At 52.3% G+C, this 138739-nt stretch overlaps 9 protein-coding genes across 14 annotated transcripts; 7 read left to right on the plus strand and 2 right to left on the minus strand.

Annotated features, from left to right (window-relative positions):
• Positions 1-4896: 4896 nt before the first annotated feature.
• Positions 4897-13479, minus strand: LOC101934413 (serine protease 27-like). The gene is made up of 5 exons (XM_024100818.3): positions 13117-13479; positions 12714-12876; positions 12022-12287; positions 7018-7193; positions 4897-6641 (listed from the first exon to the last, which is right to left on the minus strand). The coding sequence occupies exons 1-5, from the start codon at positions 13184-13186 to the stop codon at positions 6243-6245; spliced, it is 1074 nt and encodes a 357-aa protein (XP_023956586.2). The 5' UTR covers positions 13187-13479; the 3' UTR covers positions 4897-6242.
• An 82-nt stretch (positions 13480-13561) lies between these two features.
• LOC101934131 (serine protease 33-like) lies at positions 13562-18988 on the plus strand. Of its 2 annotated transcripts, none has more exons than XM_008162752.4 (7): positions 13562-13690; positions 13973-14113; positions 15124-15144; positions 15270-15432; positions 16934-17205; positions 17607-17776; positions 17955-18987. In XM_008162752.4, exons 2-7 carry the CDS (start codon positions 14050-14052, stop codon positions 18255-18257), a joined length of 993 nt encoding a protein of 330 aa, XP_008160974.2. In that variant the 5' UTR covers positions 13562-13690; positions 13973-14049; the 3' UTR covers positions 18258-18987. The 2 variants fall into 2 exon arrangements, with proteins under 2 accessions (XP_008160974.2, XP_065447263.1); XM_065591191.1 differs by having other exon boundaries at positions 13564-13742; positions 17955-18988.
• A 5038-nt stretch (positions 18989-24026) lies between these two features.
• Positions 24027-30008, plus strand: LOC135982847 (serine protease 33-like). Its single transcript, XM_065591193.1, has 7 exons — positions 24027-24363; positions 25062-25200; positions 26506-26526; positions 26655-26817; positions 28046-28317; positions 28718-28887; positions 29057-30008. The coding sequence occupies exons 2-7, from the start codon at positions 25140-25142 to the stop codon at positions 29357-29359; spliced, it is 990 nt and encodes a 329-aa protein (XP_065447265.1). The 5' UTR covers positions 24027-24363; positions 25062-25139; the 3' UTR covers positions 29360-30008.
• Positions 30009-30534: 526 nt separating this feature from the next.
• LOC135982789 (serine protease 33-like) lies at positions 30535-38178 on the plus strand. Its single transcript, XM_065590979.1, has 7 exons — positions 30535-30596; positions 31095-31219; positions 32315-32335; positions 32621-32783; positions 33938-34209; positions 34687-34856; positions 35026-38178. Exons 1-7 carry the CDS (start codon positions 30535-30537, stop codon positions 35317-35319), a joined length of 1107 nt encoding a protein of 368 aa, XP_065447051.1. The 3' UTR covers positions 35320-38178.
• Positions 38179-40155: 1977 nt separating this feature from the next.
• Positions 40156-49525, plus strand: LOC101933883 (serine protease 27-like). Of its 4 annotated transcripts, none has more exons than XM_065591197.1 (6): positions 40156-40312; positions 44875-44901; positions 46739-46901; positions 47069-47340; positions 47599-47756; positions 48764-49525. In XM_065591197.1, exons 1-6 carry the CDS (start codon positions 40258-40260, stop codon positions 49028-49030), a joined length of 942 nt encoding a protein of 313 aa, XP_065447269.1. In that variant the 5' UTR covers positions 40156-40257; the 3' UTR covers positions 49031-49525. The 4 variants fall into 4 exon arrangements, with proteins under 4 accessions (XP_065447269.1, XP_065447270.1, XP_065447268.1 ...); XM_065591198.1 differs by lacking the exon at positions 40156-40312 and adding an exon at positions 41416-41623; XM_065591196.1 differs by lacking the exon at positions 40156-40312 and adding an exon at positions 42747-42938.
• LOC112058856 (serine protease 27-like) lies at positions 49495-54410 on the minus strand. Of its 2 annotated transcripts, none has more exons than XM_065591189.1 (5): positions 54196-54410; positions 52047-52209; positions 50933-51204; positions 50403-50560; positions 49495-50079 (listed from the first exon to the last, which is right to left on the minus strand). In XM_065591189.1, exons 1-5 carry the CDS (start codon positions 54329-54331, stop codon positions 49768-49770), a joined length of 1041 nt encoding a protein of 346 aa, XP_065447261.1. In that variant the 5' UTR covers positions 54332-54410; the 3' UTR covers positions 49495-49767. The 2 variants fall into 2 exon arrangements, with proteins under 2 accessions (XP_065447261.1, XP_065447262.1); XM_065591190.1 differs by having other exon boundaries at positions 50403-50557; positions 54196-54346.
• Positions 54411-70444: 16034 nt separating this feature from the next.
• LOC112058857 (serine protease 27-like) lies at positions 70445-79297 on the plus strand. Its single transcript, XM_024100821.2, has 6 exons — positions 70445-70648; positions 72672-72704; positions 72960-73122; positions 73272-73543; positions 76014-76183; positions 76482-79297. Exons 1-6 carry the CDS (start codon positions 70498-70500, stop codon positions 76761-76763), a joined length of 1071 nt encoding a protein of 356 aa, XP_023956589.2. The 5' UTR covers positions 70445-70497; the 3' UTR covers positions 76764-79297.
• A 36063-nt stretch (positions 79298-115360) lies between these two features.
• Positions 115361-125505, plus strand: LOC101933608 (serine protease 27). Its single transcript, XM_008162754.4, has 6 exons — positions 115361-115672; positions 120653-120679; positions 121383-121548; positions 122014-122285; positions 123173-123342; positions 123833-125505. The coding sequence occupies exons 1-6, from the start codon at positions 115591-115593 to the stop codon at positions 124139-124141; spliced, it is 1026 nt and encodes a 341-aa protein (XP_008160976.2). The 5' UTR covers positions 115361-115590; the 3' UTR covers positions 124142-125505.
• A 2169-nt stretch (positions 125506-127674) lies between these two features.
• On the plus strand, positions 127675-135599 carry MFAP4 (microfibril associated protein 4). Its single transcript, XM_008162745.4, is given in 7 exon segments — positions 127675-127758; positions 127760-127981; positions 130785-130869; positions 131082-131242; positions 131498-131594; positions 133371-133553; positions 134751-135599. Coding segments are annotated over 7 exon segments (1065 nt in total). The 5' UTR covers positions 127675-127689; the 3' UTR covers positions 134999-135599.
• The last annotated feature ends 3140 nt before the right edge of the window (positions 135600-138739 follow it).

A 138739-nucleotide genomic window follows, 5' to 3' on the forward strand; every position in this document is an offset into this window, starting at 1 on the left:
CCCACCAGCCTGTGATCTGCTGGCAGAAATTTGAAAACCGTTGTGCTAAATGGAAGGCAGAAATTTGGTCCCCTCCATGTGTCGCCTCTTTGGGGTGCAAATATGCTTGCTCGCCCCAGGTGCTGCAATGCCTAGTTACAGCTCTGCTTCCAAATTCAACACGTGAGTGGGGTGTGACCGTTCTCATTCTGCTCTGCCTGGAATTGCCCCAGCGCAGGCACCCTATAAAACCAAATAAAAATGTGCAACCTCCCAGGTTACGGGGGGGGATGCCCAGAGTGATTTTCATTTCCCTGTTTTGTTAGCAAGTGAATGCGTCAAGAACAGCTGGCCAAGGACAGTGCCCCAGCAAAGCTCAGGTTGTAATGGGGGTAAGGTTATCGGGGTAGATCTTAGATTCTAAAGTGAGAAGGCAGCACTGTGATCAGTTACTCTGACCCGTTGTATAACACAGGCCAGAGACCTGCCCCCAAATAACCCCTAGAGCAGAGCTTTCAGAAAAACTGCCAGTCTTGCTTTAAAAATTGCCAGTGGGGTGGAGAATCCACCACGACCCTCAGTGAATTGTTCCAATGGTTAATTACTCTCACTGTGAAAAATGTATGTGTTATTTCCAGTCTGCATTCGTCTCGCTTCAACTTGCAGCCATTGGATCTGCTCAACTGAAGAGCCCATTATTAAATATTTGTTCCCCGTGTAGGTATTTATAGACGGTGACCAAGAGACCCCGTAACCTTCTCTTTCTTAAGCTACATAGATGGAGCTCTTTGAGTCCATCACTCTAAGGCAGGTTTTCTAATCCTGCCATCATTCTCATGCCTCTTCTGTGAATCTTCTCCAATATATCAACATAATTCTTGAATTGGGGGCACCAGCACTGGACACAGTAGTTCAGCAGTGGTCACACCAGTGCCAAATACAGAGATAAAATAACCTCTCTGCTCTTACTGGAGTTTCCCCTGTTTATACATCCCAGGATTACATTAGCTGTTTTGGCCACAACATCGCACTGGGAACTCATGTTCACCTGATTATCCACCATGAGCCCCAAATCTTTTTCAGGGTCGCCACTTCACAGGAGATTCCTCCATCCTTATAGTGTGGCCGACATTCATTATTCAGAGATGGATATATTGACATTTAGCCGTGTTGACATTCACAGCGATTGCTTGTACCCAGTTTCTAACTTTTGTAGTTTCTGTTTAACATCCTCCAGAGATAATAGAGGAATGGAAAGAGTGATGTCATTGCCATACGACGAGACTATATCAGCTGTTTTCCCACCCAAATGCAGAACAGAAATATTTATTGAATACTTCAGGCTTTTCTGCATTATTATGTATAATTCTACCATTTTCATCTAGTAATGGACCAATACCATTGTCAGGATTCTTATTGCTCCTAAAACATTTTAAAAACTCCTTCTTATTGTCCTTAATTCTGCTGGCCCTAGATTTCTCCTTGTGTCCCTTGGCTTCCATTATCAATTTCCCCTATAATCAAAGAACTTTTCCCTCTCCCCCCCCCCAGCACAGCCACCAACATGCACTTCATGCACAAGAAATCTCATCGGGCTTCAGGCAGGGAAGGGAACATGGATGTCTGTTGCCGGTCACCTCTGCTGTCCCATTGCTGGCTGTCTTGATATCACACGGAGTGCTGCAACTGGAAGGAAAGCTCTTTCACTCCTGCTCCAAACTCCCCTGTGAGTTGCCTCTGTTTACGGCTCTCGAGTTCACCTAGCAAGTGACGTTTTATACCAAGTCGCAACACTTCGCTCAGCTCAGCTCTGCCCCTCGTCTCCAGGGAGCGACTGGCCACTCAGGAGGCTTCAAACAGCTGGGCTGATGAAAACTCCCAGGGCTTAGTCAGGGTCTCACAGCCCAGTTCCCCAGCCCATACACAGAGAATGAACAAACTGTCAAACAACACACAGATGGGCCAAACGCACCACTCACCAAGTCCCACTACCTCCAGTTTGAATCATTGCATTCCACCTCCCAGAATTAGCCCTAGGATGGAAAAGTCTTTTTCAGTTTCTCTTCCAAACATGTGGGAAACCTCTCTTCCCTGAGCTGGGGATAGAACCCAGGAGTTCTGACTCCCAGCATCCTCTCTCTCTCTCTCTAACCACTAGATCTCACTCCCACTCCCAGAACACCATTGTGGCATTATAAATACTTTCACAGTAGGGGGACTCTACCAATTCAACCAGAACTGTTTCTGAACCAACATTGTTGAATGTGCAAAATCTGTGTATATTGCTGTGACGAACTGGGCCTGTTCTTGCTGGGGTGTGTGAGTGCTGACAGGGGAGTGTGGCTGGGATAGTCTGCATTGGAGGATGGGAGTCTGCCCGAGGGCGCATACCTGAGCATGTAACATGAGAACCCAGGAAGGGGTTGAGGCCAGGTGACTCCTGAGCCCGGGAAACTGAACAAAGGCTGTGGGTGGGGGGCTGGAGGAGAGTGCTGGAAGCGAGCTGGAGAGATGGCTGGGAGGCAGAGATGGCTCTGACCCCCCAAAGGGGGGGTGGGCTGGAATGCCCTGGGACCCCAAGCTGGACTTAACTGAGGGGGTCCTGTTGTCTGTGCCTGCAAGACCTGTCTTGGACTGTATTCCTGTCATCCAAATAAACCTTCTGCTTTACTGGCTGGCTGAGAGTCATGGTGAATCGCAGGAAGCCGGTGGTGCAGGGCCCTGAGTTCCCCAATACTCCGTGACAATACCTTTCTTTCTTTCTTTCTTTCTTTCTGCACGGTCTTTCCTTTTTAGTCTTTGGTTTTTTAAAACCTGTTCTCAAGATATAAAATAGCTGTAAATCCCCTGGCGCTTTTCCCGGGAGCCAGGGCTTGAACCCCGGTGTCCGGGCCAAATTGTGACTCACTCATTCATACTTTGAGTCCCTGGCTCTGTCTCAGTGCTGGGTGCCCCATTCCCATGAGCCCTCGCTGTGTGGCTGTTCTCCAGCTGCTCACCCCAGAGGTGGCTGCTTCTTGGTGCCAGATGGGGATCTTTGTACAGACGGTGGACATTTCTGAGGGGTTTATCCCCACACACCCTTCTGCCCCCCATACCTCCTCCTCCCCTGGGCTCTTCTCTTTCCCCAGGTACCCAGGGACTGTCTATCCCTATGTGTCTTTGCAGCACCCAGCCCGACGGGGAGGCCCCCTGTCTCGATCAGTACCAGAGAAACCCAATACACACATCAGATAAACTGTGTGGTCAGAGTGCTTTTTATTCCATACTTTTTCATCTTTTCATTTCAATTAACACCTTAAAAGGGAGGAGCATTAATCTCTGGGGGAAATTCCTATGTGGGGAGGCGCATGGATTCTCTATCTCTTGGAGTATTGAAATTAAGAGTGAATTCCCTTTCTAAAACCACATGCCAGCTCAGCTATCAGATATGGGCTGGATGGGGAACCCCTCGATTCCCTTTATAAGTGACCCATGCTAGCCCAGCTGCTGTAAAGGCCGGGGAGAGCGCAGCCTAGGGGTTAGCACTGGGCGTGGGCCAGAGGAACCAGGCCAGGCTGGAATGCCAGGAGTGAGAATCAAGAGAGAAACCAAATGACAGGGATCAAGGGTCTATTACCAAGAACACCAAGTCAGGTTCAGAGACCCACAGCCAAATCAGGAGCCTTAGAGATCTCTCTGAGAGAGCGCAGGGGCGGAGCTTGTACCCCAGTCAGGGTTCATGGCCCCCAGTCCTAGCTGCTCTCTGCAAGCTACCTGGTGGAAAACTGGAATGTGATTGTTCCCAGGTCCTCTGCAGACTGGGGTTCAAGATCCCTATGACCTCACAGCGACCAGATATGTTCCCTTTGTAACAGACACACACTAACTCAGCTAGCAGATAGGGCTTGGATGGAGGATTCCCTTTATCAGGGTTCCCCCTGAACTCTGGGGTACAAATGTGGGGATCCGCATGAAAGACCCTGTAGTGGGATGGTCACCCCACTTCGGCCCTGAAGGCGTTAAAACAGCCCTGGGACAGGGCTGCCATGGGGAGCCAATAGGAGAAGCAGCCACAGCTGGGGCCATGCCAGTCAGGGCCCAGCTGACCCTGATAAAAGGGATGTGGGGCCAGGAGACTGAGACTCTCTCTCTCCAGCCTTGGAGGGGGAAGGACCTGGCTGCCGGCGAGCTCAGGGTACAGGGAACGGAGCAGGGCTGGGGAAAGGCAGGAGGAGCTGGGGAGCTCCAGCCTGGTAAATCCCCAGGCTGTGGGCCTTGCTGAAAGGGCCAAAGCAGGTACTGGGGTTGCAGAGGGGCGGCCCGGGGATAGGCAGAGGCAGCTAGTCCTACCCCCTTGTCAATGATGACTGGCCTTTACAGAATGCAGTTTGCCCCAGTGAGCGGGGGCTAGATGATGACTGGCAGTAGCCACTGAGGCGAGGAGGGTTTAGAGGGTTGGGGGTTCCCCTAGGAGGGGAGACCCAGAGTGTGATGGGGTTACTGCTGGGGGCAGACCCCCAGGGTAAGGGGCACCGGAGTCCGGGAGGGACACTGGGGCCAGTGGCAGGTGAACCATTGGCCAGCAGAGGATGCGCCGACCTGGAATTGAGCTAATTCCCAGGACAATCAGCAGGAGGCGCCGCAGCGGTGAGTCTCACTTCACTACAGGCCCCCTAAGCTTATATTCTACCAGCTTAGGTAAAAATCTTCCCCAAGCACAAATTCTTTTCCTTGTCCTTGGACGGTATTGCTGCCACCACCAAGTGATTTACACAAAATTTCAGGGAAGGGTCACTTGGATCCCTATCCCCCCCAAATATTCCCCCAAGCCCCTACACCCCCTTTCCTGGGGAGGCTTGAGAATAATATACCAATGAATTGGTTAGCAATGTGAGCACAGACCAAACCCTTTGTCTTCGGGACACTGCAAATCAATCAGGTTCTTAAAAGAAGAACTTTATTTATAAAGAAAAAAGTACAAGAATCACAGCTGCAAAAGCAGGCTGGAAAGTAACTTTAGAGGAAAATAAAAAGATTTAAAACACAGAGGATTCCCCTCTGGCTCAGCTTCACAGTTACAAAAACAGGAATAAAACTACCTTTGTAGCATAGGAAAATTCACAAGCTAAAACCAAAGATAACCTAACGCATTTCCTTGCCCTACTTACAATTTCTGTGATTTTAGATGGATTATTCCAGGTATATTTTCAGGAAATGGCTTCTCTCTCCATCTGGAGAGGTAACAACAAAGAGAGAGCACAAACAAAACCTCCCCCCCCCCCCCCGCGCAGATTTGAAAGTATCTTCTTTCCTCATTGGTCCCTCTGGTCAGGTGCCAACTAGGTTATTTGACCTACTTAACCCCTTACAGATAAGGTGATTCCATACAGCTGCCAAGGAGGGACTTTATGCAACCCTTCTCTCTATATTTATGACACCCTTTCTAAGAGTCATGTGCTAGCTCAGCCATCACATATGGGCTGGAGGGAGGGAGGCCTGGGTTGGGCCATCTGGGCTGTGCCGTGCATGAGGCTAGATTGGAGGACCGCAATGATCCCTTGTGGCTGTGCTCTTAGCACCATCCCTGCCATGGGTTTAAATCCTCCCAGATCCCTAAGGGATGGAGGGGGACTTAAATTATCTTGGGGCTTGGGTTGGTCACTGTCTGCAATTCTCAGCATGGCCAGATGGGGGCACTGCAGGGCTAAGTCACCTTGTCCCCGTATCTCCATGGGCTTGCCCAGGATCTGTGCATGCAGCCCCCACCCACCATTCTCCGAGGCACAAGCCTATTGATGGGGCAGTGGGGCAGCAGCTGATGCAGCAGCACACATGGTAGTGAGGCTATGAGGATGGGGTCCCCGCGCAAGCCAATGCAATGCCAGTGTCTTGGAAGGTGTCCAGGTGTGTGGTGGGGAAACTGAGGCAGAGAATGTGGAAAGGGAAAAACAGGCCAGAGAAGCGGAGCTGCAGGGGTAACAGGCCAGGAAAGATAATTAAAGAGAGTGAAGGAAAAGGAAATAACAGCCCCTTCCTGAAAGCAGAGAGATATTTTGGCGCCCAGCAGAGGAGTGTAAAGAGACCTCGAAGGAGGCCATGGGGTGGCTGGCAAAGAGCCCAAGAGAGGGATGGGGGGGCAGAGAATGGAAGGGTATAGGGACACAATTTGGCATTGAACCAGGTGGGAGAGGGAAGCTACGGCTTGACTGCTTGTGAACCCCCATCTGGAGGGGGCTTTGATGGGGCCTGGTGGGATGCGCTGGGGCATGGGGGGGTGCATCTCACAGGATCATGGGGACAGCTGCAGCTAGGAGAAGCATGGCAGGCAGAGGGGGCACTAGGCATAAGTAGACGAGGCAATGACTTAGGGCCCCGAGCAGCCCAAGGGGGCCCCCTATCCGCTTTACCTGTTTTAGTCTAGTGTGGGTGGGGGAGGTCCCCAGAATGTTCCTTAGGGCTCCCAAAGGGCTAGCAGCAGCGCTGTTGTGCTGCATGACGGACATGCTACGCAAGGTGAAGGGTATGGTGGGGACATAGCCCTGGATCCAGTCGGCGTAGGGGGGCAGCAGGATGTAGACCCCTGGGCGGTTGGGGCGCGCGCATTCCACACCCCAGCTCACCACACCAGCCAAGAGCCACGCGTTGTCCCATTCGCAGACCAAGGGTCCCCCAGAGTCGCCCTGCAGACAGCAGAACCATGGAGTCAATTCCTGGTATGTCCTCTAGGGGGCGCTGGCTCTGATCAGCCCCAGTGCCAGGGACTGGCTGGCTCAGGGAGGCAGGAAATGGGGAGCGGGGCCTTTCCCCACTAGGGGGCACCGGCTCTGATCCTGCCCCAGGGCAGGGGACTGGCTGGCTCAGGAGGGCAGGGAATGGGACATGGGACCTTTCCCCTCTAGGGGGCATCAGCTCCAGCCCCATGCCGGGAACTGGCTGGCTCAGGGTGGGTGGGGAATGGGACACGGAGCCTGTTCCCTTCTGGGGGGCACCGGCTCCACTCTGGGATTGACTGGCGTATGGGGAGAGGGAGTCAGAGAATAGGATACAGGGTCTCACCTGACACGCATCTTTCTCCCCTTCCGGATACCCTGCGCAGATCATATCCTGCTTGATGGGATCAGTCCCCTGAGGGTCGTCTGGGTATGAGCCGGTGTTGAAGAGGCTGTTGCAGGTGTCTCTGTCTATCAGGGGAACCTGCACCTCTTGCAGCGTTTTGGGGGCTTCCAGGCTCTCTGAGGACAGACAGACGCACAGAGCTGAGTCACCCCCATGGAAACAAGCCATTCCACAGCTGCAGAGATCAATCGACGGAAAAGTATTGCTGGACAGCTCATCCCAGCCACTGTTGGGACTCCAGCACCAGCACCGCTCCATGCTGACCAGCAGAGGGAGCCCTTGATCCTCACACTTGCACAGGTTCCCGTGGGACACAAGCTGTGGGTCAACCCAACTCTCCACCTTCCCGTGGAGCTATCATGGAATGGGAAAGGTCTCTCCCTGCCTCAGTTTCCACATCTGTAAAATGGGGATAACGATCCCGACCTCCTTTGTAAAGCACTTGGAGATCTACGGGATGGACAGAACTAGGTACGAGCCAGCGATTTGTTATTACTACAGGATCAAAGCCACCGCCTCAGTTGCTCCCATCTCCCCATCAGCAGAGGGACCCGCTTCGGGCATCAAACCGCAGGACACTGGCATCACTAGAGATCCATGCACAGAGCCCTGGCACCAGCAAAACCCCGCGCTGTAGCAGGATGCACAAAGCTGCTACAGACTCTGACCCAATGCAAAAACAGGGATCATAAACTAGGCGTGGAAATTGGAGGCTGCAAAGACAAAGACGGATGACAGTGGAGATCGCACGAGCAACTCGCTAGATCAGTAGTTTTCAAACTGTGGGTCACGACCCAGTACTGGGTCGTGGAATGGAAGGCATTGGGTCGCGGTGGCTCTGGTCAGCACGGCCTTTAAAAGTCCTGTGGGCCGTGCTGCCCGGCTAAGGCAGGCGAGTCCCTACCTGTTCTGACACCGCGCTGCGTCCCGGAAGCAGCCAGCAGCAGGTCCAGCTCCTAGGCAAGGGGGCCACAGGGCTCCATGTGCTGCCCCGCCCCGAGCACCGGCTCCGCACTCCCATTGGCCGGGAACCAGCCAATGGGAGATCGGGGGGTGGTGCCTGCGGGCGAGAGCTGCTTGCGCGCCTCCACCTAGGAGCCGGACCTGCTGCTGGCCGCTTCTCGGGCGCGGCGCGATCTGCGGTGCCAGGAGAGGGAGGAAGCCTGCCTTAGCACCCCCCTGCGCCGCTGACCGGGAGCCGCCCGAGGTAATCCTGCACCCCAACCCTGTGCCCCAATCCCCTGCCCCAGCTTTGAGCCCCCCCAAACCCAGAGCCCCCTCTTGCATCCCAAACCCCTCATCCCCAGCCGCATCTCAGAGCCTGCACCCCCAGCCCAGAGTCCTGACCCCCTCCTGCACCCCAACCCTGTGCCCCAATCCCCTGCCCCAGCCTTGAGCCCCCCCAAACTCAGAGCCCCCTCCTGCATCCCAAACCCCTCATCCCCAGCCGCATCTCAGAGCCTGCACCCCCAGCCCAGAGTCCTGACCCCCTCCTGCACCCCAACCCTGTGCCCCAATCCCCTGCCCCAGCCTTGAGCCCCCCCAAACCCAGAGCCCCCTCCTGCATCCCAAACCCCTCATCCCCAGCCGCATCTCAGAGCCTGCACCCCCAGCCCAAAGTCCTGACCCCCTCCTGCACCCCAACCCTGTGCCCCAATCCCCTGCCCCAGTCTTGAGCCCCCCCCAATCCCAGAGCCCCCTCCTGCATCCCAAACCGCTCATCCCCAGCCGCACCCCAAAGCCTGCACCCCCCGCCCAGAGTCCTGACCCCCTCCTGCACCCCAACCCCCGTCCCAGCCCTGAGCTCCCCCCAAACCAATAGCCCCCTCCTGCACCCCAAATCCCTCATCCCTGGCCCCACCTCAGAGCCTGAACCCGCAGCCCAGAGACCTGACCCCCTCCCACACCCCAACCCCATGGCCCAGCCCAGAGCCTCCTCCCACACCCTGAATCCCTCATTCCTGGCCCCACCATGCTGCCCTCACCCCCACACCCCAACCCTCTGCCCCGGCCCTCAGCCCCTCCCACACCCCAAACCCCTCATCCCCAGCTCTGTTGGGTCGCGGACATCAAAAATTTTCTTCAACTGGGTCGCCAGAAAAAAAGTTTGAAAACCCCTGCATTAGACCGCTACAGCTCCAGGGTACACATGCAGAGCGACATTTGCAAAGCAAAAGCAGCCGTTCTCCAAAGGCAGAATCAATGGGGGTAATATCCAAGAGTAGAAATACGGGAGGCGTATGCCAGGAACACACTAGATGGCTACAAATCCATCCGTCCAACGATCATGCGAACAGCACCACAGCAGGATCTGCCACGATACTGCAGGGTCACACTGAATGCATGACAGGGTAAAGCAGGGGTGGGAACTGGATGGATGAAGGGAGGGTCCAAAGCCCGAAGAGGAATGAGGGTGGAAATTGGCTAGCAATGGGCTAGCCTGCTATGGATTCATGCACAGAACAGACACACTAACAGGTTATCTTCCCACAGGAAGATGTACAAAACTTGCATCTGAAGAAGTGAGGTTCTTACCCACGAAAGCTTATGCTCCCAGTACTTCTGTTAGTCTCAAAGGTGCCACAGGACCCTCTGTTGCTTTTTTAAAACGAAAACAATCTCTCACCCAGTGCAAGATGAGGGACTTTAAAGGTTAGGGTTAAAGTTAGGGTTGGGGGTAGAATATAGATTATCTTTAGGTGTAGGGTGAGCATAACTGTTAACTTGAAGGTCAAGGGTGAGGGTTATTGGTGGGGTACAGCAAGATTTAGTGATTGTGTTAGGGTTAAGGTCAGTTAAGTTTCATGGTGAATAGGGACGGGTTAAAGTGTTAGTGTTAAGGTTGTGTTAGGGTTAGAATTAAGGGTTAGGGTTAAGTGTAAAGGTTCGATTTAGGTAGGTTTGGAAGGATTCAGTTTTGATTGGTGAATGTCAATTTCAGCATGCACGCACAAACTGAAGACAAAACATTTCTACTGATAATAATGGAAATTTACATATAGGTAACGTAAGAAAAGTGCGGCTTGAGAACGTATGGTAGTCACACCTTAATGTGTATAAAGCAGGTGGTCATGAATGCTACATAAAGCATGTATTTACAGTTCTGCTAAAACAGCTGGTGCTGCATTACCGGAGCACGTGCTGCAGATAATTATGCAGTGATCATAAAGCTTTCACTTTTTGAATCTTACGATCTACTGGAATTAAATAATTATTGTCTGACTCTCCCCCTATAATTTCCCACAACTGTGAAAATTTAAATGGATAAAAATGGGGGGAAATGCTTAAAAATAAACATTGATATCGTCCATCTACATTATTTTTAAAAAATCAAATTCTGCCAAGCCTAAATGTGATCAGGGACCGTAAAGGTTAGGACTGGGGTTAGGGTTAGGGCATAGTGTTATCTTTAGGTGGAGGGTGAGCATAACTGTTAACCTGAAAAAACAACGAGGAGTCCTTGTGGCACCTATGACTTCTTGTCAACTGTTTGAAATGGGCCACCTCAATTACATTGATCTCATTAGCACTACAAAAGTGATTTTTTCCGCCCTTCTTGTCAACTGTTGAAAATAGCCCACTTCCACCTTAATTGAATTGGCTCATTAGCACTGAGCCCCCACTTGGTAAGGCAACTCCTATCTTTTCATATGCTGTGTATTTATACCTCTCTACCGTATTTTTCACTCCATGCATTTGATGAAGTGGGTTTAGCCCACAAAAGCTTATGCCCAAATAAATCTGTTAGTCTCTAAGGTGCCACAAGGACTCCTCATTGTTTTTGCTGATACAGACTAACACAGCTACCACTCTGAAACCTGTTAACCTGAAGTTTAAGAAAGAGGGTTATTGGTAGGGGGTAAGGTTAGGGTAAGTGTTAGCATTACCCTAACACTTGTTCGAGGTTAAGGTTGTGTTAGGGTGAGAATTCAGCAGTAGGGTTGAGTTTAAGGGTTAGATTCACTGTTGAAAGTTAAGATTAGTGGTTAGCGTGAGGGTTAAATTTAAGGGCTAGAGATAAGATTAAGGCTAAAGGTTAGGAGTAAGGGTTAGTGTATAGTTTTAGCTTTAGCAGTAGGGTGAGTATTTAGGGTTAATTTTTAGGATTAAATTTAGGGTTAATTTTTAGGATTGAGGCTGGGGTCAGGGATATGTTTAGGGTTAAGGGTATATCGGGATAGAGAGCTAGATTTTTATTTAGATTAACATTGCAGTTAAAGTAGGGTTAGGATTCAGAGTATAGCAGGGGTATAATGCTAGATTTTGATTTACGGTTAGTGTTGCAGTTAAAAATAAGGTTAGGGTTAGGAGTATAACGGGTATAGTGCTAGATTTTGACTTACGGTTAGCAATGTTGTTAACAGCAAGGTTAGGTTTATGGTTATGATTAATGTTATAGCAGGGGTACAATGCTAGATTTTGATTTAGGGCTAGCATTGCTGTTAACAGTAGGGCTAGAGTTATGGTTAGGGTTAAGGGTATAGTGGGATATAGTGATAGATTTTTATTTAGGGTTAAGGTCAAGAGTTAAGTTTTATGGTTAATAGTTAAGGATTAATAGTTAGGTTTAAGGATTATGTTGGAGATAAGGTTGTGTTAGGTTTAGAATTAAGGGTTAAGGGTTAGGGTTAAATTTAAAGATTATATCAGGGACCATAGAAGTTAGGGTAGGGGTGGGAGTTAGAGGATGGTGTTATCTTTAAGTGTAGGGTGATCATAACTGTTAATCTGAATTTTAAGGATAAGGGTTATTGGCAAGGGGAAAGGAGAGGGGTAGGTTTAGTGTTGGGGTAGGGTTAAGGGTTAGGGGGTTAAGGTTAATATTATGGTAGAATTATGCCCCAAAGCTGTTTTCCAATCACCATCCGGGGGAGCCCTAGAACCTCCTCCCCCTTAACCCCCAAAGTCCTACCATTTTCCCACAGCCCACATTCACCCCCTCACCTCCGTACTGAGTGTCACCCCAGCCGGTCACCCAGCACTCCATGCCCGCGGGGAACTCCACAGAGGAGGCCGGAAGGCAGATGGGGCGGATAACTCTGTTGAAGTTCACAGGGGTTTCCAGCTCCACCAGTGCGATGTCACCGCTGGACCCGATATCGGTGTAGCTGGGATGGCGGTAAATCTCCTTGATGGGAAAAGATACCAGACTTTCAGAGGGGTTCTGGAGCTGATATTCCCCTAGGTTCACATGATAGGCAGACTTGTCCCTGCAAGATACAAGAGGAATATAAAGGTGGTTCACCCAGCAATCAGATGCAGCCAACTCTGGGGTGGGGCAGCTGGGAACCAGCTGTACAACTGATGGGGATGGCTAGCCTGAGGCTGAGATGCAGCTGCCTCTGGGACAAGCTGGGGAACAGCAGCCCATAACACCACACAGGGCTGGCTCGCCTGGCAATGAGATGCAGCCGTCTCTGGGGTGGGACAGCTCGGGAGTGGCCGTACAGTGACGCTGCAGGGGGATGGTTCACCTGGCAATGAGATGCAGCCGCCTCTGGGGTGGGACAGCTCGGGAGTGGCCGTACAGTGACGCCTCAGGGGGATGGTTCACCTGGCAATGAGATGCAGCCGTCTCTGGGACGTGGCAGTTGGGGAACAGCCGCACAGTGACGGCTCCCGCCTGGGTTACTCACCCATTGAAGCAATGAGCTGCTGACACCACCCAGCTCTCGGCAATGAGGGACCCTCCGCAGATATGGTTGCTGCCTTCACGGATGCTGACCTGCCAGGGCCAGGACCCATTCTTGGCATCATTGCCCCCCACAATGCGGGGAGATCCCATTGGCTGCTCACAAGCTGAGGAGAAAGGTGGGGAGCAGAGTGAATAGAACCCAGGAGTCCTGGCTCCCAGCCACCGCTGCTCTAACCCATTAGATGTCACTCCCCTCCCACACCCAGGGCTAAATCCCAAGAGTCCTGGCTCCTGGTTGCCTGGCACATAACCTCTATCCTGTCTTCCCTCCCCATCCTCTGTCTCCCCACCCATGAGGTCTCAATTCCAAGGGCTGTTTCCCAGGTGCCCAGCCAACCACTCACCTTCCAGCAAGGGCAGCTCCTGCAGCAGCCGAAAGACTAGCAGACAGCTTAGACCTCTCATGCCCCACATTCCTCCAGATGCACCTGGCTTCAGCGGTGTCTGGGACAGAATCCTGAATGTGAAAGGGAAAGTTGCGGGGGGGAGAAAATACAGATACCCCGGCAGTTTCGTAAATAGAAGTATGAAAACAAAGCGCAGGTGGTGAAAGGTGACAAAAGGAACTCCTCTTCCAAGAGCCGGGGAGAGAACCCAGGAGTCCTGGCTCCCAGCTTCCCCTCCTCTAGCCCACTAGACTTTACTCCCCTTCAAGAGCTGGGCATAGAACCCAGGAGTCCTGGATCCCCCCCCCCCCCCCGCCCCGTTCTAACCCACCAAAGGTCATTCACTGGGTTATTTCCTGCTTTCATTCTCACTCCATTAAACCTGAAACAGTTTCCTGTTCCAAGCAAATACAAGGTTTAATATTTAAACCCAGGTGGAGTTGTATTCCTATGATAGCCACAAGCTCTGCTCAGTCCTGTCCCACAGCCCCCTGCTATCCCAGCCCGGGGCTTCCAGTCGTGTGATCTCCGGGTGCGTATATTCAATGACCCTTCGCTACTTCTATCTAGTCCCCTCGCTTCAGGTTGGTGCTTCCCCTACAGCCAGAAAGCCATCTACTGTGAATCTGTGCTCACCTGTTCAATACCGTTAATCTATAGGAGAGGAGTGGGAGCTAGTGGGTTGGAGGAGGGGGTGATGAAATTCAGGACTCCTGGGTTCTATCCCAGCTGCCATCTGCACCTCTCAGAATTTACCTGCCTTGTAGTTTTATAGCTCTGTTTATGAATGTGACGTGTAGCCTCCTAATTACAGCCGGTGACTTTGCCCTCCCGGTCTGGGCTTTGGTCCCAGCCCTCGGAGGAGCCGGCTGGAGTTGGGGAAACCGTATCATGGGTGTTCTCAGCGGCCCGCTGGCCGCCTTGTTCCTGGTTCTCATGCTGCCCCTGCTGGAGGGTGAGTGCAGAGTCTGCTGGGGTCCTGGCATTTGATGCCTTCTGGCTGTGGGAGTGTGCTGGTATGAAGGATGAGGTTTGGAAAGGGACAGAACAGGGATGTGGGGGAGACTGGGAGCCAGGACTCCTGAGTTCTCTCCCCAGCTCTGGGAGGGGAGTGGGGTCAAGTGGGTTAGAGCAGGGGTGGCTGGGAGCCAGGACTCCTGGGTTCTATCCCCAGCTCTGGGAAAGGAATGGGTTTCTGTCCCTCACACCTTCAAGCCCATAAGGAATTACTCTCTCTGCAATAACTTGTGGCACTCCCTGCTGGAGGACTCTGCCCTCTGTGGGTTTCAAGAGGGAAAGGCCAGGGGTGGGGTTCTCAGCACTTACACTGGGCAGGAGGGGATGGAAGTGAGGGTAGGGGAAAGGGGAGATGATTTTGGGGGGCAGGGGGCAGGGCGAGGGCCTGTGGGAAGGGTAGGATGTGGGTGGCAAAGGAAGGGGAGATTGGTTTTGGGCTCAGGGGGCAGAGCGGGGATGGATAAGTGGGGTTGGGGTGGATGTGTGGGGCATTGGGCAGGGAAGAGCTCATCGAGGTTGAGCAGGGGATGCAAAACCATGACTGAGAGAATGGGCCCTTCCCCCATCACCCAGTAGGGGGAAGTTATGGGGCAGAGACCCTGGATTTAAGGTCTGGGCTGTCTGTGGGGAATCTCAGCCAGAGGGGAAAAGCCTGTAATAGACTATGTCCCCCTACATGCCCCACTTCCTGGGGGGTCAAACCCGAGGCCAGAGAACCATTCCCACTCCCATGGGAGGAGGTCGGGGACTCATGGGAGACATGGGGGCAGGCCATGGCTCCCAGGGGGGCTGGTGGAGTTGTGGGAAGAGGAATTTCTGGGATCTGCCTGTGAAAATCATGTGTGTGTGCATTCACTTGAGTACGTGGGCGCAGCGCTGCCCCCTGCTGGAGGGCTCAGAGCCATGTGCGGTTTTCACACCTCACTCATCCCTCTCTTTCTTTTCTAGGTGCTGAGGAGTTCCAGTCAAGTAAGGAATCTGGACACTTTCTGTCCCCAGCTCTGGGGGGAGTGGGGTCTGGTGGGTTAGAGCAGGGGGGGTGGGAGCCAGGACTCCTGGGTTCTATTCACACCCCTCCCCATCTTTCTCCCCAGCCTGTGGGCAGCCAGTGGCCTCCAGCCGTATCGTAGGAGGGCAGAATGCCCAGAACGGGGCTTGGCCCTGGCAGGCCAGCATACGATACCAAGGATTCCACATCTGCGGAGGGTCCCTCATCACAGGGGAATGGGTGGTGTCTGCGGCTCATTGCTTCAATCGGTGAGTACCCCCAGCCTGTTCCCTAGCTGTCCCACCCCAGAGGTGGCTGCATCTCAACGCTGGGCAGGGGCACCCCTGTGTGGTGTCGCTGTGCAGCTACAGCCCAGCTTTTAAACAATCCCCTGCAGGAACCCTTCAGTGTGCCAGACCCCCGTGGGACCCACTCTGCCTTCGGGCTCGGCCCCGTGGCCCCACCCCTTCCATGACTGAGCCGCTGGGCGCCGGGCCTCCTGCTTCAATTCCTGCGCTCTGCCCAGTGAGTCCAAGGGAGACAGAGCCCTGCTGGAGACTTGGCCAGTGCCCCTCAGCCAGGACCTGCAGTGACGTCAGGCAATGTTGTCAGACCAGGGTCTGGTTAATTAATCAACTGGACCACGACTCGGGGAAACCCTTAGGTTAGCCCAGAGAAACCACGGTGGAAATAGAGGCCATCTGGCCAAGCCAGCGCTCCCCAGCCTGCTCTGGGCTCCATTCAGCCGCTGTCTCTTGGGGTACGTTTACCCAATGAGAGACCCGTGGCACAGCCGCAGTTGGCCTGGGGCAGCTAGCCCGGGCTTGAACACTCGGCACCGCAGGGTTTTTTTAGTGCAGTGTAGACATATCTGTTGTGCCTCTCCCAGAGGTGAAAGTAAGCCAGTCCGGTCCAGTACAGTGTACCAGCAAGAGCCAGTATGCCGTGCCGGACCAGACCGGCTTCCCCAGGCTAGCGATTTAAAGAGCCCGGGGCTCCCTGCAGCGGCCGGCGCCCCTGGCCCTTTAAATCACCGCGGAACCCTGCCACCGCTACCCTCGGGAGGCGCTTTAAAGTACCAGGTAAATCACCGCCAGAGCCCCACTGCCGGAGCCCCGGGCCTTTAAATCTTGATTTTAAAGGCCCGGGTATTTAAAGGCCCCGCCTCTTCTGGTTGAGGCCACGCCCTCTGCTCAGGACTCCAGCGTCACCCCTGGCCTCTCCCAAACCTTGGCCAACCCTTTATCCCCCGGCTGTCAGCTCTCAGTCCTTTCTTCTCGGCTAGCTTCTGCTCAGATCCCTGCGGAGATGCGGAAGGAATCCACCTTCCTCAGGCTCGCTGGTTCCTAGATCTCAATCTTCTGGCTATTGCAGTTTTCATCCTCTTCTCAGATTCCCCATTGACATAGGGTTGTCCTTGGCTGGGCCTGCAATGACCCGCACAGTCCATGCCAGAAAGCAGTGTCACCCTTCTCCCCCATGTTTCTCCTGTGCTGCCCCATTGAGAGACTTAACCCTTTTACACCCAATGAGGAAACTGAGGCACATAGAGGACTCATAAAAATATTACAGAAAATTCCCACTTTACCACAGGCTGTGCCCCATCTACCCCACCCCAGCGGTGGCTACATCTCAGCCCCAGGCAAGCCATCCTATGTGATGTTACATGCAGCTGTTCCCCAGATGCCCCACCCCAGAGGTGGCTGCATTCCTGTTCTGTGGTAGTGAATGTAATAACAAACTCCTGCCCAATGTCTCCCCATCTCCTAGGAGTCTGCCTGTCACTGATTACTCTGTTTCCCTTGGGGAATTCCAGCTGCATATCCCGAGTGCAAACGCCTTCACCTCTGCTGTGTCACGGGTCATAATCCACAGCGACTACAACCCCAGCAGCTATGCCTCAGACATAGCCCTGGTGCTCCTAAGCAGGCCCCTTCTCTACACCACCTACATCCTCCCCGTCTGCCTTCCTGACCGCAGTGATTCCATCGCGAATGGCACCCTGTGCTGGGTCACCGGCTGGGGGAATATCCACATGGATGGTAAGACGCCTGGAGAGCCTGTGTGGGGTGGGGGTCCCCCAAAGGCAACATGGGAGAAACCCTTGAGCCAGGGCTGTGTCTGCTACATGAGTCATGTCGCCATCTAGTGGCTGCAGCCCAAACCGGCAAATCAAAGCCCAACAGCTTCTGAAGAGTCGAGATCTTCCAATGGGAGACAGGATGAGGTGCTGGTTGGGGAGTGGGGTCTAGTGAGTTACAGCAGGGGGGCTGGGAGCCAGGACTCCTCATGTGCTTAAAAACTCCTGTTTTCACCTGACTTACCTAGGTGGGCCCCGATGGGGCATCTCCATCTCTGCAGGGGAACAGACAGTCAGGGACGATCCTGTCCCGGGTGGAGATGGCTGAGGTGGGCCCTGATGAGGTGTATTTTTTCTCCACAGAAAGTCTCCCTGCTCCCCGCACTCTGCAGGAGGTTCAGGTCCCACTCATAGATGCCCAGACGTGCAATGACCTCTATAGCATATCCATCACAGGGTCCCCGGGGTCGCGCCCAATCAAAGACGACATGGTGTGTGCTGGCTACACCGGAGGAGGGCAGGATTCCTGCCAGGTGAATGAATTCAGGGATATCCCAGGAGATCCAGGAGCCCATGTCTCTGATTGGAAGGGGCTGCGGGTCAGGACTGAGGGACACCGAAAGAGTTGGTGGGGGTAAGGTATGTAGTCCCCCGGGGCTGCAGATTGGGATTGAAGGGCACTGGTCTAACTGGTTCTCCTTCTCTCTCTAGGGGGATTCTGGGGGACCCCTCGTTTGTTCCCAGGCTGGCTCCTGGTTCCTGATCGGCATCGTGAGCTGGGGAGAAGGCTGTGGCCTCCCCTACCGTCCCGGGGTCTACACCCGGGTCTCCGCCTACTCCGACTGGATCCAGCAGCAGCTCCCCAGTGTGGAATTTGGTGTGGTGAATGTCACCATTAGCAGTCAGTCCAATGCCGGCTACACTCCAGCACCCACCCCGCTGCTTCTCGGCCCCCTCCTGCTGGCCAGCGCTGTCCCGGGGATGGTGCCAGCACTTTCTAAGATGCTAATTTAACAATCATCCCTGTCATGGAAAAGACAAGCCATCAGAATTACAACCCATGATTATAGGGCTGGGAGGGGAGTGGGATCTAGCGGGTTAGTGATTGGGGGAGGGGACTGGGTGTCAGGACGCCTGGGTTCTATCTCTGGCTTTCAGAGGGGATTGAGATCTGGTGGGTTAGAGCAGGAGTTGGGATCAGGACTCCGGGGTTCTATCCCTGGCTCTGCCAAAGACTCCCTGTGCGACATTCAACAAGTCCCAGGTCTCTCTGAGTCTCAGTTCCAGTAGATGTAAAAAGGGGGGAATAAATTTGACTTTGTGTGTTTAGAAAGTGAGCCCTTCGGGGCAGGGACTGGCTCCCACCGTGGGTATGGGCAGAGCCAGCACAATGGGGCACTGATCTCAGTTGTAGTCTGTGCTGCACCTGGCACAAAGGATTCCGGGCCCATGTTCAGGTGTCGTAGGTCCTACAATACTACAGAAAATACTAGTAATAAAAGATATGTCTGTCTGTCTCAACTGCATCTGGCTGTCTAGACTGTATATGCCTGGCTGTCTAGTTTGCCTTGTCTGTCTGTCAAGATTGTTTCTGCCCCTCTGTCGAAATTCTGCCTGTCTAGGTTGTCTGTCTCTTAATATGTTGCATAAAACCATGTGTTTCTATTGGGTCTGTCTGTTGGTTTAGATTGTGTCTATCTAGATTGTGTCTGTCTGTACCGTCACCATTTGTCTATATGGTGTCTGTCTAGGACAGGTCTATCTCTCATTACTCAGAATGATACAAAGTAAATAACCCCAAGAATACTGTGAATTTCCTCGGGCTGTTCTATCCTTGGTCATTTACACAACAAACACAACACAAAGGATCCACACACTCCTGAGGTACACACACACACACACACACACACACACACACACAGACACTCTGGAGTTTAGCGACACACACAGACAGAGACGCACACAGCAGAACCAGGTGAGTCCCCTTGGGAAGGCTTCCTGGCCATTTCAGGAGACATCACCCCATTCTGCACCTGCCAGCGGCATCAAGTTGTGGAAACACAAGGGGGAGGTGTCAACTGCACGGGACCCAGGGAAGGACCGAGGGGCCAATAAGGCTGTGACAGGGGGCAGGCTGGATACAGGGAGAGTGAAAACGGGTCGGGGTGGAGGCCCAAGAAGCGGTTTCCCTAGAAGGGGGAGAAAAGGGAGGCAATGGGGGGACTGGCTGGGCGACATTCCCAGGCCAGGCAGACAGCTGATACCGGGGATTGGGGTCACTGGGGCAGTTCACCGACCCCCTAGTTCTAGTCCCCTGCGGAAGCCGAACTGGGAGCTACTGTGCCATGTACAAGCAGGGTCTGAAAGAGCTCTCCCCTGACAGCTGGGAGGGGAAGAGACTTGAGGAGCAAATTGTATTGACGTGACCACACCTACTCTGCCAAGATATCCAGCAGACAGGAGCTGTGTTGCTCAAAGTGATCAACTTTGGCTGATGTTGGGATAGAAATCACTTTAGTACTGAATGCAGGGATAGTGACATGTTATCAATGTTGTTGCCTTTATTGTACGAATAAAGGTGAGCAGAACTGTGCTTAACCTGTCCCAAATGAGGGGGTCACCCTCTGCTGAAAGGACCTCGTTAAGCCAGGGGCTCGAATGCCCGAGCCCTGTGAAAGTAAAAGGGGTGGGCACAGGTGTCTTTGCTAGGAGGTGCAGTTTCTCCCTCAGAGTTCTCAGTCTAGTTGAACCTGTTCCTCCTGACTGTTCAAAGTTCATTAGGAGCTGTCACGGAGTATTGGGGGACTCAGGGCCCTGCACCCCCGGCTTCCTGCGATTCACCATGACTCTCAGCCAGCCAGTAAAGCAGAAGGTTTATTTGGATGACAGGAATACAGTCCAAGACAGGTCTTGCAGGCACAGACAACAGGGCCCCCCTCAGTTAGGTCCAGCTTGGGGTCCCAGGGCATCCCAGCCCACCCCCCTTTGGGGGGTCAGAGCCATCTCTGCCTCCCAGCCATCTCTCCAGCCCGCTTCCAGCACTCTGCCTTCAGCGACCCCTCCCACAGCCTTTGTTCAGTTTCCCGGGCCAAGGTGTCACCTGGCCTCCAACCCCTTCCTGGGTTCTCATGTTACACGCTCAGGTATTCGCCTTCGGGCAGACTCCCATCCCTCAATGCAGACTATCCTAGCCACACTCCCCTGTCAGCATTCACAGACCACAGTAAGAACAGGCCCAGTTCGTCACATCTCCCCCCTTCGAGACCGAACTGAGCAGGGTCACTTTAGCCAGTGACCCGGGGAAGTTCGAACCTACCCCCGTTCCCATGGATGCCCCCGCATCCCTCCCATTCCTTGGTGAGAATTACACCAGGCCCCTCCAGTTTCACGCCCCCCCTTAGGTCGGGGGTGCTTGATGGCCCTCGCAGTTCGCATGTGGGAAGGTTTATGCGGCCTGTGCCCTTTTCCCACCCCCATACTTCTGGGGTTCCAACTGGGCTGTGGTCTTCTCCCAGCGCTCCAGTCTGGAGGTCTGTGCTTTGGGCTCTCTTGGTTTAGAGCCGTCCTTTTAACCTTGGCCACCCTCCGGAAAGGATCCTGTATGCTGGGCAAGGGTCCTAAAGCCGTTTTCCCCTTGTCCCAGGCCTTCCTCCCCCTCTGACAGGGGTCACAGGATCCGCAGTACTGTCGGACAGTAACAAAGACCCCAGGCCAGTAAAAGCTCCGTAGCAGCCTCTGCTGGGTACGCCGGGTTCCCTGGTGCCCTGAGAGGGGAATGTCATGGGCCCGGCACAGCAGCTGGCGGCGATACTTCTGGGGTACCACCAGCTGCCTCCTGATCCCCCCTGACTCCATTTTCCCTGGGGGAGCCCATTCTCGATACAGGAACCCCTTCTCCCACAGGAACCTTTTCCGGCCACCTCGTCCCATGGTCTGTACCGCATTGAGGTCGGCCAGGTCCCTTATCTTCCGCAAGGAGGGATCTCTCTGCAACTCGGCCTGGAACTCAGCAGCTGGGACAGGGATGGCCACCTGCTCTTTCTCGCCCGCTGGGTCTGAAGCTGCAGCCTCCCTGAGCCGTGTCCCTGGGCGTTCCCTCCCCACCAGGTTAGGGTCCTGCGCCTCAGGCAAGGCACCCCCCCCAAGGTCAGGGCACAGTGCCCCTCGCCGGCTCTGACTGCGGGTCACAACCAGTGCCCTTTGGGGGTTGCTTGGCCAGTTCTCCAGGTCCCCCCCCCATCAATACCTCAGTGGGCAAATACGGGTGTACCCCCACATCCTTGGCGCCCTCCTTGGCCCCCCACTTCAGGTGTACCCTTGCCACGGGCACTTTGACTGGTGTTCCGCCCACCCCCGTCAGGGTCAGGTAGGTGTTGGGCACCACCTGATCTGGGGCCACCACCTCGGGCCGGGCCAGCGTCACCTCTGCGCCCGTATCCCAGTATCCATTGACCTTCCTCCCATCCACCTCCAGGGGAACAAGGTACTCTCTCCGGAGGGACAGCCCCGCGCCCACCGTATAAACCAAAAACCCTGAGTCTGGAGCATCCAGCCCCCTAGAGGAGCTGGCCTGGAGCTCTCCTCCCTCCTTAGCAGGTGGTACTCTGCCAGCCCCCCTTCCCTGGGAATGCTGCCTCTCGCCGGGCTGGGTCTCTACCCAGTCAACCCTCTGTGGGTTCGGTCTGCTCAGTCTGTCCCTGAGCCTGGGGCACTGGGCCTGTATGTGGCCTTTTTGGCCACAGTGGTAGCAGCCCATGTCCCATGGGTCCCCCCGGGTGGGTCGGATGGTCCTGACGCTGGATGTTCCCCTTTGATGGGGTTTTTCTGTATTTTCCCACGGGGAGGTCCCATGGTGACTCTCTCTCTGCGTTGTGGTGGGACTGTTCCTTTGGGACTCCTCCCTGTTATCTCCTGACCGGCTCTTTACAAACTCATCGGCCAGCCGGCCTGCATGTCGCGGGTTCTCTGGCTTTCTGTCCACCAACCACAGCCTCAGGTCGGATGGGCACCGCTCATACAGTTGCTCCAGTACCAGCAGTTTGATCAGGTCCTCCTTCGTCTGGGCCCCATCAGCCCACTTGCTGGCGTATCCTTCCATGCGGACGGCTAGTTGCAGATATGAGATCTCAGGGGTTTTATCCTGACTCCGGAACCTTTCCCGGTACATCTCAGGAGTCAGCCCAAACTCACGTAGCAGGGCCTTTTTGAATAGTTCGTAGTCCCCTTTCTCTGCCTCTTCCAGTTGGCGGTACAATGCCACGGCTTTGGGGTCCAGTAAGGGGGTAAGGACCTGGAGTCTGTCCGCGGGATCAACCCGGTGCAGCTCGCAGGCCGTCTCAAAGGCCTCCAGGAAGTCATCCATGTCCTCCCCCTCCTTGTGTGGGGCCAGGATGCACTTATCAAAGCTCCGTACAGTCCTGGGTCCCCCCTCACTCACCGCAGCCAGGGGTTCGCTGCCCTTCAATCTTGCCAGTTCCAGTTCATGCTGACGCTGTCTCTCTTCATGCTGTCTCTGTCTCTCTTTCTCCTCCCGTTCATGCTGACGCTGTCTCTCTTGTTCACGATCCCCCAGCTCTCTCAGTTTTAGCTCTTTCTCCCACTCCAGCCAATTCCGCTCCACGGATACCGAACGTCGCCGGGAGGATCCTCTGCTGGCCGGCGAGCTTCGCCGGGAGGATCCCCTGCTGGCCGGGGGGGTCACGGCGCCCTCGGTATTTGCTGGGCTCCTCCCCACCCTTCCCCTAGGCATAGGAAGGAGGGGTCTCGGGAAGCCCTCAGCAGCCGGCTGACCACTCCCAGCTGGGACAGACACTGGTGCCTGCGCTGCATTTGCCAGGCTGCTTCCCTGAGACACAGGGATCAGTTCATTCGCGCGATCTTCCGCCTCCAGCCGGGCAATGAGCTGTTCTTTGGTGAGCCTCCCAATGCGCAGCCCCCTCTGCTTGCACAGCTCCACCAGGTCGCTCTTAAGCCGCTTGGCATACATCTTCCTGCTGGCCACTCACCGGCCTGTGTGCTCACAGCTCCCCACAGTTCCCAGGGGGACCCCTAGTGTGCCAGCCCTTCTCGAGGTCACCACCTCTCTGCCAGGGTCGAGCTGCAGACTCCTCCGCCCCTGGGACCACTCGCTGCGATCCCCCCGGGGGACCCTGTTACCGCAAAAGTCCTTCTCGCTGGTCACACACTCCCAGGGGTAATAACCGTCTCTCTCTCACTCTTCAGCACGCCTGGTCCCCGTCAATCCCCCTTCGTTTTACTGCTCCCCAGTCACTTACTGCAGGAAGCGCCGTCCACGGGGTGCAGTAGATCCCACCTCTGCCACCAGTTGTCACGGAGTATTGGGGGACTCAGGGCCCTGCACCCCCAGCTTCCTGCGATTCACCATGACTCTCAGCCAGCCAGTAAAGCAGAAGGTTTATTTGGATGACAGGAATACAGTCCAAGACAGGTCTTGCAGGCACAGACAACAGGGCCCCCCTCAGTTAGGTCCAGCTTGGGGTCCCAGGGCATCCCAGCCCACCCCCCTTTGGGGGGTCAGAGCCATCTCTGCCTCCCAGCCATCTCTCCAGCCCGCTTCCAGCACTCTGCCTTCAGCGACCCCTCCCACAGCCTTTGTTCAGTTTCCCGGGCCAAGGAGTCACCTGGCCTCCAACCCCTTCCTGGGTTCTCATGTTACACACTCAGGTATGCGCCCTCGGGCAGATCCCATCCTGCAATGCAGACTATCCCAGCCCCACTCCCCTGTCAGCATTCACAGACCACAGTGAGAACAGGCCCAGTTCGTCACAGGAGCCTTTTGTTATTTTAAAGTGCTCAAATGAGAGCGGAAATCACTGCTGGTGGGGCAGTGTGTCTGCCCAGCCTGCAAAGAGCTGTCAATCACTAAGAGACGGACCTGAAGAGGTCACAGCAGGTGGCAGCACAAGGTGACTGACAGTCAGCTGGTGGACGAGTGGCTGGCGGGGTGGCCAAAGGAGAGGAACAGCAGCTGGAAGGGCAGCCAGCCAGAGCAAGGACTCAGATGGCAGAGCAAGCAAGGGACCTTCTTCCCCGGGTGGGAGGTGAACTCACACAGATGCACCTCTGAACCTTGGGTCCTCTCTGACCAAGGACAACCACTGTGAGTGGGGTGTGGTGAAGGCGCAAGGCGGGGTACCGTAAAGGAACTTTTGGTGGAAGAAGATGAGGCGGAAGGCACTGCCCCACGCAGTCTGGGGTGGGAGTCCTGCTCACAGCTTTATGATTATGAATCCTGCTTGGGGCATTTTCCCTAATTAATGTCGGGTGATTTCTCTCCGTTCATTAAAAGTTTCTTTTCTACACTCAGACTCTGGGCTTGCGAGAGGAGGAATATTGCCTCTCAGAGGCGCCCAGGGGTGGCGGGTAAATGTCCCAGGTCACTGGGTGGTGGCTCGAGCCGGTTCTGTGTTGTATGGTTGAAAAGGAACCCCTAGATACTGAACCCAGCCCCGGTTGCTGCCGGCTCCAACTGGCAGAAGGGTTACACATGAGAGCACCCTGTGAGCCCATAACCATCCTTTTCCTACGACCTATGCCCCAGAGTAAGTGGGGGCTGGGAGCCAGGACGCCTGGGTCCTATGGGAGGGGAGTAGAGGCTAGCTGGTTGCATTCCTGGGTTCACTTGCAAGGAGAGTGGGCTCTACTAGGTTAGAGAGTGAGAGCGGGGCTGGGAGTCAGGACGCCTGGGTTCTATCCCAGCTCTGGGATGGGTGGAGCTGCCATCGGCACCTCTCATGAACTTACCTGCCTTGTGGTTTTATGTGTTTGTGAATGTGACGTGCAGCCTGTAAATTGCAGCCGGTGACTTTGTCCTCCCGGTCTGGGTTTTGGTCCCAGCCCTCGGAGGAGCCGGCTGGAGTTGCGGTTGCCGGTATCATGGTTGTTCTCAGCTGCCCGCTGGCCGCCCTGTTCCTGCTGCTGCTGCCCCTTCTGGAGGGTGAGTGCGGGGTCTGCTGGGGTCCTGACCTCGGGAATTTGCTGGGAAGAGGGATCAGATCGGAAAGGGACAGAACAGGGACTGTGGGGGTGGAGAGTGGGGGCTAGTGGTTAGAGCAGGGGTGCTGGGATCCAGGACTCCTGGGTTCTCTCCCCAGGTCTGGGAGGGGAGTGGGGTCTGGTGAGTTAGAGCAGGGGGGCTGGGATCCAGGACTCCTGGGTTCTGTCTCCAGCTCTGGGAGGGGAGTGGGGTCTGGTGGGTTAGATCGGGGGTGCTGGGATCCAGGACTCCTGGGTTCTGTCTCCAGCTCTGGGAGGAGAGTGGGGTCTGGTGGGTTAGATCAGGGTGAGCTGGGAGCCAGGACTGCTGGGTTCTCTCCACAGCTCTGGCAGGGGAATGAGGTCTGGTGAGTTGTGGGGCGGGAGCTGGGAGTCAGGACTCCTGGGTTCTGTCTCCAGCTCTGGGAAAGGAGTGGGGTCTGGTGGGTTAGATCGGGGGGGGCTGGGAGCCAGGACTCCTGGGTTCTCTCCCCAACCCTGTGAGGGGAGTGGGTTTCTGTCCCTCACACCTTCAAGCACAAGTGGACTGGAACTGTCCATGAGGAATTACTCCCTCTGCCAATAACTTGTGGCACTCCCCGTGGGTTTCAAGAGGGAAAGGCCAGGGGTGGGGTTCTCAGCACTTACACTGGGCGGGAGGGGATGGAAGTGAGGGGTAGGGGAAAGGGGAGATGGTTTTGGGGGGCAGGGCGAGGGCCTGTGGGAAGGGTAGGTTGTAGGTGGCAAAGGAAGAGAGATGTAGGGTTCGGGGGGCAGAGAGGGGATGGATAAGTGGGGCTGGAGTGGATGTGTGGGGCATGGGGCAGGGAATAGCTCATCAAGGTTGAGCAGGGGATTCAAAACCATAGCTGAGAGAATGGGCCCTTCCCCCATCATCCATAGGGGGCAGTTATGGGGCAGACACCCTGGATCTATGGTCTGGACTGTCTGTGGGAAATCTCAGCCAGAGAAGAAAAGCCTCTATCAAACTATGGCCCCCTACATACCTCACTTCCTGGGGGGTCACGCCCCAGGCCAGAGAACCACCCCCACCTCATGGGAGGCATGGGGGAAGGCCATGGGGGGAAGGGTGTCAGTTGGGGTTGTGAGAGAAGAAATGTCTGGGATCTGCCTGTGGAAATCATGTGTGTGTGTGTGTGTGTGTGTGTGTGTGTGTGTGTGTGTGTGTGCAGCGCTGCCCCCTGCTGGGGGGGTCTGGGCTGTGTGTGTTTTTCACACCTCACTCATCCATCTCTTTCTCTTCTAGGTGCTGAGGAGTTCCAGTCAAGTAAGGAATCTCGACACTTTCTGTCCCCAGCTCTGGGAGGGGAGTGGGGTCTGGTGGGTTAGAGCAGTGGGGGCTGGGAGCCAGGACTCCTGGGTTCTATTCACACCCCTCCCTACTTTTCTCCCCAGACTGTGGGCAGCCAGTGGCCTCCAGTCGTATCGTAGGAGGGCAGAATGCCCAGAATGGGGCTTGGCCCTGGCAGGCCAGCATCCGATACAATGGAGTCCACATCTGCGGAGGGTCCCTCATCACAGGGGAATGGGTGGTGTCTGCGGCTCATTGCTTCAATCGGTGAGTACCCCAGGCTGTTCCTCAGCCCAGTTCTGGGCCTCCCTCCCGTTCCCCAGCTAGCTCTAAACTGAAACTTCCTCCAGCCCCTCCTCTGGCCTTTGTCTCTTTCCCGGGCCAGGAGGCCACCTGATCTCTTTGTTCTCCAACACCTTCAGTTGGCACCTTGCAGGAGAGGGTCCCAGGCCATCAGTTGCCAGGAGACAGGGCGTCGGCCATTCTCTGTGCAGACAGCATCACACTGGCCCTCTCGGGCTCCGCAACAATCCCTCCCTGAACCCTAGATACTTAAGAAAAGCGTAGGGGAAACTGAGGCACCCACACAGTATTCAGTGAAAACATTAAGAACATTCCCACTTCATCACACACCTCAGCCAGGATTTGCAGTGACGCCAGGCAGCATTGTCATACCAGGGTACGGTTAATTAATCAATTGGACCACAGCTCTGGGAAATCCTTAGGTTGGCTCAGAGAAACCACGGTGAAGATAGAGGCCATCTGGCCAAGCCAGCGCTCCCCAGCCTGCTCTGGGCTCCATTTCAGCCGCTGTCTCTTGGGGTACGTTTACACTGCAATGAGAGACCTGTGGCACGGCTGCAGTTGGCCTGAGGCAGCTAGCCCGGGCTTGAACACTCGGCACCGCAGGGTTTTTTAGTGCAGCGTAGACATATCCGTTGAGCCTCCCCCAAACCTTGGCCAACCCTTTATCCCCCGGCTGTCAGCTCTCAGTTCTTTCTTCTCGGCTAGCTTCTGCTCAGATCCCTGCAGAGATGCAGATAGAATCCACCTTCCTCAGCTCGTTGGCTGCTAGATCTCAATCTTCTGACTATTGCGGTTTTCATCCTCTTCTCAGATTCCCCATTGACATAGGGTTGGCCTCGGCTGGGCCTGCAATGACCCGCACAGTCTGTGCCAGACAGCAATGTTGCCCCTCTCCCCCTTGTTTCTCCTGTGCTGCCCCATTGAGAGACTTAACCCTTTTACACCCAATGAGGAAACTGAGGCACATATAGGGTTCATAAAAATATTACAGAAAATTCCCACTTCGCCACAGGCTGTTCCCCATCTACCCCACCCCAGCGGTGGTTGCATCTCAACCCCAGGCAAGCCATCGTATGTGGTGTTATGTGCAGCTGTTCCCCAGATGCCCCACCCCAGAGGTGGCTGCATTCCTGTTCTGTGGTAGCGAATATAATAACAAACTCCTGCCCAATGTCTCCCCCTCTCCTAGGAGTCTGCCTGTCACTGATTACTCTGTTTCCCTTGGGGAATACCAGCTGCATATCCCGAGTGCAAACGCCTTCATCTCTGCTGTGTCACAGGTCATAATCCACAGCGACTACAACCCCAGCAGCTATGCCTCAGACATAGCCCTGGTGCACCTAAGAACGCCCCTTCTCTACACCGCCTACATCCTCCCCGTCTGCCTTCCTGACCGCAGCGATTCCATCGCGAATGGCACCCTGTGCTGGGTCACCGGCTGGGGGAATATCCAGACGAGTGGTAAGACACCTGGAGGGCCTGTGTGGGGTGGGGGTCCCCCAAAGGCGACATGGGAGAACCCTTGAGCCAGGGCTCTGTCTGCTGCATGAGTCATGTCGCCATCTAGTGGCTGCAGCCCAAACCAGCAAATCAAAGCCCAACAGCTGCTGAAGAGTCGAGATCTTCCAATGGGAGACAGGATGAGGTGCTGGTTGGGGAGTGGGGTCTAGTGAGTTACAGCAGGGGGGCTGGGAGCCAGGACTCCTCATGTGCTTAAAAACTCCTGTTTTCACCTGACTTACCTAGGTGGGCCCAGATGGGGCATCTCCATCTCTGCAGGGGAACAGACAGTCAGGGACGATCCTGCCCCGGGTGGAGATGGCTGAGGTGGGCCCTGATGAGGTGTATTTTTTCTCCACAGAAAGTCTCCCTGCTCCCCACACTCTGCAGGAGGTTCAGGTCCCACTCATAGATGCCCAGACGTGCAATGACCTCTATAGTATATCCATCACAGGGTCCCCGGGGTCGCGCCCCATCAAAGACGACATGGTGTGTGCTGGCCAAACCGAAGGAGGGAAGGATTCCTGCCAGGTGAATGAATTCAGGGACATCCCAGGAGATCCAGGAGCCCATGTCTGTGATTGGAGGGGGCTGCGGGTCGGGCTTGAGGGACACCGGCAGAGCTGGTGGGGGTAGTCCCCCGGGGCTGCAGATTGGGATTACAGAGCACCGGTGTAACTGGTTCTCCATCTCTCTCTAGGGGGATTCTGGGGGACCCCTCGTTTGTTCCCAGGCTGGCTCCTGGTTCCTGATCGGCATCGTGAGCTGGGGAGAAGGCTGTGGGCTCCCCTACCGTCTCGGGGTCTATACCCGGGTCTCCGCCTACTCCGACTGGATCCAGCAGCAGCTCCCCAGTGTGGAATCCGGGGTGGTGAATGTCACCATTAGCACTCAGTCCAACGCCGGCTACACTCCAGCACCCACCCCGCTGCTTCTCGGCACCCTCCTACTAGCCAGCGCTGTCCCGGGGATGGTGCCAGCACTTTCTAAGATGCTAATTTAACAATTAGCCCTGCCATGGAAAAGACAAGCCATCAGAATTACAACCCATGATTATAGGGCTGGGAGGGGAGTGGGATCTAGCGGGTTAGTGATTGGGGGAGGACTGGGTGTCAGGACTCCTGGGTTCTATCCCTGGCTCGCCAAAGATTCCCTGTGTGACCTTGAGCAAGTCCCAGGTCTCTCTGAATCTCCGTTTCCCTAGATGCAAAAGGGAGAATAAACTTGCCTTTGTCTGTTTAGAAAGTGAGCCCAATGGGGCACTGATCTCAGTTATAATCTGTGCAGCACCTGGCACAAAGGATTCCATGTTTAGGTATCATAAGTCCTACAATACAGAGAATACTAGTAATAAAAGATATGTCTGTCTGTCTCAATTGCATCTGTCTATCTAGACTGTATATGCCTGGCTGTGTAGTTTGCCTTGTCTGTCTGACAAGATTGTTTCTGCCCCTCTGTCTAAATTGTGCCTGTCTAGGTTGTCTGTCTCTTAATGTGTTGCATAAAACCATGTGTCTCTATTGTGTCTGTCTGTTGGTTTAGATTGTGTCTATCTAGATAGTGTCTGCCTGTACCATCACCATTTGTCTATATAGTGTCTGTCTGTCTAGGACAGGTCTATCTCTCATTACCCACAATAATAAAAAGTAAATAACCCCAAGAATACTGTGAATTTCCTTGGGCTGTTCTATCCTTGGTCATTTACACAACAAAGACAACACAAAGGACCCGCACACCCCTGAGGTACACACACTGACACCCTGGAGTTTAGCCACACACACACACACACACGCAGACGCACACAGCAGAACCAGGTGAGTCCCCTTGGGAAGGCTTCCTGGCCATTTCAGGAGACATCACCCCATTCCGCACAAGCCAGCGGCATCAAGTTGTGGAAACACAAGGGGGAGGTGTCAACTGCACGGGACCCAGGGAAGGACCGAGGGGCCAATAAGGCTGTGACAGGGGGCAGGCTGGATACAGGGAGAGTGAAAACGGGTCGGGGTGGAGGCCCAAGAAGCGGTTTCCCTAGAAGGGGGAGAAGAGGGAGGCAATGGGGGGACTGGCTGGGCGACATTCCCAGGCCAGGCAGACAGCTGACACCGGGGATTGGGGTCACTGGGGCAGCTCACCAACCCCCTAGTCCCCTGCGGAAGCCAAGCTGGGAGCTACTGTGCCATGTATAAGCAGGGTCTGAAAGAGCTCTCCCCTGACAGCTGGGAGGAGGAGAGACTTGAGGAGTAAATTGTATTGACGTGACCACACCTACTCTGCCAAGATATCCAGCAGACAGGAGCTGTGTTGCTCAAAGTGATCAACTATGGCTGATGTTGGGATAGAAATCACTTTAGTACTGAATGCAGGGATAGTGACATGTTATCAATGTTGTTGCCTTTATTGTACGAATAAAGGTGAGCAGAACTGTGCTTAACCTGTCCCAAATGAGGGGGTCACCCTCTGCTGAAAGGACCTCGTTAAGCCAGGGGCTCGAATGCCCGAGCCCTGTGAAAGTAAAAGGGGTGGGCACAGGTGTCTTTGCTAGGAGGTGCAGTTTCTCCCTCAGAGTTCTCAGTCTAGTTGAACCTGTTCCTCCTGACTGTTCAAAGTTCACTAAGAGCCTTTTGTTATTTTAAAGTGCTCAAATGAGAGCGGAAATCACTGCTGGTGGGGCAGTGTGTCTGCCCAGCCTGCAAAGAGCTGTCAATCACTAAGAGACGGACCTGAAGAGGTCACAGCAGGTGGCAGCACAAGGTGACTGACAGTCAGCTGGTGGACGAGTGGCTGGCGGGGTGGCCAAAGGAGAGGAACAGCAGCTGGAAGGGCAGCCAGCCAGAGCAAGGACTCAGATGGCAGAGCAAGCAAGGTACCTTCTTCCCCGGGTGGGTTCTGACTCCTGGGTTCTGTCTCCAGCTCTGGGAGGGGAGTGGGGTCTGGTGGGTTAGTTCGGGGGGGCTGGGAGCCAGGACTCCTGGGTTCTGTCTCCAGCTCTGGCAGGGGAATGAGGTCTGGTGAGTTGGGGGGCGGGAGCTGGAAGTCAGGACTCCTGGGTTCTGTCTCCAGCTCTGGGAAAGGAGTGGGGTCTGGTGAATTAGAGCAGGGGGGACTGGGAGCCAGGACTCCTGGGTTCTCTCCCCAACCCTGTGAGGGGAGTGGGTTTCTGTCCCTCACACCTTCAAGCACAAGTGGACTGGAACTGTCCATGAGGAATTACTCCCTCTGCCAATAACTTGTGGCACTCCCTGCTGGAGGACTCTGCCCTCTGTGGGTTTCAAGAGGGAAAGGCCAGGGGTGGGGTTCTCAGCACTTACACTGGGCGGGAGGGGATGGAAGTGAGGGGTAGGGGAAAGGGGAGATGGTTTTGGGGGGCAGGGCGAGGGCCTGTGGGAAGGGTAGGTTGTAGGTGGCAAAGGAAGAGAGATGTAGGGTTCGGGGGGCAGAGAGGGGATGGATAAGTGGGGCTGGGGTGGATGTGTGGGGCATGGGGCAGGGAATAGCTCATTGAGGTTGAGCAGGGGATGCTCAGCCATGGCTGAGAGAATGGGCCCTTCCCCCATCATCCATAGGGGGCAGTTATGGGGCAGACACCCTGGATCTGTGGTCTGGGCTGTTTGTGGGGAATCTCAGCCAGAGGAGAAAATCCTGTATCAAATTATGTCCCCCTACATACCTCACTTCCTATGGGGATCACACTCCATGCCAGAGAACGACCCCCACCCCATGGGAGGGGGTCAGGCACCCATGGGAGGCATGAGGGCAGGTCATGGGGGGAAGGGGCGAGGTGGGGTTGTGAGAGGAGAAATTTCTGGGATCTGCCTGTGGAAATCATGTGTGTGTGTGTGTGTGTGTGTGTGTGTGTGTGTGTGTGTGTGTGTGTGTGTGTGCAGAGCTGCCCCCTGCTGCGGGGGTCTGGGCTGTGTGTGTTTTTCACACCTCACTCATCCATCTCTTTCTCTTCTAGGTGCTGAGGAATTCCAGTCAAGTAAGGAATCTGGACACTTTCTATCCCCAGATCTTGGAGGGGAGGGAAGTGGGGTCTAGTGGATAGAGCTGGCGGGGGGGCAGGGGACTGTGAGTCAGGACTCCTGGGTTCCATCTCAGGCTCTGAGAAGGGAGTGGGGTCTGGCGGGTTAGAGCAGAGGGGGTGGGAGCCAGGACTCCTGGGTTCTCTCCCCAGCTCTGGGAGGGGAGTGGGGTCCGGTGGGTTAGAGCAGGGGGCGTGGGAGCCAGGACTTCTATTCACACCTCTCCCCACCTCTCTCCCCAGCCTGCGGGCACTCTGTGGCCTCCAGCCGTATCGTAGGAGGGCAGAATGCCCAGAACGGGGCTTGGCCCTGGCAGGCCAGCATCCGATACAATGGAGTCCACATCTGCGGAGGGTCCCTCATCACAGGGGAATGGGTGGTGTCTGCGGCTCATTGCTTCAATCGGTGAGTGCCCCCAGCCTGTTCCCTAACTGTCCCACCCCAGAGGTGGCTGCATCTCAACGCTGGGCAGGGGCACCCCTGTGTGGTGCCTCTGTGCAGCTATAGGCCAGCTTTTAAACAATCCCCTGCAGGAACCCTTCAGTGTGCCAGACCCCCGTGGGTCCCACTCTGCCTTCGGGCTCGGCCCCGTGGCCCCACCCCCTCCATGACTGAGCCGCTGGGCGCCGGGCCTCCTGCTTCAATTCCTGCGCTCTGCCCAGTGAGTCCAAGGGAGACAGAGCCCTGCTGGAGACTTGGCCAGTGCACCTCAGCCAGGACTTGCAGTGACGTCAGGCAACGTTGTCAGACCAGGGTCTGGTTAATTAATCAACTGGACCACGACTCGGGGAAATCCTTAGGTTAGCCCAGAGAAACCATGGTGGAAATAGAGGCCATCTGGCCAAGCCAGCGCTCCCCAGCCTGCTCTGGGCTCCATTCAGCCGCTGTCTCTTGGGGTACGTTTACCCAATGAGAGACCCGTGGCACAGCCGCAGTTGGCCTGGGGCAGCTAGCCCGGGCTTGAACACTCGGCACCGCAGGGTTTTTAGTGCAGTGTAGAGATATCCATTGAGCCTCCCCCAAACCTTATCCCCCTGCTGTCAGCTCTCAGTCCTTTGTTCTCGGCTAGCTTCTGCTCACCTTCCCTGTGGAGACGCGGAAGGAATCCAGCTTCCTCCAGGCCTTAGGTTGCTGGGTCTCAATGTTCTGGCCACTGCGGTTTTCATTCTCTTCTCATCTTCCCCAGTGATATGTGGTCAGCCTCAGGTGGTCCTGTAAGGACCTCTTCAGTCCACACTGAAGAGAGCAATGTAATAGAAGCCCTCTGCCCGGTTCTCCTGTGCTGCCCCACTGAGAGACTTAACACTTTTGCACCCAATAGGGAAACTGAGGCACATAGAGGATTCATAAAAATATTACAGAAAATTCCCACTTCTCCACAGGCTGTTCCCCATCTACCCCACCCCAGCGGTGGTTGCATATCAACCCCAGGCAAGCCACCGTATGTGGTGTTATGTGCGGCTGTTCCCCAGATGCCCCACCCCAGAGGTGGCAGCATTTCTATTCTGTGGTAGTGAATATAATAACAAACTCCTGCCCAATGTCTCCCCATCTCCTAGGAGTCTGCCTGTCACTGATTACTCTGTTTCCCTTGGGAAATACCAGCTGCATATCCCGAGTGCAAACGCCTTCACCTCTGCTGTGTCACAGGTCATAATCCACAGCGACTACAACCCCAGCAGCTATGCCTCAGACATAGCCCTGGTGCTCCTAAGCAGGCCCCTTCTCTACACCACCTACATCCTCCCCGTCTGCCTTCCTGACCGCAGCGATTCCATCGCGAATGGCACCCTGTGCTGGGTCACCGGCTGGGGGAATATCCAGACGAGTGGTAAGACACCTGGAGGGCCTGTGTGGGGTGGGGGTCCCCCAAAGGCGACATGGGAGAAACCCTTGAGCCAGGGCTCTGTCTGCTGCATGAGTCATGTCGCCAAGTAGTGGCCACAGCCCAAACAGGCAACACAAAGCCCAACGGCTGCTGAAGAGCAGAGATCCTCTAATGGGAGACAGGATGCGGTGCTGGTTGGGGCGTGGGGTCTAGTGAGTTACAGCAGGGGGGGCTGGGAGCCAGGACTCCTGGGTTCTCTCCCTAGCTTTGGGAGGAAAGTGGGGTGTGCTAGGTTAGAGCGAGTTGGCTGGGAGCCAGGACTCCTTGTGTGCTTAAAAACTCCTGTTCTCACCTGATTTAACTAGATGGGCCCAGGTGGGGCATCTCCATCTCTGCAGGGGAACAGACAGTCAGGGACGATCCTGCCCCGGGTGGAGATGGCTGAGGTGGGCCCTGATGAAGTGTATTTTTTCTCCACAGAAAGTCTCCCTGCTCCCCGCACTCTGCAGGAGGTTCAGGTCTCACTCATGGATGCTCAGACGTGCAATGACCTCTATAGCATATCCATCACAGGGTCCCCGGGGTCGCGCCCCATCAAAGACGACATGGTGTGTGCTGGCTACACCGGAGGAGGGCAGGACTCCTGCCAGGTGAATGAATTCAGGGACATCCCAGGAGATCCAGGAGCCCATGCCTGCGAATGGAGGGGGCTGCGGGTCGGGCTTGAGGGACACCGGCAGAGCTGGTGGGGGTAGTCCCCCGGAGCTGCAGATTGGGATTACAGAGCACCGGTGTAACTGGTTCTCCATCTCTCTCTAGGGGGATTCTGGGGGACCCCTCGTTTGTTCCCAGGCTGGCTCCTGGTTCCTGATTGGCATCGTGAGCTGGGGAGAAGGCTGTGGCCTCCCCTACCGTCCCGGGGTCTATACCCGGGTCTCCGCCTACTCCGACTGGATCCAGCAGCAGCTCCCCAGTGTGGAATCCGGGGTGGTGAATGTCACCATTAGCACTCAGTCCAATGCCGGATACACTCCAGCGCCCACCCCGCTGCTTCTCGGCCCCCTCCTGCTGGCCAGCGCTGCCCTGGGGATAGGGCCACTGCTTGGTTTCTGAGCTGCGAATTTAACACCAGCCCTGCAATGGAAGAGACGGGGCATGATTATGGGGCTGCGGGGGGGAGTGGGGTCTAATGGGTTCGCACATGGGGAGCTGGGTGCCAGGACTCCTGGGTTCTCTCCCCAGCTCTGGCAGGGGAGGCAGTTTTAGTGAGTTAGAGCAGTGGTTCTCAAGCGGGGGCCCATGGACCACTGGTGGGATGTAAGTCATTTCAGTGGGTCCATGAGCCCCCTTGCCCCATATGGCTAAAGCTAGGAGCCTAGAATCCTAGGTTTTTGAATGTTATAATTCGTTAGCTGAGGTTTCTGAAGCTCCAGGTTCAAGGAAGCTTTGGTGAAAACTCTTTCAAAAAGAGCAAGCAAGCTTTTGGGACAGTTGCAGTGAAACCGTGCTGAGACCCTCGACCAGCTCTTCCCGGAGCTCCGACAGCCTCTGTACGCTGTTATTAAAACTAAGCCACTGGAATGGGTTGTAATTCAGCGGCATGTTATGTGTCTCGCAGCCCGTTTCACACAGAGCCGCGAATCTCCCTTCATTGACGCCGCTGGTGTTAACAGCACTGATGCACTTTTTCACTAAGGATTTCAACCTCATCCAGACTTTTCATTGAGGCCTGGCTGGTGAGTACTTCTTGGTGGTCCTACCAGTGAAACCCAAAACGTTTCTGAGGGCAGCTTTCTGGGAAGCCGTTCACCACCCCGACTGGTGCACCTTGCGTAGCCACGGCCCCATCAGCTGTCACGCCTCACAGATTGTCGAAGCCCTCCTCCATGCTCACCTGAACGCACTGAAAAATGCGTTGGCCGGCTGGCCTATCGCTGAGGCTCGCCTGACATAAAACACTTTCTGAGAAACAGTGGCGATCACCATTGTCGGAGAAAAACAGAGTTCTCGCTCTCTGGTTGGGTGCAGCAAAGTCAGATACTTTATTCTGAAGCAATTGCATAGAGGGAAAGAGTGCACTAGGACACAGGGTCTCCCCCTCCTCGGCAGGTCTCTCTCTAGGTAAACAATTACAGCAAGCAGTTATACCTTTTGTTACAGACAATAATGAGCAACAGCTGCGTTTTGTTTATACATAGGTCATCCTGATATCTTATTTTTCACATCTATTTATACTCTAGTCTACGTTCCATCTTATCTACACAAGGTCGCAACAACTTCTCACACAGTTCTTTCCCACTCGCCTCACACAATCCTCGCTTCTACAAATCTCGCGTTATTAGCCTGACTCTTGCTCACAGAAGAGACTGTTTGCATTGAAATCCCCTTCAAATCCCTGTCAGTTCTTGCTCTACTTCCACACCACCAAAGAAAAGAAAGCATACGATTACCTTGGGATTCCTCATGACATCAAGGATCTCCTCCAAGCACCGGCTGTAGAAAGGGCTTGCTGCGACTTTTCCGGCTATTTCGTTGTGTCGAAAATTCACCAGATCTCTCGGGAACCTTTGCAAAATGTTGCTGCTCAGTGGTACCTCTCTGAAAAGTGTAACTTTCTTGTTGCACAGCCAAGAACAATTTTCTTCATGAAGTCTCCGTTGCTGAATGGTTTCCTTGCTTTCCCCCAACAGTAGTGCAGCTTTCAAAGTAGCCACCCAAATCCAATACACTTGAATCAAAAAAATTGCTGAGTCATCGCTGTTGTCTTTCAAGCTCGGTTTTTGCCTCACGTAACAGTTTGTGCCTCTGAAACTCACCGTGGTAATTCTCTTCAGCTTCCCCTGCATGAGTGCTATGGTGACATTGCATTGCATCAACTTTAATTGGATCCATTTCTTTCTTCCAAACAGTGCACACTGCCCCTTGCTCAGAGACAGAATCAGATGGCTTCAGAAACACAAGAAACTGCCTTTCCCACTGGTCCTGAAACGTTTATTTTTCTTCCTTCCATGTCTTGCTTTTCTTAGCGGCAGGTGGCTCCTGTGGGACTGTCTCTGTATCACATTCCGGGTCATTTCCCGGCTCTGATATTTTGACAAACTTTCTGATATCCGTTCGCGTTTTTAACTCTTTTGCCTTCTGCCAAGAACGAGCTCAACCTACCCAAACACCACGCGGTGATTTTGCCGACGATGACGTTAGCCAATAGCCGCTTACGGAGCTACAGTGGTGCGAGATGTAAACCCAGAGATTAGCCAATGAAAATGCTTTGTGACTAGACAGACAACCACGCCTAGGTAGATCAGCTCCACCTGCCCATTTAGGGTTTATGGTGTTTACAAGGCAACTTTAAAACTTAACATCTCAGCGTTTGTCGGGGCACTTTGGTGCATAGGCATAATTTGACTTCCATATTTGTGGGGACAGGCCGGGGGAAGATTTAAAAACAGCTGAAGCCCCAGCCCCGGCCCTCTGCAGCTAAAGCACAAAGCCGGAGTTCCTGGGAAGGTGGGTTGGGAACTCATCAACCACCTGCAGAGTTGCAGGTTCCTCTGGCATTGCGCACACTGGCCACACGTGTCTCCAGAGCAGCTCCCCGGAGCCCCCGAGGAGGCTGCGCGGTGCAGGGCACTGATCCCTGCGGGCAGTACCAGCAAACACCAAGGCAGCATGTCCAGAAGCAAGAGCTGGGTGCAGTGGGGAGGGCAGCTTCTTTCCGTGGCCCCCCTCCCCCATCTCCTCCCAGGAAGCTGTTGTGGTCACAAAAAAATCAACTGGTGGCCACATGCAGCCACGATCGCCACATTTGAGAAATGCTGGTTCGGACTGTGAGCCATTCGGGGCAGGGACTGGCTCCCACTGTGGGTCTGGGCAGCGCCCGGCACCACGGGGCCCTGATCTCTGCTGGAGTCTGGGTAGCACCTGGCACAAAGGACTCCTGGCCTATATTTGGGTGTCATAGGTCCTACAATAATACAGAGAATACTAGTAACAAAATATATGTCTGTCTGCCTCCGCTGCATCGGTCTGTCTCGATTATATACACCCATCTGTCGAGATTGCGTCTGTCTGTCAAGATGGTGTCTGCCCCTCTGTCTAAATTCTGCCTGTGTAGGCTGTCTGTCTCTTAATGTGTGCAATCCAACCATCTGATAATACTGTGTCTGTCTGTCTGTTTAGATTGTGTCTATCTAGATTGTGTCTGCCTGTACTGTCTCCATCTGTCTATATTTTGTCTGTCTGTCTAGGACGGATCTATCTCTCATTACTCAGAATGATACAAGATAAATAACCCCAAGAATATTGTAAATTTCCTTGGGCTGTTCTGTGCTTGGCCATTTACAAACAAAGACAAAATAAGGGACCCCATGCACCCCTGAGGTACACACACACACACTCACACTCACACCGGAGTCCAGCTATATATACACAAACACCCTGGAGTTTAGCTATAGATACACACACACCGTGGAGTTGAGCTGCACACACGAACACACACACGCATACACACAAACACACACACACACGCACAGCAGAACCCGGTGAGTCCCCTTGAGAAAGCTCCCTGGCCATTTTGGGACACATCCCCCCATTCGGCATATGGCAGCAGCTCCGTGTCACAGAAACTCGGGTGGGGGAGTTCTCAGTTACACGGGACCTGGGGACAGAGCGAGGGTCCAATGTGCCTGGGGCGAGGGGAAGGCTGGGAATGGGGAGGGGGTAATCTTGGGGCGGGGGGAGTGTTGGTGGCACATGAAGCGGTTTCCCTGGAAGGGTGAGAAGAGGCAGGTGATAGGAGGACTGGTTGGGCCACATTCCCCGCCCAGGCAGACAGCTGACACGGGGCAGTGGGGTCACTGGGGCAGCTCACCGACCCCCTAGTACTCTGCTAAAGCCAAGCTGGGAGCTGCTGGGCCATGGGATCCCCCTGCACCCCAATAACCATCCTTCTCCTTCTGCCCATGCTGCAGGGTAAGTGGGGGCTGGGAGCCAGGACACCTGGGTTCTGTCCTTGGCTTGGCCACAGATTCCCTGTGTGACCTTCAGCAAGTTCCAGATCTCTCTGAGTCAGTTTCCCTAGATTTAAAAGGGGGAGAATGTTCCTGCCCTTGTCTGTTAAGACTGTGAGCCCTTCGGAGCAGGGACTGGCTCCCACTTTGGGTCTGGGCAGCACCTGGCACAAAGGATTCCTGGCCCATGTTAGGGTATTGTAGGTCCTACAATAATACAGAGAATACTAGTAACAAAACATATGTCTGTCTGTCTCAACTGCATCTGACTGTCTACATCGTATATGCCCATCAGTCTAGATTGCGTCTGCCCCTCTGTCTAAATTCTGCCTGTCTAGGCTGTCTGCCTCTTCATGTATTGTATCCAACCACCTGTCTCTATTGTGTCTGTCTGTCTGTTTAGATTGTGTCTATCTAGATTGTGTCTGTCTGTACCGTCACCATCTGTCTATATTGTGTCTGTCTGTCTAGGACGGGTCTTTCTCTCGTTACCCACAGCGATAGAAAATAAATAACCCCAAGAATACTGTGAAATTCCTTGGGCGGTTCTGTCCTTGGCCATTTGCCCAACTAAGACAACACAAGGGACCCCGCGCAACCTGGAGGTACACACACACAACCCAGAGTTTAGCCACACACAAACACACATATACACACACAGACGAACCCGGTGAGCCAACTTGAGAAAGCTCCCTTGCCATTTTGGGACACATTCCCCCATTCGGCATATGACAACAGCCCCGTGTCACAAAAACACGGGTGGGGGAGTTCTCAGCCGCACGGGGCCCGGGGACAGACCAAGGGGCCAATGTGCCTGAGGTGGGGGGGAGGCTGGGAATGGGGAGGGTGAACACTTGGGGGGGGGGCATTGGCGGCCCATGAAACAGTTTCCCTACAAGGGTGAGAAGAGGCAGGTGATAGGAGGACTGGCTGGGCCACATTCCCCGCCCAGGCAGAGAGCTGACACTGGGCAGTGGGGTCACTGGGGCAGCTCACCGACCTCCTAGTCACCTGTGGAAGCTGAGCTGGGAGCTGCTGGACCATGGGATCCCCCTGCACCCCAATAACCATCCTTCTCCTGCTGCCCATGCTGCGGGGTAAGTGGGGGCTGGGAGCCAGGACGCCTGGGTCCTATGGGAGGGCTGTGGGGGCTAGTGGGTTAGCTCAGAGGGGTGGCCGAGAGCCAGGACTCCTGGGTTCTATCCCAGATTCTACCACAGACTCCTTGTGTGACCTTGAGCAAGTCCTGGATCTCTCTGAGTCTCAGTTTCCCTGGATGGAAAAGGGGGAGAATGTTCCTGCCTTTGTCTGTTAAGACTGTGAGCCCTTCTGGGCAGGGACTGGCTCCCACTGTGGGTCTGGGCAGCACCTGGTACAAAGGATTCCTGGCCCATATTAGGGTATTGTAGGTCCTACAATAATACAGAGAATATTATTAAGAAAAAATATGTCTGTCTGTCTCAACTGCATCTGACTGTCTACATCGTATATGCCCATCAGTCTAGATTGTGTCTGCCCCCGTCTAAATTCTGCCTGTCTAGGCTGTCTGCCTCTTAATGTATTGTATCCAACCACCTGTCTCTATTGTGTCTGTCTGTCTGTTTAGACTGTGTCTATCTAGATTGTGTCTGTCTGTACTGTGTCCGTCTGTCTATATTGTGTCTGTCTGCCTAGGATGGGTCTATCTTTCATTACCCACAATGATACAATATAAATAACCCCAAGAATACTGTGAATTTCCTTGGGTGGTTCTATCCTTGGCCATTGAGACAAAAAAGAGAACACGACGGACCCCATGAGCCCCTGAGCTACACACACATCGGAGTTTAACTGTGCACACACACCCTGGAGTCTAGCTATAGACACACACACACACTGTGGAGTTGAGCTGTACACACACAGAGACACACACACAGATGCACACACACACACACACACACACACACACACACATACACACAGATGCGCGCACACACACACACACGCACGCACACAGCAGAACCCTGTGAGCCCCTTGGGAAAACCCTCCGGCCATTTCAGGACACATCCCCCCATTCTGCGAAGGTCAGAGGGTGGGGGAGTTCTCAGCCGCACAGGGCCCGGGGACAGACCGAGGGGCCAATGCGCCTGGGGCGGGGGGGAGGCTGGGAACGGGGAGGGTGAACACTGGGGGAGGGGGTTGGTGGCATATGAAGTGGTTTCCCTGGAAGCGTGAGAAGAGGCAGGCAATGCAGGGACTGGCTGGGCCACATTCCCCGCCCAGGCAGACAGCTGACACTGGGCAGTGGGGTCACTGGGGCAGCTCACCGACCCCCTAGTCCCCTGCAGAAGCCGAGCTGGGAGCTGCTGGGCCATGGGATCCCCCTGCACCCCAATAACCATCCTTCTCCTGCTGCCCATGCTGCAGGGTAAGTGGGGGCTGGGAGCCAGGAAGCCTGGGTTCTATCCCTGGCTCTGGGAGGGGAGTGGGGGCTAGTGGATTAGCGCTGGGGGGCTAGGAGGCAGGACGCCTGGGTTCTATCCTGGTTCTGCCACAGACTGCCTGTGTGACTTTGAGCAAGTCCCGGGTCTCTCTGAGTCTCAGTTTCCGTAGATGGAAAAGGGGGAGAATGTTCCTGCCTTTGTCCGGTTAGACTGTGAGCCCTTTGAGGCACGGCCTGGCTCCCATGGTAGGTCTGGGCAGCACCCGGCACCACGAGGCCCTGATCTTAGCTGGAGTCTGAGCAGCACCTGGAACAAAGGATTCCTGGCCCATATTAGGGTATCGTAGGTCCTATAATAATACAGAGAATACTAGTAACAAAACATATGTCTGTCTGTCTCAACTGCATCTGACTGTCTACATCGTATATGCCCATCAGTCTAGATTGCGTCTGCCCCTCTGTCTAAATTCTGCCTGTCTAGGCTGTCTGCCTCTTCATGTATTGTATCCAACCACCTGTCTCTATTGTGTCTGTCTGTCTGTTTAGACTGTGTCTATCTAGATTGTGTCTGTCTGTACTGTGTCCATCCGTTTATATTGTGTCTGTCTGTCTAGGACGGGTCTATCTCTCATTACCCACAATGATACAAAATAAATACCCCAAGAATACTGTGAATTTCCTTGGGCGGTTCTGTCCTTGGCCATTTACCCAACAAAGACAATACCAGTGTCCCATACACCCCTGAGGTACGCGCGCACACACACACACAAATAGATGCAGAGATGCACACAGCCCCAGAGTCTAGCTATAGACATACACATCCTGGAGTTTAGCTGCACAAACACACACACAAACACACACGCACACAGATGCACACAGAAGAACCAGGTGAGCCACCTTGGGAAAGCTCCCTGGCCATTTCGGGACACATCCCCCAATCCACGTTGGCCAGCAGCCCCGTGTCACAGAAACACGGGTGGGGGAGTTCTCAGCTGCACGGGGCCCAGGGACAGAGCGAGGGGCCAGTGCGCCTGGGGTGGGGGGGAGGCTGGGAATGGGGAGGGTGAACATGGGTGTGGGGGGTTGGCGGTTTCCCTGGAAGGATGAGAAGAGGCAGGTGATAGGAGAACTGGCTGGGCCACATTCCCCAGCCAGGCAGACAGCTGACACCGGGCAGTGAGGTCACTGGGGCAGCTCACTGACCCCCTAGTACTCTGCTAAAGCCGAGCTGGGAGCTGCTGGGCCATGGGATCCCCCTGCACCCCAATAACCATCCTTCTCCTGCTGCCCATGCTGCAGGGTAAGTGGGGGCTGGGAGCCAGGATGCCTGGGTCCTATGGGAGGGTGTGGGGGCTTGTGGGTTAGCACAGAGGGGTGGCGGGAGCCAGGACTCCTGGGTTCTATCCCAGATTCTGCTGCAGACTCCTTGTGTGACCTTGAGCAAGTCCTGGATCTCTCTGAGTCTCAATTTCCCTGGATGGAAAAGGGGGAGAATGTTCCTGCCTTTGTCTGTTAAGACTGTGAGCCCTTCTGGGCAGGGACTGGCTCCCACTGTGGGTCTGGGCAGCATCTGGCACAAAGGATTCCTAGCCCATGTTAGGGTATGGTAGGTCCTACAATAATACAGAGAATACTAGTAACAAAACATGTCTGTCTGTCTCAACTGCATCTGACTGTCTACATCGTATATGCCATTGTGTCTGCCTCTCTGTCTAAATTCTGTCTAGGCTGTCTGCCTCTTAATGTATTGTATCCAACCACCTGTCTCTATTGTGTCTGTCTGTCTGTTTAGACTGTGTCTATCTAGATTGTGTCTGTCTGACTGTGTCCATCCGTTTATATTGTGTCTGTCTATTTAGGATGGGTCTATCTCTCATTCCCACAATGATATAAAATAAATACCCCAAGAATACAGTGAATTTCCTTGGGCGGTTCTGTCCTTGGCCATTTACCCAACAAAGACAATACCAGTGTCCCATACAGCCCTGAGGTACGCGCACACACACACACACAAATAAACACAGAAATGCACACAGCTCCAGAGTCTAGCTATAGACATACACACCCTGGAGTTTAGCTGCACAAACACAAACACACACGCACACAGATGCACACAGAAGAACCAGGTGAGTCACCTTGGGAAAGATCCCTGGCCATTTCAGGACACATCCCCCAATCCACGTTGGCCAGCGGCCCCATGTCACAGAAACATGGGTGGGGGAATTCTCAGCTGCATGGGACCCGGGGACCCGGGGACAGAGCAGGAGGCCAATGCGGCTTGGGCAAGGGGGAGGGTGATCATGGGGGTGGGGAGGGTTGGCGTCACATGATGCAGTTTTACTGGAAAGACGAGAAGAGGCAGGCGATAGGGGGATTGTCTGGGTGACATTCAACAGCCAGGCAGACAGCTGACACCGGGCAGTGGGGTCACTGGGGCAGCTCACCGACCCCCTAGTTCCCTGCGGAAGCCCAGCTGGGAGCTACGGGGTCATGGGAGCCCCCTGCACCCCAATAACCATCCTTCTCCTGCTGCCCATGCTGCAGGGTAAGTGTTGGCTGGGAGCCAGGACACCTGGGTCCTATGGGAGAGGTGTGGGGGCTAGTGTATTGGAGCACGGTGGGCAAGAAGTTAAAATTCCTGTGTTCACTTGAAAGGAGAGTGGGGTCTATTAGGCTAAAGTGGGTGGGAGGGGCTGGGAGCCAGGACTCCTGGGTCCTATGAGAGGAAAGAGGGGGCTAGTGGGTTAGAGCAGGGGGTACTGGGATCCAGGACTCCTGGGTTCAATTCTCACCTCAGCCACAGACACCCTCTCTCATCCCCACTCTCTGAGCCAGCACCAAAAATGTATTGTAGGGCTCCCAAAATGCTCTAAATATTGTAATAACCCAGGGATGAGGCTTCAGCAGGGAAGCGGTTAACAAGATATGAAGTGCAGCTGTGTCCCATGGGCGGGGCAGGGTGAAAAAGACTCAGGTGTTGTCTCAGAGTCAAGAAGGAACCCAGGAGTCCTGACTCCCAGCCCCCACTGCTCTAACCACTAAACCATCCTCCACTCCCCTCCCCTAGCTGGGGAGATAGACCAGGTGTCCTGAGAGCTGTGTGTTATTTTGCACTGTTTACTTTTAGTGAGCGTCTCTTTCTGTGTTTCTTTTGCTGTCTTCCTGATTCCTGTTCATTTCTGAAACCGGTTCCCCCGCTTTGCGCCATCTGTGACTCCTTCTCCTGTCTCCCTCAGCTGCACGGGACAATGGAATCCAGACAGGTAAGTAACCTATCACTGAAATCATGTCACCTATCACCGCAATCAGCCTCTGCACCAGATGACTGGAGGGTAGCTAATGTGATACCGACTTTTTGAAAAAGGCTCCAGAGGCGATCCCGGCAATTACAGACTGATGAGCCTAACTTCTGTACTGAGCAAAGTGCTTGAAACTATAGTAAAGAACAGAATTGTCAGACACATCGATGAACACGATTTGTTGGGGAAGAGTCAACATTGTTTTTGTAAAGGGAAATCATACCTCACCAATCTACTAGAATTCTCTGAGTGTGTCAACAACCATGTGGACAAGGGGGATCCAGTGGATAAAGTGTACTTGGACTTTCAGAAAGCCTTTGACAGGGTCCCTCACCAAAGGCTCTGAAGCAAAGTAGGCAGCTATGGGATAAGAGGGAAGATCCCGTCAGTATCTGGTTAAAAGTCAGGAAACAAAGGGTAGGAATAAATGGTCAGTTTTCACAATGGAGAGAGGTAAATAGTGGTGTCCCCCAGGGGTCTGTACTGGGATTACTGCTGTTCAACACATTCATAAATCATCGGGGGAAAGGGGAAAAGTGAGTTGGCAAAGTTGGCAGATGTTACAAAATACCTTGTTAGTGAAGTCCAAAGCAGACAGTGAAGAGCTACACATGGATCTCACAAAACGGGGTGACTGGGCAATAAAATAGCAGATGAAATTCAATGTTGATAAATGCAAATTAATGCGCATTGGAAAACATAATCCCAACTATAGATATAAAATGATGGGGTCTAAATTAGCTGTGACCACTCAAGAAAGAGATCTTGGAGTCATTGTGGAGAGTTCTCTGAACACATCCACTCAATGTGCAGCGGCAGTCAAAAAAGCCAACAGCATGTTGGGCATTATTAGGAAAGGGATAGAGAATAAGACAGAAAATATCATATTGCCTCTATATAAATCCACGGTACACGCACACCTTGAATACTGTGTGCAAATGTGGTCGCCCCATCTCAAAACAGATATTGCAGAATTGGAAATAATACAAAGAAGGGCCACAAAAATGATTAGGTGTTTGAAGTAGAGATTAATAAGAGACCGGGACTTTTCAGCTTGGAAAAGAGACGACTAAGGGGGGATATGACAGAGGTCTATAAAGTCATAACTGGTGTGGAGAAAGTGAATGGGGAAGGGTTATTTACTCCTTCTCATAATAGAAGAACCAGGGGTCACCTGATGAAATTAACAGGCAGCAGGTTTAAAACAAACAAAAGGAAATATTTTTTCACACAACGCACTGTCAACCTTTGGAACTCCTTGCCAGGGGATGTTGTAAAGGCCAAAATTATAACTGGGCTAAAAAAAGAGTTAGGTAAGTTCATAGAGGTTAGGTCCATCTGTGGTTATTAGCCATGATGGGCAGGGACACAACCCCATGCTCTGGATGTCCCTAAACCTCCAATTGCTAGAATCTGGGACTGGATGACAGGGGATGGATCATTTAATGATTCCCTGGTCTGTTCATTCCCTCTGGGGCACCTGGCATTGGCCACAGTCAGCAGACAGGACACTGGGCTAGATGGACCTTTGATCTGACCCAGTCTGGCCATTCTTATGTTCTTACATATGAATCACAACGCCACAGGGTGGTGCTAGGGGGCGCTGTGCTGCAGGGAGAGGAGGCGCCCTCCCCAGAAAATGAGTGCTGGCCCCGATGCCCCAGGGTGGCACTAGGGGGTGCTGTGTAGCACCAAGCACCCCATAGGAGGCTGCATTGCACCTCAGTGCAGCTCCAGTCCCCTCCAGCAGGGAGTGCCACGTGTCCTCCGTTCTGTCACGGTTCTCTCCCTCCGCCCACAGTGTGTGGCCAGGGGGGGCCCCAGGACCGGATCGTGGCGGGAGAGGACGCCCCGCGGGGGGCCTGGCCCTGGCAGGTCAGTCTGCAGTATGAGAACCGCCACGTCTGTGGGGCGACCCTCATCAACTCGGAGTGGGTGCTCAGCGCTGCACACTGCTTTCCCAAGTGAGTGACCGGGGCTGGGCCAGCAGGGGGCGGCGGGTCGGGAGTGAGGGGCACCGGCAGAGCTGTGGAGGGGGAGGGGGACCCAGGGCTGGGCCAGCAGGGGGCTGCAGGTCGGGAGTGAGGGGCACCGCTGTTGGTCTCTGGGGCTGACCCCTCTCTCGCCCCAGGCATGCGGAGCTGTCTCGGTACCGAGCTGTCCTGGGCTCCCACCAGCTGTCGATCCCAGAGCCCGGCTCCCTGCGGCTGCCCCTGTCCCGCGCCGTGGGCCACACACTCTACTCTGGGGAGGGCTCCAGCGGAGACATCGCCCTGGCCCAGCTGGGCCGCCCCGTCACCTTCACCTCGCAGGTGCTGCCCGCCTGCCTCCCGGATGCCGGGGTCCACTTCCCCGCCGGGACCCTCTGTTGGGTTACTGGCTGGGGGTCGCCACAAGAGGGAGGTGAGGAGGGAGGAGGGGGCAGCTGAGGGGGAGGGGAATGGAGGGGGCAGGAGGAAGAACAGAGAGGGGAGGGGGGGGAGTGGAGATGGGAGGGGCCATGAGGAAAGGGGGAGGGGAGGGGAACGCAGAGGAGGAGGGGCAAGGAGGGGGGAGCAGAGGGGAGCACTGGAGGGGACAGGGAGGGGGGCATTGTGTTCTCCTCCTCCCCCAGGGTCCTCTCCCCCACCCAGGCAGTGTTAACCCTTCCTTCCCCACCAGCCCTGCTCCCAGCCCCCATGACGCTGCAGCAGCTGCAGGTGCCCCTGATCGACCCACTGCCCTGTGATGCCCTTTATCAGCGCCGGAGCGCCATGAGGGATATCCAGGACGACATGGTGTGCGCCGGCTACGCCGAGGGACAGAGAGACGCCTGCCAGGTGAGAGCAGGGGGCTGCGGGGCGGGAGTGAGGGGCACCGGCAGAGCTGGGGGGAGCCCAGGGCTGGGCTAGCAGGGGCTGCGGGGCGGGAGTGAGGGGCACCGGCAGAGCTGTGGGGGGGCAGGGCTGGGCTAGCAGGGGCTGCGGGTCGGGAGTGAGGGGCACCGGCAGAGCTGGTGGGGGGCAGGGCTGGGCTAGCAGGGGGATGCGGGTCGGGAGTGAGGGGCACTGGCAGAGCTGGGTGGGGGGGCAGGGCTGGGCTAGCAGGGGCTGCGGGTCGGGAGTGAGGGGCACTAGCAGAGCTCGGGGGGCAGGGCTGGGCTAGCAGGGGCTGCGGGTCGGGAGTGAGGGGCACTGGCAGAGCAGGGGGAGGCAGGGATGGGCTAGCAGGGGCTGCGGGTCGGGAGTGAGGGGCACTGGCAGAGCTGGGTGGGGGGGCAGGGCTGGGCTAGCAGGGGCTGCGGGTCAGGAGTGAGGGGCACCGGCAGAGCTGGGGGGGGGCAGGGCTGGGCTAGCAGGGGCTGCGGGTCGGGAGTGAGGGGCACCGGCAGAGCTGGGGGGGGGCAGGGCTGGGCTGGCAGGGGCTGCGGGTCGGGAGTGAGGGGCACTGGCAGAGCTGGGGGGGTCAGGGCTGGGCTGGCAGGGGCTGCGGGTCGGGAGTGAGGGGCACCGGCAGAGCTGGGGGGGGGCAGGGCTGGGCTGGCAGGGGCTGCGGGTCGGGAGTGAGGGGCACCGGCAGAGCTGGTGGGGGCAGGGCTGGGCTAGCAGGGGCTGCGGGTCGGGAGTGAGGGGCACTAGCAGAGCTGTGGGGGGAGCCCAGGGATGGGCTAGCAGGGGCTGCGGGTCGGGAGTGAGGGGCAGCGGCAGAGCTGGGGGGGGCAGGGCTGGGCTAGCAGGGGCTGCGGGTCGGGAGTGAGGGGCACTAGCAGAGCTCGGGGGGCAGGGCTGGGCTAGCAGGGGGCTGCAGGTCGGGAGTGAGGCCGGTGTCACCGATTCTCTCTTCCCAGGGCGATTCGGGGGGCCCCCTAGTCTGCCAGAAGTCTGGGCTGTGGTTCGTGGCCGGCGTCGTCAGCTGGGGCGAGGGCTGCGCCCTCCCCAACCGCCCTGGGGTCTACATCCGGGTCGGTGCCTACCTGGACTGGATCGGGCGGCACGTGCCCAACGCCACCTTCGGGGTTGTCAATATCACCACTTACAGCCTGCCGGGGGGCGGGCCCCCCAGCCCTGCCCCTGCTGCCCTGCTCCTAGCCACCTGGCTGCTCAACATTCTCTGAAGCCCCGCCCCCTGGCAGCTAAAGCCACGCCCACCAGTATAGGCCAGGCCCTAAGGGGAGAGTGCCATGGAACAGCTGTCCAGTGACTCCGCCCCCTTCCAGCCACACCCACCCAGCTACGACTGGGCCACGGAATCACCCCCACTCCCCCATGGACTCTCCCTCGTGGCCAATGGATGGGTCCTGCCTACCCCATGTCAAATGACCCCGCCCCCTTCCGGCCACGCCCACCCAGGCACAAGCCCTGCCCCTGCAGGGGAAAATGACCGTGGCTTCCCCGCAACATGGTGGGTCACAGCCACCACGCTTCAGCCTGCCGCAACTATTCTCCTCCATGGGACGAAGCATGGGTCTGAGCCGGGGCAACGGGGAGGAGACGGGATACCGGGCTAGATGGGCCCATGGGTCTGATCCAGCCGGGTCCCTTGTGCACACTGTTTTAATTTAAACGCGAAAGACTGGAATAATAATAAATAAATAATTTATGGTTCTGCAGTGCCTGAATGCAGGTTACAAAAGTGCTTTACAAACAAGAATAAAAGAAACCTTAGAATAATTCCGCGGGGGGGGAGGAGAGGGGGAATTAGACTGCTATTGTACATGGGGAAACTGAGGCACCAAGCGAGGAAAGAACAGAACTGGGGATAGAACCCAGGAGTCCTGGCTCCCAGTCGCCAGTGCACTAACCCACTAGACCCCACTGCCCTCGCAAACATAGAACCCAGGAGTCCTGGCTTTCAGATGAGGTGTAGGGCACAAGCCGCAAGAAGCAGGGTGTTGGCTAGCACCATGGGCGCATGACTGAAGCTGCCGTCTTTGAATTTTTTCTCGCGGTTCCTGTTAGCCACGGAGCTGTGGGCTGTTCCGTTCGTGGTGCCCTGGACAAACGCCAGGTCTGGGACGGTCTCTTGGAGCCAGCCGTGGTAACTGGTGACTCGGACGTAAACGCCGGGGCGGTTTTTCTGAGCACAGCCTTCTCCCCAGCTCACCACGCCTGCCTGGACCCAGCTCTGTCCCATTTTACACACCAGTGGACCACCGGAATCACCCTAGTGGTCAAAGAGACAGACGAGGGGTTAGTGAGATGCAGCCACCTCTGGGGTGAGACGTGGGGGCTGGTTATACAGGGACCCCCTTGCCCAGCACTGAGATGTGGCCCTCTGGGTTGGGGCACAGGGGATGTTCATAGAGGGACCCCTCACCCAGTGCTGAGACATGGCCCCTCTGGGGTGGGGGGTGGGAGCTGGTTATGTGTGGACACCTCGCCCGGCGCTGAGATGCAGCCACCTCTGGGGTGGGATGTGGGAGCTGTTTATATGGGAACCCCCCACCCAGCACCGAGATGCAGCTGGCTCTGGGGCAGGGCTCTCACCTGACAGGCGTCCTTGCCCCCTTCGGTGTACCCGGCACACAGCATGTCCTCCTGGATGGTCTGCCCTTTGCCCTTGCAGTAGAGGGCGTTGCACGTTTCCTGGGCGATGATGGGCACCTCGAGCTTCTGCAGCATCTCGGGGGCTTTGCCGTTCCCTGCTGTGGGAGGGGGCAGCGTGAGAGCTGGGCTGGGAGCCACACCCACTGCCCCTCCGCCTGGGGGGGAGCACAATCCCTTCCCCCACCCACACCAACTTGTATCTCCTGCTCCTTTCTGCCCTGCACGCTGTATTGCCTCCTCCTGTTCACATCTATCCGCCATCTTCCTTCCTTTCTTCTTCCCCCGGCTCTCGCTTTTTCGTCTTTCTTATTCCGTTCACCTTCCTCTTTCTTTCGTTTGTTCTGATGCCATTCACTCTTTCTTTCTTTCCAGTACAGCCAGGCCCCAGATTCTCTATGTCCTCCCTCCGCCCTACAGGATCAGGGCCCTGTCTCCCCGCTCCCCCAACCCCAGTCCCACCCATCACTCACCTCCATCTTTGTCTTCCCCCCAGCCAGTGACCCAGCACTTGGTCTCTGGCAGGAACTGGACCTGGGCGTCCGGGAGGCAGATGGGGACGATGCGGTCGGTGAGGTTCACGGGCCTCTCTAGCCGGACCAGGGCGATATCCCCACTGGAGATTTTGCCCCCGTAGCGGGGGTTGGGGATAATCTGCCCCACAGAGGCTATGACAGCATGGGGGCTGGGGTGCAGCTGCTTGGAGGTCCCAAGTAGCACTGAGAACCGGGAAGGGTTCCTGGTCCTAGAGACAGAGAACAGCAGTGAGGGGAGCCCGGGGCTGGGCTAGCAGGGGCTGCGGGTCGGGAGTGAGGGGCACCGGCAGAGCTGGGGGGTGCAGGGCTGGGCTGGCAGGGGCTGCGGGTCGGGAGTGAGGGGCACCGGCAGAGCTGGGGGGTGCAGGGCTGGGCTGGCAGGGGCTGCGGGTCGGGAGTGAGGGGCACCGGCAGAGCTGGGGGGGGGCAGGGCTGGGCTGGCAGGGGCTGCGGGTCAGGAGTGAGGGGCACCGGCAGAGCTGGGGTGGGCAGGGCTGGGTTAGCAGGGGCTGCGGGTCGGGAGTGAGGGGCACCGGCAGAGCTGGGGGGGGGGGCAGGGCTGGGCTGGCAGGGGCTGCGGGTTGGGAGTGAGGGGCACCGGCAGAGCTGGGGGGGCGGCAGGGCTGGGCTAGCAGGGGCTGCGGGTTGGGAGTGAGGGGCACCGGCAGAGTTGGGGGGCAGGGCTGGGCTAGCAGGGGCTGCGGGTTGGGAGTGAGGGGCACCGGCAGAGCTGGGGGGAGCCCAGGGCTGGGCGAGCAGGGGCTGCGGGTTGGGAGTGAGGGGCACCGGCAGAGCTGGGGGGAGCCCAGGGCTGGGCTGGCAGGGGCTGCGGGTCGGGAGTGAGGGGCACCGGCAGAGCTGGGGGGAGGCAGGGCTGGGCTGGCAGGGGCTGCGGGTCGGGAGTGAGGGGCACCGGCAGAGCTGGGGGGAGCCCAGGGCTGGGCTGGCAGGGGCTGCGGGTCGGGAGTGAGGGGCACCGGCAGAGCTGGGAGGGGCAGGGCTGGGCTGGCAGGGGCTGCGGGTTGGGAGTGAGGGGCACCCTGATACTCACTTTCTGAAGCAGTGAGCTGCCGTCAGCACCCACTGTGGGGCGATGAGGGACGCCCCGCAGTGGTGGGTGCCGTTGAGTCTCAGGCTGACCTGCCAGGGCCACTCCCCGTCCCGCGCCTCCGAGCCCCCCACGATTCGCTTCATCGGACCCTGGCGCCCGCACACTGTGGAGAGAGCAGATGGGAGTTGGGACCAGCTGGGATGCGGGGTGGGAGGAGCTGTAATGGGCTGTATGGACCAGCCTCTCACCTCCTGCAACTGCCCTGTGCCAGGTCCCAGACACAGAGAGCTCAGAACCCAGCCCTGGCTCCACTGGTGTCACTCCAGATTTACACCAGAACTCACTGAGCCAGGACCCAGCCCTGGCTCATAGATTCATAGATTCTAGGACTGGAAGGGACCTCGAGAGGTCATCGAGTCCAGTCCCCTGCCCGCATGGCAGGACCAAATACTGTCTAGACCATCCCGGATAGACATTTATCTAACCTACTCTGAAATATCTCCAGAGACGGAGATTCCACAACCTCCCTAGGCAATTTGTTCCAGTGTTTAACCACCCTGACAGTTAGGAACTTTTTCCTAATGTCCAACCTAGACCTCCCTTGCTGCAGTTTAAACCCATTGCTTCTTGTTCTATCCTTAGAGGCTAAGGTGAACAAGTTTTCTCCCTCCTCCTTATGACACCCTTTTAGATACTCTGGATTTACACCGGAACTCACCGAGCCAGGACCCAGCCCTGCCTCCATTGGTGTCACTCCGGATTTACACCGGAACTCACCGAGCCAGGACCCAGCCCTGCCTCCATTGGTGTCACTCCAGATTTACACCGGAACTCACCGAGCCAGGACCCAGCCTTGGCTCCATTGGTGTCACTCCGGATTGACACCAGAACTCACCGAGCCAGGACCCAGTCCTGGCTCCATTGGTGTCACTCCAGATTTACACCGGAACTCACCGAGCCAGGACCCAGCCCTGCCTCCATTGGTGTCACTCCGGATTTACACTGGAACTCACCGAGCCAGGACCCAGCCCTGCCTCCATTGGTGTCACTCCGGATTTACACCAGGGGTTACCAAACTCATGATCCAGCCCTGGCTCCATAGACTTCATCACAACACAATTAAATATAATCACCAAAGCTAATCGTATACTCCAATGAAAAACCCAGAATTATAACGAGGCAGGAGAAGTAGATTGGAACCTGTTGTACTAAGAATCCCAGGTAGGTACAACACTGAGAACAGGACACTAATAAGCCAGTAATTGAAAATTCACAGTTAATCACCTAACAAAGCAATTCCCTGCTAATCCGCTGTAAAATCAATTCCACCACTTCCATTACACAGTCATATTTCACCGCTTATCTGTTAATAAAGCAGTTCTACTTCTCGCAGTAATTATCACGTGACATGTTCTACGCATGATCACACAGCGATACCATGCAAGAGACTTGATCAAACAATTCATTGCTAATTAACGAACCACGGTAATACAGTTTCTAATCATAATTAGTAGAATCTCACCACTCAAGAGTTGATACTAGCCACGTTATTAGAATAATAGCAATAATATTAAAAGCACTAAAAACATTAAGGGATAGATAGATAGATGGGGTGGATGGGGATAGATAGATAGATAGATAGATAGATAGATAGATAGATAGATAGATAGATGGGGTGGATGGGGATAGATAGATAGATAGATAGATAGATAGATAGATAGATGGGGTGGATGGGGATAGATAGATAGATAGATAGATAGATAGATGGGGTGGATGGGGATAGATAGATAGATAGATAGATAGATAGATAGATAGATAGATAGATAGATAGATAGATAGATAGATGGGGTGGATGGGGATAGATAGATAGATAGATAGATAGATAGATAGATAGATAGATGGGGTGGATGGGGATAGATAGATAGATAGATAGATAGATAGATAGAAAGAAAGAAAGAAAGAAAGAAAGAAAGAAAGAAAGAAAGAAAGAAAGAAAGAAAGAAAGAAAGAAAGAAAGAAAGATGGGCGTATAAGCATAGAATGACAGATAAATAGATTAGATTATAAGGCTGTAGAAAGAAAACTCTCCCAGCTCCATTCGCATTGGATATTGGCTTTCCACCCCACCCACCTGGCCAATTTTTCTCACCAGATTGTGCCAGGCAACTCCCTGCCTGGGGTCCATCCCCTAGGAGCCCTGCCAGGGTCAGCAGTGCTAGCAGAGTCCATCTGCCCATCACCCATCTCCTCTGGGCTGCCCGGTGCTGCTCCCCCATGCCACTCATCCTGGGACACAAGTGGAATGTGAGGGTGCCCTGTGGCACAGTAGGTTCCTATATACTCAGCCCTGGCAGGGTGTGAGCCTGGGAATGTCACCCGACTCGTTGGGCCGACGTTGGCAAATGTCTCTCTACTTCCTTCCTTCCTAGTAACCTCCCTGCCCGGGGCATGCCATCTCGGGAGCTGCTCCCCTCCCCCATCCCAGCCTGCACTCCCTCCATTGCCCCCCTCGCCCTCCATCCACCCCCACGCCACCCGCCTCCCCTGCTGCCGGGATCCCTTCCCAGTATGTTTGCTCTGCACACCTCTATCCCCTTCCCAAATCCCATCCCCCTCCTACTGGTCTGCCCTCCATCAGCCGTCCCGTCCCAAGCCTGCTTAGCTGGTGAGACCCCCACGCCACCAACCTGTTGGGAAACAGGGGAGAGGCCCAGCTTGGCCCGGGAGGGGCAGGTTTGCAAAAGACCCAAAGGAGAAGTCTGTTAGGAAAGACCCGGGGATGAGGACACTCAAGGAAACAGGGCGCCGGGTGACTCAGGCGCATTACCCCACCCTGGCCTCATGCATGATGAGCCACGGTCCGGGGCGGAAGCCAAGGGAAGAAAGGTTCACCCGAGGTGTCTTGGGGATTGGCCGCTGGGTGACAAACGAGGAGCAGGGGAAGTTAGGCGACATCCTTGCTCCGTTGAAGCTGTCAGCCAAATTCCCCGTGGCTAGGGATTCCCACCGGGGGTGTGATGCTGGCCCCAACCTGGCCAGCCAGCACCTAGGGCTGCCACCTCCAAGAAGCAGAACGTCCAGACTCTGCACCCGCCCCCACCTGCCTGACCTCGCTGTGACAAAGCAGGAATTTTCAGCCCTATTTTTGGAACACCGGTGCCTGCCTCAGTTTCCCTCACTACCCGGGGGCAGGGCAAAAAGGATTAAGAAAGCCACTCTTGCGTCAGATCAGGAAATGGGGCCTGTGGGGGTGACGTCACTACCTGGGGTGAGGTGACTGGGTCGTTACAGGACTGACTGAAACCGACCCGTATCAGTGGACAGTTGGCCAACGGGAGCTCCAAGGAGTGGATGGTCCATGGGGATCTCCGGTGGGCGGCCCGAGGGAGCCTGCAGATTGACCCGAATTCTGAGCTCAGCTATAAGAAATCCAAGCCCGTTCACGGGACGTCCCTGTAACGTAGGGCCTGAAAGCCTGAATTAGTCCAAACGAAAAGATCTACCACTTATAACTCAAGGACCGTGTTACCATGAAACCTGGTAAACAAGAGACAAATGAGCTATGGAGCCTAAATTGGTGAGTGGGAAATTAGACCTCACAGGTGGGCTGTTCCACCCATCACGTAAAGGAAAAGATCTTGGTGGGGCAATTGACTTCACCATCCCAGTGCCACTCCCTTCTCGCCTGGGAACCCAGGTCTTTGTCACTCTGCTCCTGAGAGCCGTCCTGGTCAGAGAGAGGGCCCCAGACAACATCGCCACCGACCCCAGGGAAATCCCAGCCACCTCCTGGGATGAAAAAGGATCGGACATTAACAGCAGCTCCGGCCCATCTCAGCTGCCTTCTCCTCCAGTTACTACATCTTGGATACCATCTAAGAGACAGTCAAAGAAGGGTTTTTTCCTGCTAAAACCTCTCTCCCGCTCAAGGGCCAGGGACCCAGCGCTGGGGAGGAAACGAACGCCTTGGTCCAGGCATTACATTTCCAAGGCTTTTGCCGGTTTTTGCCTTCTTTTCCGGACCTAGAAGAAAAGGATTTTTCTGGGGGCGTTGGCCTCGGGAGCGAAGCAGGCGGAGGTTCCCGGGTGCCAACCCCCGAGCCTCGTTCAATGCCGTCCATTGTCGGGCCGCGACGTGGTTAGAGTAACCCCTTTGGCTCGTTCGGCCCGTGCGGTCAGAGCAACACGGCTCAGCGTGGGAGAACGGGCTGCTGACGAGACAGAGCAGAGAGCAGCCAGGACCTGGAGGAAGGGAACCTCCCTAAACTGGGGGGGGGCCACCAGTGCCCGAAACGTGGCTCCACCCCCTGCATCACCCCTTCCCCCTGAGGCTCTGCCCTCATGCTGCCCCTTCTCCCTGAACTCCCGCCCCGCCCCTTTTCCCTGAGGCTGCCCCCACACCACCCCTTCCCCTGAGGCCCCGTTCCTGCACCTCCTCTTCCTCCCAAGATCCCGCCCCCCCATCGCTCCTCTCCATCCCCTCCCCCACATTGTGCACCCTTACGGCCTGTAAAAACTGGGAGGGCTATATTTAAAACTGATGGGGCCATGGCCCCTCGTCCCATCCCCCCCATTCCAATGCCCCTGGCCGGGACTGGCAGAGAGACGGCGAGAGAGTCCATGGCAGCTTGGTTGGGTCGAGTCTGTCTTCACCTTTGCTTCTCCGGGCTAACCTAAGGCCTGCCCCTGCTGTGGTCCGGGTGATAAATCAACCTTATTCTGCTACAACAGGCCGCCGGGCATCACTGCAAATGTTGGCTGAGGGCAGAGCTTGTGGGGTTGGAGGGCTGGAGCCCAGAGCCTCAGTCTTGGAGACTTTGAGTCCAGGGGGGAAGAAGGGGCCTCCAAGGGGCTGTTGCAAAGGGGTGTAGCACCGATCCTGTGCATCCGGGACACCCCGTGACGGGGCACTGCGAAAAACCAGCCCAGATGCTTCAAAGCTGGCCAGATAGCAACCATAACAATGCCTCATGCTGATATCGATCCCTCTAGATCAGGTGTTCTCAAACTGGGGATCATAACCCCTCCGGGGGGGGGGGTCACAAGATAATTACATGGGGGTCATGAGTACATGCACGAAACAGAGAGAAATGGCTCTAAAATATATCATTTAAATCTAGCCTTTTAGAAGTCACACGCACCTTTCCATTGCAAAGTAGTATATTTACATCAGAAAGCATTGTAAATGTATAACACATAGAACATCAGGGTTGGAAGGGACCTGAGGAGGTCACCTAGTCCAAGCCACTACTCAAAGCAGGACCAGGCCCCAGACAGATTTTTATCCCAGTTCCCTAAATGGCCCCCCTCAAGGATTGAATTTACAACCCTGGGTTTAGCAGGCCAATGCTCAAACCACTGAGCTATCCCTCCCCCCCACTAAGTGGTTATTGTTCCTAAACAAAATACATACGGTATTATCACCGCCCAGCTCTGAGGGCAGCGTCGTTGCCAGCAGCAATGCAGAAGTAAAGGTGGCAAACTGGCCACGCGGTGCTCAATCTGCCGTGCAAGGTGTTATTGACAACGTTTCTCCACGCCCCCTCCCCACCGGATAAAACAGCAACTATTTTAAAAACGAACTTTTCTGCTCATAAGAATCCTTTGATAAAACTGTTTTATAGTCTTAATTTAAAAGCCGCAAGAAAAGGGAAATTCATTGTAAACAATGGGGATATAAATTTAACATAGAAAATAGTGTTACGTATAAAAAAAGTGTGTCATTTATACAGGGATTCGCGCTTCGAGGCGGGCTGTCTGTATGGGGTCGTCAATACAAGAAGTTTGAGTGGCAGGAACCGGGAGGAATCTGGAGTCAGGTTAAAAAAACAACAAGACATTCTCCACCTGGAGTCTCCACCTTTGGGTGGCTTCCAATGCGGCCTGGAAGCCAGTTAATATGAGACAATCCTGATCACTAACGGGCTCTTGGATCAGGCAGAGGAAGAACCAACGGCCTGACGTTAAAGCCAGGCAAATTCCCATCATTGATACTGAACAGCTCGGGTGATTAAGCACTGGAACACACACCTAAGGGAAGGGGAGGTTTCACCATTTCTGGTTAGCTTCCAATCAAGACAGGAGACCTTCCTGGAAGACACTTTAACCAAACACAAGTTACGGGACTAAACACGGGAGGAAGTCGGTGAAATGTGATGCCCTGGGCTACACAGGAGGTCAAACCAGATGATCTAATGGTGACTTCTTGCCCTTAGAATCTATGACTCATCCGTCGGTGGAAATGTAAGATCCACAGAGCAGCTAGGACAATTCGCTGCAGAGAACAAGACCCCCCAAAATGCTAAAGGATGGACGTGGGAGCCCAGAGGGAATTTCAACCACTGGCAGCTAACTAATCACTAACACATAACAAGCATAATGGATTACAATTATAATTCATAGAACTCTTAATAATAATTTCTGTAGATTTTATCTAGCGCTTTCCAGCAGCAGATCTCAAAGTACATTACAAAGAAGGCCAAAATAATTATCAAATAGAAATTAATTAATTATTCAATAATAATAATAAATAACAGCAACTAGGAATTAACAGATCTGATTGAAAATCTTCCAACACTACATTTTTGTTGTCTGTCGGGACACTCCATGTTGTTGCAAGCGCAGCCGACCATGGGAATGTCTCCATTTCAATAACGTTTTGTTTTGAACAGCACATCAAAAGGCAGCAAAACAAGCTCAAAATCTTCCACGTAGCGAGATTTCGGAGGGAAGTTTCTCATTTGTTTTTTGATTTCATTTGGAAATGTCGTTGATAGGATCTGTTTCAAGTCCATCGAAATGGCTTGTTCCCATTTTGACTTTTTAAGAAATGTGACGAGAATTCTAAAAAGAAATAGAAAACACTAGATAAATATAAACCAGCAAACGACGGCAAATAAACTATAAAGCAATAAATAATTGGGAAATGAACAATGCAAATGATAGAACGACAGAAACTAATGATAGGCAAGTAATACGGAACTTACAATATAATAAAGAACTGGGAAATACAAATAATAGAAAAATATAAACCAGTAACTGACACCTAATAAACTTTGTCTTTATGTTTCTACACCTGCAGGCGCATGGAGCATCCACCAGTTTCCACCTATTATTCCAGTCTTGCTCTGGTCTGCTCAAGCATCTGAGTATCATGTGGATGGATCTGGCTTTTTCCTCTCTTGGTCGCCCTCTTTTCCTGTTTCTGGGGATGTCCATCTTAGCCCTTGCCATGGACCTCGTGTTGATGGTCCTAAATATATCCATCACCTTCTTCTTCGTCTGTCTGATACGTCACATTGGTTTGCTCTGCTTAAAATTTTGGATGTTGCAAGAATCTCTCTCTTTCCAGTGGTCTTTGATGATCTTACAAACCAACCCATAACTAGAAAATAACCAATCCAAATCAGAGACAAAAATCTACTCATAACTGACAACTAATTAATATGAATGCAATAAATAATTAGGAAATAACCCGTATAAGGTATAGATACATACAAACTAATAAATCGCAGCTAATCAATAAATGATAAAACAAAGACTAGTTAGGACGTAACCAATACAAGTTACAGAGAAATAGAAACCAATACATAATATTGAATAAATATATTACAAACCATAAATAATTACAAAGTAACAAATATGAATAATAGATAAATATAAAATTATAACTGACAGCTAATAAATATATTAAAAACAATAAATTGCTAGGAAATAAGAAACCCAAATGACAGATCAATAGAAACCAATAAATGACAGCTAATAAGTCTGTTACAAAAAATAACTAGGAAATTATCACTAATAAGTGGCAGCTAATAAATATGTTACAAAACAATAAATAAGAAAATTAATTAATAGCTTGAAAATAGAGGATTAACTAATGAATGACAACTAATACATATATTACAAAACAATAAATAGTTAGGAAATGAGAAAAACAAATAATGCACCGGGGGAGGGATAGCTCTGTGGTTTGAGCATTTAGGGATGTGGGGCAAAAATCTGTCTGGGGATTGGTCCTGCTTTGAACAGGGGGTTGGACTAGATACCTCCTGAGGTCCCTTCCAACCCTGACATTCTATGATTAGCTGTTATGTATTAGTTTATCTTTTATAAAACAATAAATAGCTAGGAAATAAAAAAAATGATAGATAAATGTAAATGAATAAATAAGAGCTAATAAATATATTACCAAACAATAAATAACTAAGAAATAAATAATTGTTAAATATGATCTAATAAACATTATTAAAATCAAATACAAATAATAAATAACCATAAACTAATAAATTACAACTAATAAAGACATTACAAAATAATACATCGCTAGGAAATAATCAATGCAAATAATAGACAAATATAAATTAATAAATGACAACTGATGAATAAATTACAAACCAATAACTAGCTATTTACTAAGAAATACATTTCACAGACAAAAGTACTAGATAATAGTCATCAAGAGCTAGAATCAAATACAGTGACTTTCAACCTTTTTTTATTTGCAGACCCCTAAACAATTTCAAAAGGACGTGTCTTTGGGAATCCTAGACAGAGTCGGCGGACCCCCAGGGGTCTGCAGATCACCGGTTGAAAACCACACCTCTATGGTAATGACAACTTTTCGCAGACCCCTTAGACATAGTCTGCAGATCCCAAGGGGTCTGTGGATGACCGGCTGAAATCATTTCCATGTTCCTAAATAATCATATGCCACACAGCTCTCATCTAGTGCCGGGGGCAATGCATTATGTCCAACCAGGGATGTAGTTATTTAATGACTGATATCTCAGCCACGAGCTTGATGTCTGAGCACAAAATAAGCCAGAGCGGTAGGACCCCAACAGACAGCTAAGAAAGAAAAGTGCAAAAACAATAGAGAGCACTACTAAAGAAGTAGCATCTGAAGAAGTGAGGTTCTTACCCACGTTAGCTTATGCTCCCAATACTTCTGTTAGTCTCAAAGGTGCCACAGGACCCTCTGTTGCTTTTTACTAAAGAAAGATTGGCTAAGAAATAGCTATCAGATAGAAACACCAATAGCTAGCTTGTCTTTCTTTAGAAGCACTAAGAAATCAAACAGCAATAACAATAGACAGAGCTATTAACAAAATATCAGCTAAGAAATACAAATACCGCAACCCAGAAAAATCAATAGCTCGTTCTTATTAGGAAAGATCAGTGAAGAAATAAAGTGCTAATAAAGAATTAACAGCTAATAAGTAAAATAAACTAACCGTCACATAACAAAAACACTGGATGGTGCTCATAAAGAAGGAATAACTAGTAAAGAAAAATAAATAACTATCCGATAACAAATGCCAGAGATGTGCTAATACAGATAACAAATAAAAAATAAGCATCAAATAGCAAAATACAGACAAACAACTAGATAACTAGAAACAAAAAGAAATTGTCAAAAAAAGAAATACAGTAACCAGCAAATAATAATTCATAACAATACAAAGTAACAAACAGCGTAGCAAAGAACAAATGCAAATAATAACTCGATGTAAGCTAAACAACAAGTGGCAAGTGTAGAAAACAATAGCTCATGTAGACATGTCCCAAAAGTAAACCAATACGTTTACAGAACACTAGCTAATTCATAAATGTCACAAAAACAAACACATCAATAACAAAGAATAGGAAATACATAGGTCAAGCTATTGACTAATAAATAACTTTCACAAGAGTAAAATAATAACAAAAACAATAGGCTTTCTTAATAAAGAATGACAATCTAATAAATAAATACCATTTTAAATCCCTAATGGCAAAAATAGATAAGAATGCCAAGCAATAACTAACTAGAAATTAAATCAAAACCTAGAAAACACAAATAACTATGAACTACATTTCACAGTAACAAATAAATAACACAAATAGATAGGACTAATAAAGAAAGACCAACAAATAAATAAACAACAAAAAATACCTATCAAAGAGCAATCATAGGTAAAAATTAAGTAATACATTACTAGAAAGAAAAAACTAATCAAAAATATATAAGTAGCAAACTTATAAATACCTAAGAAGTAAAAATAGACAAACTAATAAGTAACTATGTAGCTAATAAAAATAAATATTTAGTTCTTAACTTGTAGATACAAGCCAAGTATCATCAATAGATCTCAAAGCACATTTTATTAAATAAAATCATATCTTTACATATAACGACTAGAGAGGTAACAGCACCAAACAAATAACTAGCAAATAAACATTGACAACTGAGACCTCAAGAGGTGGCTTCATTGGAGGTGTATAAGTAATCACCATATTGTACATCAATAATCTAGAACAATCTTATTCGTCATTAGGTGTATTACGGTAATACCAGCCACGGAAGCAGGACCCCCTTGGGTCAGGCGTGGAGCACTAGGTATTAGGTTATTATGGTTGCACCTAAAAGCAGCAGTCAGACTACGGCCCCATGGTGCCAGGCACTGTATAGTATTTATTAGGTGTATTACGGTGGCGCCTAGGAGCCGCAGTCATGGACCACAAGCCCATTGCGCCAGGCGCTGTACACACACACACACCATCCCTGCCCCAATCTGTGTATACGACAAAAGACACCAGATAGAGGCAGACAGACAGAGGACCACAAGGAAACCATGGTCAAGAGTGAGCTGTGGTCACCAGCAGCCGCACTGTTGTCAGCATCACGCATAGGTGAGTTTTGAAGAGGGATTTGGAGGCGGAGATTGTGGCAGGTGTGCGGATGTTTATGAGAGCTCCAGCCAATTTTTGGGAAGAGGCCAGGTCTACAGCAGGAGGTCGGCAAAGATGGAAGACACCCCCAACCGGGCTACAAATGATGCAAACTATGTCACTGACAACAACCAAATCAAAGGCAATTAATAAAACAGGTAATGAACCGCTAATAATAAATACATTATTTTTCATGTGTTTCTTACCAAGCATTATTTATTTGCCACAATTAACGTATTATCTAGTTCCTCTTCTTTATTACGAAGAGAAGGAAGAGACAATAGATCACACATGAATTGCAACAGAGAAATAGCAAAGAAACGAGATGCAGGGTAGGAAACCCATGAAAAATGAAAACCACTCATGGAGAAATTTTAAATTACGATTTGAGTAGAGTAGATATAGGTTGAAGATACACCGCTACCTTGACATAACGCCACCCGATATAACACGAATTCGGATATAACGCGGTAAAGCAGTGCTCCGGGGGGGCGGGGCTGTGCACTCCAGTGGATCAAAGCAAGTTCAATATAACGCGGTTTCACCTATAACGCGGTACGTATTTTTGGCTCCCAAGGACAGCGTTCTATCAGGGTCGAGGTGTATAATAATAAGTTATAAAAGAAGACATAGTGCATGAAAGGAAAAACAAACACACAGCAAAGAGCACGGGGCTATAATTTATCAGAAGCGCATCGATGTTTAAGTTCTAACACTATATTATCACAAATAAATAAGAAATGCAGGAAAAGAAAAACAAGGTACCTAAGTAACACGCGACAACGAACTGGAAATTATTGTTTATTATTAAAGTGGGTAAGGTATAATATTACATTATAAACAAACAAGGCCAAAAGACAAAGCTCACCACCACTGGAAACAAGTCAACGAATAAAGGTCAATACATATGCAAGAAAAGCAAACAGCGACGCTACCAAAGGGTGTGTGTGGACCCGCTGGTCTGTTGCAAGGCCCTACCTGATTTCACCTCAAAAGCATCTCAGCCTTGCAACAGTTTCCTGCCAGGGGGCTGACTTGCCCGGCCTGCTCAGGGCACCGTCAGAGGGATAATTACAGGGACGTTTAGTGCCTCCAAGGCTCTGTGCCTGGAAAACACTGCTGGGGGGCGCTGTAACCCGGGCAGCCTGGCGCATGCCGGACCGCAAGCAGGGCGTGAGCTGTGGCACGAAGAGCGACGATGTTTATGTGATTGGACTCAGGGAGTTATGTAAAGATGAGCATTTGCCTCTGCTGAATGTGAACAGGTTTAAAGCAGTGTGAGCAGCACTGCCCCCTGCTGGCCTTCAATAGAACCCAGGAGTCCTGGCTCCCAGCCCCTGCTCGCTCTAACCCACCAGAATCCACTCCCCTGCCAGAGCTGGGGAGAGAACCCAGGAGTCCTGGCTCCCAGCCCCCCCTGCTCTAACCACTAGACCCCACTCCCTTCCCAGAGCTGGGGAGAGAACCCAGGAGTCCTGGCTCCCAGGCCCCCCCTGCTCTAACCACTAGACCCCACTCCCTTCCCAGAGCTGGGGAGAGAACCCAGGAGTCCTGGCTCCCAGCCCCCCCTGCTCTAACCACTAGACCCCACTCCCCTCCCAGAGCTGGGGAGAGAACCCAGGAGTCCTGGCTCCCAGCCCCCCCCCTGATCTAACCACTAGACCCCACTCCCTTCCCAGAGCTGGGGAGAGAACCCAGGAGTCCTGGCTCCCAGCCCCCCCCTGATCTAACCACTAGACCCCACTCCCTTCCCAGAGCTGGGGAGAGAATCCAGGAGTCCTGGCTCCCAATTCTAACCACTGGCTACCGCAGCTTGACATCAGCCAGTCTATTTTCATCTTACTCCAATAGACTTGGTATTGGGTTCAGGGTAAGAGGTGATGTGTGTCAGCCAGAAAGAAAAGCAATAATCACTAATAACAACAATGAAACATGAGGTGTATCAAAATGGACAGCCCCATTTCTTCCCCGGTGACTCACCCCCTCCAAGCCATGCAGCCCTGGCTGACTCATCAAACAGAGCTTTGAAATTCCCATGGGGATTAGTAGGAGAGATCACACTCGCGTTCACTATAGGACTGCCTGGAGACCACTGCCATGGGCACTGCACAGACCCTCTGACTGACGGGACTGCTGAGGTGTCAGCTGCAGGGTGTGAAAGGGAGATGGGACTATCCCCAGCTCTGGGTGGGGAGTGGGGTCTAGTGGTTAGAGCGGGGGGGGGGGCTGGGAGCCAGGACTCCTGGGTTCTGTCCCCAGCTCTGGGAGGGGAGTGGGGTCTAGTGGGTTAGAGCAGGGGGGCTGGGAGACAGGACTCCTGGGTTCCATCCCTGGCCAAGAGAGGAAGGGAGATCTGGTAGCTCAGCGCTTGGGTCCGGGAACTGGGTACCAAGGTTAATTCGCTCTGTTCCCCAGTGCCCGAGCTATTCCCAAGCATTGCAGTGCGGGTCCTAAGCCACAAGGGGGCAGCTAAGGCACAGCGATGGGAACAAGTGGCTACCGGTGAGCTGAACAGGATGGGCTCCCTCGAACTTATCTGGCGCTGAGATGCAGCCGCCTCTGGGGAGGAGCAGCTGGGGAACAGCTGCACATAACACCGCATGGGGAGGGCTCCCCTGGCGCTGAGATGATGCAGCTGCCTCTGCATTCCAATCTGAATTCCAGCTAGGACTCCTGGGTTCACACCCTAACCTTAAATGGCTTCTGTCCCACACAATTAGGGCTATCAAAATGCATTTACGGAGTTATACGTGTGTTTGTCTAAACCTGCGAGCCTGCCCTGGGCACATCCATAAAATCTCAGTAATAAAACAATCAGCAACAGAAAATAAGTGGAAGCATCGTAGAGACAAATTGTGTCTGTTTCTCTTTGGCTGAGGCGCTAATGAGGTTACCGGGCGGGGAGGGGAAGCTGGAAGGCAAGACGCTTGGATTCTAGTCAGCTGCCACATTTCACCATTAAATCAGTAAAGTTTGCATTCTTGGCTCCCAGCCCCCCCTGCTCTAACCACTAGACCCCACTCCCCTCCCAGAGCCAGGGATAGAACCCAGGAGTCCTGGCTCCCAGCCCCCCACTAGATCCTAGAGCCCTGCACAAGCGTATTGTTTTAATCTCACTCCCACTCGCACCAACCTGAGAGCCAGCAAATCCTGCACGAGGGACAGATTCCCCCACGCTACCAACAAAAAAAGTCGGTTCATATATTACAGATATAAACAGAATTCAGCCACATTGTTTACCACTAAAAGAATAAAACTACTCTTGCTTAAACCATGTAAAAAAAAAAAAATACTTCCACTCCTGGTCTAAAAATAGACAAATCTCTTTCTACCCCTCACTTCCATTTAAGGATTAAACCTTTTATTTAAAAAAGGAAAACGGGCTTTGCAGTGCTGAAATTCTGTTTGTGACAAACTGACGAGAGATTGCCCACGAATTCCCGCCGTCTGGGGGGTTTTGCCCACCCAATCCTGCCCGCAACAAAGTACACTTTCCCAGCTCCCGCTATTACTGCACCAGGAGCCATGGGACCCCAGTCCCACCACCGGGCTCGACTAGACCCCTCTCCCTGAGCCGGGGCTTTTCCTGACTCCCAGGCTCTGAAATAGAACCTGCCCATGTGCTTGTAAATGCTACGCTCCGTTGAAATCCTGACATTCAAAGCCATGGAATCCAGGCGCTTCTCCAACAATTCCTAAGACGGTTGGACCAAGCTGACCTGGAAGCGTGACATTTTTGATTGAAGTATCAGAGGGGTAGCCGTGTTAGTCTGAATCTGTAAAAAGCAACAGAGGGTCCTGTGGCACCTTTGAGACTAACAGAAGTACTGGGAGCATAAGCTTTCGTGGGTAAGAACCTCACTTCTTCAGATGCAAGAAGTGAGGTTCTTACCCACGAAAGCTTATGCTCCCAGTACTTCTGTTAGTCTCAAAGGTGCCACAGGACCCTCTGTTGCATTTTTGATTGAAGTGTGTCGCTAACCCCCGAAAGGTGTTGCAGAGATGGGCGCTCATCCAGCCACAACCACACCCCAGGAGCGGAGGACGGGACAGATGGGTAAATTAAGCACTGAGAGAAGGCTGCCTTGCCAGGGGCACGTGGTGAGTGAATGGTAGGGTGTGGATTGGAAGGCAGGAGCCTAGTCTCCCAGACCTATCTGTATTAACTATTAGACTTCTATCCCTGCCCGGGCTGGGGAGAGAACCCAGGAGTCCTGGCTCCCAGCCCCACTGCTCTAGCCCACTAGACCCCCTCCCAGAGCCAGGAAAAGAACCCAGGAGTCCTAGCTCCCAACCCCACTGCTCTAGCCCACTAGACCCCACTCCCTCCTAGAGCCAGGGACAGAACCCAGGAGTCCTGGCTCCCAGCACCCCCTGCTCTAACCACTAGGCCCCACTCCCCTCGCCGAACTGAGAATAAATCATTGTAGTCAGTGGATCTAAAGTCCAAATCAAGGCGATGACAATAATTACTTTTAAAAACAGGCCCTAAACTAATAGAGCAGTTAGATTAATTTATGAGGTGCCCAGATGTTACTATCAACAGAGATAATTAGGTTATTTTAGTTTATGGAGTAACAGATTAAATTGGATTGGATTAGAACAGGAATATTTTAGATTAGAGGAGATAAGATTAAATTGGGGTCGTTCAGAATAGATAAAATTAAATCATAGAGGTAGAAATGATAGAATGCAGATTAGATCAGGAAAGACAGAATCGAGCACAGTTTAGTTTAAGAAAGATGTAGCAAGTGGAAGATAATTTTAGTTAGAAATTAGATTAAACTCAATTAGAAGAGAAATTGATGGACAGTTTGGATAAGAAATCCAACAGGACAGGAGCTAGGTGAATGAAGCACTGTGATAGTTGAATAGGTAGATATTACATTAGTAACTAGGCAGATGAGTTCCAGCTCGGTTAGATATGATTTTCAGAGGTTTACATCAGATTTTTTTAAACTCAGATTAGAATACATTAAGAAAGCATCATATTTGATTAGATTTTCAGACAGTCAGATTAGATTAGATTAGATTAGATTAGATTAGATTAGATTAGATTAGGAAAGGCTCAGGTTAGAAGATATTATGTTACCAGAGCATCATGTTAGATTAGATTAGATTAGATTAGATTAGATTAGATTAGATTAGATTAGGAGAGGCTCAAATTAGTATAGATTAGGTATCCAGGGGATATTATTAGATTAGATGAGATTAGCAGAGACGTTTTGGAGTAGAACGTTCATATTAGGAGGGACAAGGTAAGGAAATTAGACTTGAAATTAAATGAAGGTTTCTAACTCTTAGAGGAGTGAAGTTCTGGAACAGCCTTCCAAGGGGAGCAGTGGGGGCAAAAGACACATCTGGCTTCAAGATTAAGCTTGATACATTTATGGAGGGGATGGTGTAATGGGATAGCCTCATTTTGGCAATTAATTCGTCTTTGACTATTAGTGGTAAATATGCCCAATGGTCTGTGATGGGATGTTAGCTGGGGTGGGATCTGAGTTACTACAGAGAATTCTTTCCTGGGTGTCTGGCTGGTGAGTCTTGCCCACATGCTCAGGGTTTAGCTGATCGCCATATTTGGGGTCGGGAAGGAATTTTCCTCCAGGGCAGATTGGCAGAGGCCCTGGAGGTTTTTCGCCTTTCTCTGCAGCGTGGGGCACAGGTCACTTGCTGGAGGAGTCTCTGCACCTTGAGGTCTTTAAACCACGATTTGAGGACTTCAATAACTCAGACAAAGGTCAAGCGTTTGTTACAGGAGTGGGTGGCTGAGATTCTGTGGCCTGCGTCATGCAGGAAGTCAGACTAGATGATCATAATGGTCCCTTCTGACCTTAAAGTCTATGAGTCTATAAATATCAGATTTAGGAGGGAAAGGTCAGGTAATCAGAGTGACGGGCACAGAGATTAGGGCGGACAGATTAAATTAGATTAGGTTAGGAGATTGGCAGGCAGATGGGAGCCGTTGTCACTGACACAGAACTCACCTGGGGAGGCTTGAGTTACCCTCCTCAGACATCCAGGGCATCTCAGAGAAGCAGGCACGCAGACCAGCGTGGGCGGGAGGAGGAACTGGGCTAACTGCCAGAGTGGCATGCCTGGCATGGGTGGGAGTGTGGGTGGAGTAAACAACAAGAGCTAGGACCAGTCTCGGCACTGTCGGAGCAGTGGGAAAACTGAGCCTTGAAGATCAAATGGGACCATACCATTTCCAATCCACTCTGCTCTGCTCCCTTGGCAGCTGGAGGTCCCCTCGGAAGAGCAAGAGACGTTTCAGAATGAAAGGGTTTTGTGCAGAGCCTAGCCCCATGGGGTAACAATCCATCTCCAGGCATTGGAGGTGATACCACAATACAGAGAGTAAGACAGGAAGGTCCAAGCTGCTGAAATTTAACTCAAAATGTGTTTCTCCCAAGTGCATTTTGGTCATTTGAGTTAAATAATAGTAATCACCCTGATTATAGGTCAATACCAGCTCATTAATAATACCAGAAACATCTCTAGCGTGAGTTATCTTCAGTGCTCTACAAACCAGGTCACAAGCAATGAACCAGAGATCTTAGCTTCCAAACCGCCAGAGAGAGAGAGTTACAGAATCTGGTGAAAAATAATACATGCAGAGATTGGGTTTTTTTTCCCCCTGTCTCTGACCCAGGGGCCCCTCTAGCCCAGTCTCCCGGCTGGTTTAAGGGCAGGGGGCATGGTTGTTTAACCAAGAAAAACCTTTCACTGTCTGTCCCGGTGGGACAAACTCCAGGTGGTGGCGGATTCCACAGCTGTTGATTGCAGACTCTGGCCTGTGCTGGGAGCGACCCACTCAGGCCAAGGCCATCAGGGCCATATTCTGATCCCCGTGATCCCAGTGAAAATCCAGAGCTACCACCACGGGAGCCAACGGATTTAGAAATGGGGGGATAGTGGGGTTTTGTGGGAGCAATGATAGGTGATGGATAGAAGACAGATGGCTGGTCAGCTGGCCCTACCACCCAGTCACCTATTACTATAGTGACCCTATTACTGTAATAAAATCCCAGCCTTGATCATTCATGGGTGTCCATCAGGGGCCCCAGTCTTGGGCAGGGTCTGCGCGGTGCCCAGCATAATGGGAGGGAAGTGGGGTCTAGTGGTTAGACCGGGGGGGGGGCTGAGAGCCAGGACTCCTGGGTTCTCTCCCTGGCTCTGGGAGGGGAATGGGGTCGAGTGGTTAGAGTGGGGGGGGAGCTGGGATCCAGGACTCCTGAGTTCTCTCCCCATGTCTGGGAGGGGAGTGGGGTCTAGTGGGTTAGAGCAGGGGGGTGGCTGGGAGCCAGGTCTCCTGGGTTCTATCCCAGCTCTGAGAGGAGAGTGGGGGTTGGTGGGTTGGGGAGGAGGGGCGGGGAGCCAGGACTCCTGGGTTCTATCCCAGCTCTGGGATGGGAGTCGGGGCTAGTGGGTTAGAGCAGGGTGGGGGTGGTGCTAGGAGCCAGGACTCCTGGGTTCTATCCCAGCTCTGGGATGGGAGTCGGGGCTAATGGGTTAGAGCAGGGTGGGGGTGGTGCTAGGAGCCAGGACTCCTGGGTTCTACCACACACAGGTTATAGCAACGCTTGGGATCCTCACCTGGAACGAGTTGGGCCGCTTTGTTCCCCGCCCTGCTCGTCTGGGTATATAGGTTCCCCGAGCCCCAGAGGGCACCTGGCAGCTGTTCGTTGGCTCCCTCGCAGGAGAGGCTCTGCTTGTACCCTTCAGGAGTGGCATGAGGGAGAGGCGAGGAGCTGCTCAGAGGGGATGGGTGATGGGCTGGGGGGCGCTGCAGCTCCTCGTCCTGGCCGGGCTGATGGGGACGGCTGCCAGCATGTCGGATCCCCACGGGAAAGGCTGCGACGAGATGGACTCGCACTCCAGAGGTGAGAGCCAGGACTCGGGGAGGGGAGGGGGCTCTAATGGGTCAGAGTGGGGCTGGGAGCCAGGACTCCTGGGTTCTCACCCTGGCTCTGGCAGAGGAGTGGGGTTTAGTAGTCAGAGCAGAGGGGGCTGGGAGCCAGGACTCCTGGGTTCTATCCCCAGCCCTGACAGTGACTCACTACTGTCTGCCCTCAGCGTGTGGGTGTATGCCCGTCGCCTCTCCGCCTCGGAGCCTGGGCGTCAGCTCCACGCACAGAGAAGGCACTTGTGGGGCTGGGAAAGCCGAGGGCCCCGAACAGGGTCAGTCCCAGAGTCCAGCCTGAACCCCTTCCCCGCCCCCTTGGCCTTACACTCTGCCTCCCCCCTCCTCCTCATTCGGTGCCTGAGGGCAGGAGTGGGTAGACCGGGCCTCAGACAGCTGCAGCTGCCCTGGGGCCCCCGGCCTCCCAACTTCGCTCCTGTGGAAGTTCAGACCAGGAAACCTCCAGTTCAACGTAGACCCACATTGGGAAATCCGGGACCTGTCCCCTGCGAGGGTCTGTAGTAGATTAAACAAATGGATCCATCTAGCTTTGAATCCTGCCACCCCCGGCTCAGCCCCACGGGCCCTTCTCGTCCAGTATCCCGTCTGCAGCTCCTGTCACACCTGCTGGAAAGTGCGACCGTCCCTGCAGGAGGCAGCCGGGGGCCACCCCGCCCCATGGGGGAGTTTTAGGGTGACCAGATGTCCCGATTTTATAGGGACAGTCCTGATATTTGGGTCCATTTCTTATATAGGCTCCTATTACCCCCCTCCCCCTGCCCCGATTTTTCATATTTGCTGTCTGGACACCCTAGGGAGTTTGCTTCACACCCACATTAGCCAGTGGTTGTGTCATGCCCAGCCTTAAGAAGGCGGGTGTTCTTTCAGCTCTCAATGGCTTCTGATCAGAGAGCCAGTATGATTTAGGCCACTCCGTGCCTCAGTTTCCCCTCCTGCCCTTTGTCTCTCTTCTTTATTCAGACCAGAAGGTCTTTGGGGTGGGGACTGTCTCTCTCTCTCTTTGGGGCGGGGACTGTCTCTCTCTGTCTGTCTGGGCAGTGCCTGGCACAAGAGGAGCCCTGATCTCGGTCACAGGGTCTGTGCAGTGATCTCTGGGGTCTGTGAAGGCACCCGGCACAATGCAGGCCCTGATCTCGGTCAGGAGGGGTCTGTGTAGCACCTGGCTCGATGGGACCCTGATCTAACGGCTACTGTGAAACTAATTTATTGTGCCACTCTCCGTGGGAGATGAGTGCCGATGTCACATGTGGCACGAGGTAGATCCTGGGTAGCGAAAAACAAAGGGTGAAGCAAGGTGAATATGGCTGGGACTGACCAATGGCGATAAAGCTTAATGTAGAACTCAATTAACCTGCAGATCGCCCTGCTGCGGGACGCAACAGGGGTCACACGTTTTCCCAGGATGCTAGCCAAAATGCGGAATATCTGGAGGAAGGACATATTTCCTACACACTTAAAGGGTCTAGGACAGTGTTTCTCAAACTGGGGGTCCTGACCCAAAAGGGGGTTGCAAGGCTATTGGGGGGGGGGTTGCAAGATCACAAAAATGTTATAGGGTTTCCATACGTCCAGGTTTCCCCAGACATGCCCTCTTTTTTTGGTCCTTGCTCGTCCTTTTCCCTTGCCTTCAGAGCTGGGTGGCCTAAGGGTGGCCTGGTATAGTTACTTAGCTCTGCAGGGATCTGCACTGATGCAGTGAAAACTATGTCCAGTACCAAGAGTGTGGTGGGGGAAACATCACAACCGGAAATATTTTCAAAGGGGGGCCCAGGAAAAAAAGTTTGAGAACCCCTGACCTAGGACCCACCTATCGATTGGGCTACAAGCTTCATGCCTCAGAGGAGACGCTTGTGTCAAACTCGGGAAGGCTGGGGAGAAATTTTGCCCATGGTCTGATCCCAATTGGCAGGGAGGGGGCAGGATACTGGGCTAGATGGGCCCATGGGTCTGATCTCTCTTACCTTCTCTCTGATCTCTTTCAGTTCCCAGCATCCACATGACCCGGTCCAATAGAGGTGAGTTTCTGGTCCCTCCCTCCCCATTGGTAACACACAGCTGGGGTTACCCAGGCAACTGGCTCCCGGCAGCCAATTAGCGTGGGGCTCTGTCTGGTTCTGTGGTGGGGGACAGATCCAGCCAGGGCCCAACATGTGGCTGGTTCGAGACCTGCCCGGGGCGGGTAGGGGATGACCTCCAGATGTCCCCAGCTGTTTTCTGGGCTTTGGCAATCCCCCCAGGCTGTCTGAGCATCCCCCCCTCCTTCTCCCCAGTATGTGGCCGCCCCAGAGCTCAGTACCGGAACGTGGGGGGTGAGGATTCGATGGAAGGTGAGTGGCCCTGGCAGGCGAGTCTGCTCTGGTACAACAAACATCTGTGCGGGGGATCCCTCATCTCCAACCAGTGGGTGGTGACGGCAGCTCATTGCTTCCAACGGTGAGTGTCAACGTCCCTTGATCCCGACCCGCAGCCCCCTGCTGTCCCAGTCCTGGGCTCCTCCCACCCCCAGCGCTGCTGGTGCCCCTCAATCCCAGCCCACAGGCCCCCCCCCCCAACCCTCTTTTCTGACTCCTCTCTCTGCTCAGGAGTTTGAACACCTCCAGCTACATGGTGCTGCTGGGAGTCAACAAGTTGGCCAACAGTCAACCTCACAAGCTGTCCTTGGGCGTGAGACGCATCATCCGCCACCCGAAATACTCAGGGGAATCTTCCAGTGGGGACATAGCCTTGGTGGAGCTGGAGAGACCCATCCAATTCACTGATTATATCCTCCCCATCTGCCTCCCAGCTGCCTCTGTCCAGTTCCCAGCAGGCATGAAATGCTGGGTGACGGGCTGGGGCAACATCCAGGAAGGAGGTAGGTGTCTTTGGGAGCTGGGATCATGGCATTGGGGCAGAGAGACTAGGAAAGCGGTGGGTTCGAGGGGCGGGTGGGAGTCAGCAGTTGGGTGATGGATGCAGAGGAAGGGGTGGTTATTTAGTGGGTTCGGGATTTGGGATTTCTTTTCCCGAGATGATTCATGATGGGAAATGGTCTATGAAGAAGAACTTTGTGGAGGGATTCGAAAAGGGGGGAACCAGGGAACCGATAAACAAAATCGGATCCCAAGAAACAAAACAGAAACCGATGAATGCAATTGATAAAGAAAACCTAACAACGAAACACAATAAATGAACAACTTAGAAACAAAACCCAATAAACAATAAAAGGAGCACAATTAACAAAACATAATAAACGATAAACAGCACATGATCAATGAAACTGATAAACAAACCTGAGAAATGAGCAAATGAATACAACAAACAAAACCAATAAGCAAAACCTGATTAGTGATCAAAGAAACATGACAAAGGAAACCCAATAAACCATACCTGATCAGTAAAACACCATCAACAATAAATGAAGCACAAGAAACAAAACAGGATAAAAGTGGAAGGTGATAGAAGGAAACCCAATAAGCAAAACCCAACCAATGATAAGTGGCATGCGATAAATGAGAACCAAACAACAACACATGAAATACAATAAACAGTAAATGAAATAAGATAAACAAACCACAGCAAACTACAAATGTAACAAGATAAATGACAAATGAAATAAAATAAATGAAACATGTTCAACAATAAATGAAACATAATGAACAAAGAAATGAAAATGCAAGCCCAAGAAATGAAACCTGATAAACAAAACACCAACCCCAATAAACAATGCCCAATAAATGAAACATGAAAACTAATAATGGAAAAACAAAACCCGATAAAAAATATCTTGGTAGAATTTGATTATTGTTTTTTTTATAATTTCAACAGATTTGCTTTTATGCATTCTTTCCCTATTTTTAGCAATGTAAATTTTACAAAATTAGGAGTTTTAATCATCTTTTTATTTTTATCAATTTAAATTTTCAGTTGTGGGAAATTATGGGGAGCCATCAGACAACAGGGTGCATCAGACAATAATTATTTAATGACTGTAGACATTGATTTCAAAAAGTGAAAGCTTTATAACCGCTAAACACAAATTGTCAAAATCACATGTCAAAATATACTAAGTAAATATCCTTAAATCAGATTCGTATAAGTTCTCAAGCAGCATTTTTCTTACTTTGGCTATGTGTAAATTTCTGTTACGATCAATGGAAATATTTTTTCATCAGTTTGTGTGTATGTGTAGGGTGAAACTTGATGTTTACCAACATTTACTCATACAAATCTAATCCTTCCAAGTCTACTGACAACAGAAACATGAAACCTGATCAACAAGATTCAATAAATGTAACATGAAACCCAATAAACAATGCCGATAATGGAAAAGTGAAACCCAGTAAACAATATCCAATAATGGCAACGTGAAACCTGATGAATAATACCCGATAATAGAAATCGATAAACAATACCCAATAACAGAAATGCGAAACCCAGTGAATAATACCTGATAAATGTCACATTAAACCCAATAAATGATATTGATAATTTAAATAAAAAACCCAATGAACAATATCCAATAATAGCAACACGAAACCTGATGAATAATACCCAATAATAGAAACCAATAAACAATACCCAATAGCGGAAATATGAAACCCAATGAGCAATACCCAATAAATGCAACATGAAACCCAATAACCGATACCAGTCATGGAAACCAATAAACAATAACTGATAACAGAAATGTGAAACCTGACAAATAATACCCGATCATGACAACATAAAACCCAATAAACTATACCCAATAAATAATACATGAAACAACCCAAAACTCAAGAAACAAAATCCCTTAAATGAAATGTCAGACATGAAAAACCCCAGTAAAGCAAACTTGACAAGCAAAACACAAAAACAGATACATGAAACCAGAAACCTGGCAAATGAAACCCACTACTCAAGAAAGGAAAACTGATAAGCCAAACTGAAAACCTAATCCACGAAACCCAACCAAAGAAACGATAGCCAATAAATGAAACCCAACAACCAATGAAAACCAAACCTCCCAAAACAGAGCCTGATCATTTGAAATCGACCTCCCTCCCCACCAAAAAAAGGTTAAACACATCTTGGGTGATGAAAACTTAAACCTGTTAAACAGCAATTCAAACGATGAATGTCCACCGTTGAGTCCAGAGAGATTCCCCTTGACTGAACAAGGCCCATCACAGGTACACAGATGTTCCCATGGGGACTGTGTGATGGCACCCAACATGGACAATTGCTCTGGACGAGAGGGGAAATTCTCTGATCTCCCCCCATCCTCCACTCCCTTTGGAATCGATGGCTCTGCTTCAAAGCCATCTGGGCCCCTCACTGTTTTCTCTGGCTCTCCTTCCCAGAGGACCTGCCAGCTCCGCAGACCCTCCAGAAGCTTCAGGTGCCCATTATAGACCAGAAGACCTGCAGGTATCTCTACAACATGGCGCTGGGGGAGAAGTTCCCACCCAAGGCCATCCAGAATGACATGATGTGTGCCGGGTATGCTGAGGGCATGAAGGATACATGCAAGGTGAGCACCCCCCAGCCAGGGAAGGTGGAGTCCTGACACCCTCCCTGGGTCAGGCCATGGGTCCATCTAGCCCGGTATCCTGCCCCATCCCTGCTGTCCCAGCTCAGATCCATGGGCCCATCTAGCCCGGTATCCCGCCCCTTCTCTGCTACCCTGGACCAGCCCATCTAGCCGGGTGTTCCAATTAGCCTGATTCCCTCCAGCACGAGGCAGCACTGCTCACACGCACACAAGGCCCCGATCCCCAGCACCGCTCTCACACCCCTTCCGACGCCCTGTCTCTACCTCCGCCGCACAGGGGGACTCCGGCGGCCCGCTGGTCTGCAAGGCCTCCAAGGAGTGGCTGCTGGCCGGGATCATCAGCTGGGGCGAAGGCTGTGCCATCAAGAACCGCCCCGGGGTCTACATCCGCCTCACCTCCTATGAGGCCTGGATCCACAACCACATCCCCGACATCGAGTTTGTGCCAGAGGAGAAGGGGAGGAACGTGTTCAGGAACGCCGGGGCTGGCTGGGCCGGGAGGACCAGCATGACCACCTGGCTGCCGCTGCTCATCGGGCTTCTCCTCATGGAGGTCTAGAAAGGGCTACCGGGTGGGAGGGGCGGCTGGGCCGTCTCCCCTCCTGGCCCCAGGCTGGAAGGGGGGGTGGGATCTGTCGGTGCCACCTGCCCTGCTGGTACAGCCCCCCAGAGGGCACCACCCCATGCACAGATCTCCTGGGGAGGGCATGCACCCCCGTCTTGCTCGCTGACACCCATGGGGGGACGGGGCAGTGTGAGCAAACTCAGCATCTGTCTGCCTGTCCTCCTGCAGCCATCCACAGCCCAACTTTCTCATCTGTCTGATCCAAGTCTTATTTATTGATCTGTCTGTCTCCAGAGTCACTGACTTTCTGTCTGTTGGCCTCTCTACCCCCTGCTCTGTCTGTCTGCATATGCCCATACACACGCCTCCAGCCATCCATCCCTAATCTCCATATACCCCATCTAATCTAATCTAACCTATCCATCTCTGTGTAACAGGGTCTGCAACCACCTCTCGCGAGCGCCCCCTCTGGTTGGGTGTGTCTGCGTTCTTTCAGTTCTGGTGACCCCCTTTGGTGGTTCTCAGGTGTTTTTTTCAACGAGTCAGCCCTCCAACTGAGTCACACACAGTGTCTGCATGTGAACCAGAACAGACCCCTTCCAGGGCATATCTCAGTACTCCTCTGGTGGTGTCTCTCTAGCCCTCCAGGGGCTCAATATTTAAGTATTCCTGGCCCTGGTATGGGGTCATATCCCCAGGGCATCCTCCCTGGAGACACTATCTTCCTGTGGCCTCCAGCTGGGCTCAGTCCTTACTTAGACCCAGCAGCCAGCCAGGAGCTCCTTCATTGCTCCCCTGGTCCCTGCTAGCAAACTGTCTTTGGCTCAGTCCTAGCAGCCAGCCAGGAGTCTCTCCCTCCTCTGGTCCCTGCCCCCACTTAGCTGTCTGTGGTCCTGCTGCTCTTCCAGCCAGGCACACTGTCCTTTCTTCTCCAGCTCCAAGCAGCAACTGACTGCTAGTGCTCCTCTATTCTGCAGCTCCTTTTACATGGCCCCCTTGGTCCCTGATTAGCTGTTCTAGCAGCCCCTATGATTGGTTGCTTCCTCACAACCATTCTAGGCCGCTTGGAGGACCTCTCCACTGCTCCTTTCCTGGGATGGGTGTGGCAGGACCCTGAGGCCTCCAGCAGGGGCCTTTGGGACTAGTCCACCCCATCACTATCTATCTATCTATCTATCTATCTATCTATCTATCTCCATGCACCCCCTCTAGCAATCAATCAATCAATCCCTATGCACCCCATGTATCTATCTATCCATCCATCCTCATCCACCCCCTCTATTATCCCCATACACCTCTCCATCCATCCATTCATCCATTCCTATACATGCCCCTCTATCTATCTATCTATCCATACATCCCCATACACCCCATCTATCTATCTATCTATCTATCTATCTATCTATCTATCTATCTATCTATCTATCTACCCCCATATACCCCATCTATCTATCTATCTCCCCTACCAAGACAGAGATCTGACAATATAAACCCAGTGTAGATGAGATTCCATATTTTTTATTTTTTGGAAGGGCTTTTGGTATTTTTTGGTAGTTTTTTATTCCCCTTCCCCCCCCCCCCCCCCAAAAAAAAAAGTATCAGTAGCGATAAATGAAAAAACCTGCCCTGGATAATTTAAAATCAGTGGCTGATTCATACTGCCGCCACTAGGCTAAGATAAAAACCAGTCAGCCTACCGAGACTTGGCCTAGGAAAGTAGAATTGGATACACTTGTCAATCCACAGGATTGTTGAGGTGGGTGAGAAATGAGATCCACTCCAATTAGATGGAAAAATTTCTGATGGAATATTTTTCGGTTGGGAAATGCCAATTCATTGATATCTAAATATTCCATGAGGACAGGTCAATTTCAAGGAAATTTCATTTCAAAATAAAAAGGCTAAGCATCTCAATTTTTCATTTCAAAAATTGTATTTCACTTTGAAATGGATTTGATTTTCTATTCTGTTATAAATAATAAAGAATAGGCTAGAAAATAAAATTTAAAAATATAAAAGTGGAAATAATATACAGGAAAATACAGTAGAAGATCAAGAGATGAAAAGACAAGAAAAGACGAAATGTTCTGATTTTTCATTTTGAAAGGACTTTTTATTTTGAAATTGATTTGATCTTCTATTCTATTATAAATAATCATGGAATTGAATAGACTCTAACATAAAATAAAATACAAGATCAAGAAATGAAAAGTCAAATCACATTTGAAATATTTTGATCAGGTTAAAATATTCCAATTTTAATTTCAAAGTGATTTGAAATATATGAATATAGTCATCTATAAAATAAAATTCAAAATATAAAAATGAAATACAAAATAAAACGTAAGATCAAGAAATTAAATATATTAATAATATAGTGGACTATAAAATAAAATACAAAATATAAAATGAAATACAAAATAATATGCAAGATCAAGAAAAGCAAAGTTGAAATTGAAATTAAATATTGCAATTTTTCCTTTTGAAATGTATTTTACTTTATATTCTATTATAAATTGAGTAGACTAGAATAGAAACTCTCTCTCTCTCTCTCTCTCTCTCTCTCTCTCTCTCTCTATATATATATATATATATATATATGAAGTAATACAAAATAAAATACAGGATGAAAAAATGACAAGAAAAGTGAAGTTGAAATTGAAATGAAACTTTATGATACTTTTTTTAAAAATTTATCCTGCTTTATAGTCTACATAGGAGAGAATATAAGATACTATACCACATACACACATACTGTTTCTCTTGATCTTGTATTTTATTTTAAAATAAAGAAATGAAAAGAAAAGTTGACATCAGAATGGAACATTTTGATCAGATTGAAAAGTTCTGACTTTTCATTTCAAAAAGTGGAAATCAAAACAAAAATCTTTGGATCAGAACAATACGTTCCATTTTTTTAAAAATTTTGAAAAGACTTTTCAGTTTGAAATTTATTTTTGTGATACATTATAGAAAAGAAAAACATAATATGAAAAGAGCAAGAAAACAAACTGAAATTTTAAAAAAATCACATTCAAAATGTTGTTTTCTGGAAACTTAAACTGTTGGGGGGATTCCTTCTGAACCGGAAAGGATTTAGGGTTAAAGATTTCCAGATCCGGAACAGCTTTAATTGGAAGGAACTTCCTTTACATCAAACTATTCAATTCCACCAGGGCAGATTTAAGGGGATCACTGAATTTTGGGATCTTTTCTCTAGTTAAAATACTCTGACTTTAACTTGCAATATAGTTTCTGCTTTTGTTGTCATTTAACGTTCACAGAAGTGGGGGGCAGGACCACAGTGTCTAGTGGTTACAGCACAGAGTCTGGAGCCAGGACGCCTGGGTTCATTTTCCAGCTCTGGAAAGGCAGTGGGACCCAGTACTTAGTGGAAGGCGGGCTGGGAGCCAGGACTCCTGGGTTCTATAATAGCCCTGGGAGGGGAAGGCTGGGAACCAGGACTCCTATGTTCTGTTCCCAGCTTTGGGCGGGCAGTGGGGCCTAGTAGATTAGAGCAGGGGGCCTGGGAGCCAGGACTCCTGGGTTCTATGTCTGCCTTTTAGAGGGGAGTAGTGATTAGAGGTGGTAGGATTGGAGTCAGGACTCCTGGGTTCTATTCCCAGCTCAGCAAGGGGAGTGGGTCTAATGGTGGGGGGGGGGTACATTCTGCTCCCAGCTCCGGCACCAGTTTACAGTGTGACCTTGGGCCAGTCAATTGGCTTCCCTCAGTTCCCCCCCACCCATCTGTCAAACGGAGCTTGTAAAACTTTCCTACCTCACAGGGGGATGCTGTGAGAAGTCACAAAGGGAGGGGTTGTGGTCAGTCTAGGGGTAAGGAATTACCCCCCCTCCCCCATTTCAGATATACACACCATTGTGTGTATGGGGGGCGGGGGTCAATTCTGCTCCTGATGTGATGTAGCTTTCTGCATCTATTGTTAATAAAAAGCCTTTGATGCAAAAATGAATCAAAGCCGTGTCTATTCACAATCCAGGGATGGGGGAATAAGGGAAATTAGCTTCTCCCACAACATAAGCCCCATCCACTTGGGATTTCAAAGCAGGTAGGTCCCTATACAATACAATCCTTCTTTTTTTGTTCCAATCAGCCATGAAATGGCACACGTAGCGGTGGGCAAATAATTGATTTTTTGAAAATTGGGGTGGAGGGGATGGGTTGAACTGAAAAATTAGGTTTTAGAAATTTTTAGTGACTCGAAAATGCAAAAAAAAAATCCATTTTGGGTCAAATGAAATGTTTCGTTTTAAAAAACTGAAACATTTCAACTGTTTTTTAAACATTTTGGGGGTTTTTTAAGTTAAATTACAAGGAAGCTTGAACACAGAAGTCACTGCAAACCGAAAAAAATCGAAAAGTTTCAACTGCTTTGAAACATTTTTAATTTTTTTACATTTCAATTGAAGGAACTCTCGAAATGGCACATTGTTTTGAAGCAAAAAACCCAAATCTTGCAACCACTTTGAAACACTGCTGATGTTTCTTTAAATTAAATTAAACAAACAGTCTTTTTGAACCAAAAGAAACCAAACCTTTTCAATGGTTTTCAACCTTTTTAATGGTTTTCCTAATAAAACAAAAGGAAATCTCAAACTGAAAAATAAAAACATTTTGTTTAGAAAATGTTGGATTTTTTTCTGACTTTGTTTTGATAAAAGAAATTTAGCAAAACCAACACAAATTCACAAAACATTTTGGGGGGTCACCAAACCTGCATTTTTTTTTTCTGGCTTAACAATTTTGGTTGAAAAAATTCCCCTCAGTTCCAATTGTATTTATCGGTAGACTTCAGAATTAACAAACAATCACAATATAGGGTTAGCAGGACACATGCTTCTTGGGGCTATCATGCCAGACTCTCTGCAGACTCAGGCAGATGCCCCCATGTCAGTTCAAACCCATGCCTGATTGTGACATTATTATCGTTAGGTTTCAGAGTTAACACTCCATTGAGCCCATTACATTCCATCTGTCAGCCAACCATTTGTTCAGGCTGCCTGCAGATTCAGACAGATGGCACCGCATTGGTTACACACCGTTCTATAATGATCATTACAGAAAAATTATGATCCTTGGGTCTAAGGAGCCCTGATGGGGTGGGTCTGGACAGCACCAAACACAACAGAAGACCTGATGTTGATCAGGGTCTGTGCAGCACCTGACACGATTGGTGACTCTGGGGGCTACCATCCCACAGATAACACATCATGCAGTCCCTATTTTTTCAACTTCGTGCATTTGCAAAATCACGGGCTGCCCACGCCCAGCTTTTGTTACGCAAAAGAAGTTATATAAACCTCCACAGCTCAGCAACAATTAGGTGACAGGGGAGGTGTTGTTGACAGTTGTGATAATGGGTGAGGCGTCACCAAGACGCAGTTGCAACCTGTGCCGATCGCGATGGGAGATAACTTGGGATCTGGCCATACCAGTCGGATGAGAATCCCGGTTGCCAGCTTTTTGGTTTTCACGCTGCCCCCATCTTCGAGCTAGCCTCAAAATTGGAGCCAAAATTCCCATCCCCTTAAGAAGAATCCCAGGTGGAAAGATTTTAGAGGTCGTGATGGGCAAGGAACTCAATGGAAGCTCCCAGCGTGACGCTGTATCTCAAAAGGCTTACGCGGTGATTTTACCTCTGTACCGGTGAGACCGATACTGGAACACTGCGTCCACTTCTGGCACGCGCATGTTAAAACGGACGTTAAAAGAATCAGAGAGGAGCCACAAACACGATCCACGGGCTAGAGAAAATAATGGGAAGTTTACAGAGCTTGGCCTGTTTAACTCGCTGGGGCGGTGCCTTGATCTGGGTGGAGCAGAGAAACACGCACATCTCAGCATCTATGCGGCGTGGTCGGCGCGTATAAATTCACCGCATTTTCCACCTTGCTTCTGGCGCTTCCGGGCCGCTGAGCTTGGGCAAACGTGGTGGCGGCCACTGCTGAGTTTGCTAGCCGGCTGGCTTTTATGGCAACCAAGGGACGAGAAAACAGGGTGACATGTTTGGGGTACATTTGTACCCCGCCACACACACTTCCCGGGGGTACCCAGGGCTACCTCTTCACCACCTGCCCACTGGGGTTCAGCCCAGGAGTGCCGGAAGCTACCTAGAAGTGGGGGGCCACCAGAGTCCAAGCCATGGCCCTGCTGCCCAGTCCACCCCTCACCCTGAGGCCCTACCCTCACTCCGTCTCTCCCCCCAAGACCCTGCCTCTGCTCTGCCTCTCCCTGGATACCCCGCCCCTGCTCCGCCTCTTCCCCCGAGGCCCTGCCCCCGCTCGCTCCTTTCCGCCCCCTCCTCCCATCACTCGCCCTTAAGGCAGATAAAAAGTGATGGGGCCATGCCCCACCCCCATTCTGGTGCCCCTGGTTCAGGGCCCTGAGTCCATCAGCCGCAGGCAATACAAGCCCTGCCCTCTAGGCCTTCACAGGCCCCTGCTCTCGCTCTATGGATTACCAGCAGGCACGCTCCCGGCCTTGAACGTCTCCCTGGTCCGCTGGGGGCTCGTAGCATTGACAGATAGCTGCTTCTGAGGAAGGAGGGCACCCCTGCTCACCAGTTCCAGCCCTTACAGAGGCTGCGAGTGACAGCCGGTCGGTCTGCAGGGAGAGCCGAGGGACAGCAAGGAGAAGCAGTGGAAACCAACGGCTGCCTGTGTGGAAAATGAAGCCCAGACCCGCAGGGCAGAGCCTCGACTTAGCCGACAAGATACTCTCCTGTCTAGCTAAATATTGCTCAGCGATTGCCCTTACGGCGATTTACAGCCAGGCTTGGCTGTGAGCCTCCGGCCACCAGGCAAATGCACGGTCAATTTGCTTCCTAGGCGAAGGATCCCGTCAGTCCCTTTGCCCCAGAACAACCCGTTGTCCTTATTCCAAAACCCAGCACCCAGTGCTCAATTTGTGCCAGAGCTAAGCCCTGGCACCTCTGGGCCTGGCAGTTCACAGCCCCGGCGCCTCTGGGCCCGGCAGTTCAGAGCCCCGGCACCGCTGGGCCTGGCAGTTCAGAGCCCCGGCACCTCTGGGCTCGGCAGTTCAGAGCCCCGGCACCGCTGGGCCTGGCAGTTCAGAGCCCCGGCACCTCTGGGCCTGGCAGTTCAGAGCCCGGCACCTCTGGGCCCGGCAGTTCAGAGCCCCGGCACCTCTGGGCCCGGCAGTTCAGAGCCCGGCACCTCTGGGCCCGACAGTTCAGAGCCCCGGCACCTCTGGGCCCGGCAGTTCAGAGCCCCGGCACCTCTGGGCCCGGCAGTTCAGAACCCCGGCACCTCTGGGCTTGGCAGTTCAGAGCCCCGGCACCTCTGGACCCGGCAGTTCACAGCCCCGGCACCTCTGGGCCCGGCAGTTCAGAGCCCCGGCACCTCTGGGCCCGGCAGTTCAGAGCCCCGGCACCTCTGGGCCCGGCAGTTCAGAGCCCGGCACCTCTGGGCCCGGCAGTTCAGAGCCCGGCACCTCTGGGCCCGGCAGTTCAGAGCCCCGGCACCTCTGGGCCCGGCAGTTCAGAGCCCGGCACCTCTGGGCCCGGCAGTTAGAGCCCCGGCATCTCTGGGCCCGGCAGTTCAGAGCTCCGGCACCGCTGGGCCTGGCAGTTCAGAGCCCCAGCACCTCTGGGCCTGGCAGTTCAGAGCCCCGGCACCTCTGGGCCCGGCAGTTCAGAGCCCTGGCACCTCTGGGCCCGGCAGTTCAGAGCCCGGCACCTCTGGGCCCGGCAGTTCAGAGCCCCGGCGCCTCTGGGCCCAGCAGTTCAGAGCCCGGCACCTCTGGGCCCGGCAGTTCAGAGCCCGGCACCGCTGGGCCTGGCAGTTCACAACCCTGGCATATCTGGACTCGCCACGTCAGGTATGAATGTAAAAACATTGCTTGTGCCCCAGCACCTCTCTCCTTACAAATTAAGCCCCGCCAGCCCCCCTCCCTGCTGACTGAGAAACCTACAAGAAAGGAACTCTACGGGAAAGCCCAATCTCTTGCTTAACGCTGGGCAGGTGATGGGGTGCTCACCCCACACCCTCCCTGAAGGGGTTAAGGGAGCCCAGAAGAGGCCGATTAACCTTTGCAGTTGCACCTAAAGAGAGGCTCGGGGAGTGTGTCGGGGGTTAGAAATGTGGAATTGCTGACAGAGCCCAGCTGGGGGAGAAGCTGGGAAGGGGTTAGAAAGAGAGGAAGTTTGTAGCAGCCGGGGGAGAGGCTACAGTCACTCTCTGACTCCGAGAGAAGAGAGGAGAAAACCCCAGGGGAGCTGTGGGGAAAGGAAGCATGAGAAGACGCCCAGAGAAACAGCCGTCAGGAAGGGGACTGTGCAGACCTTGGCTGCCGGTGACAGGGTCCTGGGCTGCCACCCGGGGTGCAGGATTTCTCTACCAGCCACGGGCACAGGACCATCAGAGGCCCCACTGGGACAGCTGGTCCAGGGAGACTTTGATATGGCGGAAGTGGGGGGACGATGTAGTGAGCCGGCCGGAGGGCTGAGCTGGGAATAGGGGGCACTGTGACACACAGGAAGAGAGCGCAGCACAGCAGCAGAGTGGCCGCCAGCAGAGGGCGCCGTGTGCGAAGGAAGCTGCCACGCCACGCCTGGCCAGGAGGAGGCGCTCTTGTGACAGGGTGAGCCGGACAATACGCGTCGCACAAGCGAGCAAGCAGAGAGCGTTACCCCCCTGCCCGAGAGAAACCCATCCGAGGCCTGGGTGCCTCCTGCCTTAACTTTCTGGCTTGAAGAACAGAATTTGCAATGTAGATACACAACTCCTTCGATATTCTCCATACACCCAGTTCGCAAGGACTCTCGGCAGAGACCTCACATGCTCCCCCCGTTTGGAGAGCTAATATTCCGACATCTGACCTAGGGGATTCCTGTAAAATCCTATGCACCCCAGGCCCTTTGCTAGTTGGCGGCTGGTGGTCACAAGGATGATTAACCATTAGAACAAACCCTGATGGGCAGCGGCTGACGGCCCATCCCTTGATGGCTTGCTAGCCAGCCTGGGCACCTATCTGGAAAATGCATTAGCCCAATGCAAGTTACAGGATTCAATAGAGGAGGACGCAGGAGAAATTTTCTGGCCTATGAAATATGGGTGGCCAGACTAGGTGATTGAACAGCCCCTTCTGGCCTTAACTAGCGAGGATTCTGCTTTCTCCCTGTGCTTTGGTCCTCCGACCAGAGTTCTGGCAGCCCTAGGAAATTCATCACACCGATGCTTCCCTACGGGGCTAGGTGTCGCATTGCACCAGCCGGTCCCTAGAGGGCCGTATTGAGAAGTGATGCTGTATTGGCTTGATGAACAGGCTTCTGAGTGAATGTCATGTTGTCCAAACCGGTGGCCTCTTGGTCTCAAAAGAGCCCAAAGCTCCAGTGGTCGAACGAAAGGGGGAAGAAAGTGAGCAGACTCTGTGCTTGGGTTATAAACTCTTCGGGCCAAGGGCTGTCCTTCTGTTCTGCGTTTGCACCAGCATGGGGGACTGGTTACCACCACTTCCCGGGATCTGTTTGATGACACCGCATTTAATAGGGAGAGGAGTACGATCTCGGTGACCCCAGGGGTAAATCCGGAGTGACACCTCCCCCCGATTTCAGTATACAGCAGCTAAAGATGGGGCCCACCAGCCTTTATAGGGCACTTATCTCTTGCCCAGAAAGCAAGGGCTGCAAGAATAGCCCTGCCCCGAAATCAGAGCAGTGGGCCCACCTCTGAGCTCAGCCACCCAAATCCTCCCCAGGACCTGACGCAGGAAGTAGGCATGAAGCGGCGATGGGGAAATCAACTGGGATCTTGCATAGCTAGGGTGGGAATCAATCCCGTGGGCGGCGAGAGGAAGGAAACAACAGCACAGAGTCGCCATTGACTGCGGGAACGTGCGTCATTTGAGGAAGGCACCAGCTTTATGGTTTCCTCTTGATATACGGGCCAGGGAGATTTCTGGGCAGAGGAGTGTTTGAGAGCTGATGTGCATACCTGCAAGGGACTGCATGGTACATAGAGCATTCTAGCCACTAGACCCCACTCCCCTCCCATCCCTAAAGATAGACCCCGGGAGTCCTGGCTCCCAGCTCCCTACACTGCTCCAGCCCATGGTTTCCTTTGCGTCACACAATGAAAGGTCAAGAAGTCAAGGCCTCTCGGCAGAGACAGGCAGGTCTCAGGGAGGCACTCCCCGGTAATGGCGCCCTTGCTGGCCACCTTGGCGTGGCGACAGGCCTATGATTTCTGGGAGCCACCCTGGGAAGGGCTGCTGTAACCACTCAGCCGGGCTGCTGCATCCCCTCCCTCCTGTTTGCCATGCTCAGTCATCACAGCCTGTCAGGAATAGGCTTGGCAGCGTTTTGTGCTGATCCCAGTGGCTGAAATTAACACTTGTGATGTAATCTACTAGCCCTCAGACCCCTCCCACAGGAGGGATAGATCTCAGGAGTCCTGGCTCCCAGCCCCCTGCTCTAACCACTAGCTCCCACTCCTCTCCCAGAGCTGGGGAGAGAACCCAGGAGTCCTGGCTCCCAGCCCACTCTGCTCTAACCACTAGACCCCACTCCCCTCCCAGAGCTGGGGATAGAACCCAGGAGTCCTGGCCCCCAGCCCCTCCCTGCTCTAACCACTAGCCCCCATTCCCCACCCAGAGCTGGGGAGAGAACCCAGGAGTCCTGGCTCCCAGCCCCAACCCCCACTCTAACCCACCAGCCCCCACTCCCCTCCCAGAGCTGGGGAGAGAACCCAGGAGTCCTGGCTCCCAGTCAGGGCCAGCTCTAGGCATCAAAGCTCCAAGCATGTGCGTGGGGCGGCACTTTCCAAGGGGCGGCACTCCGGCCCCCTTTTTTTTTTTTTTTTGCGCTTGGGGCGCAAAAAGCCTGGAGCCGACCCTGATCGGAGGTGAGCTGCGGCGGTGGTGGGGGCACAGGAACCGCTCTCCCCCAGCTCACCTCTGCTCCACTGCCGCCTGCTCCCCCGAGCGAGCCGCTGCTCCGCCTCTCCCCCCTCCCTCCCTCCCAGGCAGGGAGGGGTAGGAGGGTAAATGTGGCACGCCTGGGGGAGGAGGCAGGGCCGGGGATTTGGGGAAGGGGTTGGAATGGGGCAGGGAAGGGGCGGAGTTGGGGTGGGGCGGGGGGTGCGGGAACATTTTTTTGCTTTGGGCGGCAAAAAATATGGAGCCGGTGCTGCTCCCAGTTCCCCCCCTGCTCTAATCACTAGACCCCACTCCCTTCTCAGAGCCGGGGATAGAACCCAGGAGTCCTGGCTCCCAGCCCCTCCCCCCTGCTCTAACCCACCAGACCCTTCTAGCCAGGGACCCAGGAGATGGGGCGGGGGGGGGGGTGTCCCCTAGAGATCAGAACACTATTTTTCTGTTTCCCTAGTGCCTAAAGTCTGTGGGGCTCACAGTAGGGGAACCCGTGCCCACCCACACCCTGGGGCTGGTGGTTCAGGTGTATCACTTGGGCAAGGGTATCAGCTAGCCTGCTCCATGGGTCACCGCCTACTGCCCAGCACCACCGCGCCTTGCCTCTCCAGCAGTTTTTCCCCCTCACTCACAGGCTCGCCGCGGTTTGCTCCGGGTGGCATGGGGCTCCGGCTGTGCTCCTGCAGGACCTACCAGTGCCGGCCGGCTCCCTTTCACTGGCCTCCCCGACTGATCTTCGCTGCACCTCCACTGAGAGCATGCCAGGCAGGTGCGGCTGGGCAAGGCCTCCGGGCCCAGAGCTGTTCCTTAATCATCTGTTTCCCAGTGTGGGGTTTGTACAGCTCATCCCAGGTCCAGGAGACATTGTCCTTCCAGCCAGAGCCCCAGGAGACCTGGTCCTTCCAGCCAGAGGCCCAGGAGACATGGTCTTTCTAGTCAGGGTGCAGGTGATGTCTTCTGTACAAGCTCATTCACGCTGGGATAATATGCAAGGTGCTTTGCCGTACGGGTCCTTGGAAAACAAGAATTACTTTTTTCAATCCACGTCATAATGAAACTCAGACCCAGCTTCCACTTCTCGCGGTGCCTAATACAATGAAGGGACACGATGCAGGGTCTTCTGCCCCCCATCCCCCCAAATGAGTGCTCTGCTCACACCGCTATTGGTGCTTTGGGGGCCTTGCTCTTGGTCTAGGACAGTGTTTTCAATCTTCTTTCATTTGCAGACCCCTAAACAATGTTGAATGAAGGGGGCCCCTTTGCAAGTCTTAGACCTAGTCTGCGGCCCACAGGTTGAAAACCACTGCTCTAGAAAGTCCATCCTGCACCTGAGAAACTTTCCTGACAAAAATTCCATCCAATTCAAGACGTTGATCTGAAAAGTTTTGCCAAATCGGCCTTTTCCAACCCAAAAAAGTTGCAGTGAAACCTTCCCGACCAGCTCTACTGTAGGTAGGTCTTCCACACACGCTGATATCACCCCCAAGGGGCGCTGTCTTGCAGAAAAGACTTGGGCCTTTCCCAAAGGACCGTGTGGATATTTTAGGAGCATAGGAGAGGTTGGGTCAGACCATGGGCCATCTCAGTCAATCTCCAGCAGTGGCCAGTACGAGATGTTTCAGATCCAGCTGTTCCTCTAGAGGAAAGTAGAGACCTTCTCAATAAACAGATGTGGAAGAATCTGCCCTCTCAAGATGACCATCTCTAGGCGGACAATAGCCCTGAAACAGGTGTTTCAATATCCCTTCCCAAATTGTCTCACCAGTTCTCATCACTCTAGACTTTCTTGGTCTCAATAGAAATGACCGGTCCCTTTGGTAAGCCTAAGAGCTGCTGGACCATGGTCCATCTAGAGCAGAAGTAAGGGTGGCAATACCATGCCATCCTTACTTTTGCACTTCTGCTGGTTACAGCTCTGCCTTTAGAGCTGGGATCCGGGTCAGAGCCGCTGCTCTCCAGATGCCCAGCTCTGAGGGCAGAAGTAAGGAGAGCAGTATCGCAACCCCCCCTACAATAACCTTGTGACCCCCACACACACACTCCTTTTTGGTTCAGGACCCCTACAATTACACCACTGTGAAATTTCAGATTTAAATAGCTGAAATCATAAAATTTACGATTTTTTTAATCCTATGACCGTGAAATTGACCAAAATGGACTGTGAATTTGGTAGGGCCCTAGCCATGTGTGAAGAAATACTTCTGTGACTGGTTGGGACTGTCACCTGACATGCTAATTTTCCCTGCCAGCTTGGGACTCCAGAACCCTGCCTTGTTGAGCCAGACACCCCAGCCTGCTGCAACGCAGACCCAGGTCTGGTCCATGCCCGCAAAGCTACAGACTTTAACCAAAATTGCTCAGCAGGTCACCTATCTCCAGCACCCAGACACCCAGTTCCCAATGGGATCCAAACCCCAAATAAATCTGTTTTATTTTGTATAAAGCATATGCAGGGTAAACTCATAAATTATCCGCCCTCTATAACACTGATCGGGAGATATGCACAGCTGTTTGCTCCCCCAGGTATTAATCACTTACTCTGGGTTCATTAATAAACAAAAGTGATTTTATAAAGTATAAAAAGTAGAATTTAAGAGGTTTCAAGTAATAACACATAGAACCAAGTAAGTTACCAAGCAAAATAAAGTAAAAACATGCAAGTCTAAGCCTAATACCTGTAACAGTTTCTTAATGTAATATCTCACCCTCAGAGATGTTCCAATATGCTTCTTTCACAGACTAGACTCCTTCCTACTCTGGGCCCAATCCTTTCCCCTGGTACAGTCCTTCTTAGTTCCAGCAGACATCTTAGGTGGAAAGCAGGGGTGTTCTCATGACTGCGACCCCCTTTTTTCTGTTCCACCCCCTTTTATATCTTTGGCACAAGGCAGGAATCTTTTGTCTTTCTGGGTCCACACTCCTCCTTCTAAATGGAAAAGTCCAGTTCAGGTGACATGATCACATGTCACTCTAAGACCCCAGCTTCCATTCTTCCAGGACTGGTCTGCACGCACCCAGGAAGGTTTGCAAGTAAACAGACCATTTACAACCAATTGTCCTAGTTGATGGGAGCCATCAAGATTCCAAACCACCATTAATGGTCCACACTTTGCATAATTACAATAGGACCTCATTCCGAGTTTCAGATACAAGAATGATACATTTATACAAATAGATGAACACACTCAGTAGATTATAAGCTTTGAACGCTACCTTACAAGTGACCTTTTGAATAAAGACAGGTTTCAGAGTAGCAGCCGTGTTAGTCTGTATCCGCAAAAAGAACAGGAGTACTTGTGGCACCTTAGAGACTAACAAATTTATTAGAGCATAAGCTTTCGTGGACTACAGCCCACTTCTTCGGATGCATATAGAATGGAACATATATTGAGGAGATATATATACACACATACAGAGAGCATAAACAGGTGGGAGTTGTCTTACCAACTCTGAGAGGCCAATTAATTAAGAGAAAAAAACTTTTGAAGTGATAATCAAGATAGCCCAGTACAGACAGTTTGATAAGAAGTTTGTAATGGCCATTACAAACATTGAATCTATCTCCCCTTTTAAGTATGCTCACACTTCTTATCAAACTGTCTGTACTGGGCTATCTTGATTATCACTTCAAAAGCTTTTTTTTTCTCTTAATTAATTGGCCTCTCAGAGTTGGTAAGACAACTCCCACCTGTTTATGCTCTCTGTATGTGTGTATATATATCTCCTCAATATATGTTCCATTCTATATGCATCCGAAGAAGTGGGCTGTAGTCCACGAAAGCTTATGCTCTAATAAATTTGTTAGTCTCTAAGAAAAAAGAAGAACAGGAGTACTTGTGGCACCTTAGAGACTATCAAATTTATTAGATGCATCCGAAGAAGTGGACTGTAGCCCACGAAAGCTTATGCTCTAATACATTTGTTAGTCTCTATGGTGCCACAAGTACTCCTGTTCTTCTTTTTGCGGATACAGACTAACACGGCTGCTACTCTGAAATTAGTCTCTACGGTGCCACAAGTACTCCTGTTCTTCCTTTTGAATAAAGCATATTCCAGTTACATCATATTTACACTCTTAAGCATATTTCCATAAAACATTATGAAATGTAATGTCACAACTTCCCTTTTTTTTTTTTTTGGTATTAATCCTGCTGCCTATTAATTTCATTAGGTGGCCCCTGGTTCTTGTGTTATGTGAAGGGGTAAATAACACTTCCCTATTCACTTTCTCCACACCAGTCATGATTTTATAGCCCTCAGTCACATCTCCTCTTGGTCATCTGTTTTCTAAACCGAACAGCTCTAATCGTTTTAGTCTCCCCTGGTATGGAAGTCGTTCCATACTTTTGAACATCTTTGTTGCCCTTCTCTGAACCTTCTCCACTTCCGCTATATTCTCTTTGAGATGGGGCAATCAGAACTGGACCCAATATTCAAGGCGTGGGCACACCATGGCTTCAGATAGTGGCATTATGATATTTTCTGTCGTGTTGTCCCTCCCTTTCCTAATGGCTCCTAACATTCTGTTCACCTTTTCACCACTGCTTCACACAGAGCTGAAGTTTTCAGAGAACTCTCCACAGTGACTCCAAGATCTCTTGCTTGTTTCTTATTCTCTGCAACTCCCAGCGGCAGGGAATCCCACTGAGTAATCACACGATGACTGGGAAACAATCTCCTTTTATCACCTTCATATTTCCCAACAGTTCAATATAATTGAACGTTATGAGACACGATGGATTTTTTTGGCTAGCTGGTGATTCCAGAAAACCCGGGGGGAGGGAAAGTTTAAGGTGGCACCAAAAATGAATTTTTTTGAAACTTTCAACAAATCAGGGAGGGGGGGAGGAGAGGGAATTGTTTCAAGTTAAATCAAACAGTTTGTTTCAACAAAATCAAAATGTTTTTGTTTACTTTTAGACCATTTTAAATGTTTTTAAATAAAATAAAATAAAATAAAATTTTGAGAGAAAGGGCCTCCTATGGATTTGTAAAAAGAACAGGAGTACTTGTGGCACCTTAGAGAGTTCTATCACCAGCTCTGCGAGTGGAGTGGGTTAGAGCAGGGGGGTCCAGGACTCCTGGGTTCTCTCCTCAGCTCTGGAAGGGGAGTGGAGTCTAATGGGTTAGAGCAGGGGGGGCTGGGAGCCAGGACTCTTGGGTTCTATCCCCACCTTTGGGAGAGAAGTGGGTTGGAGCTGGGACTATTGACTGGCATTCCCAGATCTATGAAGTCTCTCCCCTGCCTCAGTTTCCCCCTCTTTCAAATAGCTATAATACCTCCTTTGCCAATCATGCCAAGACTTGAGCACACAATGCTTCCGCCCAACACGATTATCCCAGGCGGGCTACACATGGCAAAGAGTGATCTGCCCACGCTCCCCATTGTTCCTTATTTTCCTGCAACATTTCTAGGTTTCGCTGTCCACCCACTCCAATTACAGAGCCAAGAACAATTTCCTGGCCAGCTGTTCCCTCCCTTAATACTCATCGCTCTAGGCATCTTGGGCCAGAGACACCAGTCAGACTGGAGGTGGGCTGTATTATGTTTTACTGGTATCTCCTCCCGGAGTAGGCGTATCAGTCGACCAGGTGTTGGGTGTGCCATTGATCAAGCTCTGCCAACCAGAAGATCAAGCTCTCTTATCACATGTGAATGCACAGAGCTGCTCCTTAACCCTCTGTTCCCAGTGTGGGGTTTGCACAGCCCATCACAGGTTGTCAAGGCTGTATCCCCACTTTGAACTTTAGGGTACAAATGTGGGGGCCTGCATAAAAACTTCTAAGCTTAACTACCAGCTTAGATCTGGTCCGCTGCCACCATCCCAAAGCTAATTCCCTTCCCTGGGAAGCCTTGAGAGACCTTCACCAATTCCCTGGTGAATACAGATCCAACCCCCTTGGATCTAAAACAAGGAGAAATTAATCAGGTTCTTAAAAAGAAGGCTTTTAATTAAAGAAAAAGGTAAAAATCATCTATGTAAACTCAGTATGGAAAATAACTTTACAAGGTAATCAAACTTAAAGAGCTCAGAGGACCTCCCTCTAGCCTCAGGTTCAAAGTATAGCAAACAAAGATAAACACTCTAGTAAAAGGTACATTTACAAGTTGAGAAAACAAAGTAAAACTAAGACGCCTTGCCTGGCTATTTGCTTACAAGTTTGAAATAGGAGAGACTTGTTTAGAAAGATGTGGAGAACCTGGATTGATGTCTGGTCCCTCTCAGTCCCGAGAATGAACACACTCCCAAACAAAGAGCACAAACAAAAGCCTTCCCCGCCCCCCAATATTTGAAAGTATCTTGTCCCCTTATTGGTCCTTTGGGTCAGATGCCAGCCAGGTTACCTGAGCTTCTTAACCCTTTACAGGGAAAAGGATTTTGGAGTCTCTGGCCAGGAGAGATTTTATAGTACTGTACACAGGACAGCTGTTACCCCCTTCCCTTTATAGTTATGACACAGGTCCAGGAGATGGTCCTTCCAGCCAGGGCCCCAGGAGACATGCTCCTTCCAGCCACATAAGAATATAAGAAGGGCCATACTGGTTCAGACCAAAGGTCCATCTAGCCCAGTATCCTATCTTCCGACAGTGGCCAATGCCAGGTGCCCCAGAGGGAATGAACAGAACAGGTCATCATCAAGTGATCCATCCCCTGTCGCACATTCCCAGCTTCTAGCAAACAGAAGATAGGGACATGATCCTGGCTCATAGCCATTAATGGACCTATCCTCCATGAACATATCTAGTTCTTTTTTGAACCCTAATATAGTCTTGGCCTTCACACCATCCTCTGGCAAAGGGCTCCACAGGTTGACTGCGTGTGAAGAACTATTTCTTTTTGTTTGTTTTAAACCTGCTGCCTGTTACTTTCATCAGGTGACCCCTAGCTCTTGTGTTATGAGAAGGAGTAAACAACACTTCCTTATTTACTTTCTCCCCACCAGTCATGATTTTATAGTCCTCTATCCTATCCCCCCTTAGTCGTCACTTTTCCAAGCTGAAAAATCCCAGTTTTATTAATCTCTCCTCATATGGCAGCCGTTCCAGACCCTAATCAATTTGTTGCCCTTCTCTGTACCTTTTCCAATTCCAATATATCTTTTTTGAGATGGGGCGACCACATCTGCACACAGTATTCAAGAAGTGGGCGTACCATGGATTTATATATGATATTTTCTGTCTTATTATCGATCCCTTTCTTAATGATTCCTAAGATGCTGTTTGCTTTTTTGACTGCCGCTGCACATTGAGTGGATGTTTTCAGAGAACTCTCCACAATGACTCCAAGATCTCTTTCTTGAGTGGTCACAGCTAATTTAGATGTATAGTTGGGATTATGTTTTCCAATGTGCATTACTTTGCATTTATCAACATTGAATTTCATCTGCCATTTTGTTGCCCAGTCACCCAGTGTTGTGCGATCCCTTTGCAGCTCTTCGCAATCAGCTCTGGGTTTAACTATCTTGAATAGTTTTGTATCGTCTGGAAACTTTGCCACTCACTGTTTACCCCTTTTTCCAGATCATTTATGAATTTGTTGAATGGGACTGGTCCCAGTACAGATCCCTGGGGGACACCACTATTTACCTCTCTCCATTCTGAACTGGCCATTAATACCTACCCTTTGTTTCCTATCTTTTAACCAGTTACCAATCCATGAAAGCACCTTCCCTCTTATCCTTTCTTAGTCTGTATCAGCAAAAAGAACAAGTACTTGTGGCATTTGTTAGTATTGTAGTCTCTAAGGTGCCACAAGCACTCCTCATTCTTTTGGAGTTCTATTAGTACCACGGTCAACATAAGCTACATCGGAGAACAAAAAAACCCAAGAGAATCCCCCTCCCAGATCCGTGCAGATCTACCAATTCCCCTGAAGGCAAGACAAACATTAAGGCTGCTGCCACTTGCCTTGCCATCCCAAGGTCCCACTGAAGGTCGGGTTTGATTCCCTTTTTATCCACTTGTTCCTTCCACCCTCCTATTTCCAAGAGCGTAGTTGATTAAGTGTTGGTCTCCTGCCCCCATTGGCCATTCCTGCTATCTATTTTGAGGGGTCCCAACTACTGTGGTAAGCACTTGTGCAGAGAGCTGGGTCTCTATAAAGTGGGGTTAAGAAGGTCGGGCTGAATAAAGCTAATAGTCTATCACAATATATCTGTAGCTAAATCTTCTGACTCAAGGTTACTTACTCATGCTGCTACTGCTACTAGGACTCAAGATGAGTACTAGGCCTCAGACCCACTCCAAAGCCTAATTGTAAATGAACGTTACATTTCATTGCATGCACCTACTTGCATGATAGCATAAGAACATAAGAATGGCCGTACTGGATCAGACCAAAGGTCCATCTAGCCCAGTATCCCGTTTACCGACAGTGGCCAATGCCAGGTGCCCCAGAGGGAGTGAACCTAACAGGTAATGATCAAGTGATCTCTCTCCTGCTGTCCATCTCCACCCTCTGACAAACAGAGGCTAGGGACACCATTCCTTACCCATCCTGGCTAATAGCCATTAATGGACTTAACCACCATGAATTTATCCAGTTCTCTTTTAAACGCTGTTATAGTCCTAGCCTTCACAACCTCCTCAGGCAAGGAGTTCCACAAGTTGACTGTAGCTTTAGTTTCATTTGCGCTAAATTAGAAACACCAGCAGCTCACACCGACAGAAACCTTGAACAAACCCATTGCAAGCAAGTGTAACTGAGGAACCGGGAGGCAGAGCTAGACGAGGTTCAGGCCCTGGCCAGGCCTGAACTTTGTGTGCCCACCTCACTTGGAGCCTCTTGTCAAGTCAGAACGTATTGCCCCGATTGTGCTAGGGGAAACTAGCCCTCTGCTCCCAGAGACACCGTGAGAAGCTGTGCTCAAGTAGAGTCAATGGGGTCAGATCCCCAGCTGGTGTCGATCGTCCGTAGCTTCATTGGGGTCAATGGGGTTGGGTCCCCAGCTGGTCAGTTGGCCATTGTTCCATTGAAGTCAGACCTCACTATAAGACAGGTTTCCAATCATTTAATCATTCTCCTGTCTCTTCTCTGACCTTCTCCAATTGATCCACGTCCTTCTTGAATTTTGGGCACCAGAACTGGACACAACATTCCAGCCGCGGTTGCGAATACAGTCGTGAATGCAGAGGTCAAATAATCTCTCTACCCCTATTTGAGATTCCCCTGTTGATGCATCCCAGGATGGCATTAGCTCTTTTGGCCAGAGCATCGCACTGGGCGCTCAGGTTCAGCTGATTATCCACCACGCCCCCCAAATCTTTTCCAAAGTCACCGGTTCCCAGGAGCGAGCCGCCCCATCCTGTAAGTGTGGCCTGCATGCTTCATTCCTAGATGGACATTTTTAGCCATATTTAAAGGCATGTTGTTTGTTTGCACCCCACTTACCAAGCAATCCGGCTCACTCCGAGCCAGTGACCTGTCCTCTTCATTATTCCCCCCTCTGCCTGATTTTTGTGTCATCTGCAAACATAATCAGTGATGGCTCTACATCTCCTTCCAGATCACTGAGAAAAACACAGGACCAAGAACTGATCCTTGTGGGACGCCCCACCCTGTAAACACAGCTACATCCCCCCGGTAAGTGTGCGTTATAGGTCCCCAACCTGTCTCCAGCCCACAGAGGACATGCGTTGTTAAAGCACCTAGCTACGGAGCCTTGACCCTGTCGCTCAAGTTACGGCAGCGCACGCTCTTAGTCCTGGAGATCCCCAGTCCAATCCGTGGTGGTGGCCATCCAGCACACCCCTGCTCAGCGATGACTCCCTGTTACTAATTGCATTTGCAGGGAGTCAGCTAGATCGAAATCATGCTCTGGGAGCATCGCGCTGGGAGCTCTCTCAGCATCACTGTTGTGCTAACGACAGCGTTGTCTGTAAGACACGGGAGGTGACTGTTTCGCTGAGGAGGCCTCAGCTGGAGAATTGCGTCCAAGTCTGGGCGCCGAACTTTAGGAGAGATGTGGCCCAATTGGAGAGAGTCCGGAAGAGAGCTACAAAAATGAGAAAAGGTTTAGAAAACACTGAAGGGACAGGCCTTGAACCTGGGCCTACAAGGTAGGGTCTAGCCAATGCCACCACCACATCACTACGCATCAGCTGTAAAAAGTCTGTGTGCATTAGCACCTAATAAACCTTGTGGAGATAAATACCACAGGAAGTTCCACCTCCAGGCCAGACTGACAGCTTCCCTCGTGGCCTCTGATTGATCCAGGCCCCTTATTTAAGCCCAGAAAGACTTCCAGGAAGCAGCTGTGAGACAAGGTCAACTCTCCTGCCAGCTGTAGCGGTGGATCTGTCTCTTGGTCATCTGACTCCTGGTTCTGTCAAGCCGGAGTTGTGAAACACACACACTATGAGGAGAGATTGAGAGAATGGGCGCATTTAGTCTAGAGCGGAGAAGGCTGAGGAGGAAACTGATAGCAGTCATGGGAGATGTTCAGGGCTTTTAGAAAGAGGATGGGGATCAATTGTTCTCCACGTCCATTGAGGGTGGCACAAGAAGGAATCCACTTAGTTTGTAGAAAGGAAGATTTAGATTAGAGATTAGGGGGGGAAATCTATGGCCTGGTCTACACTGGGCGGGGATCGAACTAAGATACACAACTTCAGCTACGGGAATACCGTAGCTGAAGTCGACATATCTTATTCCAATTTATCTCCCGTCCTCACGGCGCGGGATCGACGGTCGCGGCTCCCCCGTCGACTCCGCTACCGCCGCTCGCTCCGGTGGAGTTCCGGAGTTGACGGGGAGCGCGTTCGGGGATCGATATATCGCGTCTTAACGAGACACGATATATCGATCCCTGATAAATCGATTGCTACCCGCCGATACGGCGGGTAGTCTGGATGTACCCTATGGGTAGTCCGTCACTGGACCAAGCTTCCAAGGGAAGTTGGGGAATCTCCGTCATTGGAGGGTTTTAAGCACGGGTGGGACAAACCCCTGTCGGGGATGGTCTGGGATTACTTGGTCCTGCCTCACCTCAAGGGGCTGGTGGACTAGACTCGCTGAGGTCCCTTCTAGCCCTGCGACTCTGTAAGCGGGGTTGATTTCTCCTTCCATGGGGGCTTGGTGTAGCCTTCGGCTTCAAGCAGGGCTGCGTTTGTCTTTGGATGAGGGACCGAGCGGCTGGCACCTTCCAGCGTGACAGATCCATGGTGAGCGCTTCACGGAGCAAAACAAGCTGATAAACATCTTTCCCTGTGGCGCGCCCTTGCCTCGCCCAGTAATGCACAGCCTCCTCTCCTGACCCTGCAGAGGGATGGTGGATAATGTGTGCTAATTACAGCCACTGCCCACCCACTGGCTCCCAACACTGCACAGAGGTTAACGACTTTAGCCTCACACCACCCCGGGGGAGGTAGAACGAGCTCATTAGCAGGAAGGAAAAGGAGTTATTGATTTGCCGGAGGTCACAACAGGGGATGGAACTCAGGAGTCCTGGCTAACCACTAGCCCCCACTCCCCTCCGGGAGTTGGGGAAAGAAGTCAATGGGGACCTGATATCAGTGCGGGTCTGGGCAATGCCCACCACAATTGGGGGACCAGACCCACCCCAGGTCTGTGTAATGCCTGGCACAACGGGGAGCCCTATCTCGACCCGGGGGGGGGAGGTCGGTGCAGTGCCCAACACGACGGGGGGAGGGGGCAATCTCAATTGTGGCATCAAGGCCTTATGTTCCTGGCCTTTGGGACCCAATTTCCTGGTCCCTTTTGAAGAAATTGTTGAAGACTGATTACTGCCTGGGGATCGCAGTGAAGGATCCTCTCATGGGGCTACCCCAGGAGATTACAGCCAGGCATGAGCTCAGAGGAAATACGCCGCTAGCCACTTCCACGCCTGCCTTTGCTGTTACCGAGAGCTTGGTACAGGAGTGGTGAGCCGGCTCCCAGCGGGTTGTGGGCCAGCTCATCTCCTGGCCAGGGCCGGCTCCAGCGTTTTTGCCGCGATCGGCAATTCGGCGGCAGGTCCTTTCCTCCAAGAGGGACCGAGGGACCCGCCGCTGAATTGCCGCCGAAGAGCCGGACGTGCCGCCCCTTTCCGCTGGCCGCCCCGGGCACCGGCTTGCTGCGCTGGTGCCTGGAGCCGGCCCTGCTCCTGCCGTAAGGGGACTGAAGTCACCGGTGTTACACAAGGGGGTTGAGTAGATCCTACGTGTCTGAGCTCATGGCTGAACGTGCTTGTTTTGTCTGGCACCTCTGAGTAAAACTGACACACCGGAACCAGCTGGGGAGGAATCAAAGGTGCAGAGTTAATGGCACTAAAAATGTCTCTGCAGATTTTACTCCGGTGTAAACCGGAGCGATCCCTCTGACGCTAGTGGAGTGAGGGCCGGATTCTGAGCTCAGTGATCGTGGTGTGAAGCCGGAGTGACCCCACGGTTTAGCGGTGGACTAGTCAAAGTGCTCCAAAAGCCACATTCTCACTCTGATTGTCTTGAAATTTGCTCTACCCAGTGGTGGTGCTGGGTAGCTTTACTGGTCCAACCTTGACGTTATTTCACCTAGAGGTTCCCAAGATACAGCCTCCCCCCGTCAAAAAACCCCCCAGTGTGTTACCAAATTGCCTCGTTCATCCAATAGTTTCTTTTAAGCACCTTCAGGCTCGAAGCTGGGCCCTTCCCCCAACTGATCTCCGGTGCTGAGATTTCTCTGGGGGCGGGTGGGGCCCCTTGGGGACCAGAAATGTTGGCTCTCAGGACTGGCACCTGCCCATGGTGATGCCCTGTAGGGACTGACCAACATGAGCATGTGCACCAAGGCCACCAGTCACCACCGGCAGTGGGTGGCTCCAGAGACAGGGTGTGGGCCTTAGATTTCAGCTACAAATGCCTCAACCCATGTGCTGTAAGTTCAAGCCCATCCAGAGGAATTTGGGGCCTCACATTTTCTGGGGACTCTCTCAGTTACAGACATTTGGGGGGGGCAGTACAATTGTCCCCCTTTTCTGTTCACAAAGCAGACACGCAGAAGGGGGTGGGGCTGTTTGCTACATCTCATTTCCATTGTCGTAGGCACCAGTCCCCAAAGGTGCCCAACTCCCATAGCGCTAGGTGCTGTACATTATTTATTAGGTGTATTACAGTAGGAGCCCCAGTCCCGGACCGGGACCCCACGGTGCTAGGAGCTGCATGTTAGTTATTAGGTGTACTAAGGTAGCAACCACTTCTCGCTCAGGATCCCAGTGTGCTGGGCGCTGTACAGACACAGAACAGTGTGTCCCTCCAACCCCGCCCCCTCGCCGCCCCCAAGCACTTCCTTTCTAAGAGCCTTGGTGAATGAATTGGTTGGGAAATGAACGCAGCATGGCACGTGGTCACAAGGGGGCGCATGGGAATGACACCAGGGGGAGCTATGAGGGGGCGGAGCAGCAAGGGGTGGGGGTAGGGGGGGAATTGGAGAATTGCATTGGAGAGTGGGGTGGAAAGGGGAGGGTCAGGCTGAGCAGTGGGGGATAGTGGGGGACCATCCTCTGTTCCCGCCTCCAAATCCCACCCCCCAATGTCTGGCCCCACTGACTTCATTGCAGATTCCCATAGGGATGCCTGCCTTGGCATGGGGAGGAGGACTGGGGAGGGAGGGCCAGGCTGTGTGGATGGATGGATGGATGGATGGATGGATGGATGGATGGATGGATGGACAGACAGGAGAGGCAGTGGGCAGAGTGACATACAGATATGGTCTTCTAGTGCCAGGATAATCCTTGTCAAGGGGCAGGGGCAGGGGCAGTGGAGGGGCGGGGGAAAGAGCTGGGCTCTGACAGGTGGGGACGCTGAAAATTATATTTAAAAAAAAACAAGGAAATCAAAAGCTCCCAAATTTCGTTAATGCCAAATTCAAGTTGTCTGGGGGTGCCTGGGAGCCTTCCAGAGGGTGAGTGAATTTAAACGGCTGAAAAACCAGGAAGGGAAGGGTTAAAGTAATACAACTTTAAACCGTTTAAAAAACCATGTAACACAAAACGAATGTACACACCACCCCCACGGCTCAGCCTTTGCCCTAACATGCCAAGAACACACATACTAACAAGAGATGAAAACATTTGGCAGAAACATTTTTCTACTGAAAATGCAGATTTGATGACCCGGAATAGTTTCACAAATTTGTGTCATAAGAATGGTCACAGTGGGTGAGATCAATAGTCCATCTAGCCCAGTATCCTGTCTTCTGACAGTGGCTGGTTCCAGATGCTTCAGAAGGAATAAACAGAACAGGCCTATTATCAAGTGATCCATCCCCTGTTATCCCAGCTTCTGACAGTTAGAGGGTTAGGGACACCCAGAGCATGGGATTGTGTCCCTGCCCATCTTGGTTAATAGCCATTGATGTACCTATTCTCTTTGAACTTATCTAATTCTTTTCTGAACCCAATTATACTTTTGGCCTGCACAACATCCCCTGGCAATGAGTTCCACAGGTTGAGTGTGCTTTGTGTGAAGAAATACGTCCTTTGGTTTGTTTTAAACCTGCTGCCTATTAATTTCATTGGACGACCCCTGGTTCTTGCGTTATGAAATGGGGTGTCTAACACTTCCTTATTCACTTTCTCCACACCAGTCATGATTTTATAGACCTCTATCATATCCCCCCTTAGTCGTCTCTTTTCCATGCTAAACAGTCCCAGTCTTTTTAATCTCCCCTCATAAGGAAGCTGTTCCATTCCCCTAATTATATTTGTTGCCCTTCCCTGTGCCTTTTCCAATTCTAATATATATATATATATTTTAGATGGTGTGACAGGTTCGGTCACAGAGACCCCCTTGGGACTGTCACCTGATGTGCTGAGACTACGTCTGAGCCCATTTTCCCTTCCAGCTTGGGACTCCAGAACCCTGCCTTGTTGAGCCAGACACACCAGCCTGCCGCAACGCAGACCCAGGTCTGGTCCATGCCCCCAAAGCTGCAGACTAAACTGAAAACAGCTCAGCAAGTACTCCTGTCTCCAGCACCCAGACACCCAGCTCCCAATGGGATCCAAACCTCAAATCCGTTTTACTCTGTATAACATTTTTACAGGGTAAACTCGTAATTTGTCCACCCTCTATAACACCGATAGAGAGAGATGCACAGCTGTTTGCTCCCCCAGGTATTAATCACTTACTCTGGGTTAGTTAATAAACAAAAGTGATTTTATAAAGTATAAAAAGTAGGATTTAAGTGGTTCCAAGTAATAACAGACAGAACAAAGTAAGTTACCAAGCAAAATAAAACAAAACACGCAAGTCTAAGCCTAATACATTAAGAAACTGTTACAGGTAATATCTCACCTTAGAGATGTTCCAATAAGCTTCTTTCACAGACTAGACTCCTTCCTAGTCTGGGCCCAATCCTTTCCCCTGGTACAATCCTTGTTAGTTCCAGCTCAGGTGGTAACTCGGGGATTTCTCATGACTGGCAGCCCCTTTGTTCTGTGCCACCCCCTTTTATATCTTTGGCACAAGGCGGGAATCCTTTGTCTCTCTCTGGGTCCCCACCCCTCCTTCTAAACGGAAAAGCTCCAGGTTAAGATGGATTCCAGTCTCATGTGACATGGTCACATGTCCTGTGAGACCCCAGCCTCCATTCTTCCAGGGCTGGCCTGCACGTACCCAGGAAGGTTTGCAAGTAAACAAAGCCATTTACAGGTGACTGATCCTGAAGCACCCTCAATGGCTTCCACTTAACATGTTTACTTCAGTAATACAAGTTTATATCTTATTCTCCTAACTTCAGACATATAAATAATACATGCAAACAAATAGGATGAACACACTCAGTAGATTATAAGCTTTGTAAGGATACCTTACAAGAGACCTTTTGCATAAAGCATATTCCAGTTACATCATATTCACACTCATAAGCCTATTTCCATACACATATGGAGTGCAACATCACACCCTCCTCCTGGACTTACTGCCAGAGTCTTGGGCATTGTCCATGGCGGAGGCAGTACATGTAAAATCGCTGTTTGTCTCTGGTCACACCCCCTTCCAGTATTTTTAAACCCTATGACGTCATTCATAGGTGTTCTAGCAAAGTTCTGGGTTTCTATCCCTGGGTGCTTGAAAACATGTTGGGGTGCAGTATTGTTAACAGAATGCAGATAGCGATACCTGTTAAAGTGGAGGTGTCTTGGCATTTAGCCACCAATGCCATGAGGCGGCGTGCCTCAGTTTCCCCTTGCACACAGCATTGTAGGCCTGTTATGCTTTTGCTGCTGTGCCAAGCTCTAAGCCTGTTTACAGGTATTAGCTGAGAAGCATTAGGTTTCTGGTACTGTCTTGTTACCACCCCTAGCATGGACAAAAGTTTTTTCCACAAGTCAGGTATGTCACCCATCTTCAGAGCGTTTGTTATTAGCATTATCTTCTTTGTCTTGACCCCTAGATGAAGTAGCAGAAGACACAAGAGTAACAGCCAATTTATGATGGACAGACTTTGTTCACACAGCCTGGCTTACCCAGTGTCCACTGCATTTCCCAATCCTTTTGTGTACCATGGTGGGTGCTTAGACACCGATTCTCCTGCCTCTTTGGAGAGCGCTCTTCATTCAGGCATGTGTTTGGGGTCCTGGCGAGGAACGGGTGCACTGCAACCATGCCTGCCCTCGGCCCCTCCCTCTGGAATCTCCGTCTGTTGGACCCCATCTGCCAGCCTTGAAGAGACAGTTTTATCTCTTACAAGGGTAGGAGGAGCAACATCTTTCAATGGAGTGCTTTGGATTGGTAAGATCCCCTCGGTCACCCCATTCTCTGTTCCCAAAATATCAGCTAGGTGGACTCGTCCCTCCAGGAGATCTCACCCCCAGTCTTCCCTTAAAACCTGACCCACAGGTGAGGGGTCTGGCATTTCCTCCTCCCGGGGAAAGCCTTCCTACAAAAGGTGGGAAGACCCTCCTGTCCCCCCTCACCTTCCGTTTGAACTTCCCTCTCTGGGCTCCCCTCTGAGGCCAACACTCCTGTGTCCCCCAAAAAGGGACGGTGACCCTGGTCCAGCTATGACAGACCCTTCACTGGCCAGCAAAATCCCCCCCTTTCACTCAGGTTGGGCTTGTTTTCAGCTACAGAGCCCTTGGGGTCCAGTCCCACCGCAGTCGTCAGGATCCCAACTTCTATCTCTGGGATACATGTCTCTGTGCCGACCCAGGGTGGGACCTGTCCCCTGCTGACCTGCAACTTCCTGGCAATCAGCCGCTGGGAAGGCCTCCTTGTTACAAGGTGGAACATCCCCCTCCCCCAAGGAGATGATCATAGGACAGGAGCTGGCTCTAGCCAGCCCTTCCCGCCGGGACCTGCCTTGAGCCCCGGGGCTACAGGAACTGGTTACGACCATCCCTGCTACTACCAAGGAATTAAAGAGACACTCTCCTATTTCCCCCGGCAGCACTAATGACTTCACCCTCCCCTCTGGGGCTTTCAGCACAAGATTCCTTCTTGCGGCTAACAAATCCTTGGACAGATTCTGCCCCATCAAAAAAATCATTCCCCAGTAGAAACAGTGCAAAATTGTGTGCCACCACTGCAAGTCAGTTCAGCCTGCAAATTGCCAGTTTCCATGTGTACCTTAGCTAAAGGTGCAAGGACTTCGTAACCTCCCACCAGTTCTATCTGCCATTTTTCCTGGTAACAAATCCTCCTGGATCAGATCTCTCCTGACCACAGAAATCTATGCACCAGTCTCTTTCCATCCTTGGAGCACTGCATTAAGCTTAACAGCATGCATATGCTCACTGCTTGGTTGTGCAGAAGCAACCTTTACAAATTCTGCGTGGAAAGAGGCAGTAGCCTGGGATATCCCTGTGCCCTGAGAAGCAGCAGCTTCATGTGTTACCTGATGAAATGCACCCTAGAATACTCAAGGAACTGAGTCAGCAGATATCTGAGCCATTAGCAATTATCTTTGAAAGGTTATGGAAGACGGGAGAGATTCCAGAAGACTGGAAAAGGGCAAATCTAGTGCCCATCTATAAAAAGGGAAATAAGGACAACCCAGGGAATTACAGACCAGTCAGTTTAACTTCTGTACCCGGAAAGATAATGGAGCAAATAATTAAGCAATCAATTTGCAAACACCTAGAAGATAATAAGGTGATAAATAACAGTCAGCCTGGATTTGTCAAGAACAAATCATGTCAAACCAACCTGATAACTTTCTGTGACAGGGTAACAAGCCTTGTGGGGAGGGGGGAAGTGGTAGATGTGATATATCTTGACTTTAGTAAAACTTTTGATACTATCTCGCATGACGTTCTCATAAACAAACTAGGGAAATGCAACCTAGATGGAGTTACTATAAGGTGGGTGCAGAACTGGTTGGAAAACCATTCCCAGAGAGTAGTTATCAGTGGTTCACAGTCATGCTGGAAGGGCCTAACGAGTGGGGTCCCACAGGGATCAGTTCTGGGTCAGGCTCTGTTCAATGTCTTCATCAATGATTTAGCTAATGGCACAGAGAGGACACTGATAAAGTTTGTGGACGATACCAAGATGGGAGGGGTTGCGAGTGCTTTGGAGGATAGGATTAAAATTCAAAATGATCTGGACAAACTGGAGAAGGAGCATTGCGGAAAGGGATCTGGGGGTCAGAGTGGATCACAAGCTAAATATGAGTCAACAGTGTAACGCTATTGCAAAAAAAGCAAACATCCTTCTGGGCTGTATTAACAGGAGTGTTGTAAGCAAGACAGGAGAAGTCATTCTTCCGCTCTGCTCCGTGCTGATTAGGCCTCAACTGGAGTATTGTGTCCAGTTCTGGGTGCCACATTTCAGGAAAGATGTGGACAAATTGGAGAAAGTCCAGAGAAGAGCAACAAAAATGATTAAAGGTCTAGAAAACATGACTTATGAGGAAAGATTGAAAAAATTGGGTTTGTTTAGTCTGGAGAAGAGAAGACTGAGAGGGGACATGAGAACAGTTTTCAAGTACATAAAAGGTTATTATAAGGAAAAGGGAGAAAAATTGTTCTTAACCTCTGAGGATAAGACAAGAAGCAATGGGCTTAAATTGCAGCAAGGGCGGTTTAGGTTGGACATTAGGAAAAACTTCCTAACTGTCAGGATGGTTAAGCACTGGAATAAATTTCCTACGGAGGTTGTGGAATCTCCATCGTTGGGGATTTTTAAGAGCAGGTTGGACAAACACCTGTCAGGGATGGTCTAGATAATACTTAGTCCTGTCTTGAGTGCAGGGGACTGGACTAGACGACCTCTCGAGGTCCCTTCCAGTCCTATGATTCTATGATTCTATAGAGAGGAAATATGATATTTTCTGTCTTATTCTATCCCTTTCTTAATGATGACCAACGTTCTGTTCACTTTTTTGACTGCCGCTGCACACTGAGTGGATGTTTTCAGAGAACTATCCACAGTGACTCCAAGATCTCTTTCTTAAGTGGTAACATCTCATTTAGACCCCATCATTTTATATGTATAGTTAGGATTATGTTTTCCAATGTGCATTACTTTGCATTTATCAACATTGAATTTCATCTACCATTTTGTTGCCCAGTCACCCAGTTTTGTGAGATCCCTTTGTAGCTCTTCACAGTCAGCTCTGGATTTAACTACCTTGAGTAGTTTTGAATCATCTGCAAACTTTGCCGCCTCACTGTTTACCCCTTTTCAGATTAGCTGAATTGTTGGAGTTGAAGAAAAGCCTACAATAAATATGGGAGGGGGCGGAGTCAAAACATTAACATTATTCAAATGTTTCAGCCCTTTGATGGGAAATGACTTTTTGTGGTGCAATATCCTTTCAATGGAAGAGCTTGAAGCACCATCAAAATCACAGCGAAATGTTTCATTTGATCCAAAACTCTTTGGTGTCACAAAAATTTTTAAAAAATCATTTTTGCTTCGACCCGAAAAAACAATTCCCCCCCGCCCCCCCCACCCCCGAGACTTGCCAGTGAGCTGAACAATCCATGATTTGCCCAGCTCTAAAACTGGAGGAATTGTTTCTCTGACCTCTGTTATGCAGGAGTTTAGACTCGATGGGTCCTTCTGCCTTCAGAATCTGTAAATACTAGCGCTCTGCCCTTAGAGATGCTACAGAGGACGTGAGCATTGTAGGCCAAAAGTGAGCTCCTGCTTCCCGCTGTGAGAAAACTCCAGTTCAGCTCAGGCCTAGCTGACAGGAGCTACCTACATGTGGCCTACACGCAAGCCCTGAACCTGTGATAGCAGCAGACTGGATCCTAACTCTCCTAACTTCCACTGAAATCAATGGGATTAAGCTCCTGAATACCTTGGAGGATCTGGTCCAGGGGTCAGCAACCTTCGGCACGTGGCCCATCCAGGTAATCCACTGGTGGGTCATGAGACATTTTGTTTACATTGACCGTCCGCAGGACCGGTTCGCCTTTCCCGGCCAATGGAAGCTGCGGGGGGGTGTGCCTACAGACGGTCAATGTAAACAAAATGCCTCACGGCCCGCCAGCGGATTACCCTGATGGGCCGCGTGCCAAAGGTTGCCGACCCCTGATCTGGTCTTTGATGGTGTTGATGGATAGAAGAAAAAAGAGCAGGTTGACCCAGAGGCAGACTGAGTAGATGGACTCCTTTATTGTGATACTTGTTCCCCTGGGCCCAATGGTCCAGTAAACACTGGATTAGTTACATTGCATCTTTTTTATTCCAATTAGTATGTAAATGCCTATATCCGCTACAACACCCCAAAAACCCTTCTTAAGTAATAGAAACACCCACACTATGATTATACCCACCCCATTGACTGATTACAGCATTATGCATATTATACACGTGTCTTTACCTTGAAAATACAGTTCTTCGCAGTAATTTGTTGCTACAAATTCCCTTAATCTGCAGTTCTCAGGGGAGGGAGGAAGGGGCCGTGACCCAGGACTCACTTAAGTAGCTGGGAAAGGAAGGGAGGAGGAGATAACATTTCTTTACCCAGAAGTATCCTTTAGATCCCCACATTTCTTATGCAGCTGCAACACTTATCAATTCTTAACAAGGAGAAGGGAAGGGAGAGGGGTAACACTTTATCTATTAAGTGAAGGAACCGTGCATTCCTGTGCCTACACCCTGATAACATGCCAGCCCACCAGCGGTTTTCCATGTCTGTTAGTGAACCCTCCCATATCCCAACATTGACCTTTCACCCCAACCTGATCTTGGAAGGTTCATAGCTCAAAGTCACTATCATTCATGTGCTTTTCTAATGATCCGCGATGCAGCTGCGGTCAAGTTCAGACTATGTCTCATATCCTTGACGAGTGCATGGGGCACATTGCACAGACGCTGAGCGATTCATATGCTAAGACACTTAAGAGAGGGATAATAAGGCCAACCATTAAAGCTGTGATGAACGTAGAGACGCATAAAATATACATATATATTAATATTACAATACGTTTTGCAATGTGTTTGGAGACTAGCTGTTAACATACGTGCAACAGCCCAGCGTTATAAGATTTAGAAATATGTCTCTTGTGATAAACAAGTAAACTGCAAAGGAACAAGACAAGTTTCAAAGAGTAGAGTTGCACAGGTTTTTTGGTGTTTGTAACAAGGACAAGAACCGTACTGGTGGATCGAAAGTACTGGGAAGACATCTTGACACAAACAGCTCATGCTAACAGCCAGAACTTTAATTAGGGTTGTCTGGAATGCCACATGCCGGCAGGGGCCTGTGACCTAATGAAATATGGTCCCGCACATGTAGTAGTTGGCAATCTCTCAGCATTCAAGGGTTTGTCTTCCAAGAAATGATAGCCAATTATCACTGGTGGATTCCTCTAATGAGGCCAATCTGGGATCCACAGATCTTATGACAGATGGGGCAGACGTTTCCCAGTGGAAGGGGCCAATCTGGGTTGTTGAATCAAGCTATGGTGCGTTCTCACCTCCTCTCCCGTTTCTCCATTTCCTGATGTCTTCACTGGGTCTCGAAACAGTGAGATCCTTGCCACAAGGCCTTTCTCCATTGAACCGGTCGAGGGCTTGGGTCTCCCATAAGTTTATGAGGATCAGGGCCAGCTCTAGCTTTTTTGCCACCCCAGACAAAAAAAAAAAAGTGGCAGGACTGCCGAAGCAAAAAAACAAAAATACGGCAGCCGCAGGGAGTGTGTGGAGGGCGGTCAAGGCGGCTCGCAGGGGGGTGAAGGGCGGCACCCGCCCGCTCCCTCCACCCGTGGGCAGCCAGGTGAGAGGGGCTCCCCCCTCTGGCCTTGGGGTGCCTCTCCCAGCCAGGCAGGCAGAGGCCCCGAGGGCTGCAGGAGGTGCTGGCTCAGCTGCTCCTTTAAAGTCAGTCAGCGCAGCAACGCCTCACGCCGTGAACGTGACCGGAGTGCATGCAGGCGAACGCTGGAATTCAAATCTATGGGATGATGCCACCTTCTCCTCATCCTCCTTCTTCTCTCCCTGTCGTCGATCCATGGATTTTCAGCCCGTAGTTGGACCTCCTGTAAAACAGAAACCATTCCAGAGACCCCCTTTGTGGAGCCCAGTCACTTGTGTTGACCTGAAGCGTCTTCCAGAAAGGCAGCGGGTCTTGACGCCATGGAAACCTGGAGAATACATCGCTTCCCGTGGGAGTGCGTTTACTTTTCTACCACCCGCACTGACCCGTCCCCAGACAACGAACCAGAGCACGGCAAGTTTAACTGCGTATTATTGGCATTTGGGAGCATTAGATGGATGGATGGATGGATGGATGGATGGATGGATGGATGGATGGATGGATGGATGGATAGAGGGGTGTGTATGGAGGTGGATGGTACATGGACAGGGGTACGGAGGTAGATAGACGGACAGATGGTGGGTGTGACGGGTACCCCCCAGGTGTTCCACCTGGAATTGAGGTATCACTGAGCCCTGTGACCCACTAGCCTGGGCTCCCTCTCTCACTGTGCTTCTTTGACAAGTTGCAAAGCCCTCCCAGCCTGCACTCACACCCAGCATTCGCACAGGCAGGGACACACTCAGCTGCAGTTACATGCAGGCTAGGACCCCAGAGCAGTACCGTCCTGCCCTGGTCAAATCTGGCCCGTATATGGGTTTAATACCCAGTCCACCTCTCCCTCAATGTGAAGAGGACCATGCACACTTGTGGTAACCAAGCTGAGATTTTCCCCAGACACTTTCGTCAAACGTACACTGGTTTGGATTAAAACATAAAATAAGGTTATTAACTACAAAGGGATAGATTCTAAGTGATGATAAGTGAGAGCGAACAGATCAAAGCGGATTGCCTAGTAAATAAACAAAACCGCAAACTGAGCTTAACACACTAGATAGGTAGGATATGAATTAGCAAATTCTCACCCCGAGTGATAAACAGGCTGGCAGATTTTTAAGGCACAAACTGCCTTGGCTTTGCAGGTTTGGGTTTCCCAAGTTTTCATACACAGGCTAGAATCCCTTTCGCCTCGGAGCATCACTTCCCACCTCTTCAGTCTTTGTTCCTCAGGTGTTTCCAGGTGTGGTGTTGCAGGGAGACTGAGGTCCCCCCATGATGTCATTTACCCCCTTTGTATCTTCTTCCCACTTGCTGGAAAGCTCTTTTGCTGTGACCTGCATCAAGCAGTTCCCATTGTGTAGTGCTCTCGCTGAGAGGTTTCTATTGTACACAATTGCTGGGGTAATCACTGTGCCTGTGTGCAGTTCCTCAATAAGCCATTAACCTTGTTTGGCCTTTTTACTGTTGTACCTGAAAGGCAGCTTGTGGGTGTTTTCAACCTCACAACATGTTTCAGTAACACCCACGTAGCCAAACTTCATCACTTCACCTACGACGACAGCACATACAATCCAATGCGCTATTACTGTGTAGCAGATCAAGGCTTTTAGAATGATACCTCACAAGGCAGACTTTGCATAAGGCATATCCCTAATTACATGACAGTGGTGAATATTGGGAGGTCAGGAGGTCACAGTGGGGATAAGGCTGAATGGACAGATATGTATAGGGATAGATGGGGGTACTGGGGATGGATAGATGGATAGGCGAGTGGGCTTTGGTGGGTTACAGCAGTGGGGGAGCTAGGAGTCAGAACTCCTGGGAGGGAAGTGGGGACTAGTGGGTTAGAGCAGGGGGGCTGGGAGCCAGGACTCCTGGGTTCTATCCCCAGCTCTGGTAGAAGAGTGGGGTCTAGTGGTCAGAACAGGGGGTGGCTGGGAGCCAGGATTCCTGGGTTCTATCCCCAGATCTGGGAGAGGAGTGGGGTCTAGACAATTAGAGGGGGGAGGGTTGGGAGCCAGGACTCCTGGGTTCTATTCTGGCTTTGGAAGGGAAGTCAGGTTAGGAGTCGGGACTTATGCTGGAAGCTTGCCCCAAAAGAAGGGCCCCTGGATGGAGAGTTCATCCCTCTAATTGGGTGCCTCGCCCTGGTAATTACAGCCTTTCCAGGAAGCTGTTGGGCAAACAAGACCAGCCAGGCAGAATTCCAGCACCCTGGCTCCCCTCTGATCCCCCAGTGAGGCCTTCCCCAACAGATCCACCCCCCCTAGCATCCCTTGGCTCTTTTGCTACCCAGCTGACCCCAACTGCCATGAATGGGGTTTTGGCCTAGGGGATGGTGGGGTTCATTGAAATCCCTGGCAGGAAATGGCAAGGTTTGCAGCATCTCTAAAGGGTGGGGTCAGGGAGAATTAGCTGGGTTTGTCTCCTCTGGGTCTCATGCAACCCAGCTAGGAAGTGGGAATAGAGCCCAAGAGTCCTGGCTCCCAGCCCCCCGCAGCTTTGACCCACTAGACCCCACTTCCCTCCCACACACAGGGATAGAACCTAGTTGTCTTGGCTCAAAGCTCCCCCTGCTCTAACCCACTAGACCCCACTCCCCTCCAGGAGCTGGGGAATTGCTTTAAAAATATCTCTTCTGTTGTTTGCTGGATAGCTGCTTAGATGTCTGAGGGATGTACATTGAGATATTTCTCAGGAGTAATTGGAAGAGCTCTTTCGACCAAGTGATACTTGTGTGTTTAGTTAAATACCTAGCAGAGGACCTCACCCTCCCTGATTGAACTAACCTCGTTATCTCCAGACTGATTCTGGGCTGCATATTTATACCTGCCTCTGGAAATTTCCATTACATGCGTCTGACGAAGTGGGCATTCACCCACGAAAGCTTATGCTCCAATACATCTGTTAGTCTTAAAGGTGCCACAGGACTCTCTGTTGCTAGTTAAATACCCGTTAATAAAAACAACTGGGCGTTTTAAACAGTCTGAAAAAAAATCAGTTCTCCTCTAACTTAACTGGGTTTCATATCCTTTGTTCCTGCAAGACTGCAACCCTGTCAGGTTTCCTGTCTTTCACAGAGACTTCCAAATAACCTGCAAGAGTAATCCTGGATTATTGTTACTGCAGAGTACCAGAGTATTATACTGCACGAAAAAATATTATGCTATTCTACAGTAATAACAATAGCAATAATACAGTTAGAGCATTAGTACTGCAAGAAAGTACTCTGGTATTTTTGCAGTAATAATAGTAATAATAGATTTAGTACTACATGAAAGTACTCTGGTATTGTCCAGAATGAATATCATTAGACTATTAGTACTGCACAAAGGTACTCTGGTGTTTTCCAATAATAATACAGATAGACTATTAGTAGTGCGCAAAGGCATTCTGGTATTCTCATACTGTTGGTACTGCATAAAAATACTCTCACTGGAGAATAACTGTAAAATACTAAAGGACTTTTGTATCCCTGTTAAGAATATTAAAGTAAGAGTGAGTTTACTGAAGTATTGCTGTAAAGTAGCAGAGCACAGTTTTACAGTACTAACGCTTTACCTGGAATATTACTGTAGTATAACAGTACTTATAATAATGCAACTGGAATATTACTTAAAAATACCAGCGGATTATCTATAACCCTATTAAGAGAAATCCAGCACCAGTGGACTTACTGGTGTTCAGTTATAAAATATCGGAGTCTTTTGTTTCTATGACAAGTACTACCGCTCTTGTGATTCTCCTTTTATGAGTACCACACTAAAGAGTGAGTTTTCTGGAAGTATTGCCTATATTTGTACAGTATCAATAATTTGATTGGACCATTATGGTAGAATACTAAGGTAGATTTTATAGCCTTATTAAGAGGCCTACGGTGTTTAGCTGAGCATTGTCATAGCATACCAGAGTGATAATATGTATGGTATTAGTATGCATTCTAGTAATGTAACTAGAATATTTCTTATAGAATACCAAAGTATTTTATGCCCTATTAAGTGCACCATGCTGATAGTGAAATTAATAGTGGAATACCAGAGTATTATTGTTCAGTACTATAATAAAGTAATTGGAGTACTGCTCTACAGTACCAGATTGTCTTTAGAGAACCTATAAAGAATACTACAATATTACTGAGCTTTTGTACGGTACCAGTAATCTAACTGGGTATTAAAAGAGTACTTTTGCATGGTACTACAATAACTGGACTATTACTCAGGAATACTGAAGTATATTTTGTAGTCCTATTAAGATTGCTACCAAACTAGTCATCTTACTGGAGGATTACTTTAAAATATCAGAGTATTGTACCTTTTCTGGCCCTGATTATAATACTGGACTGAAGCATACCAGAGTACATTTTAAAGATCTAAGAATATTTCAGTACCAGTGAGCTTTCTGGGGTATTACTATAAAATACTAGAGTACACTTTGTAGCCCTATGAGAAGTATCACAGTCCTGGCGATATTACTGGAATATTACTGTAGAATACCAGAATACTTTTTGCAGCTCTGTTTAGTATTATTCTACCAGTGAGATTGCTGGACTAGTAGTATAATATACCAGAGTATCTTTCATGGCTGTGTTAAGAGTACCAAACTCCTGGTAATCTTATTACTTAAAATACCAACGTACTTTGTAGAGACCTATAAACAGTGAAAATACTAATGATCTTACTGGAGTATTCCCATAGAATACAAGAGCACCTTTTGCACCTCTATTGAATATTACTGTATCAGTGAGCGTGCTGGAGTATTACCACAGAATACCAGAGTACTTTTTGTAGTCCTTTTAAGGCTACAATAATATAGGTGATCTAACTAGAGTATTAAAGTAAAACACCAGAATACCAACTGTAGTTCTCCTAAGAGTGCCACAGTTCTGGTTATCTTACTGGAGTATTACAGCACAATAGCAAGGAATTCTTGGTATCTCTATTAAGACCATTTATGTTATCAGTGAGCTTGTTAGGCTATTACTCCAACATACCAGAGCACCTTCGGTAGTCATAATTAGAATACCATAGTGTTAGTATTCTTACTGGAATAGTACTGTAAAATACCAGAATACCTTTTGTAATCTTAATACCACAGTACTAATATTCTTCCTGGAGTACTACTGTAAAAATACCAGAGTACCTTTTGCAGCTCCATCTCATATCACCACACCAGTGAGCTTGCAGGAGCATTACTGTGCTATACCAGAACACCTTCTTTAATACAATAAAATAATAAATAATAATAAATAGTAATTAATACTATCACCGTACTTGTATTCTTACTGGAGTATTACTGTGAAGAACCTCAGCACCTTTTTGCAGCTCCATTTATTAATACTGCACCAGAGGGCCGTGTTATTATTGGCAAGGCATTGCCTGAACCCACAAACTGGGGTCACCCTGGGGTGCCAGCAGCAGCAAAGGAGGGAGTCCAGGGAAGGGGGCTCCAGAGGAAGGGGGAGGAGCAAGAGAGGAGAATTGAGGGAACAACTGCTGCACATCTGGCAAGCGGCAACAGGGATGCTTGGGAAGAAGGAGGGACATGTGCCAACGTCTGCTGAACCTGTTGGTCAACATTCTAGGCAGACTAACTGGCTGGATATAAACCGCGTTGGGGTGCACACCCTTTCCTGGCTGGGTGCATCGCCCGGTAGCCTGGCTGCCTCTCTCTCTGGGAGCTTTGGAATCCCCTTTGGGTTTAGTGATTGGTGCCTCTAACGAGCAGTATGGAGGAGCGGCAAACCAAGGCCAGCGGGCTGAGCTGGGCAAGGAGAATGGGGTCCCTGATCCTGCACATTGTGCTGATGGGTAAGAGAGTCCATCTGTCTGAGTGATCTGCTTACAGAGAGGGAGTGGGGAGGAGAGAAGCAGGACTCCTGGGTTCTATCTGCCACTCTGGGAGAGGAGTCGAGTCGGATCTAGTGGGCTGGAGCGGGGGAGCCAGGACTCCTGGGTTCTACCCCTAGCTCTGGGAGGGAATCTCATGGGCTAGAATTGGGCGGCTGGGAGCCAGGATTCCTGGGTTCTATCCCTGGCTCTGGGAAGGGGAGTGGGGTCTAGTGGTTAGAGCGGGCGGGGGGGGGGGCTGGGAGGCAGGACTCCTGGGTTCCATTCATAGTTCTGTGAGTCAAGGGTGGATGTGTCCATTTTATCTAAAGTATTCCCTGCACTGTGGCAAATCTGCAGCTTCCTATTAATTGTTGTTGCTGGTGGAGTTGGTCTAATTAACTTACTGCCTTGGCTGAGGGCTAGAGAGACAGGGGCCTGGCAATTCTGTTATCCTTCTTCTGACTCTGGGTCAGCATCAATCACTGGTTGCAAAATTGCCATCAATTTGCAGGGTCTGGGTTGTTCAAATGTTTTGGTCAAAAAACTGCAAAATGCTGGGTCAAGTAATTTGTGATGGAAAAATCCATGCTTAAAAAAAACTTGTGATCCAAAAATTGCCAAGGTCTGGGTTTAAAAATGCCAAATTCTGGGCAGAAAAAATATTTCCGGAGGAAAAAAAACAGAAAAATCTGTGTAAAAAAATATTTTAAAATGCAAAAATCTGGGTTGAAACATATTTTCGGAGGGGCAAACATTTGCCCAGAAATACTAACATTTGGATAACAACCATTGGGATTGAAAGGGGAACTGGTCAAAAAAAAATGGGTGGTTTGGGGAAAAAGCAGTAATTTGTCTAAAAAAAAACCTACTAAACTCTGGGTCAAACATTTTGGGGTCAAATGTTTGAGTTGAAAATGTAGCTGGATCCAAAAATGCCATCCCCTGGGCAAAAAAGGGATTTTGTGCAAACACGCAACATGCTTTTGGTTAAAATAATGCAAAAAAAAAAGTGTATTTTTTTATTTTGGCCCCAAAATGGGTTCGATTGTAAGAACTGTCCTAAATCTGTATCCGTAGCAAGCGTGCTCCAGCGTGGCTCTTTTCATACACCATCGAAATCATTTCGTTATTTCTCTGGCCTGTTTCACCTTTTGCTAGCAACCTTCATATTGCGTTTCAAGTCCTCCCTTGTCTATGCAACGCCTCCCTAGTTAGAATCACCTGCAGATTTAAGTCAGACTCTGGTTAAATGCAAACGCTGTGCAGCTGTTTCCCAGCTGCTCCACCCCAGAGGTGGCTGCATTGCGGCCCTGGGCCAGCCATCCTTGTGGGCCTGTTCCCCAGCTGCCCTGCCCGAGATGTGGCTGTCTTTCTCTCAATGTCTGCGTACCCCTCCCCCCATATTTTAAGCCTCTCTCCTAATCAAATGAAGCAGCTGGCACAAACTTTTTAATCCCATCACATCGGGCACGGCACAGACACACAGGAAGAGATAGTCCCTGCTACAAGCAAAGGACAAGCTACACAGAATCATGCTCCCCATTTTATAGAGGGGGAAACTGAGTCCCAGAGCAAAGCATGGACTTACCCACAGGGAATCTTTAGCAAAACGGGGAATAGAACCCAGGAGTCCTGGCTCCCAGCCCCCACTGTTCTAACCCACTAGACCCGGGGATAGAACCCAGGAGCCCTGGCTCCCAGCCCCGTCCCCCACCCCTGCTCTGACCACTAGACCCCACTCCTCTCCCAGAGCTGGGGATTGAACCCAGGAGTCCTGACTCACAGCTCCCCCTGCTTTAACCACCAGCCCCCACTTCCCTCCCAGAGCTGGGGAGAGAACCCAGGAGTCCTGGCTCTCAGCCCCCACTGTTCTAACCCACTAGACCCGGGGATAGAACCAGGAGTCCTGGCTCCCAACTCCCCCTGCTCTAACCACCAGCCCCCACTTCCCTCCCAGAGCTGGGGAGAGAACCCAGGAGTCCTGACTCTCTCCTGAAGTGCTCCAGAATTATGTGAGGGGAGAAAGTTATCCCGTTGGTCTCTCCTCCATGTCCCTCAGCCAATGCCCGACCTGCCCACACACTCCAGCCGAGCCGTGCCAGGCGAACAGCTCTGCCCGCCAGGACCCCAGCGAGGCCAGGCCTGGAAGATAAGGTGGGCACCGTCTTCCCGAGCGCTCATCCCCCGGCCCCGTGTGCAACCAGCCAGCAGAACTCCATGCCTCAGGGGGAGTTCTACAGCTGGGCTGTTTAATTGGCTAATGAGGGACCGCTGTAATTCTTAACGAGCCACTGCCCGGGCAAGCCTGGCAAAAGGCGACATCATTCATGTGGGCCGTGTGGCTGGAGTAATTGGGTCTCAGGGCGCTGGCATCTGGCTTACACAATGCCAAGGAGTGGGAGGGAGGAGACTTGATGACATGATAGATGGGGGGCAGAGATGGGGGCGGGATACCAGGGTAGATGGGCCGCTGGGTCTGACCTGGGGTGACAGGGGTGGGGGTGGGATCCAGGGTAGATGGGCCTATGGGTCTGACCCGGGGTGACAGGGATGGGGGCGGGATCCAGGATAGATGGGCCTATGGGTCTGATCCAGGGTGACAGGAGTGGAGGCGGGATCCAGGGTAGATGGGCCTATGGGTCTGACCTGGGATGACAGGGATGGGGGCGGGATACCAGGGTAGATGGGCCTATGGGTCTGACCTGGGGTGAGAGGGATGGGGGCGGGATCCAGGGTAGATGGGCCTATGGGTCTGATCCGGGGTGACAGGGATGGGGGCGGGATCCAGGATAGATGGGCCTATGCGTCTGATCCGGGGTGACAGGGATGGGGGCGAGATACCAGGGTAGATGGGCCTATGGGTCTGATCCAGGGTGACAGGAGTGGTGGCGGGATCCAGGGTAGATGGGCCTATGGGTCTGATCCGGGGTGACAGGGATGGGGGCGGGATCCAGGGTAGATGGGCCTCTGGGTCTGATCCGGGGTGACAGGGATGGGGGCGGGATCCAGGGTAGATGGGCTGCTGGGTCTGACCCGGGGTGACAGGGATGGGGGCGGGATCCAGGATAGATGGGCCTATGGGTCTGATCCGGGGTGACAGGGATGGGGGCGGGATACCAGGGTAGATGGGCCTATGGGTCTGATCCAGGGTGACAGGGATGGGGGCGGGATACCATGGTAGATGGGCCTATGGGTCTGACCTGGGATGACAGGGATGGGGGCGGGATCCAGGGTAGATGGCCCTATGGGTCTGACCTGGGGTGGCAGGGATGGAGGAGGGATCCAGGGTAGATGGGCCTATGGGTCTGATCCAGGGTGACAGGGATGGGGGCGGGATACCAGGGTAGATGGGCCTATGGGTCTGACCCGGGGTGGCAGGGATGGGGGCGAGATACCAGGATAGATGGGCCTATGGGTCTGATCCGGGGTGACAGGGGTGGGGGCGGGATCCAGGGTAGATGGCCCTATGGGTCTGATCCAGGCTGACAGGGGTGGGGGCGGGATACCAGGGTAGATGGGCCTCTGGGTCTGATCCGGGGTGACGGGGATGGGGGCGGGATACCAGGGTAGATGGGCCTCTGGGTCTGATCCGGGGTGACGGGGATGGGGGCGGGATACCAGGGTAGATGGGCCTATGGGTCTGATCCGGGGTGACAGGGATGGGGGCGGGATACCAGGGTAGATGGGCCTATGGGGCTAATCCGGGGCACCAGGAAGGATTAAGGATGCCGGGGTGTGGCTAGCCCAAAGATGCTGGGCCGGGCCTGTGACTAGACCTGTTATGACACGAAGGCAGAACCGCATTCCACGGTGCTGGAGCTCCCTGCCCCTATCCTTCACTTCCTTCTCCCTAATCCTGGGTAATCGCCACCCCGTAATTAAACATGGGAACATGAAGCCAGCTGTGATGCGCCTGCTCGGATCCCATCCCGGCCCTGGAATGTGGATCTGCCTCTGGGAGCAGCCGGGGAACAGCCCTAGGGCCGAGACCCTCAATCCCAGGACCGTCACAGCGGGGTGAACCCGAGGCAGGGAGCTGCTCGGAGTGTGACCAACATAGTGGGGCTGTCTGAGTCGGCCGGGAGCCTGAGCCGATTGCTCGGAAAGGTGTGAACCACCCTGATTAAAACCAACACTACCTGAGTCTTCAGAGAGCCTGAACCGATTGCTCCGAGAAGCCCAAATCAGAGCTGGGTGGGAAACAGTTTCCTGCCCCTCAAATATTTTCCAAAAAATTTTCCCAGCTGAAACGTCAAAACCCTGACGATATTAAGGAACTGAAAAAAATATTTTTCATATTGGGTCAATCAAAAAGTTTCTTTTTGATTTCCACTTTTTTCTGAACTTTTTTTCTTCCCCTCTCCTTCCCCCCAGCTCATTTCCTTACATTTCAAAAATCAAAATCTGTTTGAGGCAGGAATTTTTCTGTCAAAAAATGTCCAAATCAAACTTTTTGGCTGGCTCAAAAGACTTTTTTTTTTCCCCCTCAACTTTTTCTCAGCTGGGGAAATTTGGCCAGACACTTCTGGTGTGGGACAGCTGGTGAACAGCCACACACAACACTGCACAGGAATGGCTTGCCCGGTGCTGAGATGCAGCCACTTCTGGTGTGGGGGGGGCTGGAGAACAGCCACACACAACACTGCATAGGAATGGCTTGCCTGGTGCTGAGATGCAGCCACTTCTGGTGTGGGGCAGCTGGAGAACAGCCACACACAACACTGCACAGGAATGGCTTGCCCGGTGCTGAGATGCAGCCACTTCTGGTGTGGGGCAGCTGGAGAACAGCCACACACAACACTGCACAGGAATGGCTTGCCCGGTGCTGAGATGCAGCCACCTCTGGGGTGGAATTGGGTAGCGTAGCTGGTCTCTCTGCTGCCCCCTGGTGGTGGACGGGAGAAAGGGCCCTAGTGGAATCACTATTGAGGCTGCTGACTCTGTCTTTTTGCATTTCAGGTGCCCAGCAGAGCGAGGCAAACGGAGGTGAGTCTTGAACCACTCTCAGCAATGCCCACGCCTGGTGCCAGCCCCCCAACAGCAGGGTGGCCAGGTGTCCGGTTTTTGACTGGAACGCCCGGTCAAAACGGGACCCTGGTGGCTCCGGTCGGCACTGCTGACCAGGCCATTAAAAGTCTGGTCGGTGGCCCAGCGGGGCTAAGGCAGGCTAGTCCCTGGGCCGCTGACCGGGAGCCGCCCGAGGTAAGCCGGTGCCTCAACCCCGAGTCCCAACCCCCTGCCCCAGCCCTGAGCCCCCCCCCAAACCCAGAGCCCCCTCCTGCACCCCAAAACCCTCATCCTCAGCCTCACACCAGAGCCCGCACCCCCAGTCCAGAGCCCTTGCCTCCGCCTGCATCCCAACCCCCTGCCTCAACCCGCAGCCCCCTCTCACACCCTAAACCCCACCCTGGAGCCCACACCCCCAGTTAGAGCCCTCCCCCCACACACACTCCAACCCCCTTTCCCAGCCCAGTGAAAGTTGAGTGAGGGTTAGGGCGAGCGAGCCACTGGGGGAGGGTGAATGTAGTGAGTGGGGGCGGGGCCTCGGGTTAGAGGCGGAGCCTCTGGGAAGGGGCGGGGTTATGGTGTTCGGTTTTGTGCAATTAGAAAGTTGGCGACCCTACCCAAGAGACCCCAGGGCCAAGCCGATCTCAGCCAGGATCCGACCTTCTGTCCCCTTTCTCGGCAGTCTGCGGGAAGCCTCAGTTGAACCTGAACCGGCTTGTGAAGGGGCAGGACACGGTGCCGGGAGAGTTCCCCTGGCAGGCCAGCATCCAGTGGAAAGGAGTTCACATGTGCGGGGGGTCCCTGATCAACAACGAATGGGTGGTGACGGCCGCTCATTGCTTCCACCAGTGAGTCCAGGAGTTCTCCAGCCCCAGCTCTGCCGGTGCCCCTCACTCCCGACCCGCAGCCCCTGCCAGCCCAGCCCTGTCCCCCCCCAGCTCTGCCGGTGCCCCTCACTCCCGACCCACAGCCCCTGCTAACCCAGCCCTGGGCTCCCCCAGCCCTGCCGGTGCCCCTCACTCCCGACCCGCAGCCCCTGCCAGCCCAGCCCTGCCCCCACCAGCTCTGCCGGTGCCCCTCACTCCCGACCCGCAGCCCCTGCCAGCCCAGCCCTGCCCCCCCCCAGCTCTGCCGGTGCCCCTCACTCCTGACCCGCAGCCCCTGCCAGCCCAGCCCTGCCCACCCCCAGCTCTGCCGGTGCCCCTCACTCCCGACCCGCAGCCCCTGCCAGCCCAGCCCTGCCCCCCGCCCCAGCTCTGCCGGTGCCCCTCACTCCTGCCCTGTCACTGATGCGTTTCTCTGCCCCCAACCAGGGTCCGGAACCTGACCCAGTACCGGGTGGTGCTGGGGGCCCATCAACTGCTGAAGCCAAGCCCCAACGCGTGCGCCTGCCCGGTCTGGCGCATCATTGTCAACCCCCACTACGCCGGGCAGACCACGAGCGGAGACATCGCCCTGATCCAGCTGGCCAGGCCGGTGAAGTTCACTGACTACATCCTGCCCATCTGCCTCCCAGATGTCTCCGTCAACTTCCCCCCAGGCAAAGTCTGCTGGGTGACCGGCTGGGGCCACGTGCGTTCCTGGGGTAGGTCAGGATGGGACACCCGGGGTGGGGATGGGTCCTTGGGGTGGGGATGGGAGAATGCGGGTCCAGAGAATGGGAAGGAGTGAGGTCGGGCAGGGGTCAGGCGATCTGGAGTACTAGTGATGGGTGAAAGAAAGAAAGAAAGAAAGAAAGAAAGAAAATGAAATTAAAAGAGCAAGTCTGACCCCTAGTGTTAAAGGAGGGGACAAAGAGTGAATTGACGCATTAAAAAAACAGAAAAGGAGGGAAGAGGCCTAACGTTAAGGGTGGGACGCACCGAGAGAAGGCAACAGAGGGTCCTGTGGCACCTTTGAGACTAACAGAAGTACTGGGAGCATAAGCTTTCGTGGGTAAGAACCTCACTTCTTCAGATGCAAGTAATGGAAATCTCCGAGAGAAGGACAGAGTGTAAAAATGAAAGAATGAGCCCTCGAGTTAAAGACAGGGGCATGGCAGAGAAAGAGAGAATGAGACAATGAATGAAAGAGTGAAAAAAGCCTTGGACTTAACGGGAGGGCAGCGAGAGAACAAAAGAATGAGAACCCTGTGGTTGCAGGAGGGATAGAGAGAGACGGGAAGAACAAGGAAAGGAAGGAAAGAAAGAAATGAACTGTAGAGTAGGAAGAAAGGGGATGGGGGAACAGGGGAAAAGAAAGAAAAGGGGAATGGATAAGCCCGTTAGAGGGGGCTTAGAAAGATCAAATGAGGAAATGAATGGAAGGAAGCGTGGAAGAGCCGTGGATTGAATGGGCGAGCCGCGGGAGAAGGAACGCCGGAGCAGACAACGGCAGAACGGCAGGGTGCTCTGGGAAGGGTAGCTCAGCGCTGCCCCCCAGGGGCCAGGCTCAGCCCAGCGCCTCACCACCAGCTCTTGCTACCCCTTGCAGTGGACCTGCCCTCCCCGCAGACCCTGCAGAAGCTGCAAGTCCCCATCATCGACTCCAAGACGTGCAGGAACCTGTACCTCACCAACATGCACAACAGGCCACCGAACAGGAATATCCAGGATGACATGATCTGTGCCGGTTACGCCGAGGGCATGAGGGATGCCTGCAATGTGAGAGCCCCCAGCCAGAGAACCCAGGAGTCCTGGCTCCCAGCCCCCCCTGCTCTAACCACCAGACCCCACTCCCCTTCCAGAGCCAGGGAGAGAACCCAGAAGTCCTGGCTGTCAGCCCAGGGAGCAGGCTGAGGGAATGGGGGGGTGTATAGGCCCAGGGTCCCATCACAGAGCAGGTCACAGCTACTAGACAGGGCCTGGGTTCTGTGCAAGCAATCCCTTTGCAGCATCACAGGGCAACTGTTATCCACCTGCCAAGCCCCACCCCAGAAGTGGCTGCATTTTAGTACTGGGCCAGCCATCCCTTTGTAGCACTGCTGTGTGTATCCAGTTGCCCCACCCCAGAGGTGGCTGCATTTCAGAGCTGCCACCTGCAGAGACCCTCCTGACCGAGATCAGGGCCCCATTGTGATTAAGGAAGTCTGTGGCATAGCTCAGAATAGACCCCTAGCCCCTGCACTAACCCTTCTCTCTCTCGGCTCCTTAGGGTGACTCTGGTGGCCCTATGGCGTGCATTGTGGGTGATGTCTGGGTGCTGGCCGGAATTGTCAGCTGGGGCGAAGGCTGCGCCATCAAAAACCGCCCTGGAGTGTACAGTCGCCTCACCTCCTACCAAAGCTGGATCCGGGAATATATCCCCAGTCTAGAGTTCGTCAAGGAGCCCAAAGGCCGGGAATCCCGTGCTGCGGCAGGCATCAAGGGGCAAAAGCACCCTGGCGCTGGCTGGCCCAGCCAGGCTGCCTCTGTCGTTACCAGCACCCTGCTGCTCTTGGCCTGCCTGCTGCATCTGATTTAAAACCAAGGCGGGTGAACAGAGAAAAAGAGAGAATTCCCCCACTCTTCTGTCAAGCTACAAGGAAAAGGAAGAAGGAATCTATATCTCTGGTCCAGTCTCCCCAGTGTTGGCTACCTAAAGGCCCTGGGTTTTAGCATTTGGGAAAATATTTTAAACATTTAAAAACTAAGGAAATTCCCAGACAAAAAACTTTGTGAAACACTATAAACGTGTGTACATTCCTCTGCAACTACAGCAAGCGTGCCGTAGTCACGAGGGGGTCAACCAGTTGTTCTAGGTCTCTATCTTCGTGTATATATTTAGGACTAGGGAGTTTAAGATGGAACAAAACAACTTCTGCTGATCATTTCATAAATACATGGGGCCCGGCAATCAGCATCTGTTTTTGCAAGGCGGGTGAGATAACTTCAGAGGTTTTGGCTGAGGGTGAAGCTAATCAAAAATGTTTTGAATGTTGCTAATTTGACAACAACATGTCAACATTTCAGATTTTGACCAGGAAACGATTGATAAGTATTAATGCCATCGGACAAGGCCCGGGGAAGACCTCATCTGGACTCCTGTGCTCAGTTCTGGGCACCCGAGTTAAAGAAAGTGGGACTCAGAGTTGGATAGGTGCAGAAAAGGTCTTCAAAGACGATCAGGGGATTGGGAAGCCGATCTTCTTAGAAGAGACTCAGAGAGATTAGCTTTTTTCACCTAAAAAAACAAAGACTGAGAGGGGAACTGAGTTTGTAAATGTAGAAAATTTGAAAATTGCAAATGTTGAAAATTTGAAAGTTGCAAATTTAGATGAGGAAAATAATAGGAAAAATACTGACATAAATAAATAAAAATGTTTTCAATTCTCCTCTTCCACCACCACCGTCTTTTGAGCAGCCATCTGGGTTACAAACCATAAGAATAGGCATTTTGTTTCCTGTTATGGCCAATTTGAAGTGGAAGTCTCTTTCCCTGGGTTGAATGACCCCCTATATAAATTTGAGAGGATATTTGTTGGATTATATTTACAATGGATTAATTGATGGCATTTCTCACATGAACTAGATCTAAAAATCATAAAACACAGATATTTAAGTACTGAGATAATCTGTGTAGCTTTATGGTGTTTCCACTGCAAACTGTGAATGCGCTAGAGCTCAGATGTTTTGATATAAAGGAGTAGTCCGGTAGCTGGACACAACATTGATGGATAAATAGAGGTGTGTTGATAAACATGCCAGAATTACGGGTATTTGTGGAAATGGTTTGAGTTTCCCAGTATTTCAAACATTTAACTTTATTGTGATTTTAAATATTTCAGGCTTTGCAGATGTTTTGTAAGTGAATTGGTTACGGCTTTAACAAAGTTTTTTGTCTGGGAATTTCCTTAGTTTTTGTAATCTACAAAAACTTGATGTCGTTGGTTATTATTTTTCTTCTGATCGAGCGTCTGTTTCGCCATCAGAGATGCAGTAGCTTGTTTCACTCACACACAAGATAATGCAGCATTCCCATATATTGCCACTGGAGCGTATGACTTCTTTGGTCCAGAGATGGTTAGCAGATGGAGGCTGCAAACTCCACCGGCTGTGCCAGTGGGGAAACGTAACCTTCTCAACCGCTGTTAATAGACTCCTTCGACCTAGCTGTTTAGACAGGGCATAGTAACTCTGCCGGCAGAATTTCTGGGACCCTTGGGCCAGAGAGATTAGTCTCAGGGAGTTTGCATTCTTAAATGAAGTTTATAAACTCTGCGTCCTTGGGTTGACATTCTCAGAAGGTTCCAAACGTGGCAGGCGATAACAGGGACAAATGAGTCTCCCCTCAGTGAGTGCCGATCCAGATTCTTCTCACCACTTGTTTAACGAAGGCCCAGATCCTCCAGGGAGCTGAATTTCACTGGGAGCTAGGCACCTAGATACCTTTTCAGGATCTGGGCCGAGAAGTGTGAGCTGAACACCAGAGAAGCCAATGGCTCCTTACCGTTGATTGGGTCTCCAGCTCCACTAAGGGGTGGACAACGGAATTGTCTCAGTTTGCAGCAAGGGTTGGATATCAGGAAAAACTTTCCAGATCTAAGGCTAGTTCAGGGCCAGGACGGGCTCCCTGGGGAGGTGGTGAAGGCCCCATCGCTGGAGGTTTTTAAGAACAGGTTGGGCAAACACCTCTCAGGGAGGGTCTAGGTTGACTTGGCCCTGCCTCAGCGTGGTGGGACTGTACGAGATGACCTCTTGAGACACCCGTCCCGCCCGCCGCTTCCGTGATAGGCACCTCCCGCCACGTGAATTGTTCGTAGACAGGAGCTGGGTTGTTTCTCCACCCTGGGAGCCCACCTCCGAGCCACCAGCCGCGGCTTGCAGGCCTTTTATGTTGTTTAATGCGTCCAACGTGCATTCTGGATACGCTCAGGCCTGGATTCTTCTTTCTAAGCCAATAAACTCCTTCCAATCCAAATGCAGCCTCTTGGAGCTAATAAGCGAGGGAAATAAAGTGCAGCTGGGAGGCCTCTGTTCCAGACATTCGGGAGAAGGGTGGGGCGGGATTCCTGCTTTGTTTTTTGGGGGCTGCCCTTAAAACTGGTCCAATTTGCACAGTAGCTGCAACTCAGAGCAAGCAGAGACGGGCCGTGCAACGCAGCCTAGGTGGGGCGTCTCCGTTGGGGAGCGGATGGGCCGGGGACGATCCTGCCCCGGGCGGGGCTGGGGGCTGGGGGAGGTGGGCCATCTTTACAGCAGCTGGGGGACAAGCTGAAGGCCTCGTTCTAGGGCTGGCCTGATGTTCCCTTCCTGGAGAAGGGAATTCAGAATCCCCTGGGTGCCGGCCAGTTCCCTGCGGCTGATCCAGGTGGGGGATGCAAAGCGGAACACGTGCAGCTGTGCACATCTGGATGTGAGCCACAGACATGTCTCCCCCCGCTCTCCCTGCAAGGCCCGGAGGTGCTGGAAGGGAGGCAAAGGGGCGGGGGTGGGCTGGTTCAGACAGGACCCCGCTGGGTTACTTCCAGCCCTGGGTGAGCTTGTGGCTCCAGCCAGATGCTGCCTGCTCCCAGGGTTGAGCTGAAGGCTATATTAAAACCAGAGGAAGTTTAACCCTATAGAGCCTAGGCTTAGAATCCTCTCTCGACCAATAGAACCCAGGAGTCCTGGCTCCCAGCCACCCGCTGCTCTAATCCTTGAGACCCCACTCCCCTCCCAGAGCTGAGAGAGAACCCAGGAGTCCTGGCTCCCAGCCCCCCCCCCCCGATCTAACCACTAGACCCCACTCCCCCCCCCCCCCCCAGAGCTGGGGAGATAACCCAGGAGTCCTGGCTCCCACACACCCTGCCAATCTAACCACTAGCCCCCACTTCCCTCCGAGAGCCGGGGAGAGAACCCAGGAGTCCTGGCTCCCAGCCCCTCCCGCTCTAACCCACCAGCCCCCCCTCCCCTCCCCCAGAGCCAGGGAGAAAACCCAGGAGTTCTGCGCCCCAGCTGACCCTCGCAGTCCCCAGAAGGCGCCTCTGTCTCCGCCCCCCATCACCGCTGGCCCAGGCCCATTCACACGTGAGCCTGTGAACGGTGAACAATATGTTCACGCCAAGTCGCCCGGAGGGCGTGGGTGTCCTTAGCTCAGGCCATGGCTGTGATTCCCCCCCGCCCTTTCATTTCCTGCCAGATGTTGTGTTTACACGCAGCCCCTGTGCCACGATTTAGAGCCTGTAAGCTGATCCCCTGCCTTTGGGGGTGTCTGGGGGGCGGGGAGCCGAGCGGAAAACACGGGAAGACGGGAGCAGAGCTAGCTGTGATCCAGGTCAGCTCCGGCCAGACAAGTCAGGGGCTGCGGGCTGGGAGTCGACGGGAAGCACACGGCACCATGGAGGTAACTGGCACCCGGGGCGCTGGGGGGGGGGGTTGGAAAGTAGGGGGCCGACGGAGCTAAGTGAGAACAGAGGCAGGCCCCTCCGGGTATGGGATCGCACAAGCGCTCTGCCTCGGCAGATGGGTCTGTCTCGGCTCTGCCTGGTAGCAACGGCTAGAAACGCTCCTTGTCCGGCCAACCATCTCCTACAGGGCTAGCTAGTGATCCCCAGACCCACCACCCCCGCTTCTCCTCCTTTCTGTCTAGCCATCCCCACGCATACTCCTGTATGTCCACCTACCTATCCCATAACCCCCTTCCATCTCCCTATCCCATAACCCCCTTCTCTTTATCTATCCCATAACGCCCTCCTGTCTACCTATCCCATAACCCCCTTCTCTTTATCTATCCCATAACCCCCTTCTCTTTATCTATCCCATAACGCCCTCCTGTCTACCTATCCCATAACCCCCTTCTCTTTATCTATCCCATAACCCCCTTCCATCTACCTATCCCATAACCCCCTTCTCTTTATCTATCCCATAACCCCCTCCTGTCTGCCTATCCCATAACCCCCTTCTCTCTACCTATCCAATAACCCCCTTCGCTTTACCTATCTAGTCCCATAATCCCCTTCTCTCTACTTATCACATAACCCCCTTTTTTATCTATCTACCTAGCTACACCCATAATCCCCTTCTATCTATCCCATAACCCCCTTCTATCTATCTATCTATCTATCTATCTATCTATCTATCTATCCCCACACGCCCTATCTATCTATCTATCTATCTATCTATCTATCTATCTATCTATCTATCCCCATCCACCCCATCTATCTATCTATCTATCTATCTATCCCCACACGCCCCATCTATCTATCTATCTATCTATCTATCTCTTTTTTGGTCATTTGGGTTCTGTAATTTCCACATCAGAGTGTTGCTCTTTTAACACTTCTGAAAGCATGTTCCACACCCCGTCCCAATCAGATTCTGGAAGGCACTTCAGATTCTTAAACCTTGGGTCAAGTGCTGTAGTGATCTTTAGAAATCTCACATTGGTACCTTCTTTGTGTTTTGTCAATTCTGCAGTGACGGTGTTCGTAAATCAAACAACATGTGCTGGGTCACCACCCGAGACTGCTATAACATTAAATATGGCAGAATGCGGGTAAAACACAGAGCAGGAGACATACAATTCTCCCCCAAGGAGTTCAGTCACAAATTTAATTAATGCATTATTTTTTTAACGAGGGTCATCAGCATGGAAGCATGTCCTCTGGAATGGTGGCTGAAGCATGAAGGAGCATACGAATGTTTAGCATATCTGGCATGTAAATACCTTGCAATGCGGGCTACAAAAGTGCCATGCGAACGCCTGATCTCACTTTCAGGTGACATTGCAAATAATAAGCAGGCAGCATTATCTCCCGTCAATGTAAACAAACGTGTTTGTCTGAGCGATTGGCTGAACGAGAAGTAGGACTGAGTGGACTTGTAGGCTGTGAAGTTTTACATTGTTTTGTTTTTGAGTGCAGTTATATAACAAAAAAATCGACATTTGTAAGTTGCACTTTCACGATAAAGAGATTGCACTTCAGTACTTGTATGAGATGAATTGAAAAATACTATTTCTTTTGTTTGTCATTTTTACAGTGCAAATATTTGTCATCAAAAATAATAATATAAAGTGAGCACTGTACACTTCGTATTCTGTATTGTAATTGAAATCCATATATTTGAAAATGTAGAAAAACATCCAAATATATTCAATAAAGTTCAATTGGTATTCTATTGTTTAACAGTGCGATTAAAACTGTGATTAATCCCAATCGATTTTTTTAATTGCAATACATTTTTTTGAGTTAATCGCGTGAGTTAACTGCCATTAATCAACAGCCCTAGTTATTTGACCTCTATATTTGGCCCTGGTGCGACCGCTGTATCCAGTTCTGGTACCCACAATCCAAGAAGGATGGGTCAGAGAAGAGCCACGGGAATGATGAACGGATTAGAAACCATCCTTAATAGTGAGAGACTTCAGGAGCTCAGTCTATTTAGCTTAACAAAGAGAAGGTCCAGGGGTGACTTGAGCCCAGTCCACAAATACTTACACGGGGAACAAGTATTTATTAATGGGCTCTTCAATCTAGCAGAGAAAGATCTACCACAATCCAATAGCTGGAAGTTGAAGCTAGACAAATTCCGACGGGAAATAAAGCATCAGTTTTTCGCAGGGAGGGGAATTAACCACTGGGAAGTGGACATTTGGAAACTGTGAATTAAAGCGAGGCCATTCTGTGACAGTCAGGGTCCAGCCACCTCAGGGGCAGAACAAGACCCCCCAGAATAAGCAACTGAGTCAGCTGTTTGTCTACCACATCAATGGACGCCCAGTGGGTCTTTTATGGAAGCGCGTCACGTTCTGAACCGGAGGGTCATGCGGAGCTCTGTAGCCGCATGATGGTGATGCACGGATGCAGGGGTATATGTGACGAAACTTGTAGCTATACCCATGGTGCCGTGAGTGTCCCTAGTAGACTGAGACCTGGGGGCAAATTTCAGTCCTTCGGGGGGAATGAACCAGAGAGGAAAAGTCCGAGGGTCTTACTGGTCTGGGTGAGCCCCAAAATGTCACCAATTCCCAGGCCAAAAGCTTTGTGGAACGATACATTAAATCTCTATGGCGGGGGTGCAGAATCTGGAGCTCTGTACCCTGCGATCTCAGAGCCAGGAGAGGGTCTGACTCTGGGGTCCCCCATTTTTACTCTAGATGAAGGTCCCTTCCTCACTCGGTGTCTCTCTCTCTCCGACCGCTACAGGCGTCCTGGCTGGTCCATCTCCTGCTGCTCCTCTTCCTTCTGGCGTGGGCGCCCATGACCGATGGCCAAGCCATCAATGCTCAAGGTAAGTCCTATCCCAAGCCCGTTCCCAGCTGAGCGTATCCTGCCTTGTCACCCACTAGTGGCCGGGTGGGACACAGAGGGCCAGGAGGCGACTGCTGCCCCCTAGAGGAGCGATGTGGTGCTGCTAGAGGCAGAGGTGGAGAATTCGATCCCAGCACAGGACATATCGGGGAACAGGGACAGGGTCTGGCTAATGCTCTCTCTGCTGGGCAGCTCAGCAGAAGTTGTGTGCGGACGAATCCTTTCCCCTGGACTGTGAGGATGTCTACGACCAGGGATCGGAGACGGACGGCGTCTATCTGATCTACCCGTCTGGCCCCAACATCCCCGTGCCGGTCTACTGCGACATGACCACGGACGACGGGAAGTGGACGGTGCGTAGCATCGTTAAGAGCCAGGGGTGTGCCCCCCGCCCCGCTCTAGCCACCAGACCCCACTCCCTGCCCAGAGCTGGGGAGAGAACCCAGGAGTCCTGGGTGGGTCCCCTGCCCTGCTCCCCACTGGAGAAATCTGTCCCCATACATCCATTATCCATAGAGGTTTCAGGCCATAAGGGACGTGCTGCTGGACCTAACCCAAAGCCCCTCCCCTGGGTGTCTGACACCGTTCTCTCTCCGTCATGCCTCCAGGTGTTCCAGAAGCGCTTCAACGGCTCGGTCAGCTTCTTCCGGGGCTGGAACGACTATCGGTTCGGGTTCGGCCGGGCCGACAGCGAGTACTGGCTGGGTAGGTGATGGGACACCCCCCACCCGCTCATCCTACCAGTTCTAGCCTCCACCACGCTGCCCCTCCATCTGTCCGTCTCTCTGTGCCTATCCACCCCCACATATCTCTTCATCAATCCATCCACCCCCCCATCCACCCCCTTCCATCCATCCATCTGTCCACCCTTCTATCCATCCATCAACCCCCATTCCTCTCCATCCATCCATCTCTCTGTGCCTATCCACCCCCACATATCTCTTCATCAATCCATCCACCCCCCCATCCACCCCTTCCATCCATCCATCTGTCCACCCTTCTATCCATCCATCAACCCCCATTCCTCTCCATCCATCCATCTCTCTGTGCCTATCCACCCCCACATATCTCTTCATCAATCCATCCACCCCCCCATCCACCCCTTCCATCCATCCATCTGTCCACCCTTCTATCCATCCATCAACCCCCATTCCTCTCCATCCATCCATCTCTCTGTGCCTATCCACCCCCACATATCTCTTCATCAATCCATCCAACCCCCCATCCACCCCTTCCATCCATCCATCTGTCCACCCTTCTATCCATCCATCAACCCCCATTCCTCTCCATCCATCCATCTCTCTGTGCCTGTCCACCCGCACCTCATCTAACCTACCATCCACCCCCACATATCTCTTCATCCATCCACCCATCCATCCACCCCACCTACACCCCCCTCCATCCACCCACACACACCCCTCTATCCATCCATCCACCCTCACCTACACACCCCTCTATCCATCCATCCATCCATCCATCCCCACCTACACACCCCTACATCCACCCACTCACACCCTTCTATCCATCCATCCACCCTCACCTACACACCCCTCCATCCATCCATCCATCCATCCCCACCTACACACCCCTACATCCCTCCATCCACCCCAACTACACACCCCTACATCCATCCATCCCCACCTACTCACTCATCCATCCATCCATCCACCCCCCCATCCACCCCCTTCCATCCATCCATCTGTCCACCCTTCTATCCATCCATCAACCCCCATTCCTCTCCATCCATCCATCTCTCTGTGCCTGTCCACCCGCACCTCATCTAACCTACCATCCACCCCCACATATCTCTTCATCCATCCACCCATCAACCCATCCCCACCTACACCCCACTCCATCCACCCACACACACCCCTCTATCCATCCATCCACCCTCACCTACACACCCCTCTATCCATCCATCCATCCCCACCTACACACCCCTACATCCCTCCATCCACCCCACCTACACACCCCTACATCCCTCCATCCACCCCACCTACACACTCATCCATCCATCCATCCCCACCTACACACCCCTACATCCATCCATCCACCCCACCTACACACCCCTCTATCCCTCCATCCATCCCCGCCTACTCACTCATCCATCCATCCATCCACCCCCACATGACCTCTATCCATCCACCCCACACACACCGTCCACCCAGCCAGCCATCCTTACACACCCCCTTCCTCCATTAATCCATCCCCACCTACACACCCCTTCATCCATCCATGCACCCCCACATACCCCTCCATCTATTCACCCCCATACAGTCTCCCCAGTTCCCATTCTCTCCCCTCTCTCCTGTGCCTGGCTTCCCTGTTCCAGCCCCACAACCCACCTAGGCCAGATGCTCTGGTGGATAGCAGCCCCCCAAGCCACACACATCCCCCTTCCCCCAACCCCACCCTCCGGGTTAACCCTTTCCCTGCTGGCTCCTCACACACATGCTCCCGCCCCCCTGCCCCACCCCGCAGGCCTGCAGAACATCCACCTGTTGACCCTGAAGCGGAAGTACGAGCTGCGGGTGGACCTGGAGGACTTCGAGAACAACACGGCCTGGGCCCAGTACGCGGATTTCTCCCTGTCGCCCCAAGCCATCAGCGCCGAGGAGGACGGCTACACCCTGCACGTGGGGGGCTTCACCGATGGAGGGGCAGGTGAGAGAACCCAGGCATCCGGGCATGTGGCCCACCAAGCCCCATGCCCCTCCTGCAGGCAATGATTGAACCCAGGGCTCCTGATTCCCACCTCCCTGCTCTAACCCACCAGACCCCACTCCCCTCCCAGCACCGGGGAGAGAACCCAGGAGTCCTGGTTCCCAACCCACCCTGCTCTGACCCACTCGACCCCACTCCTTTCCCAGAGCTGGGGACAGAACCCAGGAGTCCCGACACTGATGACGGAGTCAATGTTAGTCTCCTCTGAGTCAAAGCTCCACCTGCCCTGCCCCAGAGGTGGATGCATCTCAGCCTCGAGTGAGCCATCCCCGGGCAGCGTCACTGTGCAGCTGTTCCCCAACTGCCCTGCCCCAGAGGTGGCTGCATCTCAGTGCTGGGGTTTGTCATCCTGACACTCAGAGCCCTGACAGGCCCCCCCCCCGGCCCCAACCCACTCCCATCTCCGCTACCTTGTGAGCGCGATCCCACAGCCAACCAAGGCAGAGAGACCCAGGCACGCTGACGCAGTTGTTCGGCAACCCTGAGCTCCGGGGGCATCTCCGGGGCCCTCCTTAATCACCCTCTCACCATAGACTCACAGAATCATAGAAGATCAGGGTTGGAAGGGACCTCAGGAGGTATCTAGTCCAACCCCCTGCTCAAAGCAGGACCAGTCTCCAACTAAATCATCCCAGCCAGGGCTTTGTCAAGCCTGACCTTAAAAACCTCTAAGGAAGGAGATTCCACCACCTCCCTAGGGAACCCATTCCAGTGCTTCACCACCCTCCTAGTGAAATAGTGTTTCCTAATATCCAACCTAGACCTCCCCCACTGCAACTTGAGACCATTACTCCTTGTTCTGTCATCTGCCACCACTGAGAACAGCCGAGCTCCATCCTCTTTGGAACCCCCCTTCAGGTAGTTGAAAGCAGCTATCAAATCCCCCCTCATTCTTCTCTTCTGCAGACTAAACAATCCCAGTTCCCTCAGCCTCTCCTCATAACTCATGTGCTCCAGCCCCCTAATCATTTTTGTTGCCCTCTGCTGGACTCTTTCCAATTTTCCAGCCAAAAACCACCGTGGAAACCAAAGGGGCCCATCCCCACCCGGGGCAGGGTGGTCCCCCATCCGTCCGCTCCCCCGGCCGCGACGGAGACGCGCCCGTCTAACCCATCCCCTCTTCCCCACCATATCCAGGCGACTCCTTGTCCTACCACACCGGGCAGAAGTTCTCCACCTTCGACCGCGACCAAGACCTGTACGTGCAGAACTGCGCCGCCCTCTCCTCCGGCGCCTGGTGGTTCAAAAGCTGCCACTTCTCCAACCTCAACGGCTTCTACCTGGGCGGGGCCCACCTCTCCTACGCCAACGGCCTCAACTGGGCCCAGTGGAAAGGCTTCTACTACTCGCTCCGCAAGAGCGAGATGAAGATCCGGCGCATCTGAGCGGTGCGCACCTCCCCCCTCTCCCCGGGAGTGGGGCCAGCGCTCGGTGGAGTTCGGGGGGAAGGGATCGGGGGGGGGGGATAAAGGGTGCAGGGTGGCATCAGGCTAGAGCCCGGAGGAGCGGGATGCTGTGGCTCAATGGGCTTTTTATTATATCGGACTGGGGACGTGAGTTTGAATCCCGGCGTGGGTGAAGCGGCGCCGCGAGACCAGTGTGGTCTCAGGGGTCGGAGGAGGGGCAGCAGGGGGCTGCGGGTCAGGAGTGAGGGGCACCGGCAGAGCGGGGGGGGGTAGGGCTGTGCTAGCAGGAGGCTGCGGGTTGGGAGCGAGGGGCACCGGCAGAGCTGGGGGGGCGGTAGGGCTGTGCTAGCAGGAGGCTGCGGGTTGGGAGCGAGGGGAGGGCAGAGCTGGGGGCAGGGGCCCAGGGCTGGGCTAGCAGGCGCTGTGGGTCGGGAGTGAGGGGCACCGGCAGAGCTGGGGGGGGCCCAGGGCTGGGCTGGCAGGGGGCTGCGGGTCGGGAGTGAGGGGCACCCACCCAAGAGGCTGGCTGCTGCCCCCTTGTGCCCCACTCTCTGTCCCCTAATAAAACTCCGTTCCATGAGGCTCTACTCTGGCTCGTTGCAGGATGGGGGTAGGGGGAGGGTGCTGGGGGACCTAACCCCGATTCCTGCCAGAACACGTGGGGTCCCCCGATCCTTATTCCACCCCCTGATACTCTCCCCTCCCCCAACTGTTCTTGGAGTGACACCAGGTCTCAGCTCAGTTTGCACCAAAAGGCCCTGCATGGGGGGTGGGGGGAGCCTGGGGGCACTGCCATCCCAGATGCCTGGGTCCCATCCCCTTATTCCCTGAGGGGGCTGGGGGCACTTCCATCCCGGACGCCTGGGTCCCATCCCCTTATTCCCTGAGGGGGCTGGGGGCACTGCCTTTCTGGACGACTAGGTCCCATCCCCTTATTCCCTGATGGGGCTGGGGGCACTGCCATCCCGGATGCCTGGGTCCCATCCCCTTACTCCCTGACGGGGCTGGGGGCACTGCCATCCCAGACGCCTGGGTCCCATTCTTCATCCCACCACTGGAACCCCCTCCCCCAGCCCCATGTCAGGGTTAGGGGGTTCAAAGACTTGTTAGCCAGGGCAGGGAGAGGGGGGCAGGGGGCTGTAGGGATGGAGGCATCACAGAGTCATCGCTGGTCACAAGTCTTGACCCCGCCTCTCCCAGTGCCCAGTCCCAGAAGGGCCTGGGACAGTCTTTGTCCCACAATGCATTGCAAACTACCCAGCAACCCTTTCTGCACTGAGCTATCTGGAGAGGCATCACCAGTATCCCACAATGCACTGGTGTGATAGCTCCAAGGGGTCTGTGCTACCTTTCTCCCACAGTGCACTGCAAATTACCCAGCAGCCCTTGCTGCACTACAGAGAGGCCTCATTGGTATCCCACAATGCTTTGCTGCAAGAGTGTCCTTGTGTCTGGATCCCTGAGGGAGAGGGGGCTGGGTTTGGTCCCACAATCCATTTCAAATTACCCACCAGCCCTAGCTACAAGGCCCCATTCCCAGGTTAGCATCACGAGCCTCACCCAGGGGACTGTCACTAGCGTCCCACAATGCACTGCATGGCACCGCTCCCTTCCCTACCCCCAGTGGCGTCCTGGGGCTCAGAGCCCTGCCTCCCTCCATGCCATCCTCCCACCAGCCCCCAGGCAAAAAAATCTCACTCCAACTGGGGGAAGGGGACTGACCTGCTCAGGAGGGCAGGGAATAGGACATGGGGCCTTTCCTCTCTAGGGGGCGCCAGATCACAGCGCTAGGTGCTGCACAAACGCCCGTCTGGTCTTCCCTAAAGCAGGCAAAGCTAGAGGAAAGAGACGAAAGAATTGGAAAGTCCCTCGCACCGGCGCGGGGCTCAGATTCTCGGGCAGACACTGGGCGGCGTGAACCTGCTCCGCACACATGCTTGCTCACTCATCGGACACCCCACGATTTCCCTGTGCACTGAAGAGCCACCGGCGGAGCCGGGGAAATGGCCCGGCCAGAGCTGGGTAGAATTTACCACCGCAAAATGCAAATAGCAACAATAAACAAACAGAGGCGAAACCCTCAGAGCCGGCGCCCCTAGAGGGGAAAGCCCCCGTCTCCCATTCCCTGCACCCCTGAGCCAGCCAGTCCCCCCGGACCAGGGCTAGATTTTCCCCCCACTCTTGAGTCATATCCCAGGTTCCTTGCTTGGCACCCGGGCACTGACTTTCCAGTCTAGACCCCAGAAGCCCTGGCTAATCCCGCCGTATGTACCAGTCCGCCCCCCCGCCCGGCCACTGGCTGGGCCTGACCAGACACAGAGCCCCGCTGGGAAACAGCCAACATGAGAGGGTCTCGGAATATCATCCACTACATTAGGAGTGACACGAGGGGGAAGGAGGGTGTTGTAGGGGAAGGTGCCCATAGGGGCAGAGCTGAGGAGAGAACCCAGGCGTCCTGGCTCCCAGCATCAGTGCGGGGGGAAGGCGGTAGCCCTGGTGGTGGGGAGGGCACAGTCCCAGGAGAGCAGGGCCGGGCAGATCTCGGACTGGGCAGGGCTCAGAACAGCTTATCGGTGTCGGATCCTTCAGCCTCGGCACCTGCTGCTGCCCCGGGGCCAGGAATCAGGGAATCCGGGGGACCAACCGCAAGATGCTTCAGGTCCTGGGACGGGAGCCCAGCTCCTCTTTGTTATTCTTCTTGGTAAGAGAGTCCCTTCCAGCCCCCGCTCTAACCCACCAGCCCCCACCCCGCTCCCAGAGCCGGGGAGAGAACCCAGGAGTCCTGGCTCCCAGCCCCCCCCTGCTGTAACCCACCAGCCCCCACTCTCCTCCCAGAGCAGGGGATAGAATCCAGGAGTCCTGGCTCCCAGCCCACTCCCCCTCCCCTCGCCCCGCTCTGACCCACCAGACGTGTCTAGACAGCTGCAGTTCCCTGGCTCGCTGAGGTTATACTTGGCTCCCGCCCAGGCCCGGCAGCCAAAGCGACAGTTTGAGAGATGAGCTCACTGCACACGGGTCCTGGAGACCCAGCACCTCAGCCAACAGCTCCGCCGAGCCTCAGCTGGGAGCCCGGCCTGTGTCCCTGTGTGCCCCAGGGGCTGCGGGTCGGGAGTGAGGGGCACCGGCAGAGCTGGGGGGGGCAGGGCTGGGCTAGCAGGGGGCTGCGGGTCGGGAGTGAGGGGCACCGGCAGAGCTGGGGGGGGCAGGGCTGGGCTGGCAGGGGCTGCGGGTCGGGAGTGAGGGGCACCGGCAGAGCTGGGGGGAGCCCAGGGCTGGGCTGGCAGGGGGCTGCGGGTCGGGAGTGAGGGGCACCGGCAGAGCTGGGGGGGGGGCAGGGCTGGGCTGGCAGGGGCTGCGGGTCGGGAGTGAGGGGCACCGGCAGAGCTGGGGGGAGCCCAGGGCTGGGCTGGCAGGGGGCTGCGGGTCGGGAGTGAGGGGCACCGGCAGAGCTGGGGGGGGGCAGGGCTGGGCTAGCAGGGGCTGCGGGTCGGGAGTGAGGGGCACCGGCAGAGCTGGGGGGGCAGGGCTGGGCTGGCAGGGGCTGCGAGGCGGGAGTGAGGGGCACCGGCAGAGCTGTGGGGGGCAGGGCTGGGCTGGCAGGGGCTGCGGGGTCGGGAGTGAGGGGCACCGGCAGAGCTGGGGGGGGGGCAGGGCTGGGCTGGCAGGGGCTGCGGGTCGGGAGTGAGGGGCACCGGCAGAGCTGGGGGGGGGGCAGGGCTG

The sequence above is a fragment of the Chrysemys picta genome, chromosome 4 (genome assembly GCF_011386835.1).
Source record: "Chrysemys picta bellii isolate R12L10 chromosome 4, ASM1138683v2, whole genome shotgun sequence".
NCBI lineage: Eukaryota > Metazoa > Chordata > Testudines > Emydidae > Chrysemys > Chrysemys picta.

Excerpts from the sequence above, each read along its gene's own strand:
- LOC101934413 (XM_024100818.3), bottom strand. The coding sequence starts at position 13,186 with ATGTGGGGCATGAGAGGTCTAAGCTGTCTGCTAGTCTTTCGGCTGCTG. Across the intron at positions 7,194-12,021 it reads GGGTGACACTCAGTACGGAG|AGAGCCTGGAAGCCCCCAAA; the intron begins GTGAGGGGGTGA and ends GTCTGTCCTCAG. Across the intron at positions 6,642-7,017 it reads GGGAGAAAGATGCGTGTCAG|GGCGACTCTGGGGGACCCTT; the intron begins GTGAGACCCTGT and ends TGCTGTCTGCAG.
- LOC101934131 (XM_008162752.4), top strand. The coding sequence starts at position 14,050 with ATGGGTGTTCTCAGCGGCCCGCTGGCCGCCTTGTTCCTGGTTCTCATG. Across the intron at positions 14,114-15,123 it reads CATGCTGCCCCTGCTGGAGG|GTGCTGAGGAGTTCCAGTCA; the intron begins GTGAGTGCAGAG and ends TTTCTTTTCTAG. Across the intron at positions 15,145-15,269 it reads TGCTGAGGAGTTCCAGTCAA|CCTGTGGGCAGCCAGTGGCC; the intron begins GTAAGGAATCTG and ends CTTTCTCCCCAG.
- LOC135982847 (XM_065591193.1), top strand. The coding sequence starts at position 25,140 with ATGGTTGTTCTCAGCTGCCCGCTGGCCGCCCTGTTCCTGCTGCTGCTG. Across the intron at positions 26,818-28,045 it reads GCGGCTCATTGCTTCAATCG|GAGTCTGCCTGTCACTGATT; the intron begins GTGAGTACCCCA and ends CCCCTCTCCTAG. Across the intron at positions 28,888-29,056 it reads GAGGGAAGGATTCCTGCCAG|GGGGATTCTGGGGGACCCCT; the intron begins GTGAATGAATTC and ends ATCTCTCTCTAG.
- LOC135982789 (XM_065590979.1), top strand. The coding sequence starts at position 30,535 with ATGTATAAGCAGGGTCTGAAAGAGCTCTCCCCTGACAGCTGGGAGGAG. Across the intron at positions 34,210-34,686 it reads GGGGAATATCCAGACGAGTG|AAAGTCTCCCTGCTCCCCGC; the intron begins GTAAGACACCTG and ends TTTTCTCCACAG. Across the intron at positions 34,857-35,025 it reads GAGGGCAGGACTCCTGCCAG|GGGGATTCTGGGGGACCCCT; the intron begins GTGAATGAATTC and ends ATCTCTCTCTAG.
- LOC101933883 (XM_065591197.1), top strand. The coding sequence starts at position 40,258 with ATGGGATCCCCCTGCACCCCAATAACCATCCTTCTCCTGCTGCCCATG. Across the intron at positions 44,902-46,738 it reads GGACAATGGAATCCAGACAG|TGTGTGGCCAGGGGGGGCCC; the intron begins GTAAGTAACCTA and ends CTCCGCCCACAG. Across the intron at positions 47,757-48,763 it reads GACAGAGAGACGCCTGCCAG|GGCGATTCGGGGGGCCCCCT; the intron begins GTGAGAGCAGGG and ends CTCTCTTCCCAG.
- LOC112058856 (XM_065591189.1), bottom strand. The coding sequence starts at position 54,331 with ATGAGTGGCATGGGGGAGCAGCACCGGGCAGCCCAGAGGAGATGGGTG. Across the intron at positions 52,210-54,195 it reads GAGTTGCCTGGCACAATCTG|TGTGCGGGCGCCAGGGTCCG; the intron begins GTGAGAAAAATT and ends CTCTCTCCACAG. Across the intron at positions 50,561-50,932 it reads GGGGGAAGACAAAGATGGAG|CAGGGAACGGCAAAGCCCCC; the intron begins GTGAGTGATGGG and ends CCCCTCCCACAG.
- LOC112058857 (XM_024100821.2), top strand. The coding sequence starts at position 70,498 with ATGAGGGAGAGGCGAGGAGCTGCTCAGAGGGGATGGGTGATGGGCTGG. Across the intron at positions 72,705-72,959 it reads CATGACCCGGTCCAATAGAG|TATGTGGCCGCCCCAGAGCT; the intron begins GTGAGTTTCTGG and ends CCTTCTCCCCAG. Across the intron at positions 73,123-73,271 it reads GCAGCTCATTGCTTCCAACG|GAGTTTGAACACCTCCAGCT; the intron begins GTGAGTGTCAAC and ends CTCTCTGCTCAG.
- LOC101933608 (XM_008162754.4), top strand. The coding sequence starts at position 115,591 with ATGGAGGAGCGGCAAACCAAGGCCAGCGGGCTGAGCTGGGCAAGGAGA. Across the intron at positions 121,549-122,013 it reads GCCGCTCATTGCTTCCACCA|GGTCCGGAACCTGACCCAGT; the intron begins GTGAGTCCAGGA and ends GCCCCCAACCAG. Across the intron at positions 123,343-123,832 it reads GCATGAGGGATGCCTGCAAT|GGTGACTCTGGTGGCCCTAT; the intron begins GTGAGAGCCCCC and ends TCGGCTCCTTAG.